At 39.2% G+C, this 144,179-nt stretch overlaps 2 protein-coding genes, 1 long non-coding RNA gene and 1 pseudogene across 4 annotated transcripts; 3 read left to right on the top strand and 1 right to left on the bottom strand.

Annotated features, from left to right (window-relative positions):
• The first annotated feature begins 28,636 nt into the window (after nucleotides 1–28,636).
• LOC113096010 (gastrula zinc finger protein XlCGF57.1-like) lies at nucleotides 28,637–81,310 on the top strand (annotated as a pseudogene).
• Nucleotides 57,849–60,083, bottom strand: LOC113096016 (zinc finger BED domain-containing protein 4-like). Its single transcript, XM_026261393.1, has 2 exons — nucleotides 59,384–60,083; nucleotides 57,849–59,191 (listed from the first exon to the last, which is right to left on the bottom strand). The coding sequence occupies exons 1-2, from the start codon at nucleotides 60,055–60,057 to the stop codon at nucleotides 58,663–58,665; spliced, it is 1,203 nt and encodes a 400-aa protein (XP_026117178.1). The 5' UTR covers nucleotides 60,058–60,083; the 3' UTR covers nucleotides 57,849–58,662.
• A 19,403-nt stretch (nucleotides 81,311–100,713) lies between the features above and the next one.
• LOC113096023 (uncharacterized) lies at nucleotides 100,714–103,244 on the top strand. Of its 2 annotated transcripts, none has more exons than XR_003288445.1 (3): nucleotides 100,714–101,357; nucleotides 102,781–102,901; nucleotides 103,022–103,038. It is a non-coding gene; the product is annotated as an uncharacterized LOC113096023 (long non-coding RNA). The 2 variants fall into 2 exon arrangements; XR_003288444.1 differs by having other exon boundaries at nucleotides 101,152–101,176; nucleotides 101,293–101,357; nucleotides 102,781–103,244.
• A 1,086-nt stretch (nucleotides 103,245–104,330) lies between these two features.
• LOC113096012 (zinc finger protein 501-like) lies at nucleotides 104,331–131,446 on the top strand. The gene is made up of 2 exons (XM_026261388.1): nucleotides 104,331–104,723; nucleotides 128,164–131,446. The coding sequence occupies exons 1-2, from the start codon at nucleotides 104,540–104,542 to the stop codon at nucleotides 129,456–129,458; spliced, it is 1,479 nt and encodes a 492-aa protein (XP_026117173.1). The 5' UTR covers nucleotides 104,331–104,539; the 3' UTR covers nucleotides 129,459–131,446.
• The last annotated feature ends 12,733 nt before the right edge of the window (nucleotides 131,447–144,179 follow it).

The following is a 144,179-nucleotide window of genomic DNA, read 5'->3' as shown; positions in this document are numbered from 1 at the left end:
TGTCCTTCTCCAGCACTGTGAAACAGTGAAAGACATTCATCTTCAACATCGAGATCATCAGCACACACACGAAGCAGCATAAGTCATCTGCCTGGTATGGAGTACAGGCAGGGAGAGAAACTGCGTCAGCTATGCATGCTGTTGTTGTTTGCAACATTGAGAAGCCGGCTGTGTCCACGGTGAGAAAATTGTGCTACCCAACAGCACTGTTGCCTACGCAAGACACAAGATGGGGAACTGAGCATGAGGAGACTGCAAGGAGTGCTTTTCAGGCCAAACACGCACCACACCACACTGACCTGAAAATTGAGCATCAACCCTGGGTTTCCAGAATTAGGTGCTTCACCCGATGGATTACTTCACTTTATCTGCTGTGGGAAAGGCTGCCTGGAAATAAAGTGTCCATCAGAGCACAAGAATACCACTGTCCAGGAGGCTTGTGATAGTGACAGGGACTTCTGTCTCCAACTTGTGGACAACACATTTCAACTTAAACGAGCCCACAGACACTACACACAGGTGCAGACACAGATCTTTGCGACTGAGTCCAAATATTGTGTCTTTGTAGTGAGGACACAGAAAGATCTCGTTGTTGTCCGAGTTGTGCCAGATGTCAAGTTCTGGGAGTCATGTCAGCAAAAGGCACAGGAATTTTCCCTGAAGGTTTCCCTCCATGAGCTCATTTGCCACCACTGCACACAAGATGCCTCCACAACAGAGCCCTCAAGAGTTATGGCTGTGAAATCTTGTAACACTTTAACAGTCCCACAAGTAAGAGGTTAAAAAATAGAGGCCCACAGAAAATAAAGAGAATATGTGGTGCATGTGCAAGGGCCTGAGGGACTGGATGACATGGTTGCACGGACAACAATAACTGTGCGACGGAGTGGTTCCACCTTTCTTGTGTTGGACTTGATGCAACCACTGCAGCAGGTGACTCCTGGTTTTGTGATGCATGTCTTTAGTCACAGCTGTCCAAAGACATATATTGTATGTTATATTTACATATATTATATATTGTATAGATACCTATTTATTTATAGAATGGAAAGAAATAAGAAATGTGTATTTTTTATTATTATTATTACCTAAGAAATTGCACTACCTCCATTTTTATTTTTTATTAGTTATTGTATTATTGTTTACTATATTTATAATTTGCAATGCATCCATTTTTGTGTCCATTGTAATTATTTCATAGATACCTATTTATTTATAGTAGTGAAAGACTTCATAAAAAAAGTGTATTTATTATTGTTATAAAAGAAATTGCACTATTTTCTATGTCCATTTTTTTTACCTTGAAGCATTCCAACTGCACTACACCGTTCTGTGTTCTCAGATTGCACTACTTGCAAATAAACACTGAAAAACATATGATTGTATGACACTTCTTGCTTTTGCACATCATACTGTTATTGCTTCTTGTTTATAAGACACATGCATTTAAGTGTTTATTGTGAATATTTTGAGTATGGATGCAACAGACAATTATGGCTGTATTTAATGCACATTTATTTCAGCACAACACTAGGGCTAATGTTTGTCAGAGCACAACATACAGACACAATCTTATCAAGGAATGTCATGTCTTCATCCTTGCATGGCAACAGCATGTGAATCGGTACTTTATCTGACAAAATAGTGTACTTGTTGCGGACTGTTCCAATCATCCTTTCCACATGAATTCGGAGGTAGGCAATATTTCTTGTGCTCTCCACATCTCTTGCATTAAGCTGAAACCATCCTTTTGTGAAAGCAGGAATCTCTACTTTGTCACACATAAGTCCCAGACTGTCTTGTATGTCAAAGCCACGATCAGACAACATCAAATCCGCAGGCAACAGTTTGTCCAGAATCCCACAGTTATCAGTTATGTGCTTATCGCTGACGTGGCCCCCCCATCCCTTTGAAATGAATGAAATTGAGCCCTGTGGTGTAATACCAATAAGGTACTTCATAGTTGTGTTGTGTTTGTAGTGGGAATATGACCGAGCTTGAGCTTTAAGATTTGATGGTCTCTGTATGAATATTTCGAAACAGTCCAGAATAACGGCCATAGTGTAGTACTTCACTTTGACATTGTCATTCTTCAGGAAATGTTCATCCATTTTTCTCTGGCCAAGCTCACATTTCAGGGCCCTGTTGTCTTCCAGCAAGCCGAAGATTTCATCGTGCCAACGCTGGCAGAAGACACATTCTGTCAGCAGTCTCTGGTCAGCTCCATCCTCTACTGGTGCTGGTGTCTCCACTGTGGATCAGATAAGGAATTGTTTTAGCTAAAAGTGCCACATGCAGCTGCAACAGCAACAAAAACAATATAAGGTCTTATTCTGTCCTGGCAGTTACGTCTCTGTATTCTTAGACAGATAGCGAACATCAACAATAAGACTCAGTAGGCTTGACTCCAGGTTGAGTGTTTTCTTTACTGAAATCTTGGTTGTTGTTTTTTTTTTTGTAAAACTGCAATACAGTATAAAATAAACACTGTTACAGTCAAATATGTGCTGCATCAACATAAATATAATAACCACAGCATATATTACAATATGATTCACTCAAAGAACATAAATAAATGGGCTAAATGAATGAATGGGCAAATTAATAATCATAAATGAGGCTTAACAGCCTGCTAAGACAGAATATATAGCCCAGCTAAATACATTCTAGCGGTTAGCATCACGATTTGCATTAACCCGATTTTCACTGAAAATAGATGCTTTTAAACAACAGTAGTAGAACGTCTACACGTTTTAACTTCTTAAACAACAGAGGGACCATACTCACTGATGGATCTATTCCAAGGATAGACAAATAATGCTAGTGATGGAGCATTCAGTCTGCTTGTACACCTGTTGACTGTTGACCGACACCTGTAAAAGAAAACTCAATTACGTCGTTGCACTGTGTGAGATGTTTTATTTGCGCACATATCTGAGGCGTGTACATAAAGGCAGGTGTCAGCAAGCCCACAACTCCCAAATTGGAACAGAAATTAACATTTTTTCTGTGAACATAAACAGCATATAACGGAAAGTCAAACATGCAGCAATTTAAAAATGGATTAATAATCTTTCTTTTTGCAATTATACTTTTTATTTGCTGGGATCATCCACATTTATGCTACATATCCTATCATCACAATGCACTGTCTAACAAACGGTCTGTGTAACTTTAATGACTAAATGAAAGTGAAAAGTGACGTGACATTCAGCCAAGTATGGTGACTCATACTCAGAATTCGTGCTCTGCATTTAACCCATCCAAAGTGCACACAAACAGAGCAGTGAACACACACACACACACACACTGTGAGCACACACCCGGAGCAGTGGGCAGCCATTTATGCTGCGGCGCCCGGGGAGCAGTTGGGGGTTTGATGCCTTGCTCAAAGGCACCTAAGTCGTGGTATTGAGGGTGGAGAGAGCACTGTACATGCACTCTCCCCAACTACAATTCCTGCCAGCCCGATACTCAAACTCACAACCCTTCGATTGCGAGTCCGACTCTCTAACCATTAGGCCACGACTTCCCCATAAAGGTAAATGTCTGTATGCCCCTGCGATCATATCTATTAATTCACTGCCCTCTTGAGAAAGGTGATTTCAATGTCTGTATTATAAAAATGTCTTGGTTGGAAATACTTAAATAAATAAGAGTTTTCCAGTGTTTATCCATCTGACGACTTCTGAATTTTGGAGAGTACAATGGCCAGATCAACAAATTACAATCCCCTTCCATTTTGTATTTATTCAGTACATCCCACCTGATCTTAATTGTTTTATCTACTATAAGATTTGATTCTATAGGTTGGTTAGATGTTTTCTCACCCAACCTTGTTTGTGGTTGGGATGTTCCGTAGTTAAAATCAATGTGTTTCCATTTGGAGTAATATTCTGATGAACACTAAATTAAATTTTAATCAGCTAAATTACATCTGTATGCTGATGAAACAGTTATTTATACCTCAGCATTTTCCTTAAATCAAGCAATGAAGCAGCTACAGAATGCATTTCAAGTACTGCAACTCATAACAACTAAAATTGGCATTAAATTTAAAAAAGACAAAATATATGATTGTTAGTCGAGGTTGCTTTAAATTAACTGATATAAAAATTACAACTACAAATGGTATACCATTAGAAAGAGTGAGTTCTTACAAATATGTAGGCATATGGCTAAATTAGGCTTCTATTGTTTTAAAATGTGTTTTCCTTATGAGCCTGTCACGCTGTCAGTCTCTGTTTTCCTGGGTGTTCCCTAGTGAGCTCACTTCTCCTTAGGCACTTCACCATAGGCACTTTAATTCCTCTAGTCTGGTTCTGTCTTCACAGTAATTGCACTCCAATTAGAATCGCACAGGTGATGACAATCCTCTGTCATTAGTCTCCCTATGTATAGCTGTCTTTCTCTGTCATTTGTATGGAGTCCTTACCCTATGTGTTGATATGTTCTCGTCTTCCGAGACATCCCCTTACCTTCTCGTTCCTCCGAGTTTCCCCGTTATATCCGGTTCCCTCTTTTGGTTTGTTTGTCTTTCAAGACTGTTTATTTTGTATTTCCCTTTTTGTTTAATAAATCATACTTTGCAATTGGATCCTACCCTTTCCTTGTGTTTTCCCTAAACCCAACCGTCACAGAAGGACTGCATCAAATTGGATCCAGCGGTATGTCTGCTGCCATGTTCTCCCCAGCCAGCAAGCGGGAGAAAGGTGGCTTCGAGGGCTCTCGCCTAGTGGTGTTCCGGGGAACCAGGGGAGGTCGCTCCGGAACAAACAGCCAGGAGGAGGTCCGGCAGCGATCTCCACTGTGGGCGCCCGTCGACCCGGGATTCGGTTGGGGGCTGCCAGTTCCCCAGTATGTCCCGAGAGGAGAGGGGAAACGCAGATCGGCCGAGCCAGCGCCGTGGAACCAGATGTTCGCCAGTCCTGTGCATCGGCACAAAATGGCCGCCAACCCAGCACCACAGCACAAGATGGCTGCCAACCCAGCGCTACAGTACAAGATGGCCGCCAGTCCAGCGCCACAGTACAAGATGGCCGCCAGTCCTGTGCTGCTGCACAAAATGGCCGCCCGTCCAGCGCCACAGTACAAGATGGCCGCCAGTCCAGCGCCACAGTACAAGATGGCCGCCAGTCCTGTGCTGCTGCAATTACTGTGAAGACAGAACCAGACTAGAGGAATTAAAGTGCCTAAGGAGAAGTGAGCTCACTAGGGAACACCCAGGAAAACAGAGACTGACAGCGTGACAGGCTCATAAGGAAAACACATTTTAAAACAATAGAAGCCTAATTTAGCCATATGCCTACATATTTGTAAGAACTCACTCTTTCTAATGGTATACCATTTGTAGTTGTAATTTTTATATCAGTTAATTTAAAGCAACCTCGACTAACAATCATATATTTTGTCTTTTTTAAATTTAATGCCAATTTTAGTTGTTATGAGTTGCAGTACTTGGAATGCATTCTGTAGTTGCTTCATTGCTTGATTTAAGGAAAATGCTGAGGTATAAATAACTGTTTCATCAGCATACAGATGTAATTTAGCTGATTAAAATTTAATTTAGTGTTCATCAGAATATTACTCCAAATGGAAATACATTGATTTTAACTACGGAACATCCCAACCACAAACAAGGTTGGGTGAGAAAACATCTAACCAACCTATAGAATCAAATCTTATAGTAGATAAAACAATTAAGATCAGGTGGGATGTACTGAATAAATACAAAATGGAAGGGGATTGTAATTTGTTGATCTGGCTATTGTACTCCCCAAAATTCAGAAGTCGTCAGTAGTACCTATAATATACGTTCTGTCATGATGATTTATGACTTTGACCTTTGACCTTTTGACAGGTTGAACTTCTGGTAACCTTATGATGGATGGGCGGGACAAATGAGTTCAAGGGTTAACCTATGACCATTCCCACGCATCGAATAAACCTGAATTTAATTGAATTGAATGTGGGTAGTCCAAGTCCTTATAGATATTGTTTCAGGTGCTTGCTCTGGGGGATCTTGAACAAGCCTTTGTGTATATTCCAGTGTGAGGAAAATGGTGGCATGGTCCGATTTACCGTAAGCCGGTAGTGAGCAAGCTTTGTAGGCATTCTTAAACTGAGTGTAGCAATGATCCAGTGTAACAGGTGTGGCGTGAGGGTCGGTGGAGACTGAAAATGTTACGTCACGGGGGAGCGACTTACAATAATAAATATAACCAGACTACGCCACGATGGTAATTTCACCCAAAGATTTTAATCAAACCACCTTTTAAAAGGGCAAACACAGGTTCGTATCACCAATTATATATGAGTCAGAGACAGAGGTAACAATATAAAAATAATCTTTTTATTGACAGTTAAAACCAATATTAAAATAGGCAATGGAGCATTTGGTTATTCAGCCCAATGGGCCACCAAGAGAAATTTAATACAACGGCAAAAGGCAAGGGGCTGGAGCTTACCACAGGACAGCGGCTGACCAGACCACACCACCTATAAGTGAATCACGGTGTGCACACACACACACACTTGAAGACGCACCACAACACACTGAGAAATCACTGCACACTGTGACGGGGGTGCCACCACCTAAAATAAGCTGGTCCTCTGCCCTGGTGCCCAGACCCTGCCAAGACAAAAATATTATATATATATATATATATATATATATATATATATATATATATATATATATATATATATCAAATGAACAGTTTCTCTAAAACTAGGTTAATTGAACAAAAAAAAAGAAAAAAAAAGAAATACTTTTGCAAATATAAAATCTGCAGCTGCCTCGCGGGGAGGTCACAGTAACAATATAAATGAATACAAAAGAAAATCAAAATTTAACAGATATCCAAATATATGGAATAAACACAGCCACTGGAGAAGAGCATGTGGCCAGAAAATAAATCACAATATAATCAAAAAAAGAAACAAAACAACAATATAAACCTACCACAGAAATAAACAAATAAATGGAAACAGAAACAAATTCAACAAGATATAAGAATATGAAGACAGAAAGGAAGTCACGCAATTAGGACTTTGTCGTAAAACAATTCAAATATCAAAAAGAATAGCAGATAATGCAACTGAGGCAGGTAGACAAAATCAATGAAAAACAACCAGAGCAACAATATTGAAAAAAAAAACAAGAAATCGAGAAAAAAGAAAAAGAATATTTGAAAACAAGAAAATAATATTAGAAACCCAAAGTATTATTTGGGAAAAAAAGAAAATAATAATAAAAAATAGTTTCTGGAAACAGGACAGCAATGCAGCTGTAAAAGGACACGAGTGCCTCGAATGAAAAGGAGTTACTGGCTTCCCCAAACCTATACACAAAAACGAGACTCTGTTAGATTGGTTCTCTCCCATTCCAATACAGGAACAGATTAAAAATACCTTACCAATCGTCAAGGAGATTTGAATAGCACACACGACAGGACTCTCACAACCAAGGCCAGGGTAGGAATTAACAAAATTACAGCGACTGCATTGGGTCTCACAGCTGAGAAAGGGAGCAAGTTATCGTTCTCAACTTTTCAGTTGCTATAAAATGTGCGTCATGAATAAATACACAAAGCATTCATCCTACCGTCGTTAAAGTCTACGCACGGCTTGTTTACATAGCCGCACGGCAGCAATCACTGAATCGAAACAGGCGCTCCAAACTAATTGCAACCTTGATATTTGCTAGCGCCAGGGAGTGACGGATGCAACAATTCAACAGGTAACGTATCCCAGGTAGCACATCATTTACCTTTTTATAGCCTGTGAGCACCCTCAATTGGCTAAACACGGCAGGTGACGTAACAACTGCCACACAGGCATAACTTGCCTGTGGTTGGCTTTGTTAAAGTCCCCAGCGATGATAACAGCAGCATAAGGATGTTTGTTGATGTTGCCGATGAGCGCATCGTGAAGCTCAGACAAAGCCAAACCGGTGTCTGCTTGTGGTGGGATTTAAACAGCAGTGATGATGATTGATGAAAACTACCAGGGCAGATAGGATGGGTGGCAAATAATGGCTAAATGTTCCAGATGAGGCGAGAAGGAGCGTGACAGAGTGGAGATATTCCTGGGGTCACACCATTTCTTGTTAATCATGAAACACTCCTCCACCTTTGGATTTAACAGCCTTGGCTGTCCTGTCCACCCTGAAAACAGAGAAGTTATCAGACGGCATTACAGCAGCTTCCGGGACAGAGGACGTGAGCCATGTTTCAGACAAACAAAGGATGTTACAGTACCTAATATCCCATTGAAAACTTATCCTGGCTCTAAGATCGTCCATCTTATTCTCCATAGATTGGACATTGGGCTGTGTGCTCTTTTCCTCGGTCTGTTGTGGATCCCAGCACGTTTCCCGCAGTGTTTCTTGATCCGACGCCTCGGGTGATTATTCAGGCGGCCATTGTTCATCTCGGCATTCCGAAACAGGTTAATGAAGCGGTGTCCAATGTCCAAAAGTGTTCCTTTGTCGTAAGTAAAAAAAGAGAAAGCAAAAGTAGGTAAAAAAGTAAATAAAAACACAATCATTGTTCTTGTTTAATTTATTTTTTAAACTCGTTAAAACTCGTTTTCGTTATTAGTTCCTGTTCACTTTTGGGGTCTAGAGCAATAATTTACTTACGGTATGAGTGGGTCATCTATCTGAAAATTGAGACAATAAATGTAAATAGTCTGGGTAACCCAATTAAGAGTAGGGTGATAACGATATAAATATGGCAGATATGAGATTGTTAAAGGGAGGATTGATAATACTGTTGTCATATTAGTCAATGTGTATGTCACTATGATCGAGTCTCGAGATCCAAGTGCGAGGGCAAAAAAATGTTTATTTGCATATATACAGTACAGACCAAAAATTTGGACACACCTCATTCAAAGTTTTCTTCATTTTCATGACTATGAAAATTGTAGATTCACACTGAAGGCATCAAAACTATGAATCAACACATGTGGAATTATATATGTAATTATATACATAACAAAAAAGTGTGAAACAACTGAAAATATGTCATATTCTTGGTTCTTCAAAGTAGCCACCTTTTGCTTTGATTACTGCTTTGCACACTCTTGTCATTCTCTTGATGAGCTTCAAGAGGTAGTCACCTGAAATGGTCTTCCAACAGTCTTGAAGGAGTTCCCCAAGAGATGGCTTAGCATTTGATGGCCCTTTTACCTTCTGTCTGCGGTCCAGCTCACCCCTAAACCATCTCAATTGGGTTCAGGTCCGGTGACTGTGGAGGCCAAGTCATCTGGCGCAGCACCCCATCACTCTCCTTCTTGGTCAAATAGCCCTTGATGCCTTCAGTGTGACTCTACAATTTTCATAGTCATGAAAATAAAGAAAACTCTTTGAATGAGAAGGTGTGTCCAAACTTTTGGTCTGTACTGTATATAGATCCTACCTGTCCAATCGCTGCTATTTTCAATATTCATGTTGCCCCTTGGTAATATAAGTAAATACAGGATTAGCTTCCACTGTTATGCACATTCTTATTCTTTAGCTTGGGTTAAACTAATTAATTTTACTTTGTTGGAACAGCCGCTATGCTAATAATGCTTCTATTTGTTTCTTTATTTTGCCACAGGATTTACGTCCCATGGTAACTGGGATTTACACAAGCTCCTGTCTGGATACAGAACTCCTGAGAAGAGATGATGCTGACCCCTCAGAGGACCTCAGATGATGGTAACCCTGAATCAACAAACAGAACTAACAAATATTGCTGCAAGTGTGATTGCATCTTATAATAATTACTGTTAATAGTGTTCATTGTCTGGTTGACTATGTTTTGTATAAATCTTTCAGAAAATTCCTATCATATGCACATAAACTGACAGTCACCACTATAGAGTTCCGGGGGATGACGTAGTTACGTGACAGGAAACCGTGCGCACCGCCATTTTGGCAGTACTCGGCAGATTGGCAGACAGTTGTGGTGAAGGCGGCTAAACATGGTCGATAACTGTTGTGCACCAGGTTGCACAAATAAACGTGGGAAAAAGAAAGGTACGTCGTTTTACCGCATTCCTAAAGATGCGGAGAGGCGAGCTAAGTGGATCAGCGCTATTAAAAGAGCCAGAAGCAAGCAAAAGAAGACTGAAAGATGGGACCCCCCCAGCCATTGGATTCCGCTTGTGCAGCGATCACTTCATATCAAGTAAGTTACCGAACATAAGTATCTTCATTATTTAATAGGCTATAATTGTGGTTTCTGATCAGTTTAATACTAGCTAACATTAGTTGAATAGCATGCAATTCGATGGGCTAACAATGTCATGAAAGCTAGCAAGTGCTAATGTAGTAAAGAAAACCCAGTTCGATACTGAAATGTTTCTACCGGTATTTATTTTGTAGGGAGAAAGAGTGATAATCCCTTGAGTCCGGACTTTGTTCCATCTATTTTCAATTACGTTGCATCTCCAGAGAAGAGGAAAAGAAAAATGAGACTGGAGGTTTTCAACAGACGACAGAAAGCAAAGCTACAGAAGATAGAGCAGACAAAGCTATCTGCGAAAGCCATCCCTCCCAGGTGAATATATCAAAGTTTCTTAACCTGTTCAACCCCACTTTCATGGACTTTAAAATTATAAACCAAAAAGTTTTCGTACAATTCATTGTAGGTTTAATAACACCTAATGAGCTAAAAACCATAACATCTGTGACTGGTTTGAAATCATCACACACCTCTACCGACTTGCATTTGGCAGCAACTGACTATGCATGTGATTGTCACAGTAATTGACAATATTTATCTGGTATGCAATCGATAATATATATTATGATGTAATTGTGCTATACAAATAAGATTTACTTACTAATGAAAGCTAGTGTATATACTGCAGAAAACAGAGAGTGATTGACAAAAAAAAAAGACAAACTGTCATCAGTTGTGTATACATATACTCTTAATCTTAATCTGTTTTCACCAGAGCATCAACCGATTATCCCCAAGACAGCAACAAGGATCCTCCTGCAGACCAAACTCCCACCACAGAGCCTTTGAAGGAATCTACCCATGAAGAACCTGGAAATGATGTCCAGCCTGTTCTCCATGAGGATGATCCAGCAACTCCACCATGCAGCAACGAAACCTGTGGTAAACACATCCAATCTCTTGAGCAAGAATGCCAAGCTCTGAGGACTGAAAATATGTTGTTGAAGTAAAAAGTGAATAGGACTACACTAAATGAAATGAGCTTGCATAACGATGATAAAAGGGTTAATACTCTCACTGGTTTATCAACATATTAAATTCTCATGACAATTTTTCATATTGTGGCTCCTTTTCTCAAACTTAAATCTTGTTTAACAAGTTTTCAGCTTTACATGTTAACTTTAATGAAGTTTAGAATGAACTTGTCCTTTGAATTTTGGGCTTTTTATTTTGACATTGACTCTTTAAACACTGTATTAGTGTGATGCATTGTAGACTGGTGCCAAGTCTAGTGTTGTGGCCTGACAGAGAAACCTTAAGAAAATCGCTTCCATATGCATTTTGAAACAGTAGCTGTGAAAAGACTGTTTGCATTATAGATTGTTTTGAAATATTTCTAGAGAAACCCAGTAGATTGCTAGCCAGTGCTCAGTGTTATTCCTCATACAAATCACACCACACAATGAAATATTTAATTGCAATTTGCCCTCAAGGTTCCATTTGTTTCATTTCCACTGGATGGGGAGGTCGCACAAGTGATAAGTTATTACATCACATTAACTTGATTGTACACCATCTGGAAATGACAATTTATACACAGGAGCTGTTACACACTGTATGCCCTATTTTACCCTAACTCTTCTATGCTCATGAATACCTGGTAGCCTCACTGGTGAAACTATGGGACTTTGGGTAGCATATTTGTCTTATCAGAAACACTGCAGGCTTTCTGATGTCTGACTTTGTGGCTGCTCTGAAGGTAGATCCTGTTACCCTACCACTCCTTTGCTCAAACCAGATTTTGGACTTGGACTGGGCTCGGGTCTCCTCCTCTACAATATCACTCTGAAAACATGATGATCCAAACTGTTACACATAACTTTTTAAGTTAGCACAGAATTTAAAATTAATTTGCTATGTTTTCAGATCAATATATTTGTTTCCTTGAAATTGTAATTAACATAAGTGCATAAAATCTGAATCATAAATCATTTTTTTCTGTATAAAATAATACTACCATTAAAAACACATTTGTTTTTCTCTTTTAATCGATGAAGAATGTGTAACTTAAAAATAAACAGATTAGTGCTCTGTTTTATTACAAGAAATGAAAACCAGTGCAATATGATGAATGTCCAAAAGAGGAGATAATATTTGCTTTTGAACAGTGTGTGTGTTAGTCTGTGGTTGGTTGACAGTGGTAACGGTTTGACAAAGGCACAGTGAGGTGTTTTACAAAAATATAAGTAGGCTAAACACTTTGCAGTTTGAATAATGTCCAGTATGAACAAAATCAAAGAGTATTTTTTTATGTTTCCACTCTTTGATCGTGCCCATGCCTCTCTCTGACACAAACACACACACATTCCAGCAATGATAGATACAAATTTTCTGTACCTGTTCTTTGGTCACAGGTATGTCTTCAAAAAGTGCTTCTGCTCGATCTTGTAACTCTGCCAGGTTGAGGTCCCTTAACTGCTTGTTATACAGGTTTGTGAGGGGTTCTGGTACATTCAGCATGACAGCCTTTGGCACATAGGATGCTGCATACTCTTTGACAACAGACAGGACTACTGGTTTGATGATCTGCTCCTCTTGTGTGCGGCATTGGGAGAGGTTGTTGTAGAGTTGGGCTTGCTCAGCAGCGGTCAGAGGTGGGAAAGCTGGGGAGGCAGAATGACCTTTCGAAGATTTTCCTTTTTTATATTGTTGAGTGTTGTTAAAAATTATGTCCTTGCCCTGCTGATACTCCACTTTCTTTAAAGAGTCCTCACTTGGGGTGGCCCACTTGCACTTCTTAGATGTTACAGCTATCTCTTCTTTTCTTCCATTGTTATGCTGCCATATGCTGAACAACACAGCTGACACATGGGAGCAGCTCTCACCAAGTCAGCTGTGCAATTGCAGTGAGCTCCCAAGACAACCCCATCATTCCTCACCACCATCCATGGCTTTAACTGAGGGTCATTAAGCCTTTGGGAATGATTAACCTATACATGAAATTAAAAATGTCAGCTAACTTGGTTGAGTACATTAAAGATACAAACTAACTACAGATAGACAGACGCACCGCGGTAGCTAGCCAAGCTAACAAACAAACAAACAATAAGCCATGCTAACGATACACTACTAACGTTACTTATTAAACTTGGACACTTACCCTTCCAGTGATGATGCAGCATTTTTTTGCTTGAAGATTCCACATCTGGATGTTCGTTACGAAACCAGAATGAGTCCATTTGTAACCCTCCAGGCTTTTGTATGCTTTTAGAGAGTCACCCGAGTAGGAAGATGGGAAGTTTATCAGGTAATTGTATATATCCGGATACTGCAAATCTGGGACATCTTCTTCAGCGGAGATACTTTTGAAAAGTACCCCGGGGGCATTGTATGGGTCGGTAATATTTAACCTATTTAATTTTTTTATATAAAGCTCAATGTCATTCGAATTAAAGTGAGATGAGTACTCCGATGGCTTGAAAGCTTCGGCACTGGCGCTGGCCATTTTACTGCCAAAATGGCGGCCCGAACACTGGTGGTCACGTGGGGTCCGGAGCTCTATATAAATAAACTTGAATTGAAAAGTTAAGTTACAACCAGAATTTCGGAAAATTTTTAAAATCACTATCCAATATTTTATAATAATAGAACATGGATAACAAATGAGAAATTTTAAAATTTTATGCACAAATTGAGCTCATTTCAAATGTGATGCCTGCTCAGGTCTAAAAATAGTTGGGATGGGGGCATGTTTACCATGGTGTAGCATCTCCTCTTCTCTTCAAAACAGTTGGAAGATGTCTGGGCATCGAGGTTATTAGTTTCTGGACTTTTTGTTGTTGGAATTTGGTCCCATCCTTGCCTGATATAGGTTTCCTGTTGCTGAAGAGTCCGTGGTTGTCTTTGAAATATTTTTTGTTTAATGATGCACCAAATGTTCTTTAAAGGTGAAATATCTGTACTGTAGGCAGGGCAATTCAGCACCCAGACTCCTCTACTACCAAGCCATGCTGTTGTAATAGCTGCAGTATGTGGTTTTGTATTGTCCTGCTGAAATAAACAAGGCCAGTCCGTGATATATATGTTGTCTGGAAAGGAGCAGATGTTGCTCTAAAACCTTTATATACCTTTCAGCATTCATAGTGCTTTCCAAAACATGCAAAGCTACCCATACCATATGCACCCCTAAACCATCAGAACTGAATGCTCATAACACGCTGGAAGGTCTCCCTCCTCTTTTCCCCGGAGAACACAGCGTCTGTGATTTCTGGCAAGAATGTCAAATTTGGACTCGTCTGACCATAGAACACTTTTCCACTTTGAAACAGTTTATTTTAATTGAGCCTTGGCCCACAGGACATGACTGCGCTTCTGGACCTTGTTCACATATGGCTTCCTTTTTGCCGGACAGAGCTTTAGTTAGCATCAGCAGATGGAATGGCGGATTGTGGTTACTGACATATGACAAACAAAGATCTTCAGCCTTGTCCCTTACGCACAGAGATTTCTCCAGTTTCTCTTAATCTTTTTATGATTTTGTGCACTGTAGATGATGCAATTTGCAAAGCCTTTTTGCAATTTTATGTTGATGAAAGTTTTTTTTGAAAGTCCACAATCACTTTTAATATTGAAAATTTCCTTTTGTGTGTTTTTTCCCCAAATCAGTGATATAATTTATGAACTTGGTAATGAAAGAGTTAAAATCTTGGATTTTTTTTTTAAACATTTGGTAGTTTTAATCAGGACTGAGGTTGATCAATAGATTTATGCAAAAAAAATTGGAAAAAAAAAATATTTATTTGATACATTTTTACAGCAGTTTAATTTAGTGGATGTTTTCATCCACGAACATCCCGAAAGGGTAGTGAATTTGCCCACAGTGTCTTGTTAAGTTTTTAAAAAATTTCAAGTTTTCCATAGGTGGTTAAATTAGTGCCTGATTATAAAGAAAAATATTTACTTTGTCATTCCTGGATAATGACATGTCATTCTGTGATAACAAAAAATCTAGCCAGGACATGTCACCCGTTATCCAGAATGACATAGGCATAAAAATCTAGTTTTTAAATAACATTAACATTATTTACATAATAGTATGTTTTTTGCTGTATTTTTGCTGTCATTCATTTTGATTTCATATGATTCACAATCAATTATCATTGAATTGAACTTTTGTACTCTTAATGGTCAAATCATAAATAATGTAATCATTTTTATTAATATATCCACATTTAGTAATACTTTATAATAACTACACGTAATGAATCATTAGTTAAGCATCATTTAACAGTTACTTCATTTATAAAGCATTACTAAACATTAATAAGAATTTTATAAATGCAGCTATAAATGCTTTATGGTTGATTTATAAGCCTATCTATAAGTATGAATTTAAAGTATGAAAATACAATTATTAAACACATTATAGATATGCTTTTAAATCAAGAATAAAGAATTTATAGCTGTATTTATAAACTGCTTATTAATGTCTATTAATGCTTTATAAATGATGAATTAACTGTTTACTAATGTTTAACTAATGATTAATAGCGTGCTGTTATTATAAAGTATTACCCATTTTAAAATTTTTGTATAGCTTCTGGTGTTTTAAGGTCAAGTCTGTTCTTCCAGATGCCTCTGTCTAATAAATAGAGGCAGAGACTGTTCAGAGCAAGGATTAACACAGATGCAGAAGCTAGGGCTGAGTATCTAGCAAAAAAGAGAGCAAGGTATTATGGTGATGATTCAGTGGAATAATAATGTGTCAGTAACAAGCAAACTTGAAATATTAATCGAAATTGATTCACACTCATGTGCAATAAGTTTTTTTAAAATAAGTTTTAGCTGTGTAATGTGTTATTACACATTATACACTCTACCCCTGGCCATTGTTTATGAAGCATTATAATTTTACAGATTTACTGTAATATTTTGAAAATATTATTGTAATGAAATTGGTGTGATTACAACCTGCATCTAATACTCATAATTATTATTATTATTGTGTGTAGCTACTACAAATCAAGCCCAGTTCCCAAAAAGCCTGTTGTACAGCAGATGACCCCTTCTGCTGCAAAGAAGAAAAGGGAGCAGTGGAGGGTAAACCAGAGGAATCGGAGGGGAAGATTAAAGCAGATCAATGAATTAATGAACGACACTCCAGTCTCAATGAATGAGTCTAATCTTGAAGAACCACAACCCAGATAGCCAGATGACCCTCAAGAGAATCTCCAGCCACTTGCTTTATCTGCCCCAGAAAGAAATGGCAACGTGCGAACAAAAAATGCAAGCAAAAATAAACTAAAGAATGAAATATTCAAACTTAAAAGGCAACTTGCTCTGTCAAACAAAAAAAATGAGAAACTAAGAAAACGTCTTCAAAGGGTTAACAAAACAAGAGTAGTGCACGTCAATGAGAAACGGAAGTCACAGGGAGCCAAGAAGTTTTCTGCAGTAAATAAGGCACAAGTTACTCACTTCCTGTGCAGGGATGAAAATAGTAGACTTCTCCCAGGAAAAAAAGACAGTGACAAAAAAAAAGAAAAAGTTCAAAGAAGAGTCCTACAAAAACCAATGAAAGAGTTAACATTTACAATACAAAAAAGGAACTCACACTGTCATACAGACAGTTTGTGCGCTTGCGTCCCTTCTACATAACGGAACCTAAAACAAGTGATCGCAACACATGCGCCTGTCTTGACCACAAAAAAGTTCAGATGCTTGTGGAGAAACTATTTCAAAGTGGAAAGGATTTCAGAGTTGTTGGCATCCATCGTGTGTGATCCTCTAAGAAAGGATTGTATGTATCGTGTCTGTGTTAAGTGATGTTACAAAGAAGTGGAAATAAGTCCTCAAGAACAGGACACCACCACCACATGGCTACAGTGGGAAAGGGTCAAGACCACCTGCGGTGAGAAGGAATTCACAAACTTGGTGAAAAAAAACAGAATGTGGAACGTGGCAGGACCTACAAAAAATACTGAATGAAAAACTTGATCTGCTTGCCAAACATCGCTACAACTGGATACACCAGGTTGAACAGTGCAGACAAGTGAAGGGAACCATCAGTGACACAGAGTAGTGGTCCACATGGATTTCTCTGAGAACTATGCTTGTAAGCTCTACACTGAGATTCAAGCTTTCCATTTTGGTGGAAGTCGTAAACAGGCCACAATTCAGTGTGGTGTGGTCTACACATCAGATGGGAGTCAATCATATGCCACTATTTCAGACAGCTTATGTCATGATGAAAGAGCTGCGTGGACACACATTGAGCCATTTTTAAAGAAGTTGAAGTAGCAGAAGCCCATTCTTACAAGCATCCATTTCATGAGTGACGGGTCTGTTACCCAGTGTAGAAATAAGCACTTTCTATCTCCTGACCACACTACCATTTATTTTGGGGTTCAAGGATGTGACCTGGAATTTCTCTGCGAAAGCCCATGGTAAGTGTGCACCAGATGGCGTGGGTGGCTCTGTAAAGCGCACGGCTGATCAGAGGGTGAAAATAAGAGCAGATATTCAGACACCAGAAGAGCTCTATGAAGCTTTACAGAATACAGCCTGTGCACTTTTGGTACTTTTGGGTGTCAGAAGAAGACACCTTAAAACATGATGAAGCTGTACCGAAGAAGCTGCCTGTTGTGAAGGGCACAATGAAAAATCACCAGATTGTGTCTCTTACCCCTGGACGGTTTAGGCACAGAGAGGTGTCCTGCTTCTGCAGCCGACAGAAGGGTATCTACTTTGACTGCTTCAGTCCCAATGAAGTGGACATGAATTGCATAGATGTGTGTGAATTACCCACCAATGCTCCAGCAACAACACCACATCTTACTATGACACAAGATATAGTTGGAAGGTTTGTGATTGTTAAATATGATGCCCAGCCATTTGTACACCAAGTCCTGATTGTGATGGGTGATGATGAACTTGAAGTGAGCTGCATGCGACAGACCATGGGCAGAAACGCCTTTGTTTGGCCAAACCCCCCCCCCCCAGATGTAATATTTTATTACATATCTGATATGCAAGCCATCCTTTCGGAGCCTGAGCCATTAACAAACCGCTCATCACAACTATGTATCCCAGCCTGTGAGAAATTCCAAAACCTGTGGTAGTCACATAGCCAAACTCATTGTGGGTGTACGGCTGCATGAGTCATTAGTTAACAGACGTTAAGATCAGTTAAGATCAGCCAGCTATACAGAATCTGAATTAAAATGTGTTTGATTTAAGCCTATTTCAAAATTTGTGTCATAAAATTATATTGCGCATACAGCTCAACTAACGCAATCGTTATAAAGGTGTTTAAACAATACACTTCCGCTTGCATGTATTTGACAATCGGAATATCAGATATTTAATTCCATAGCTAATACATTTGTCAATATGGGCCTAATCTAGGCTATCCAGGGTTGTTGTTTTTTTGACTTTGTGCAGCTCATTCACATGCGCGCTCTGGCGCAGATCCGCCTCTCGCGATGCTCAGCTGTGAACGATTTAAAAATGGGTGCGTTCGACTTGAAGCACAACCTCAGACGGTGGTATGATTTGCTCTTTTGTTATTCTGTTTTCTCTCAGTATCAAAAATACAACAAATGGAAGCGTTTATCTGTATTTCCGACTGATGAGAACTATATATACATTCATAAATCAGTCAATTTTGTATTTTATGATGAGATTTTATTCTAATGTGATCAGTGACTCAAGCACTGATGGACCAAAGAACACGTATTTCGACATTTGCAGTAAAAACGTGAAATATAAATTCTCCGAAAATGCATTTAATACCAATATATTTAAACGTCTGTTTATATAGCCTACTCCATTAATAAAGGAGTCCAGACATTGGAAAAATATCAGTCCACATGTGTTTTATATTTAATATGAGGGAAATAGACATGCATGCATGTGTGATACAAAAAATATTTAACTTTTAGGTAGCAAAATATTTTTTAGTAATTCTGTCAGTTACATTAATATTATTTCATTGTCTGCTATAAATTTGCTTCTTATTTATTAAAATACGAGCAATTGATAGATAAAAAATTAAGATAAAATGTATAAAAAACAAATATCTTTTAAAAAGAGTTTTCCATAAATAACTTCTGTATGACCTGGAATTAAAATTCGTAAAAAGTGTGTCTAATGTGACTGGCTTAACTGATTTGATTTCGGGTGCGGGTCGGGTGTCGGTTCTATTTTAAGCGGGTCGGGTCGGGTGCGGATTTTAATTAGTGCTGCTGTCAGAAAATGGGTCGGATGCGGTTTTAAGCACTGCGGGTACGGCTTTACAAAATTGGACCCATGCAGCTCTCTAATTAGGATCCATACAGAGATGAAGTTAAAAGCGACCAAACACAACCACGTTTTCCCTGATTAAAAACTGTTACACGAGTAGTTACACAACCAAGTATGGTGACAAAAAATAAAACATGGCGCTTCTCTAAGCGGGTAAAAAGGATAACTATAATGTATGGCAGAATAGCACTTGGGAGCATTGACTCGGCGCAATAATATCATCACTCCTAAAAGGATATTTCTGTGGATATTACTGCGCCGAGTCAAAGTGCTCTCAAGTCCAAATATAGTAGTAATGCATTTTCTGTAGTAATCAGTGAGACCTCAGATAAAGTAGTAATCTCATCATATGATACATTGTATGTTTAAATAAATAAAGCTTTTTTTGTTATTTTGTTTGTTCAACTTATAAGTAACTTATTTTATGGCTCATTTGAAAAAATAAAATAAACATTATTTTGTTTTTTCCATAGGAGCAACTTGTATAAGGTTGTCAGGGCACAGTGCTCTGCTGAAAATCTTGCCAAAAGACTTCTGAGACCTAGCCATCAGACTGCCGACATGAGGAGGGGGCTTGACATGGAACCTGCAGCAGTAGAGGAGTACTGCAGAGTAAGGGAGGTTAACCACTATCCCTGCGGCTTCCTTATCCACCCTGACGCACCCTGGATGGGGTCATCACCTGATGGCATTGTGTACGATCCAAAGGGGCAGACAGTGTTTGGCTTTGTTGAAATGCCCCAATGTTGCAAGATATGTTGACTGCCCATATATTAAGATCAGTGAGGGCACACACACATTAAGGAAATCTCATTCCTACTTTCAGCAAATCCAGGGCCAGATGTTGATTTCTGGTTTAGACTGATTTGACTTTGTTGTATACACATAGGAGGACATATTTATTCAGAGGATTCCCAGAGACAATGAAATCACCAAAACAATTAAAGTATTTTTTTTTATTATTATTATTATTGTTACCTCTTTGCTTCCCTAAATAATTAGATTCTGATTGCCTGTCACAGTTCTTTATAGAGCGCTGTTAATTTCTCTTTTCTCTATTTCTCTTACTGGCAGTAACTCTTATAAGTTCAATCCATTTCAAAATATTTGTACATATATATTTGATTCAAGTTTTTAAGTTTTTGTTTTATTCTTAACTGTTAAAATGTTTCTTGTTGTATTAATACTAATCTATTATTAAATTACATGTTAAAGTTTCTTCCGATTAATTTTATTTGATAATTGGTCACCTAAATTTTTTACTTTAATTTTATAACTGTTGTTTGTAAATTGGGAGCCCTAAATAAATCTTATTCAGTAAATAATTCACTGTGCATGAAAGTATTATTCTTTTATTACTGATGGCTTAAAAGCACTGGTGAGGTAAAGTACATATAACATGCAAATAATTCTTTATATAATAATTCAAATAGTTCTTTATTCCAAGAGTATGTGCAATGTACAGCAGTGCATACATAACTTTAATTATACAATTACATTTATACAAAGTAATTTACAAAGGTAGACTTTAAAAAAGTAGTTATACAAATGGTCATAGGTTATTTTTTTTTATTTTTTTTTATATATATACTGCTACTCTGGCTTCTTTGCCCAAGCCTTTACAAGAGGCCCCTTTTTCATAGTTCGTCAGAAGACATGCAACAGAATACAGCTGATTAATGTTGCCAAAAAGCCGAAGTGAAATCTCTGTGTCAAAGAACTTGTGTTCCTTAACACCCTGTATGAGGTGCTCAACATGCACCCTGAGGCGTGCAATTGCTTGGGTCTCCCTGACCTCACAGGCAGACATCTGGGATCTTCCAGAGAGAAATGCTGGCCTATAAATCTTGCAAGGTACAAGGTCATCAACAAGAAAACCTCGGTCGACCATGATGGCCATCCCAGGTCTCAAAAGAGAGAGAATTCCAGACTCTCGCTTTATCTGTTTGTCACTGATGGAAGCAGCGTACAGTTGAGAAATAAATGTGACCGCCCCATGAGGAGCCACTCCATGCAGCCATTTGAGAGTACAGTGGGACTTGTATGCTGAGAACATTTCACTTTGGAGAAGAGGTGATGAAGGGCACTGGCAACTTAGCTCTGTGCAGTCCAGGATGACTGTAGTGTCTGCATATTCCTTAAACTCAGCTGGCAGATGTGTCCTTATTTTCTCCTCTGGTATCCAGATCCTCACAGACCCTAGCACAGTGAACAGAAAGTTGCTCTGCGTTGTAATGATCCGACTGACTGTGGACTGGTGGACTCCATACCAGTCAGCAAGATCACACTGTTTTGAACCCAGTGCCAGGTAGATGAGAAACATGAACATCTCATCAATGGGCTGCAGGAAATGAGTCTGTTTAAAAGAAATACAATGTGCGTTATGTTTCTCTCAACCTCTATTAGCCCTGATCTTTGTTAAAGGGATAGTTCACTTCAAAATGAAAATCACATACTCAGTGAATTTTTTTCTTTCTTCAAAATATCTTCCTTTGTGTTCAGCAGAAGAAAGAAATTCATACAGGTTTGAAAAACTTGAGAGTGAGTATATGATGACAGAATTTTCATTTTGAAGTGGACTATCCCTTTAAGTTGTATTGTATGGTCCATGTAAATACCTACTTATTACAGTGGAACTTGGCTCTGTAAAAAGGTGCCTCTCTGTGCTTGTGTCACATTGACCATATATGGCAGTGATGGCTCTATTAAGGCCCATAATCTCATCAGCAGGTCATAGGATGCAAATCTAAATAAATACAATTCAGATATAAGCATTTAAATATTATATCAGTGTATACTTTGAAATTACAAGGAAGCATTTCAAATATACAACTCTGTTAGCCTTCCTCTCTCTCTCTCTCACACACACTATATCTGTTGTTGCAAAAGTACTACAAAAAAATCTGGTTATCTTACCTTTTGATAAAACGTATGCCCTTGTCTGAGGCAGTATAACCATGAATTCCAAAGCGCTGATTGAGAATCTCATCTCTGAGAAACATGTTGTCATCAAGGGCTAAATCAACAACTGCAGGATCTGAAGCTGATGCGTAGTCGTGGTCCATAGGGATATCAGCTTTCTCGCCTGCGTCGCCGTCATCCTCCGTTTGGCACTTAGAGGGTTAATATTTGGATGACCTTTAGCACAGTTTTTACAATTATCATCATTGCTTCTTTGAAAACCTCCCTGTCTGAAAATGCCTTCTTTTTCTTAATCAAGAAATGTGGAGGTCTAAATGAGGCTTATGTTGCTTTTTGGGAGTTTTTCACCGGTCTCATGAAAAAAAGTATATGTAACGTACGTCTCTAAAGTGGATTTACATAAACCGTACTAGGTAGGGTTGTGATGTTACTGATAGGTGTTTAATCTTTAAGGATTAAACTGTGGGACATTTCAGAGTTAAAAATATAAAAACTTAAATCAACACAAAATGTATTGGTTATACTTATTGAAATTAAGCATTTTAAATGCATTCATGTCCCCTCTGAGATATGTAAACTCTGTAAATACATGCTATTTCAAATGCAGATTCCAGAAATTTTTTCTTATGTTGGAATGAAAGATACTAAGTACCGGAAGAAGTGCTTCTTATTACCCAAAAATACAAAATGGAAGAAACTGTTAAACCTGAACACAATCTTGCTATTCAAGCTGTGTATGAACATCATATATATATATATATATATATATATATATATATATATATATATATATATACATATATATATATATATATATATATATATATATACAGTATTGTTCAAAATAATAGCAGTACAATGTGACTAACCAGAATAATCAAGGTTTTTCGTATATTTTTTTATTGCTACGTGGCAAACAAGTTACCAGTAGGTTCAGTAGATTCTCAGAAAACAAATGAGACCCAGCATTCATGATATGCACGCTCTTAAGGCTGTGCAATTGGGCAATTAGTTGAATTAGTTGAAAGGGATGTGTTCAAAAAAATAGCAGTGTGGCATTCAATCACTGAGGTCATCAATTTTGTGAAGAAACAGGTGTGAATCAGGTGGCCCCTATTTAAGGATGAAGCCAACACTTGTTGAACATGCATTTGAAAGCTGAGGAAAATGGGTCGTTCAAGACATTGTTCAGAAGAACAGCGTACTTTGATTAAAAAGTTGATTAGAGAGGGGAAAACCTATAAAGAGGTGCAAAAAATGATAGGCTGTTCAGCTAAAATGATCTCCAATGCCTTAAAATGGAGAGCAAAACCAGAGAGACGTGGAAGAAAACGGAAGACAACCATCAAAATGGATAGAAGAATAACCAGAATGGCAAAGGCTCAGCCAATGATCTCCTCCAGGATGATCAAAGACAGTCTGGAGTTACCTGTAAGTACTGTGACAGTTAGAAGACGTCTGTGTGAAGCTAATCTATTTTCAAGAATCCCCCGCAAAGTCCCTCTGTTAAAAAAAAGGCATGTGCAGAAGAGGTTACAATTTGCCAAAGAACACATCAACTGGCCTAAAGAGAAATGGAGGAACATTTTGTGGACTGATGAGAGTAAAATTGTTCTTTTTGGGTCCAAGGTCCACAGGCAGTTTGTGAGACGACCCCCAAACTCTGAATTCAAGCAACAGTACACAGTGAAGACAGTGAAGCATGGAGGTGCAAGCATCATGATATGGGCATGTTTCTCCTACTATGGTGTTGGGCCTATTTATCGCATACCAGGGATCATGGATCAGTTTGCATATGTTAAAATACTTGAAGAGGTCATGTTGCCCTATGCTGAAGAGGACATGCCCTTGAAATGGTTGTTTCAACAAGACAATGACCCAAAACACACTAGTAAACGGGCAAAGTATTGGTTCCAAACCAACAAAATTAATGTTATGGAGTGGCCAGCCCAATCTCCAGACCTTAATCCAATTGAGAACTTGTGGGGTGATATCAAAAATGCTGTTTCTGAAGCAAAACCAAGAAATGTGAATGAATTGTGGAATGTTGTTAAAGAATCATGGAGTGGAATAACAGCTGAGAGGTGCCACAAGTTGGTTGACTCCATGCCACACAGATGTCAAGCAGTTTTAAAAAACTGTGGTCATACAACTAAATATTAGTTTAGTGATTCACAGGATTGCTAAATCCCAGAAAAAAAAATGTTTGTACAAAATAGTTTTGAGTTTGTACAGTCAAAGGTAGACACTGCTATTTTTTTGAACACACCCCTTTCAACTAATTGCCCAATTGCACAGCCTTAAGAGCGTGCATATCATGAATGCTGGGTCTTGTTTGTTTTCTGAGAATCTACTGAACCTACTGGTAACTTGTTTGCCACGTAGCAATAAAAAATATACTAAAAACCTTGATTATTCTGGTTAGTCACATTGTACTGCTATTATTTTGAACAATACTGTATATATATATATATATATATATATATATATATATATATATATATATATATATATATATACATTTGCTTCTTCTACATTGTGCAGTAACTTGTACTTTTACCTTCAATACTTAAGTAAATTTAAGATAAAAACAAATACTTTTGTACTTCAGTACAATAAATATCACATACTTTAAGACTTTTACTCAAGTAATATAGTCTAAACAGTGGCTTCAACTTCTACCAAAGTCTACCTTACTCTGGTAAAATATTTGTACTTTTACTTGAGTATGACTTTCAGGTACTTTATACACCACTACATACAACACCTTTAACTGATGGTCATTGTTCATGCTAATCAGCAATTGGGTTAAGTGTGAAAGTGATGCCTGTAGGTGTGACCTTCCCTGATCTCTGTGATAATGAGTGTTATAGTTATGCTGATTGGATTACAGTTGGTGAACTAAATCTGCATACTTTATCTTCTAATGACAGCCTCCTGAAATCTGTATAAAACTACAGTGATGTAGTGCTTTAGTCAGTCTTGATGACTGCAGCGTCACACAGAACCATCTCAATCAAGAACCTGATGAAGATTCACTCCGTCTCCTGATCCTCAATCTTGAGTTTACTACAGACGTATTTGGATATTAAAGGTAAATATTTGTGTACTTTATTATACCATGTGAAGGATCTACTTCTACACTTTAAAAGTCTGCATATTGCGTCTTATTTAGAAACTGAATATTGTTCACTTCTAACAATGATAGATGTAACACCTGAGTATGCTGTCATATTTTTGCTGGTTGATCAAACTGAACATGTACAGCTTCAATCAGTGAACCATGTTTCTGGCTTATGAAAAAAAAGCTCATATAAAGATACGCATTTCTTAACTAAATACCACAAATGTTCCAGAATTAATAGTGAATTGATAGCACTTAACATTTGCTTATGTAAGATAGTAGATCTGTGTTATTGCTAACTTTAGGAATCTGATTCATTTAGGAATCACAGATCCACGTGACTTTTTTTAAAGATGCTGTTTTTTTTAAAGAAGAAAGTAAAGACACAAAGATTGAAGCATTCTTGGTCAAATGTGAAGATACTGAAGAACAAACCAAGATGAAGTTTATTAAAGAGGAGAGTAAAAACATAAAGATTGAAGAAACATTCAGAGTCAAACATGAAGATACTGAGGAACAAACAAAGATGGAGTTTATTAAAGAGGAGAGAAAAGACATAAAGATTGAAGAAACATTTAGAGTCAAACATGAAGATACTGAGACACGAACAGGTTGGTTTTCATTCTCAAAGGTTAACTCAACTGATCTTTATTAAAATGCATAACTCTACAGACTATAATATTTTTGAAGAATATCATATAAGTTTGAAATTATAAATGCTTTAATTTACATGAAGTGGGTCCACTGATCTGGACAGATATGTTGAGATCACATCAAGGTTTGCCTTGGACATTACTGTGCACAAAAGAACAGGGCAACCCCAGGTGGGGCCACAGTTTCATGCCATCTAAACACTTTATTTATAGCTTTAGGTAACCAACATATTCATAATTTCTTAATTCCTAAACAAGAGTTTTTTATGCTTGTAGGGAATGTGTTACAGATAATTAAACAATTGTGATTTTCTGAGCCAAAATTTATATCATTTTAATGTTAAGTAAATTGGACCCAGGATGATTCTAAAATAAATTCTACTGTTGTTGTATAAAGAAACGTTAATGTGCACCTGATTGCCAGATAAACCGCATGCTCTTTTTTTCATAGGTTTTTTATTTGATATTTCAGCTAACTTTGTACAATCAGTTTACCAACATTTAAAGTCTGCTGTGATCCACTCACATTATAACTGTTCCAAATTATTGTTACTGTACATAATGACTTCATCATAAGTTGGAAGATTGTGTGTAGGTGTATCTTTCAGCACAGCATTCGTCTTTCTGTCGTATGATTAATATAGTGTTAATTTTGTCAGCTATTTTTAATTTAGTCTTAGTCCTGTCAAATGCTTTATATATATATATTTCGTCTTACTGTAAAATGGTTAAAATGATGATGACAATGACTGATATCTGGCAACCGCAAATATGAATGCTCACATAATAGTCTTTTGCAGCACTCTGAAATGTTTTGGTTCCACCTTTTTCCACAATAATAAAAAGGTTTTAATAAAGTTTTTGTTATTTTAGCTACATTTAATCTAATATTTTTTCGTCGATGATATTGCATGTTAATTTAATCTCAGTTATCGTTTAATGACCTTATTATCGTCTCTTCATCTTCTCGCTTTCATCATGGGAAAAAAACATTGATGAACATTTTTGACATAGATTTCCTTAATGAAATTATCACTAATATACAGAGCTAATAATATCCATAGATAGGGCTGTGTAAAAAAAACAAAAACTAATTTGATTTTCATGCGCATCGCGTCAGTAAAAGGCGCTCCAGTGATTTATAGCACTTATGTCTCCGGCACATCTGTTCAGATCAGGGTTGCTAGGTTTTCACAACAAAACCTGACCAAACTAGCCCAATAGCATTTCAAGGGCATTCCCCGATTAAAATTTGCATTCAGAGGGATAAAATACACATATTTTGGTGGGGTTCAATTGGTAAAATTTGCATTTTAGGGGCTAAATTGCTTTCAAAATAGGCAATGAATTGCCGATTTTGTGTAGCTTTCCAGTGAACTACGGCTCTGTGTTGTAATTGTTGCTGATGTTTTTCATGTCCACGGGTTGAAGTGACCCCAATAACGTGATATTTAGCCCTTAAAATGCTAATTTTACCAAGTCAACCCAGCCAAACACCATGTATGTAATCCCCTGGAACGTAATTTTTATCAGGCAACCCCTTCAAAACGAGATTGGGCTAGTTTTGAGAAGCAATTGGGCAGGTTTTGTTTTGAAAACCTGGAACCCTGATCTGATGCACATGCTGGAGATTTACTACTAATCACAGGAGTGCCATAAAAATCACATTAGATTTTTTAGCACAGCTTTTTCCATAGATCACACTTTCTTTTTCTGTTTGCTGTTTTGTCAAACACAGTATTTCAAACTCATCATTACAACTTAATTCAATTCCTAAAGGGAACTTTTCTTTTAAATGTTTGACTGCCATTTTGAACTAAATGCGATAGGCAGTAGAGTTGTTGTAAATGTGGTGCTTTTCGTCTGGTGAGCGACTGCCTTACGTTTTTACTCTGTCCATGTATTAAATGTATGTTCTTAAAAGTGTGCGGTTTTCTAGCATATTTACTTAAAATTTGTGGGTAACTTCAATAGTATGAAACATTTCAGATTAATCCAAAATTACAAAAACATATACGTGAAGCTATAATTATACAATACACATTGCTCTTTTTTTCATCATCAATTTTAATAGAGAGTTTTTTTTTTCATCATCAATTTGAATATATGGGAGTTTTTTGAGATTACATTTAATACCTCCTTTAATAGTGTATAAGATATACATGTTGTTGGTTTTGGTGTTTGTTCTTTGTGCCATTAAAAATTTTGTTAATTTTGGATTTGTACTTTTTGCAATAGACCTGATGACACTGAAAGAGAAGAGTCAAGAATTCAGTAAAAAGGAAGATAATGTTCACCATGAGAAATATGGTTTAATGACTGGAGAAAAATCATTTAGCTGCTCACATACTGAAAAGAATTCACGAAAAAAAGCTCAAAAGACGGCAAACAGAAGTTACTTCCCATGCCAACAGTGTGGGAAAAGTTTCAACAAAAAGGGAAATTTTGAAGTCCACATGAGAGTTCACGCTGGAGAAATGCCTTACACCAACAAACTGTGTAGAAAGAGTTTCATTCGAAGAGCAAACTTTAAAAATCATGTGAGAGGTCACACTGAAGAGAAACCTTTTGTCTGCCAACAATGTGGAAAAAGATTTACTGAAATAGGGAACCTTAATCTTCACATGAAAATTCACACTGGAGAGAAGCCTTTCACCTGCCAACAATGTGGAAAGAGCTTTGTTCGAAAATATAATCTTAAAAACCACATCAGAGTTCACAGTGGAGAGAAGCCTTACACCTGCCAGCAGTGTGGAAAAAGTTTTACACAAACAACAACTTGATGGCCACATAAGAATTCATACCGGAGAGAAGCCTTTTACCTGCCAACAATGTGGAAGGAGATTTGCTCAAAAAGGAAACCTTAGAGACCACATGAGAATCCATACTGGAGAGAAACCTTACACCTGCCAGCAGTGTGGAAAAAGTTTCAGTAAAAGTGGAACCCTTCAGAGGCACATTAGAATTCACACTGGGGAGAAACCTTACACCTGCAAACAGTGTGGAAAGAGCTTCATTAGAAAATCAAACCATAAACACCACATGATAATTCATACTGGAGAGAAACCTTTTATCTGCCAACAATGTGGAAAGAGATTCGCTCGAAAAGGAAACCTTACAGACCACATGAGAATCCATACTGGAGAGAAACCTTTCACCTATCAGTGTGGAAAGAGATTCACTCAAAGAGGAAACTTTAGAAAACACATGAAGGTTCACACTGGAGAGAAGCAGTTTACATGTGATCAGAGTTTCGGATGTGAAGTAGCACCAGTGTGATTGCTCTTACTGGTAGCAATATCCTTGCCTGTGAAATCCTTTTTTTTTTTTTTTTGCAAAGCAATGATGACTGTTAATCATGGTTACAAAAATGCAAAATGACAGTTAAAGGCAGTTCATCACTGAATTCATAAGACATGAGACCACCGAGCCATAAACAAATCCACTGCTGTAAATCCCGGTTTAGTGAGGAAAGTAAGGGTCTACCGAACGATATATCTCATTGAGCATGTTCAGTCCAACAAAGCAATAATGTTGTAATATGGATCATAATTCCTTTGTTCAGGGACAGAATTGTTTGTGTGCGTTATGGAATAGCTCACATTCAGAAAACTGCATATTGATAGTAAAAAAACAGCATATGGTTTTGTAGCGTACAGTGTCACGACCAGATTGAGATGATCCACAAAAAAAAAGTGAAAGATAGGCATAAGATTGTTTATTTGAATTCTGGTGCTCTCTCCAGACACAGCTAATTGAGGTGGAACTCTTCGATCTGCTTTTTATTTCTTTCTTTTATTTTTTTTACATTTCAACATTTTTCATATACGTGTGAGTGTGTTTTATGTTGAATGTGGCTGTATCTGCATGATTACTATCTGTTTGAGTGCAAATCAGCTCGCTATTACTGTGTAATCACAACTACCAATGTGAACACCATCTATATTAATCGAGAGTGATTATTGACTTTATGGCACATTTATATGATTACCATCTCTATAACTGGCCATCAGCAATCTCAGAATGTACTGTAGTTGGCACACATTGTTAAGTATTTTTTATTTTTCTTATTTATTGTTTATTACTCAAATGATTCTTATTGTTTTTTTCTAGTACTCAAGTCTAAAAAAAAATAGGTTGCAGGAATCTAATTTTTCATGGTATCTTCTTCGGATTTGAAATGGAAACTCATGAGACGTGACTTTCAACTCATTACTTTTCTAGATTGTTCCAGGACTGATTTCATGATATTTTTATATCAAATAAAAAAATGTTCAATGCACTTCAGTGTCTATAACCTTTTTAATATTTTTAAGTAAAATATTAGAAAGTAAAGTCCAAAGGGCATTCTTTTGTAACACACCAAAATTATTTGTGTAACAAACATAAGGAACTGTTCCAATTTTAAATTAGGTAGGGCACTATCAATTGTGAGTCCCATAATGGGTGCCTAAAACAGCCTAAAAATCCTTTAACAGATTTGGATGTTAGAAGTGTATTAGTGTGTTATTTTTAAGCCAGGTTAATGTGATGGGTCTTTAATCTAAATGTAAACTGCAAGAATGTGTCTGCCTGCCGAACAATGTTAGGTAGTTTATTCCCGAGTTTAGACGCTAAATAGGAAAAGGATCTGGCACCCGCTGTTGATCTTGATATTCTAGGTATTATCAAATTGCCTGAGTTTTGAGATCGTAGCGGACATGAAGGATTATAATGTAATAGAAACTAATTCAAATACTGAGGTGCTAACCCATTCAGGACTTTATAAGTAATAAGCAATATTTTAAAATCTATACAATGTTTGATAGGGAGCCAGTGCAGTGTTGACAGGACCGGGCTAATATGGTCATACTTCCTGGTTCTAGTAAGAACTCTTGCTGCTGCATTTTGGACTAGCTGTAGTTTGTTTACTATGCGTGCAGAACAACCACCCAATAAAGCATTACAATAATCTAACCTTGAGGTCATAAATACATGGATTAACATTTCTGCATTGGACATTGAGAGAATAGTCTTAATTTAGATATATTTTGAGATGGAAAAATGCAGTTTTACAAATGCTAGAAACATGACTTTCTAAGGAAAGATTGCTATCAAATAGCACACTTAGGATGTATTGGCAATAGCAAGTCTGCTGCAGCAGTGTAGCAGATCTATTCCAAACACGTTAACATTGTCATGTACATTACCATGCCAATCACTCTAAAAGTTATCGTGACGTAATTACAATTAATCCAATTTATTAGAAATAATTTATCTCAGCTGCCAGTAGTAACACTAGCATAATTAATATAACCAACAACTAATCCATTCGTCCAGCAAACATTGAGTGTAATTTCATATAAACCCTATTAATTAAATTTTCATGGCCACAGCAAATAAATTTTTTACAGGACTACTGCATTAAAGCATGTAAAAATAAGGATTTGAGTGAGCCAATGAGGAAGGGTATCTTTGGAGGGAACTTTTATGACTCTTTGTCTTCAAGAATGTTATTTTGCATATGCAATTGGATTGATAAAAAGGGGGTGACTTATGGCCTAGTATGGTGACCCATAGTCGGAATTTGAGCTCTGCATTTAACCCATCTAAGGTCGTAGACGCACACACACACACACACACACACACACACAGACTCAGGTCTCAACTGCCCCCTATAAGTACAATTGACCCTTCGCAGGGAGACATTTCGTTGATGCCGATACAGGATGGCTGCCTCTGTGATGTGCTCTGCAGTTGTTTTTGTGTTTTTGTTAGTTTGTCCTGTCTTTAGTTATATTCCTGCAATCAGTTTCACCAGGTTAACGTGTTTGGAATAGATATGCTACACTGCTCACTTGACCTCACTGACTGAGTATTTTTGAAGCTGCTGCCACCGATCTGGATGAACTCACAGAGACCGTAACATCATATATCAGCTTCTGTGAGGATATATGCATTCCTACCAGGACTCAACTAATGACAAACCGTGGTTCACTGTAAAACTCAGCCAGCTCCGTCAGCCCAAAGAAGATGCTTACGTGAAGGGGGACAATGTCTTGAATAAACAGGCTAAATACACACTGGAAAAGGAGATCAAAATGGCAAAGAGGAATTATTCTGGGAAAAAAAGGACTCAGTTTACTTCGAACGACTCCGCATCAGTGTTGAAAAGTCTAAAGAAGATCACCAATTACAAGACACCACCCCCCAGCACTGTGGAGAATCAACGACTGGCAGACGATCTGAACGAGTGTTACTGCAGGTTTGAAAGAACACCCATCACCTGCCCTGAACGCCTCTCCACACAACCATTCACACCATTCAAAACTCCTGCAACCAGCCCTGTACACCTCTCCAAACAACCGTTCACAGCTAAAACAACTCCTGCAACCCATCCCGATCACCTCTCCAATCAAGCGCTCTCACCATTCACACCTCCTGCATCCCCCCTCTCCCCCACACCTGCAATTCAGATCAGCAAGGATTCGGTGCGCCAGGTCTTCCGGAAGCAGGAAAGGAAAAAAGCAACAGGCCCAGATTGTGTTACACCAGCCTGTCTGAAATCCTTTGCTGACCAGCTGGCCCCCATCTTCACACAGATCTTCAACAGATCGCTGAAGTCCCTTCATGCTTCAAACGCTCCTCCATCACCCCATTTCCTAAGAAAACCAAAATTACAGGACTAAATGACTACAGGCCTGTGGCTCTAACGTCTGTAGTCATGAAGTCATTTGAAAAACTGGTGCTGGCCCATCTGAACGACATCACTGAACCCTTGCTGGATCCTCTTCAGTTTGCCTACAGAGCAAACAGGTCTGTGGACGATGCAGTAAACATCGGACTGCATTATGTTTTGCAACACCTTGACAGACCGGGGACTTATGTGAGGATCCTGTTTGTGGACTTCAGCTCGGCCTTCAACACGATCATCCCAAACCTCCTCCTGCCCAAACTAAATCAGCTCTCCGTGTCCACCTCCATCTGTCAGTGGATCAACAGCATCCTGACAGACAGGCAGCAGCTAGTGAGGTCGGGAAAATACACATCCAGCACCTGTACAATCAGCACCGGAGCTCCCCAGGGCTGTGTTCTCTCCACACTGCTCTTCTCCCTCTACAACAACGATTGCACATCTAAGGACCCCTCTGTCAAGCTCCTGAAGTTTACAGACGACACCACACTCATCGGCCTCATTCAGGACGGTGACGAGTCTGCTTACAGACAGGAGGTTAAAGAGCTGGTGGTCTGGTGCACTCTCAACAACCTGGAGCTTAACACGCTCAAAACAGTGGAGATGATGGTGGACTTCAGGAGAAACCCCCCTGCACTCCCCCCACTCACCATCATGAACAGCACTGTGACTGCAGTGGAGTCATTCAGGTTCCTGGGCACCACTATCTCTCAGGACCTGAAGTGGGACATTCACATTGACTCCGTCGTGAAAAAGGCCCAGCAGAGGTTGTACTTCCTTCGCCAGCTGAGGAAGTTTAACCTGCCACAGGAGCTGCTGAAACGGTTCTACTCCACCATCATTGAATCCATCCTCTGCATTACAGTAACTATCTGGTTCAGCTCAGCTTCAAACCTCAGAAGACTACAGAGGGTAGTCCGGACTGCTGAGAGAATCATCGGTTCAACCCTCCCATCTATTCAAGAACCGTATTTATCCAAAGTGAGCAAAAGGGCTGTCAAAATCACTCTGGACCCCTCACACCCAGCACACTCTCTCTTTGAACTGTTGCCATCTGGTCGACGCTACAGAGCACTGAGCACTAGAACGACCAGACACAGGAACAGTTTCAGTTTCTTCCCTCAGGCAATCCATTTAATGAACAATTGATAAAAACTGTGGAACACACTACACTATTTATATTTATAAATACATACACTTATTTATCTAACACACATACTTAATGTACACTTAAATTTTTTGCACATAATATACCTGTACATAAATAATGCTCTTTGTAATATACCTGCCATACATTATCAATTTGTATATTTTCGTTCCTTATCTACCTATTTGTATTTTTAAATTTTTTTCATTCCATTTTGTGTTTTTTGTTCTGTCACTGTCATTATGTTGCAATGTGGAGCTTCAGTCACGAAAACAAATTCCTGGTATGTGTGAACATACCTGGCAATAAAGCTCTGAGCTGACAGTTGATCAGTCATAACATTGAATCCAGACAAGAGAGTAGATTAACATGGGTGGCTAAAACTTGACAAATGGTGTGTATTTATGTCTTTTTGTTGTTGAAATAAAATGCCTTATGATGTTTTTTTTTTGTGTTTATTTCATGCTTTAAATGAAAACATGTTTGGTTCATGTACCAGTTAAACTGAGGCATTAGTGACCTGTCACCACACATTAAAGAGCCACAAAGGGGTATTTGTTGTTTGAATTTCTTTAAAAAATAACAAAATGTGAAGGCTGAGACTTTGTTTCATACAAGAAGTAATCTGCTCTTTCCTCTCTGTCAGCACTCTGTCAGTAGCAGTTTCCACCCAGAGTTGGGAATTGAACCTATGTGCAAAATTTAAATATTGCACAAAACATTTGCGAACAAGCACTGTTTCCATCCAATGAGTCAAAGAGAATAAAATCGTCACTTACTGATAAACTGGCACAATAAGCACTAAGAAAATTGGAAAAAGCCACTGGATATAATCATTTTTATTCATATAATTATAATATCATCAAAAAGTTGACTTATTTCACTAATTCCATTCAAAAAGTGAAACTTGTATATTATATTCATTCATTATAAACAGACTGATATATTTCAAATGTTTATTTCTTTTAATTTTGATGATTATAATTGACAACTAAGGAAAATCCCAAATTCAGTATCTCAGAAAATTAAGGAAATTACTTAGGGTTTTTAGAAATCTTGGCCAACTGAAAAGTATGAACATGAAAAGTATGAGCATGTACAACACTCAAAACTTAGTTGGGGCTCTTTTTGCCTGAATTACTGCAGCAATGCGGCGTGGCATGGAGTCGATCAGTCTGTGGCACTGCTCAGGTGTTATGAGAGCCCAGGTTGATCTGATAGTGGCCTTCAGCTCTTCTGCATTCTTGGGACTGGCATATTGCATCTTCCTCTTCACAATATCCCATAGATTTTCTATGGGGTTAAGGTCAGGTGAGTTTGCTGGCCAATTAAACACAGGGATACAATGGTCCCTAAACCAGGTACTGGTAGCTTTGGCACTGTGTGCAGGTGCCAAGTCCTGTTGGAAAATGAAATCTGCATCTCCATGCTGGTCTGCAGCAGGAAGCATGTAGTGCTCTAAAACTTCCTGGTATATGTCTGTGTTGACCTTGGACCTTAGAAAACACAGTGCACCAACACTAGCAGATGACATGGCACCGCAAACCATCCTGTGCCTCTCCTCTCTTCCTTCTCTTCATCAGAGAACATAACTCTGGATCACTCAGCAGCAGTCCAGTCCTTTTTGAAGTTAGATGCTTTTGACGCTGTCTGTTGTTCAAGAGTGGCTTTACACAAGGAATGCGATAGCTGAAACCCATGTCTTTCATACATCTGTGCATAGTGATTCTTGAAGCATTGACTCCAGATGCAGTCCACTCTGCATTTTTATCGATTTTTATCATGATTATTTGTTATTTTGGTTTTACTATTTTACAAGTTGTCTGAGCATGACAGCCAAATGAATTTCCCTATTATAAAGACAAAGTCTTTCAAGGTAAAAAAAAGAAAAGAAAAAAAGAATGGCACATATTTAGGTCAAAGAGGGTGAAGACAAATATCTTTGTACTTATTTTTTAATAACAAAGATTAAAGAATGACAAATATACACATTACAACAACACATAATATACAAATAAAACAAACAGTGCTTTATTTTCCGGTACAGTAAGTGTATTTAACAGGAGCATTCAAATTGAATGAATAAATATTAAAATAAAACACCATATAAACTGATTCCTAAAGCAACTGTATTAAATTTCATCAGTCAAGAGCAGTGAATGATGTTTCTCTTTTTGTTGTTTTATTAATCTCAAATATTTCACCTAAAAATAAAACTTCTGTCAGCTGTCAATTCTTTCATAGTGTTTTGTTTTTATACCTCCATTTACCCATTAAAAAGTGGTTTTAAACCTGAATAAGTTTCTTTCTTCTTCTGAAAATAAATGCTATTTTGAGGAACGTGGAAAACCAAACAGTTGCTGGTCCACAGTAGCAGCATTTCCACTGTCGGGCCAGTGTGAGCCAGGGCTTAAAACGGGCCGGACGGGGCTAATAGCCTTGGGCCAGTAGCACCGAGGCCAGAATAGCGCAGCATTTCCACAGCAGACACCTGAGTCCAATTAACAGGAGTGCAATTATTGTGATGAAGGGACTAGGCTTTCTGGGAATTGTAGTGCCTGCGGTGAGGTGCCTATGGGGAAGTGAGCCCACTAGTGGAGACTCAGGGAAACAGAGACCAGACAGCATGACACAAATGACCTCTTGCTGCTTTTGTCCAGTGAAGTGCGGCACGGTACAGCTCTCGGTCATTGTTGCTAATCAGCATCTGGGTTAAGTGTGAAAGTGATGCCTGTAGGTGTGACCTTCCCTGATCTCTGTGATAATGAGTGATGGAATAAGAGTTGTTGAAAATCTGAGCTAAATCCTTTACCGGCTTACATCATTTGCATACTCTATCTTCTAATGACAGACTCCTGAACTCTGTATAAAACTACAGTGATGTAGTGCTTTAGTCAGTCTTGATGACTGCAGCGTCACACAGAACCATCTCAATCAAGAAACTGATGAAGATTCACTCCGTCTCCGTCTCCTGATCCTCAATCTTGAGTTATTTGGATATCGCAGGTATTTTGTCTCAAAACTATAACTTCACTAATATAATAAAATGTATTTGTAGTTTTTAATACCTAATGAAGGATATACTTTTACAGTTTGTGTTTTTAATAAACTTTTTAATTATATTTTTCTTAATCTTATATTTATAAACTGGACATCATAACAATGATGCCATAGTTTTGCTGGTTGATGAACGCAAACATGTACAACTTAAATCAGCGAACCATATTTCTTCTGAAAATATCACAAATGCATGGAGCACCTCTGGTCCCACTTTTTCACAAAACTATCTCATGGCCTCAAGATAACTAACTCGTGGCCTCAGTGAAGTGTCTGACACATGGACCCTTTGTTATTAAACTGGACCCTGTACTGTAGTGCAATGTAATACTTCACATTCTGTGCAATATTCTCTGTTTTAATATTCAGTGTAATATAGTTTGCTGCAGTTCTGCTTCTATTTATTTACTAGTACTGTTCATCACAATCAATTCAATTCTGTTAATACAGTAATGTAAATCTTGTAGGCTGCATATCCATATTCCTTTATAATTCTATATCTTATAAAGGCCACAAGGAACTGAAGATAAACTTTAAACAACGTAATTGAGGTCTAAGCAAGCTTTATTTTTTTCTCAAGATGTGTTCTACATTTTCACATTTCCCAAGTTCTTGTTTATATTATCTCTAAGGCAAAGTAGGAACTGATGTTAAGTTTAAATAACATAATTGGGCTAAAAGCACACTTTATTTTTAGTTTTTGTCATTTTTTTTTTCAAGATGTGTTTTACATGTTCACATTTCCAATGTTCCTGTTAATAAGAGGCACATAGTTTGAAAGGCCCTCTTTGTTATTTCAGTAAAAGGATTCTACCCCAATTTGTCATGTATGTTGATAAAAAATATATTTGTACACATATTATATACAAAGCTTTCCTTTTTTGTATGTCTTTCCCATTGCAATTTTGGAACATGTTGTTGTGGGACAATTAAACCATTCCCTTGTTAAAACAACTTATTTATCTTCACTACTGACTGGTAGAATACAAATCTCAAATGTTAACTCTTCAATAAACACATTTTTTTTGGTTATGTGGCTCTAACTCACTGTTAATTAGCTCCCTAAGTGTTATATGTACAAGTCCACTGCAGCAAACACATCAATTTTAAGGTTCAAATCATGCTCTGACATAAGATGAACGTGTTAAATATGTCTTCATCGCATTGAATGTCCTTTAAAACACAATCTTCTAAACAGACTTGAACCCTCTCTAGATCTAAATCTCATCAAGCTCTTCCTGTAAGGAAACGTATTGTGTCTAGCAGGAAAATCGCACAGAGCATGCATCATGGATCCAGGGTAATCAAATCACAGAAAATATGCAATGAATAGAATTTGTATAAATTAGACATTTTTGGTATGCATAATACAAATTATTAAATTATAAAATAAAAAAATACACCGAGTAGGCGCATTAATAAAAGAGGTGAACAGAGTTACTATTCCATGTTAGAATATAGGTGACATCTGGTGGACAGACAATGTTATTTTACTTTTGATCTGACCTATTTCAGTTTATAATAACTATAGTTAATTCTTCCCTTAAACACCAGGTTTATGCTACAGTTAAATCTAATAAAGTGTATTGAATATGATCAGGTTTTTGTTTGTTTGTCTGTGAGTGTGTGTTTTGAAGCCCTGTGTGGACAAAATCTCAAAGCCTTGCTCCATTCAGATTAAATAAAAAATTTTTTTCAGATAAACACTTGCTCTTTTGTCTTGTGTTAATCAGCTATATATTTTCAGTTCTCATATTCGAAGGAACAAAATGTGTAAATTATTGTTGGTTTAAACCATCTACACAGTATTCCTTTTTCAGTAAACATATTAAGAAAACTTTTGTAACTTTTAATGCCTAGACAAATAACTTTGAATACAGTATCCCAACATAAATTTAGACATTTATTAAGCCTGCTTAACTCCACATAAAATTGGCGACTACAGAGTCCTCTTAAAGACATTAATCAATCAAGGCAGCTGCGATAAATGAGATCTCACCTGGATTTTGCCAAGGAAACAGAACTGGATCAAGGATTTGTCCAAATGAGTGGCTGCGAAGTGCCCATCCTCTCTCAGTTTGTCAGAGAGGTTTATCCAAAATTGGACACATTCACTTCGCAGAGTGAGCCACTGTCTTTTGATGTGCTGGTTTTCAGAACTTTGACCAAAAGTTACATGGTCAATTTCTGGTTGAACCTCAGAAAGCCAAAAAATGTTGCATCTCAGCCAAATAGACATTTTCTGTTCCTAAATCTAGCCTTACTCTAGCTGGACACCCACAGCTTTAAATACTGAATCCATGAAGTATCCAGCTATAAGTCTTGGATCATCAAGTCAAGTCACCTTTATTTATATAGTGTTTTAAACAAAAAAGATTGCGTCAAAGCAACTGAACAACATTAATTAGGAAAAAAAATTTAAAATAATGTTAAAAAGCAGTTCATCGTTGAATTTGGTGATGTCATCATCTCAGTTCAGTTTAAATAATAGTATCTGTGCAATAATTTGCAAGTTGTTCTGAGGTTTTGGATATGCTAAGTAATTAGAGTTGTAGAGAAGTAGAGTTTACAGTTTAATTTAAAGTTTTAGCTATATGAAGTGTGACAAAACAAAATAATGATCTAAGATATCATCACTTGGCTGCATAATTTCAACACCATTAATATCGATTCCATGTGACAGTATTAAACAGTATGATTTCGACCATTAGTAGGTCCTGAGAAGTGTTGTCTAACCTCAATAGAATTCATAATGACTATAAATGCTGATCCAAATGCTTCATTTTCATTATCAACATGGATATTAAAATCACCAACAATTAAAACTTTATCTGCAGCCAGAACTAACTCGGATGTAAAATCAGCAAACTCTTTAATACAGTCTGTATGGTGCTCTGGTGGCCTGTATACAGTAGCCAGTACAAACATCAAATGGGATTTATCATTAACATTTGTTTCTCTGGAGCACCATTACTTCAAATGAGTTATACTTGAAGCCTGCCCTCTGAGAAATCCTGAAAACATTGTTATAAATTGAACCACGTGGCTCATGGGTAGATTCGTTTAAAATCAGGTTTTAGCCAGGTTTTTGTCAAACAGAGCACATCTAGATTAGGGACCTGATATTTAAAGGGGGGGTGAAATGCTATTTCATGCATACTGAGTTTTTTACACTGTTAAAGAGTTGGATTCCCATGCTAAACATGGACAAAGTTTAAAAAATTAAGTTATACGTTTGAAGGAGTATTTTTGTTCCAAAAAAACCTCTTCCGGTTTGTCACAAGTTTCGGAAAGTTTTTTTCGAGTATGGCTCTGTGTGACGTTAGATGGAGCGGAATTTCCTTATATGGGTCCTGACGCACTTCTGCCGGAAGAGCGCGCGCTCCCGTATAGCAGAGCACTGAGAGGCTGAGCACAGCCTGATCAGAGCGAGAGCGTCACTAAAAGTCACAAAAGAAGTGTGTTTTTGGTTGCCAGGGCAAGACAACCCTGCACAGATTACCAAAAGAGAAACAGCATTGAGGGACCAGTGGATGGAGTTTATTTTTACAGAGCATCAACGGAGTTGTGCAAGTGGTTTTGTTTGTTCCCTGCATTTCGGATTGCACATCGTTTATTTCTTAAGGATAATGCAGTCCCAACTAAAAAGGGTCACGATCGTGTGTTGGAACCACATGCGGTGAGTTAAACTGCTTCAAATATCTCTGTGTTGTTAACTTAGCTATCAGCGCGTAAGCACATCAAGTAAACAACATGCGATGTTGTCATCAAACTGCACTTTCCACATGTACAGCTTAAAAAAAAAAAAGACGACAGTGGAACTTAGTCATTTTCCAAAACCGCTAAGCAAATATATACAGTTTCAGTACATACCACATAGCATACCGCCTTTGCTGATGCTGCTCTTGTTAAATTTCAGCCTCTGGATCTGTGTCACATCCTCCACATGCTCTCAACTCAAAAGCCTACTGGCGCTCGTGATTCTTTAGCTCCGCCCACACGTCATGCCTCTAGGCGCTCGTGTTTTTCCGGGAAAAATCGGTACAGACTATCTTTCTCTTATAAATATAATAAAAATAAAGACTTTTTGGAGTTATGAAGGATGCAGTACTACTCTATAGGTACTCAAGATTAACAGGATATTGAGTGAAAACGAACATTTCACCCCCCCCCCTTTAATAAGCCAAGCTTTTATCATTTGTTCATCCGTATTGCATCTGTTTTTTATTTGTTGTACCTCAATTAAATTGATACTCTTAAATTGGTTTGGACGTTTTTTGTATTTTCTAGTTCGGGGAACAGACACAGTCTCTATAGTGTGTTATCTAGGTGAAGGAGTCTCTATGTGCTGTGAATTAACTGACTTCTGTGACTTGAGGTCGATTTAGCCAGTCTGTCTGCATCCTGACCTGGGCCCCAGTTAGTCAAGTACAAACTCTAAGACAATGTAACATATTTCTAGAGAGAAGAGCGGCACCAACCCAGGAGGGATGAATCTCTTTTCAACAGATCAAGTGAGCCCCAAAAGCTTGTCAAATTGTCTATGAAACTATGTTATTCTGCGGGCAGCACTTAGACATCCAGCCATTGAGTAATGACAATCTGCTATGCATCTCATCACCACAAGAAGCAGGGAGGGGACCAGAGCATAATAAAGTGTCTAACACCATGCTTGCAAGTTCACTCACCTCTTTAATGTTATTTTTATTGATCGATTTTTAAGTCGAAAATCATGCTCCTGGAAAATCCATCTATACATCCAGTTATTCTTATTCCAAATGGCTTCAGCTCGTCATAGCCATTTATGTGCCACACAAAAATTCCCTATCAGTTCATTTTTGGTGCATCCAGCTATATAACCATTGGACTTGACCAGAGGTTTGAAGTTGCTGTTCAATAAAAGCTGCAACTTCATCCACATCCATTTTGTTCTTTCTGCGCCAAAGCTGGTTCTTGTTTAAAATCCTTTTAAGATTGCTTTTGCTCAGAACTATTCCATGTTATTCCACCAATAAAATCAAGAATTTTGCCATTAGTAAAACCACATTTAAAATACTCCTTAATATGTTCACAATTCATCGGACCCTCAGTGTTGTATCTTGTTAGATCATGTGGCTGTAGGTCAGCAAGTCGTAATTTAGATTTTTAAAATCTGATAATTGAGTTTTTTTTTCATAATTTCAATTTTTTTAATCTCATAATTTATTTTTTTACAGTCAATTTCGATTTAACAAGTCAACATTTTAAATTTTTAAGTCATAATTCACTGCAATTTTCCGCCTAGTTGCCAGGGGGCAACCATGAGCAAGATTTCTGTACTTGGCAATCATTTTTGATGATACTCACCTGTGTAGGGTCCTATATAAGTTTGCCTTTAGCCAATGCTTTTGTTTCAGTCTTGAGCCTACCTACCTGTGTATCCAAATACATATTGTGAGTCTATTAAGCCATTGTGCTTGTTTTATTTTTCTCTTTTTTTGACATTTGGAAGCTTTGCTTCTGTATTTTGTTGGTACTTTGTTCCTTGTTTTGGGGATCTCTACAAGTAAAGCTACTTAGAGTTTATACCTCTTGTCTTCTTGTTTTTGTTATTTCTCTGCACTTGCATCTAAAAAAAAACCAACCTTGAGTTAGCTCACTAAGAACACCAGCTCTGTGTTTAGGAGATCAGGGTACTAACCCTGCCTAAACCAACTTTCAAGATTTTAATCTATAATCTCAGTTTCTGCTTCTGTATTATTACTGCATGACTGAACCAAAAGATGGACCCAGCAGAGTCAAGGCCCTTCATCAAATGTGGAGAGAATATTATCCAAGCTCACCCATCAAGTTTCTGCTATTCAACATCATGAACAGATACTCACAAAAATACTTGTGTTTGAACTCTATCTTTGCCCCAAAATCCTCTGGCTCAGGAGGTTCTTGAGTTACCCACACCACCCCCATCCTTCTTCAACCTCAACCCATTCCAGTGGTTCCTCTTCTTGAGCCCAGACTACCAGGGGCTGTCGAGGCTTTATCACACAATGCTCTCTAGCCTTCCAACTTCAACCCAGTTGTTTTCCTACAGAGGGCAATCGGGTGGCTTATACCATCACCTTTCTAACTGGAAGAGCTTTGGAATGGGCTACAGTGTTCTTGAAAAATCGTTCACCAGTCACTTCTGATTCTGAGCAATTCCTAGCAGAGATGAAGAGGGTCTTCCATCATCCAGGAGGAAGAATAGGAAATGACCAATGATTATTTCAACTTACTCGAGAATGCAGTGTAGCAGAAATGGCTATTGAGTTCCATACTCTTGCAGCGGAGAGTGGCTGGAATGAACAGGCTTTTCAAGCTGGATTTCATCAGGCTCTTGCAACAGAGCTATAAGATGAATTAGCTTTCTTATATCCTGCACATTTGATTCTCTCATTGATGTCGCCATCAATGATTGGACAACCAAATTAGAGATCGGAGGTTTGAGAAACAACCTCTTTCCACAGAGGAACCCATGCAGCTTGGGAAAAAATGCTTATCACATCTCAGAACGGGACAAATGTATGCGGGAGCGGCGATGTCTGTACTCTGGTGAACTGGGGCATTTTCAAACTCAATGCCTTGAATTTGGGAAAAGTGATTTCTCATCCAGAGAGAGGGGGGCTGAGACGAGAGAAATAACTGACCCCTTTTCTTCTGCTGGATTTTCGTCAGTGATTCATTTCTACTGGGCCAATGGTTGGCATAAAGGTTCTGTGTTTATTGACTCTGGCGCTGCTGGCAATTTCATGGACAATACTCTGACCAAGAGCTTGAGGATACCACTAATAACTCTCCAGGATAAGCTCACTATAACATCTTTAGACTATAGACCTCAGGGGTCCGGCCAGGTAATGCACTGTACCATTCCTATTTCAGTTGAAATGGACCCATTAAGAATCACTGTCTTTTCTCATTATAGACACTCCCGAGTTCCTGGTTATTCTTGGCTACCCTTTGCTTTTTTTTCACAATCCTCAAATTGACAGGCCAACTAGATGTTTCACCCGATGAAGATGTTAATGTCCAAGGGCCAGAATTCTTTCATCTCCGAAGTTATTTGGGGGGCCTAAACCACCCTGGGATCAGCATGAGTCAAATATGTCAAGAACTAGGGTACTAGCCATTCCACAAGTCAAACACCTCCTGCTCTGATTGTTTCTACTCCTGACCTATCCCCTTGATCCCACAAGTTGCTACAAGGAACTGGCCCTCCAAGAGGTAGACTCTTTTCGTTGTCATATTCAGAGATGTAAGCAATGGATTACTACATTTGTAAGGCACAGGAGAATGGATTTATTAGGCCTTCCACTTCACCAGCAGGGGCTGTTTTTTTTTTTGTGGGTAAGAAGGATGGAAGTCTTCGCCCATGCATTGATTATCGTGGCCTAAATAACATCAGGGTGAAGAATCGATATCCACTACCACTTATAGCTACAGCCTTTGGACTTCCCCAGGGCGCTACCATCTTCACTAATTTATACCTCTGGATTGCATATCACCTGGTGATAATTCGAGAGGGGGATGAATGGACTGCTTTAACCCTCTGGAGTCTAAGGGTATTTTTGGGGCCTGGAGAAGTTTAGTCATGCCCTGACATTTGTGCTTTTTTCAGTTTCTTATAAATACTTCTTATAAATACTTTGGGGATCGTGAATGACTTCCTGTTTGTTGTTGCCGTCTGTACTGCGTTTGAGCTCAGTCACTATATTCTCTTTATCGACTATTTTTAACTTAAAATCTATTTTATACACCATCATTTCCGTTTATATAACATGTGAATATATATACTCTATTGTATTCTACAACAAAAACAATTTGAGCGCCTCGCTATCACTAGTTTATTTTGATCTCCCGGGTCCGCTATTAGCTTATAGCCCATCATCTGACACGTCTTTGCTACGTTAGCCGAAGGTAAAGTGCACACTCATTGTTTCCCTGGTGCTCATGTTCTCGATGTTTCTATGCAGATACCCGCAATCCTGAAGGCCGAAGAGAGCCCCAGAGCAGTCGTGCTTCACGCCGGGGTTAACAACACCACGCTGCGGCAGACGGAGACGCTGAAGAGGGACTTCAGCAGCCTGATCGAGACTGTTTGCAGCACAATGCCTGTGGCGACGATCATCGTGTCAGGACCACTGCCCACGTATCTGCCCATCTTCACGAAAGGTTCAGTAGACTTTTTGCTTTAAATGAATGGTATTTGTCATGATGTAAAGAACAGAAACTGCTATTTGTTAATAACTGGAATCTTAACTAGGATTTACACAAGCTCCAGTCTGGATCCAGAACACCTGAGAAGGGATGATGCTGACCCTCAGAGGACCTCAGATGATGCTAACCCTGAATCAACAAACAGAACTAACAAATATTGCCACAAGTTTGACTGCATCACATAATAATTATTAATTAATAATATTAATGTTCATCGTCTGGCTGACCACGTCTTGTATTAATTTTTCTAAAAATCCTGTCAAACGTGCACAAACTGACAGTCACCACCATAAGCTACTACTAAATATTGTAGAAACATAATTTTCTGTAAAGTTGTTTTGTAACGATTTGTATTGTAAAAAGCACTATACAAATAAACTTGAATTGAATTGAAAATCTAAATGGCTAAAGTCTATGCTGCTGTGGTGGTGCGGTTAGCTGTATGATCGTCCACCTGAGGCGCTGCCGTGGTGGTGCTATTGAAGCTGTGTGATCGTTCACCTGAGGCACTGCCGTTGTGGTGCTATTGTAGCTGTATGATCATCTACCTGAGGCACTGCCGTTGTGGTGCTGTTGTAGCTGTACGATCATCCACCTGAGGCGCTGCTGGGGTTGGTGCTGTTGTAGCTGTATGATCGTCCACCTGAGGCGCTGCTGTGTTGGTGCTGTTGTTAACTGGACATACCGTCTTTCCAGGAAATCCTAAAAATTTTCAAGTTATTTCTTCTCCATTTGCACTCAAGACTACAAGTTTCTTTATTATGAGAGTCTTTTCATTTTGTCCTCACACACTAAACGTTCTAACTCTAGCTCTGGACATAGCTCACACCATCCATCTTCTGTTACACCGTCACTATCAATTGTATTCTGAATATTATCCAGTTCATCTGCCTCTATTTCAAACTTATTTCTATTTAAGTCAACAACTGACTCAACTGAGTGTGTAGATTCATAACTAAACACTGCATGACCATTCTTGTAAAATTACTCAATTGATAAAAAATTCTGAGGTTTCAGCTTGATATCTGAAATGTATATTTGATAAAATGATTCTGGATTAGTTTCTTCAAAAAAGCGTGCATAAACAACTGCTGGCTGTGTTCATGGTCTTTTGGTGATAAAACCACAACCATTATTTAATTTAAGATTGTTCCTTTTTACTTAAAACATGATATTCTGATGCAAATGCTGCCATACATCATGCGGCACACATCTCTGTTATGTAAATAAATACTATACTGTAAACTGCAATAAACACTTCCTAGGTTTTCTGTGCATCTTTTGCACCAATATTATCCTCTTTACATGCTTTCCTTTGTGCATTACCTAACAACAACCCCATCTCCCTTTCTGACTTGGACACATAAGAAATCATATAGACCACACAAGCATATGTATCAGCAACATACTAGGGGTGTCCCCGACTAAGGATTTTAATAGTTGAATCAGAATTTTCAAATCTTGCTGATTTGAGAGCTCTCACTCCCTCCGTTGAAACTGTGTGCACGGTATACTGTTCATGTCCAGAAAGGTAATACTCGAGAAAAGTCAATCTTTTGTTCATTATCTGGCTCAGGTCGGCCTACAGTAACACTGTAAAGCTGAATGTCTTTACAAATAAAAAAGGCGATCACGTTGGTTATTGCTTTGGAACGAGCAGAGGTGACAGCCAGCAGGGAGTGAAAAAAAGATGTAATGGTTTGCTCACCTGGCATCCTGCTAGTGGTACCACAGCTGCTAGTACTAGCAACAGCGGATTCCGAAGGGGAGGGAGTCTCTGCTGCACTCATATTGTGTCGGCGCTTCAAGTGTGTTGTCAAATTAGTCGTACTGCCTGTATACTTTATAGCGGCGCAACACATTTTACAAATTGGCTGGGTTTTGTCAAGATTTCCATCTCGCTTATAAAACCCAAAGTGTTTCCAAACACTCGATTTAAAATGACTTGGTGGAAGAAAGAGTTTTAGAAAAGAGGCTTATTTAAATCGATGCATCGCATTGTAAGCTTATGCTGATTCACCGATGCAAATCAGTGAATCTTACAATCCCTAATATCCACGACCAGAAAAAAAGAGTTCAATCTTTTGGCGGTTCTGATATATTCCAGGTTCTTGTGATCGATCCAGACAATAAAGGGTACCCCCGACCCCTCTAACTTATTCACTCTGTACACCTGTTGCATCCACTCACTCTGTACACCTGTGCACATAATCACGCACACAGCTGTTCCCTATTTGTTCACGAGTATATAGTTTCGTCTCACCCATCACTCTGCCTGGCTATATTGTAATGTCTATGTACCTGTGTTTCTCGTGCTCGTTTTCCTGTGATTCGTTTTGGTTTTGTTTTTGCCGTGTTGGCCTTTTAGTTCTCGTTTGTTCTTGTTAAAATAAAGTGTCTCTTCCCTGCACTTGGACCCAGATCTTGTTCTTTCCACGGCGCCGTCTCTACCGCGCTGTGACAGAATATAGCCAGCAAATATGGGTCCAGCAGGGAGATTCCTCGACATCTGCCAAGGAGAGCGAAGCATTGAGGATTATGCTTGGGAGTTCGTGGCGGCGGCTCGGCTGTCAGCGACAGAGAGGACCTGTATAATGGTTTTCTTCTGGGGAGGACTAGCCGAGCCCTTTAAGTCCCTTATGCCATTCTGGCACCCCGACGAGATGCTGGAGAATTACATCAACCTGGCTCTGCAGTTGAGCGGCTCAGCTGTTAGGGTGGAGTTAGCTGCAGAGCCAGCTCAAGGTTCTCCCAAGGCGACAGTCCAGGAGTCAGCAGAGGCCTCGTCGGCTGCACCCAGTGCCTCACACCTGTTCCTGGAGCGTCACGGGCTGATGCGCTGCATGCGGGATTCACAGTGGATGTCGGTGCGAGCAGCGTGGTCGGCTCGCAGGACTCACAAGGTGGTGGAGCCTGCTGATGTTCCCTCTGAGGCAGTGGGGCTGGCTCCTAGCCTTCACAAAGCCGCAGATTCCACTCAGGATTGCCCCAAGGCGGCAGTGTCCGCTCAGGATTGCCCTGAGGAGGCGGTGTCCACCCACGATGCCCCCGAGGCGTCGTCGTCCGCTCACGATGTCCCTGAGGCAGCAGCGTCCGCTCACGATGTCCCCGAGACAGCGGCGTCCACTCACGATGTCCCCGAGCCAGCGGCATCTGCTCAGGATTGCCCCGAGGAGGCGGTGTCTGCCCACGATGCCCCCGAGGCAGCGTCGTCCACTCACGATGTCCCCGAGGAAGTGGCGTCCACTCACGATGTCCCCGAGGCAGCGGCGTCCGCTCACGATTCCCACAAGGCGGTGGTGACTGCTCCGGACTCTCCAGAGTCAAGTCAGGTTCCTGTTGAACTCCCAGAGTCGAGTCAGGTTCCTGTTGAACTCCCAGAGTCGAGTCAGGTTCTTGGTGACCCCCTAGAGTCGAGTCAGGTCCCAGTGAACTCTCCAGAGTCGAGTCAGGTGCTCCTGGACCCTCCAGAGTCGAGTCAGGTGCTCGTGGACCCTCCAGAGTCGAGTCAGGTGCTCTGTTTCCTCCTATGGACCTGGCCCTCCTATCCCTTCCCCTGATCGTCTGCTGGTCCACCTCCCTCCTGGGTTTCTTGTCTGTGTATCTTGTCTCTGTTTCCCCATTCTACCTGGTCCTCTTGTCTCTGTTTTACCATTTTACCTGGTCGTCTGTCTCTGTTACCCCATTCTACCTGGTTCTCTTGTCTCTGTTTTACCATATTATCTGGCCCTCCATCCCTCCCCCTGATCCACCTCCTCCCTCCGTGATTTATTATTTTGGAGTGTCTGGAATCCACTCCTTAAGGGAGGGGTTCTGTCACAGTCTTCTGTCATTCTGTGAGCACATGGCTTGTGTTGTGTTATTTGGTGCCATGTGCTCTCTCCTTTCCTTTTCTGACCCCGCCCACCTTGTCACCTCATTACTGTTTAGTTGCTCCACCTGTGTTTCTCCTTGGCTCCCTGACTCATTACCTTATTCACTCTGTACACCTGTTGCATCCACTCACTCTGTACATCTGTGCACATAATCACTTACACAGCTGTTCCCTATTTGTTCACGAGTATATAGTTTCGTCTCACCCACCACTCTGCCTGGCTATATTGTAATGTATATGTACCTGTTGTAGCAGAAATGAGTCGAACAGACAAATTAAGGAGTCTATCAGAGCTGTGTGCATTGAAACATGAGCTGAATTCCTCAGGAAGTCATAATTCAGTTCTAGTGCCACAAGAACCAAGCAAGATAACCAACCAACCAACTTGTTCACACAACAGCTTTCAACATTAACACCAATAGAACAATTATTAACAATTTTAATTCGAAGAAGAGATTGTCAAATTTATTGTTCGTGATTGAAATGCAACGCTGGACATCACATGTAAACCCAGGAGATCAAGTTAAATACTTGCATTGACTTCCCCCACCCAGAAGAACCAGACTGAAATTCCTAAGGGGGAAGGGCTTTAAACCTTTGTCTTCACAGAAAAGTCCTTTGCCAGAGAATGGCAAAGAAACCCTTTTTATACATTATATATGGACCAGAATGAACTCAAAAAAGACTTATAAATGAATCATTCCATTGCTTAACTCCATATTCATTTATGTGTAACCCACACATTTGACTATCATGTATAAACACTTATTGTGTATGTCTTTTGATAACTATAGGATACATAGTCATGTCTAGTATTGAAATAATCTCATTTTCTTGCTTGATTTTGTCCTGACAATCATTTATTTGTAAAATATATCATAATCATGTTATAGGAATCATGTCCAAAATTAGATCCTGCGAGGCAAGAACCACATGCTTGGTAAGATAAACAAATGATTTATGATACCCACCCCAAGAACATATGTGATTGGTCAAGGCAACATTTGAGGGGTGGCCAACAAGAAAGTTTAAATGCTTTGGACACGATTAAATTTGGCTTTTAGTTCTAGTCTAGCTGCTGCTATTAGCCATGTCGGCTTTTAGTTCTAGCATTGCTTGTGTTATCAGTCATGCCTGCTTTTAGCTTTTAGCTTTGTTACCTAGCCTTAGCTTGTAGCATCTAGCCATGCGGTTAGTCATCATTGTTCTTTGAGCGCGGTTCCAGCGTGCCTGCCTGCTGCTACTATGCCACAATGAGAAGGAACACAACCTAGTCTCGTCAAACTTTATTTCTTTTCTTTTCCTTTTGAGAGTTTCGTGTTCTGAGTTAAGTTTTGTAACGTCGAGTCTCCGACGCCTGACCTCGGGTGCCCGTTCAACTTCGACCAGCGCACACGACTCAGCACTTTCAGCCAACGCCCAACAACCACGGGCTTCCCAAGACGTCACTTCAGCCAACTGAACTTCCAGCCAATCAGCGACACCGGGATACCCCTTTCAACTGGAGTCCCTTTCACCGCAAACGAAGGCAACGTATTCCCAGATATTTGTTGTGCTGGTGTATCTAATATAATTTTAACCCCATTGAGGAACTCAATGCGAGCGCTAATTACGTGATTGATGGTTGTTCATGTTTATGCAATTTAACGTATTGCTGTAAACTTGGAATTCCATATTTCCATTCTCTTAAACTCATCTTTCCCTAACTTTCGACCTTCCTGCAACTTGTGTGAATGTGTGAGTGTGTGCGTTTATGTGTTAGATTAGTTTATATGTCTTAGATTTATCTAATAAAGCCTTATTCATATTGAAAAGAGAAGTATCTTGTGTTTTGTGCTTACAAGTTAATGTCTTAAACTGCTGATCTTGTTACTGTGCTAATTGATAGTGTTTTCACTATAGTTTGGATATTAGTATCCAGCGCAGATTTGATGTTAAACGGCTCGTTCAGTGAATCGCAGTGATCAGCCGTGAAACAGTGATTCTGTTCCAATTCCCTTTAAAATCTTAAATGATTCCCTTTGAGCTAAATTGACCTGTTCCCGTTACACTGTGTTTCTCGTGCTCGTTTTGCTGTGATTCATTTTGGTTTTGTTTTTGCGGTGTTGGCCTTTTAGTTCTCGTTTGTTCTTGTTAAAATAAAGTGTCTCTTCCCTGCACTTGGACCCAGATCTTGTTCTTTCCTTGTTCAACTCTCTATTATCAATGTTGTAGTTATGTTCGGCAGGCGATAAACGACGGGACAAAAACGCACAGGGATGCATCTTGTCGTATGTAGGAGAACGCTGGGACAGCACTGCTCCTACCCCCACCTCTGATGCATCGACCTCCATCACAAACTGACATGATGGATCAGGGGCTATAAGGATAGGGGCTGAAATTAAATGGCCGTTCAGTTTGGCAAACACAGCCTCAGCTGTGTCTGACCACCTGAACGCTGTTCTGGGGGAGGTCAAGGCAGTCAGAGGTGTGGCTAGTTGGCTGAAGTTGCGAATAAAACACCGGTAGGAGTTGGCAAATCCCAGAAACCTCTGTAGGGCCTTAGGGGGAATCTGGGCTTGGCCACTCCACCACAGCCTTAAAGGCCATGTTGCAGGTTAACCACCACTTTCGATTAATGGGTACATACATCACTCAAGATATGTATATCATTTTTAAAATCCCACCCGTGAACTCATGTCTCATACTAGATCGATGTACCTCGAGTTCTGAGGTCACAGCAAGCAAAACAACGATGGATCTAGTTACAATTCCTTGTGCTCAGAAAGTTTGGCGTAACTTGCCTGGAACGGTACAAAGTTGTTAGTTGTTGCAAACGTAGTTGTGTGTGTGTCGCTGTGTTTGGCAGGTGCTTGTGTGGTATAACAGTCGGGGGAGAATTTTAATCTTATTGAATCAATCCTAGAATGTCCAAAAAAGAAAAAGTCCAAAAAAGGTATGGTATTCCATCTTTGTATATGCAATTTTATTGCTATATTCATAGGGCCATAATTAGCTTCAAACATTTAAGTCTTGGTGCAGTATCACCCCTAAATATCTGATACTGTCTGCCTCCCATTTCCATTTATAAATATATTTGATTTCTTCTGGTGGGACATAGTTCAGAGTTAATACCTGTTTTATTTACATTAATCTTGTACCCTGAAAAATAGAGTCATAGTCTAAGTATGAGTTTAATGATTTTAGGAACAACCTGTGTAGGGTAAAATATAGTCAATAGCAAATCATCAGCAAAAAGTGCCAATTTTCGCTCCCCTCCTACTGTTCTTACTCCAGTTAAAAGTGAAAGTGGCGTGTCATTCAGCCAAGTATGGTGACCCATACTCAGAATTCATGCTCTGCTTTTAACCCATCTGAAGTGCACACACACAGAGCAGTGAACACACACACACTGTGAACACACACCCGGAGCAGTGGCAAGATGCAGCACAGTCAGTATTGACACAGTCAATACTGTCGTCGACAGGTGCCAGGAGGCCCGTAAGCAGGCGGCGATGTTCCAGAGTTTCCTCCCTTGTCGCTCTTGTGGGTTATCTGGACGGGAGATACTCAACACCACTAGCAGGCTCCTCATACCGCGAGGCTCAAAAGCAGAGCGTCGCCACTCGGGGGCTCCTAGAATAAAATCTGATCTTCGTACAGCTATCGAAGCTAGGAAGTCCTCGACAAAGAGGTCCTGATGCCAGTATTCCAGTGACCTCGAGGGTAGCCCCTACGGGGTCAGAGCGGTATCCACCTCATTATACAGTGCCCGCCTCTCCCCGGTAACCTCTGGAGGCCGGTCTGCCAACCCTGCCAGTGTTTCAGGGCGCAGCGGTCTTTCTGCCCGTGAGCGTAGCGGAGCTGGGAAGCTCGCCTCCCCTTCGGGGGCCTCTTACAACAGAGATCAGTCTTGAGAGACTGATTCCCTTAGTACATTTTCGAGCAGCGTGGAAACTTCTGCCAAATGTATCTCAATGGGTCCTGCACACAGTAGAAAGAGGCTATGCTATTCAATTCGGCCGTCCACCGCCGAGATTCAATGGGGTTACACCGACAGTTGTCGGCCCCCAGCAGGCTCTGGTTATGGAACAAGAAGTGAATACCCTATTAAGGAAGCTAGCAATCGAGGTGATCCCTCATCTAGACAGGGAATCCGGGTTCTACAGCCGGTATTTCATAGTTCCAAAGAAGGATGGGGGGTTGCGTCCGATCTTAGACCTACGTCAGTTAAACCTCTCAGTTATGTCACTGAAGTTCAAAATGCTTACTGTCAAACAGGTTGTAGCTCAAATCAGATCCGAGGACTGGTTTGTCACGATAGATCTCAAAGATGCATACTTCCACGTATCCATCCTTCCACAACACAGGAAGTTCGCTTTCGGGGGCAAAGCTTATCAATATCGAGTACTTCCATTCGGCCTTGCACTCTCACCCCGCACGTTCACGAAATGTGTAGATGCGGCTCTGGTACCCCTCCGTATGCAAGGCATCCGCATTCTAAATTATATCGACAATTGGTTGATTCTAGCTCAATCAGAGCAGATGGCGGTTCGACATCGAGGTGTCGTTCTCGCCCATATGGGGGAGCTGGGTTTGAGACTGAATGCCAAGAAGAGTGTACTTTCTCCAGTTCAGAGAACCACCTATCTAGGCGTAGTATGGGATTCGACCACGATGCAGGCACGTATGTCTCCTGCTCGGATCGAGTCGATCCTCACATCAGTCAAGAGAGTCAGAGAAGGCCAGTCACTCACTGTGAAGCAGTTTCAGAGACTGTTAGGGCTCATGGCAGCTGCGTCCAACGTGATACCTTTTGGTCTCCTGCACATGAGGCCCCTTCAGTGGTGGCTCACAGCGGCAACACAGCGGTAGTCTCTTATATCAATCACCAGGGGGGCCTGCGTTCACGCCCTTTGTACAAGCTGGTGTACCAGACCCTCCTGTGGTCCCAGGGCAAACTCCTCTCGCTAAGAGCAGTGTATATTCCTGGGCGATTGAATGTGGGAGCAGACGTGCTGTCGAGACAGGGGCCGAGGCCCGGGGAATTGATTCTTCATCCCGAGGTGGTAAAGCAGATATGGCAAATATTTGGCAAAGCTCAGGTGGACCTCTTCGCGACTCGAGAGACATCGCAATGTCCCCTCTGGTTCTCTCTAGTTAACCCAGCTCCACTCGGACTAGATGCCATGGCACCGACTTGGCCGAGGCTTCGTCTGTATGCTTTCCCCCCATCGCTTTGCTCCCGGGAGTTCTGGCGAGTGTTGTTAGTAGCCCCATTCTGGCCGGGCCGAGTATGGTTCGCAGATCTGATTTCTCTCCTCGACGGCTCTCCATGGCAGATTCCGATCAGGACAGATCTACTCTCTCAGGCGCAGGGCAAAATAATTCACCCTCGCCCAAAGTTGTGGAAGCTGTGGGTGTGGCCCCTGTTAGCAGCTGGTCTCTCAACCGAGGTTGTTGAGACCCTACTCCAATCCAGAGCTCCCTCCACGAGGAAAATGTATGCCCTGAAGTGGAAACTCTTCACTTCATGGTGCAGAGATCGCCACCTTGACCCTGTTAACTGCCCAGTTGGTACAGTTCTGGAGTTTTTACAAGCTAGGCTCTCTGCGGGGTTAACCCACTCCACCTTAAAGGTGTACGTGGCGGCCATAGCTGCTTACCACGTCCCTTTCAGTGATCAGTCACTGGTTAGACACCCCCTAGTTACACGTTTCCTCCGAGGTGCACTGTGGCTGAGACCTCCAGTACAGTCCCGTATTCCCCCATGGGATTTGGTTGTGGTGTTAGAGTCTCTCTGCAAAGCTCCATTCGACCCAATTCAAGAAATCTCAGACAGACAACTGACACTTAAGACTGCCCTATTACTGGCTATTACCTCTCTAAAGAGAGTTGGAGATCTTCAGGCCCTCTCGGTGGCCCCTAACTATCTAGACTTTGCCCCTGGTATGGCCAAAGCATTTCTATACCCTCGAGCGGGTTACATTCCTAAAGTTCCCTCTGTCACACCACAACCTGTCGTACTGCAGGCCTTCTGTCCTCCTCCCTTTTGGGAGCCAGACCAGGTGAAGCTAAATTGTATGTGTCCAGTGCGAGCATTGGATGCATACATCCACAGAGCTGCCCTGTGGAGAAAGTCTGACCAATTGCTTGTATGCTACGGTCCTCCTAAAAAGGGTTCTCCTGCCTCTAAGCAGACCCTTAGTCGTTGGATAGTCGAGGCTATCAACGTCTCCTATGAGTCCTCTGGTCTTCCCCTTCCTTTGGGAGCCAAGGCTCACTCTACGCAGAGTATGGCTGCCTCTAAGGCCTTTCTAGCAGGTGTGTCCCTCTTGGACATCTGCAACGCTGCGGGGTGGTCCACGCCCTCTACATTCGCCAGATTTTACAATCTCGATATGCGAGCCGCTCCTGGCTCTTCTGTCCTCTCGTCCTAAGCTGTGCTCTTCGGATACACACTAGGCAGGGGCTTGGTAGTCTGGCAGCGTTGGCACATCGTTCCCCAAAAGCGCTCGACGCAGCTCGAGTTCCCGAAGAGGAACGTCCCTAGGTTACGTATGTAACCCTAGTTCCTCGAGGGAACGAGACGCTGCGTCGCCGAGCCATACTCCCGGCACCCCTGCCTGCGCTTGCTTCCCTACTCAAAGCTGAAGCCAGCTGCGTGGCACGTGCCTTTATAGCTTCCTGGTCGCTACGTCACCCCGTCTGTGACGTCACGCTCTTCCATTGAACTGATTGCAAATGATATTCAGAGTTGTTCTTGCCAAAGGCGTTCCCCAAAAAGTGCTCGACGCAGCGTCTCGTTCCCTCGAGGAACTAGGGTTACATACGCAACCTAGGGACGTTTTTTCTCTATGTCCATGGTGTTCAAATCATCTATTTATTTTTTTAGTTTTATCATATCCAATTTAATATTACCATTATGAGACCTAGATTGTTGGTGCTGCATATATAACAACTTATCCTCTAAATGCCAGAGTTTTTGCTGATCTACTTTTTTCATATAAGAGGAATCAATTTTTAAGGATCAACAAAAAAGGTAAACCTCAATTTCCTGAAGGTGTAGATGTGGTCCTCTTAAAGGCTCTGAGTTTTTCTTTGTAACCGGGGTCCCGCCTCTTGTTCGCTGCGCTGCTCCCTGCTCCTCTGCCAACTCTGCTCTAGGTCCGCTGTTTCATTTGCTCCAACATTGTTTCTGACGATCCGATGACCTTCTGGACCTTCATAACCTCTTCTGGACATATCAGCAGTAGCTTCCACCACTGAGTCGTAAATCTTAGTTTCTTCAGATGGCGTTCAAACCAGAAGTCCTAAGTGAATTGTTGATCACATAATACCAAAAACATTACAAACATATATTAACACCCCAAAACAAACATTGACTTTGCCCAAACTTAACAGGTGCAGTGTGTAAATTTAAAAGTGAAAGTGAAGTGACATTCAGCCAAGTATGGTGACCCATACTCAGAATTTGTGCTCTGCATTTAACCCATCCGAAATGCACACACACAGAGCAGTGAACACACACACACTGTGAGCACACACCCGGAGCAGTGGGCAGCCATTTATGCTGCGGCGCCCGGGGAGCAGTTGGGGGTTCGATGCCTTGCTCAAGTGCACCTAAGTATTGAAGGTGGAGAGAGAACTACCCCCACCCACAATTCCGTCCGGCCCGAGACTAGAACTCACAACCCTTCAATTGGGAGTCCAACCCTCTAACCATTAGGCCACGACTTCCCCGTAACACAGTGTATATAAAAGAAATTGCTCATTCTAAGGTATTAAAAACATAACAGTTCACTATGTAACGTCTTTATGTACCATTTACAAACTTAAACATGCAATTTCTGGTCTGCCCAAAGTTTATGTGTTTTATATGGGTCCCTGCCTGAACTTTAGGCCAATATTTTTTTATATTCTTAGCGCCACCTGCTGGCAACAGGAAATTACTTCTTTTACACTAACTTAAACATGCAATGTCTGATCTGCCTGAAACTCTGCATGTTTGGTAAGAGTTCTGGCCTGAAGACATTTACATGCCGATATTCAGTTATAATTATAGCGCCACCTGTGATTTTGGCTATGTTTGTATTTAAAATAGAGTTAGAAGTGACAGAATATCTATTTAACTGAAAGCGCTGCTTGTCTCGCCTCTCGACGAACAGATCAGATGCAGAGAGGTGTGTGTGTGCTGACAAAGCAAGATTGTGCACTCGTGCGGCAGTACCAATGAATCACAGAGACTCGTTAACTAGTCGCTTAAAAAACAAATGGTTAAATCTAGCGACAAAGTCACTAAGTTGGCAACACTCTTGACAAACCTACTTTTACATCTTACATTAATCTATGCTATAAAATGTCATTAGATTCTGTATGAACTTGTGCTTTTATGATTACAGGGGCTGTGAGAAAAAGTCAACACCGATACTTGTTACTTATTTCAAAGTTTCTGTCTCACTCTTGTCCTAAGGTTATCATAGTTAGCTGGATTCGGTCCATATCCAGACCAGATGGTGAACCTGCACCCCGAAACGACCACAACACAGCCCTGAATGTCAGTGAATACCATGACAAGTAAACATCATGACTGGACAGGAATAATACTGATTTCATTGTATTGCATAATGACAAAACTTGAACTGAATGGAGTCAGATTATGCAATCAGTTTTCTCCAGAGCTTCTTTATTGCCAAATAGAGATGTTCCGATACCATTTTTTCCCTCCCGATAACGATTCCGATACTCGTGCTTTGGGTATCGACCGATACCGAGTACCGATACCAGTGTGTTAAAAAAAAAGGAAAAGATCATACTATGCCTGCATAACTGTGATATTATCATTGTGGTAAGGTCTGGCTCAGGTTAAACCCTTTGTAAAACATGAATGAATAGAGGAAATGCAAGCCATTTATTTTTAAATAGAACAGTATAACAGTAGTGCAACAGCAACTTAAATAAATATAGGAATAATTATTTTTTTTTAATTAAACTGCAGCCACAATATTGTAAAATAAAGGCATTTAAATGTTTAAATAGAACAGTATAAAACAGTATTGCAACAACAACTTAACTAAATAAATATAGGAATAATTATTTTTTTTAAATAAAGTGCAGCCACAATATTGTAAAATAAAAAAGGCATTTAAATAGAACAGTATAAAACAGTAGTCCAACAGCAACTTAACTAAATAAATATAGGATTTTTTTTTTTTTAATAAAGTGCAGCCACAATATTGTAAAATAAAAAAGGCATTTAAATAGAACAGTATAAAACAGTAGTCCAACAGCAACTTCAATGATTCCTTTAAAAAAAAAAACTTAAAGTGCAGCCATTATGTTATAAAAAGGCATTCAAATCTTCAAATAGTGCAGTATTTAACAATAGTGCAACACCAACCTATAAAGTAAACATAAACAAAAATACAAATCAAAAGAGTAGCAGCTACATATTAAACAAAAAATACTTTACACCAAGTAGGCTACACATTGCAGTAGCATTTAAGCAATTTAGTATTGCTCATAATTTCAAGAGCAAAGGCAGATTCTTCTTCAAGAAGATGAGCATTTCTGCCCTCTCTCCTCCTAGCCTGTTCCTTCTTGCATCAATAATGTTGGATGCTACACTGAACAGTCTCTCACTGTCAACACTGGTACAAGGAGCACAGAGAAACTTTGCAGCAGTGGCAGCCAGGGTGGGAAAACGAATTTGGTTGACTCCCCAGTACTGGAATGGGCTGTCTGAGCGTGGGACCGTTTGCTCTGTCAAATATGTCTGTATTTGATTTTGAACTTGTGTGCTAGTGCTACTTGCCCCACGTTCCTCATCATGCTCCTGCAGGATTTCCTCAAACAGGCCTTTCAAGCTGCTCTTTCTGCTGCTGCTGCTGTCTGGCTGTGCTTCCAGACGTGGGGCTTTATGGGGGTTTTCTGGCACTGTCTCTGCTCCCTCAGGTGTGGTCCTGCTCAGTAACGCTGCCTCCATCTTCTCCACCTCTTGGGTCAGAGCATCCTTGGCATTCTTGTTGCTGTCTGCTCCTGTGAAGTATCTAAAAACAATGAAAAATAATAAATAAATGTCTTAATGTGTAAAATAAACATATAAACAACCTCTATAGTAGCTTTTAGTGGTAACATATTAATGCAACAGTAATCAATAATAATGCAATATCTAGTTATCCAAAACACCATTTCAAAATTTTGTTTATAATATAGACATTTAATAAACATATTAGACATACCTGTCTTTGAATCGTGGGTCTAAAAGAGTGGCAACTGCATACAAGGGCTCATTCTCGATGGTCTTGAATCTTTTCTGGACAGCCTCAAGAAGGGTTGTTTTCATGGTTTTTATACCCGTGTCCCCCTCGTTCTCCCGAGCAAGCAGGCGTTTCAGCACTGTGACTGAGGGAATGACTTCAGCTGCAGAAGAGGTGGAGGAGCTAATCTGTCTGATCAGTTCTTCAAATGGTGCCAGAACAATGATGATTTTCTCCAGTAAAGCCCACTGGTAAGATGTAAGGGTCACTGGCAGGTCGTGGTCAGCTCCATATGCTGAAATTGACCGCTTCTGCTCCAGTAAACTTTCGACCATATAGTAGGTACTGTTCCATCGTGTTGCTACGTCTTGGTGCAGACGTTTGGTGGGCATTTGGAGATCTTTTTGAATTTCCTCCAGGCGTGTAGTAGCCAGTGGCGAGTGTTTGAAATGACCGACTATCTTCCTACCATTCGCCAGTGCATCACTCACACTTCTCTGTGACAGTAGTCCTTCATGCACCACCAGCTGGAGAGTGTGGGCGAAGCATCCCAAACTTGCTACATCCATCTCGTCCATGGCTTTCTTCATGTTGCTAGCGTTGTCGCGCAAAACAACATGAACGTTGGACTTGGGGATTTTCCATTTTACTAGCATCTCCTCAATTGCTTCGGCAATTGATGTGCCAGTATTTGACCCTCGGAACTCGTTCGCGTGCAGCACCGCACTTCGAGGGGTAAATGTTGACTCTCTGTCCACCCAGTGTGACGTTAAACTTAGCAAAGACATGGGGCACACGTCGGAGCTCCAAATGTCCGTGGTAAAGCTGATTGCATGCACGTCTTTCAGCATACACAAAATGTGTTCCCTAACTGTCTCGTATAATTTGGGTAGCGCAGTTTCAGAGATATATTTACGACCTGGCAAACAGTACCTTGGCTCCAAATGCTCCATTAAGCGGCGAAATCCAACATTTTCGACGACAGACAGGGGTTGGTCATCCAGGACAATAAACTCCACAATTTTGTCGGTTATCTTTGTTGCTTTTTGGCTGTCTTTGGTGAATTTATCTCGTCGCTGGAAGGCAGTTTCCAGAGTTTGCTGCTGCAGTTCGTCCTTTTTTTTACCCTTAGCTTTGGTGAATTCGTCATGCTCTTTAGTGTGACGTGTCTTCAAATGTTTGATTAAGTTGCTGGTGTTGAAATTTGCAACATTCGTGCCACCCCTCGAAATTCCTTCTTTGCATATGTTGCATTTCGCCGTCTTACTGGTGGGAAAATCCACTGTAAAGTACTGCCAAACTGCCGACATGATGCGTTAACGTTAGCTCTATGGTTAGCTCCTTTTAAGGGAGGAGTCAGGTGGTCAGTTCTTCTTCGCCCCTCGAAAACAACAGTAGCTGCCGATGGCAACACAGCGCAACTGTTTTAAGAGCGGCGAAGAAAAACTGTAAGCTAACGGAGCTAATCAGTAAATAGATTCCTATTTCTAATAAATTATATGGTATCGGATCGGTGCCTGGACTCCAGTACTCGCGGATTCCGATGCCAGCATATTCGGCAGTATCGGAGGCATTTCCGATACTGGTATCGGAATCGGAACAACTCTATTGCCAAATCGACTTTGTTTCCTAATGTATTCATTTTTCAGCATTTTCACTGACATTGAATTTTATTAAATTAACATCAAGCTGACATAAAGTGAATAATGAAACTTGTGTGCTATAAAATTCCTTATAGCTGAATTCATTTACCAAGTTACTGAAATGAACCGTCTTTCTAGAGGTAAAGTTTTTCATTAAATAAAACAATGTTTTTGTACAATTTGTGGTTGCATGTAATTACCTACTTTTTATAGAGTGTTTCATTGTTATTGATCAAGGAAAGTTAAGATTTTGTTAAACTTAGAAAATTTTGAATGATTTTATGGTTTATTATTAAATGACATATGGAATATTTAATCTTTTATAGAGCAATCTAGTCTACATAATGTTTGTCAGCTCTATTTTGGGTATTTCCATAGCTAGTTTTGGCCAGAGTACCCATTTTTAATTTGGTATAGACCAGGGTTCTTCAAATCTTACCTCTGGACCAGTTTGGATCCATAATCCTTATCTGTTCCAGATCCGTTGTGCTGTGCAAGTGGACTCTCAGATGAACCCATTCTGGAGCTTGTGGAATCATTTTGCTATCTACACTTTTCAGTTTGGGGTTTTTGCAAATACACCCCAACCTAAATTTAACAAAATTCAACAGGAAACTGTTAAGCAATTTAATCTATGTAAAGGCTAGAAATAGCAAGTTAGCTTTAAAAGCTTAAGATCCAGTGTTGCCCAGTTATTTTCAGGGGACATTGCTAAAGGCAGATCGATTTGTTGCTAAAAGACGTTGTGATGTCATTGTGTGGAGACATCATTACATAACCATGACACAAAACAGCATTTTATGTAGAATACACAACAAGATTACTAAAATCTTATTATTTCTCAAATGTTATTTGTTCATAAAAATATTATAAACAAAAATATTTGAATTAGTAAATCTCTGGAGATGGACTTGTAGCCTTGAGATAGTTTGTGTTTTTCTATCTTTTCTCTCAAATCCACAGACAACTCTTCACACTTCTTTCTTTTCTCCATGCTCAGTGTGACACAACACAAAGCTTCAGTCACCAATCATTTTGTCCAGTCCATTTTTGTGTCCTGTATGAAATTTTATCAAGGGTGACTTTTCTTCTCTGTTTGTTTTTTGTTGCAGTGCAAAAAAAAAAAAAAACAATAAGCTAATAAGTTAATACAAGAGCATTTGCAATTCAAATAATTTTCTAAGAGAAGTGTTGCATTTTCTGACAGAATTGCAAGGGGGCTGATATTTTTGGCCATGACTGGTATTTGAAAAAAAAAAACCTTAGGGATCAGATTCCATATAGATGAGGGCTTATTGATATATATATTTTTGTATTATTTATATTGCATTTGGATTGTTCTTCTAGAGGTTTTTGACTATACATCCATGCACAATCACAGCAAGCTAAAGTTTGGGATTATCTGTTTTATACAGTATGTTTCCAAATGAAAACTGCTGTTTTACAATTTTGAGCATGTGGTAGTTTATTGAAGTTGATTGTAAAGCCATTGCTGCCAATCATTTGATTTTTAATCTTTAGAATGTACAGTGTTTATCTAAATGCAATCAGCCTCAGCGGTCGATCACCGGTGAATCAATGTTGAAATGCCGGCTGGGTAAGATCTTTCTTAGGTTTAGGAATTAAATTACCTTGCGGCAATGTAGGAGGTAAAGCCTCTCTTTCAATACTTTTAGTTAAAAAGGGAGTAAGTTCATCAGTAAATAATTTGTGCCGCTCAGCTGTAAATCCATCACACCCTGGGGATTTATTGTTTTTCAAACCCTTAATTCCTCTTTGTTCCTCAGGAGTAACAATGCTTTCACAAAAAAGATCTATCACTTTCAGATAATTAACTGGGTCTAGAGATGAGGACTCTGTCTGCTCTAAATACCACAAATTATAAAGATTGCATGTCCTGATATTGCTGAGTTAGATGTGTTCCTATGTCAACATATTTTGTTGACCCTGGAACAACATTTTACTCAAAAAATGTAGTCTTGACCATATCCCTACACCTAAACCTAACCTTAACCATGAGTGATCCTTAAAATCAGAGGAAATGATAGATGAATTACACTGCTGTACAAGCATCTAACAGTGATTGTAAGTGTAAACTTCAAAAAATCTATAAACTTGTTCTTCAAATCTGATTGGTTAATCACAATGTTGTTCCAGTGTCAACAAAGATGTTGTCCCAGGAACATGTCTCACTTGGTCAAATCAAGTTCTGCATAAGATTCATATCAAATTTGCACTGTGGTTTGCTATTCCCTTTGGATATTTAACAATTTTGCCATCAACACTAGTTGTTCAGTTGTTTAGAGGGTAAACTTACACTTTTCAAGATTAAGAAAATATGTGACACACTTTTTATTTTACACATGACAATGATAAGATTTGTTTCATTTAAAAAATCCCAGATCTGCAAACAATAAATGAAAATGAATTAAAATGATAGACTTGTTTGATCTAGAGGAGAAAAACGAATTAGTCAAATATAAATGAATAGGCTATCACACAACATTGCAGCATGTTAATATTTACTAAGATCTATGGAAACACGTGACAATAATATGTAGTCAAAAAAATCGTCTCACCAAGTAATTTTCCCTGTATTTCCCTCCTCTCGCCGCTTCTCTCTCTCCAGTCCAGCGTGTGGCGCTAAAACACACGTGTGTTTCTCAAACACCATCAAGCCTCAGAGGAAGAAGATTCGTTTCACCGCGCTCTCTGTTGTTTTAATGTGGCGCTGGTTTACAAACTGTTAGAAATATAATTTCTGTAAACAGAAAAATACAGTTTTTGAATCAGGTCAGTAAATACATGTTATATTCACATCATCATAATCGTGTCTAAGTGTTGAAGCAAAGAGAAATATATCGGGAAGAATATCAGCTGAAGATGGTGTTTGTTAAAGAGGAGACTGAGGAGAACACGAGTGAAATAAAAGAAGAGGAACCAGAAACCTGGAAAATAAAACAAGAGGAACTGGAAACCTTGATAATTAAAGAAGAGGAACCAGAAACCTGGAAAATAAAACAAGAGGAACTGGAAACCTTGATAATTAAAGAAGAGGAACCAGAAACTTGGAAAATAAAAGAAGAGGAAAGAGAAACCTGGAGAATAAAACACGAGGAACTAAGAGGTAACGTTAGGTCTTTATTCATATTTAATGACTGTTTGTGGTACATTAGTCTTATTAAGCATTAATCCTCTGGGTCTGAGGGGGTTTGGGGACCTGGAGAACTTTTTACATGCCCTGGACATTTGTGCTCTTTCTGTATCTTAAAATCATATTAATGATTGAAGTTGCAGAAACTGTGATACAATAATATGTGAGTAGCATGAATGTAGCCTTCATCAGTTTTTGAGAAAATAACATGGTTCGTGATAAACTAAAACTTTTAAGTCATTAAATAAGAACATAAAACACACTTTTGTTCACAAGACGTTTGAGAGCTGGATGTCGTAGACTAGAGTTTTTGCTAGGGCTGCTCGATCATGGCCATATGTCCAAAAATGTATACAAGTGATTTACTTGAAGATAGAGGTGTGTGTGTATTGTTGGTATAATTTGAAGATTGAATGTGAAATTACTCCAATATAAAAGTAAGTAAACATACCTATTAAGCTCACCAAAATCTAGATTAAGACATTTTCAGAGCACAAGATATTAGTTTTAGTAGAAAAATTTTAAAGGTCCCGTTCTTCGTGATCCCATGTTTTAAACTTTAGTTAGTGTGTAATGTTGTTGTTAGAGTATAAATAATATCTGTAAAATTCTAAAGCTCAAAGTTCAATGCCAAGCGAGATATTTTATTTAACAGAATTCACCTACAACGAACGATCACTTTGGACTACATCCCTCTAGTTCCTGCAATAATGACATCACTAGAACCGTTTTTTGACTAACCTCCGCCCACATGAATTCACAAAAAAGAGGGCGTGGTCTTGTTGCACTCCGACGGAGAAGAGGAAGCGTTTCTGTTTGTCATCATGTCGTCAAACGCTGTTATTTTCATCTCTGAGTCCAATCACCTTTGTTTGGGCTTCCCAGGGATGCTGTGCTTGGAGATTAATGGTTACAATTTATGTTTAACTCGGTTCCGAAAAATTATAATCCACATGTAGAACTATGTGCAGCACATTTTGCTGAAGACAGCTTCTTCAATCTCAATCAGTTTAATGCCGGATTCGCACAAAGATTATTCTTGAAAGATGGAGCAGTTCCCTCTTTGTCTGAAGAAGGCGTTGTTTATCGACTACAACTGGTAAGTGTATTTTGCTATTTAAGTTGGTGCGTTTAACAGTTTCTGTATTACACAAAGGGAACGTTGTTTAGCTTTGTTAACTAGATGTTGTGCAAAAAAATTGTAATGTTATGTGATTTTCATGCGCATCTCGTCAGTAAAAACGCTCCTGTGATTATAAGTACATCTCCAGCACATGCTCCTGTCCACTTGCTTCTCAAAACTAGTCTGTAACGATATTAAAACTTCCTAATCATTGGGAAAAAGGAGGCGGGAACCGGTGCACAATCAATACATAATTTTAATATTCAAAATAAACACGAAACAGCGCACCAGCCCCTCGCGGACGACTGGTGCGCACAAATAAAAAGCAAAAACATAAAACAATGTCCCAGGCCTGGTCCTCTCTCGTCTTTCACGGTCGTCGCTCCAGTTTTATATCCTTCCATCTCCTACGTGGGACTCGATACTGGCGGTGGGGCGCAGGTGCAGCTCATCTTCAATCACTACACCTGGCCTCACTCCTCGTTCCCACGCCTCTTGGCCCCGCCCCACTCGCCACATACCCCCATCGCCCCTCGCAGGCCGGGGGGGTACTCCCGAGACTGCGCTCTACTCCCCCCCCTCCCCCCCACAGGGACCTGCGGGAACCTGGGGGTAGGACAGACGAGGCGAGAGAAAAGGAGATGGAAGGAGGAGCGACAAGGACGAGAGAGGGGAGAGAGAAAAAAAAAAAATTCTGGTTCCCAGACGCACTGCTGCTCGGCCCTCCACCGGCTGGGTGATCTCCTCCGCGGTGCCTGGCGGTGGCACTGGACGGCCCTCAGCGGACGGCACGACACTCCTCCACCGCCCGATGGACGGCGACGGCTCCTCCGATTTTGGGCAGCGGCAGGAGTTCCCCGTTCCCTGTTGGTCACATTCACCCATTCACACACTCATTCATACACCGACTGAGGTGTCAGCCATTCAAGGCGCCACCCAGCTCGTCGGGAGCAGTGGTGGAAGTCTCCGCGTTCAGCGCAAATCCCGCCCTGCAGATGGCAGATTATAGATTAATTTTTTAAATTTAGATTAATCTCACTATGATCTTGAAATTAATCTAGATTAATCTAGATTAAAATGGCTCATTCGAATTCTGCCGATGGCATTCAGAATATGTGTGTTACCCAAATAAAATTGACAAATAGTAAGTCTTTGAGAAGGGGTTTATCAAGCTAGGTTGTGCATTAGAAAAGGGGCTCATCTCCTGTTTCCAAAATGCATCACAAAGTGCTTGAAAAAGCTTTAAACTAATTCCACATTGCACAAGGTGCAAACAACCTTAGCTGGGGTCAGCGGGGCCCCGGTAAAGGTTGTACCAGTGGGCCCTGTTAGAAATTGTTTAATTTGTATATTTGTTTTTTTTTATTTATTTGTGCTATTTAGACAATGTTTACGTTTTTTTCAAGTTTGTAGGTGTCAAGATACAGAAACCAAATAATTAAATGTAAAAAGCACTGGATAGTCTTCAATGTAAAAATGAAATATACAATCAAACCTACATCTATTCAGACACCTTCAACATTTCTCACATTATTACGGTTTTGCTATTTATATAAAAAATTATATCTGATGTCTGAATAATTTTTGGTTTGACTGTTAAAACTACAAAGTAATTCAGTCAAGAGCAGTGAGTGATTTTCATTTTCTTGGATTAACATTACAGCAGCTAGATCTCTAAATTAGGCGCGGTCACTTTAAGAGACGATGAACGCATCCAATATAATACACATCCCATTTTTTTTCCTCAACTGTTTACTTTCACTTAAGAAATAACTGACAGTTTTTTCGAGCGTAATTTCCAAGGTGGATATTTTGACATATTTTGTATGTACAGTAGGATGACAAGCTAAATGGGCTTTACCGTTTAATTAAGAACAACTTGAGGGAAAATGACTAGTCTTGAGGGAAATATAGGTTTTATTATTTTTGTAAATCACAGATCTCACAGACGGACGTCTTAATCTGATCGCACATTAGAAATGTTTGGTGAGATAAAATGTGTACGATAACATTTAGCAAATCTCCTCGCCATCATCACTCTTTATTATTAAGCAGGTGTTTACGTTAATGCATGTGCGTGCCCCGGGCTCGTTGTGGTGTGTGACTGACAGACAGCCTCCGCAGCGTGCATGAGAGATCTCGCAGATCTCACAGACAAACGTCTTAATATAATTGCACATTAGAGATGTTAGGTGAAATAAGATGTGGACGATAACATTATTAAGCAAAAATACATAGTACATTATTTTTTTCCCTTTGAATACCTGACTTATATTTTTTCCTCTTACAAACTCTGCGTGTTTAAAAAAAAACCCAACAACAACAAAAAAACATGCAGCAAACAGTAGGGCTGTAGTCAACCAAAGAAATGCTTAGTCGACCAAAGTACCGTCCTGTGCAACGATTAGTCAACTAAAAAAAATTTGCATTTTGATTGAACATTCATTAAACAATTATCATAGAGCATTTACACAACTATTCAAACAACAACGCAACACCAGCAATTAAAACAACAACGAAAAACATCAATAATACTTAAAACTATAATAATACTATTATTTGAAAATGTAGTTATTTTTTTTAACTGCAAAGTGAGTAGTTCTGTCCTAGGTCTACAGTGACCGTCACAATCGTGCACCTGACCACACCACAACGCTACAAAAAATATAACTGCTAAAACTGCCAAATAATGAAAAATCCTAACAAAAGCTCTTGATTATACAGGCTGTATATTCATCTTTACTTTCAAAGCTATGGGTTAACTTTTGTCCAACCGATCTAGGCGTTTTAAAACAAACACAAAAAAACCCAAAATAGCCTTAAAAAAACACTAATAATAATAGGCTGTATAGTAGGAAGGCCTATATATTTATTTTCGTTTCGTTACATTATATAGGCTATTTTCAAACGTGTCAAGTGTACAAATAAATTGAGTCAAAATCTATTGAGTCAGCATAATAAAGCCGTTAAGGCTACTTACAGATCTGCAAGCCTAGTCCACCTTTTTTATGTTGTGGGCCAAAAACACTAACATGTCCACATTCTTGGGTAAAAGACAGCTCCTCGACTTGTTAACAATAAATCCCGCTTTGGAAAATATGCGCTCTGCAGGAGCGGAGGTTGCAGGGATGCAGAGCAGGCGTTTGGCTGCCCGAGCAAGTCGTGGATATCTCTCCTCATTATTTTTCCACCACGCAAGTGGCCCAGCAGTGTCCACTTTACTTCTGTCCTGAAGATAATCTTTCATTTCGTCGCAAGAGGATCTTTGTGCGCTTGGCTCATCAGGATCATCCTCTGCACCATGTCCACAAAAAAGCATCGCTATCTCCTTCTCTTTTGCCGTTATCTGTTTTTTTGCCAATGGGTCCTCATCATCCCCTCTCTGCTCTGCGCTGTCTCCCGGGAGGCTTAGCCTTTGTGCTAGTTTTACGACTTCAGAATAGGCCTCATCCCGTTTCTCATCATTAAGAAAAGGTAGCTGTTTGAAGCGCGGGTCCAGTACTGCAGTTAAAATGTACAGGCTGCTTGTCATCACAACTCAGTCTTTGAGTTTCCATCGACTATCTATTTCCTGCACAAGCTTAAGTTTCAACTTTTTCCTTGTTGGACTATCGTTATCTGTGATGGCAAGATTAAATTTTTTTAGATTCTCAAGCATTGGGAAGGCTGCTGACAGGTATGTGTTAGCCTCCTCCGACAACAGCTCGGTCAGTGTAATAAAGGGCTTAAGAACGTCTGTGATGTCTTCAGCCATATTCCACTGCTCTGTTGTCATGTCCAAAGTGCTGCTGTCACTCCTCTTAGTGTAATTAGGGTCCGATAAAATGGCAGTGATGGGCCAGTGTTGCTCCAACAGTCGCTCCAACATAAAGCAGGTGGAGTTCCACCGGGTGGTCACATCCTGGATGAGTTCGTGCTCAGGAGCTTTTTGCTGCATCTGTTACTCTTTGAGACCCGTTTTTGCTTTGTGTCCCTTTTTGAAGTGCCCAACAAGACGTTGCGCCACAGCCACCGTGCGTGACACCGGGTCTTCTTTTAAGGCAGCATTTACGCACAGCTGCAGGGTGTGGCCTGCACACCTAACCAACTCCAAGTCTGGCCACTGACCGGATCCCTTCAGTAATTCCACCGAGAGGACCATGTTGGCAGCGTTGTCCATTACCACTGACACCCGCTTCTCTGGTGGAATGTAGTAAGTTTCCGCGACTTGAGTGAGTCGCGCAGCCACATTTTCTCCCGTGTGCGCTTCATCCATTTGCTTTGTTTCTAAAACAACGCTATTCATTTTCCAGTCCGCATCAATTAAATGGGCCGTAACTGTCATGTATGCCTCCATTCTTAGTGAAGACCACAAATCAGTTGTGAAGCCTACAGCCTCGGAGGATTGGAGTAACTGGTTTACATTTATTTTAAGTCCATCAAACCGCGAACTTAGCGCACGCATGACAGTCTCCCGTGCTGGCACAGTATATCTTGGCTCAACAATTTTAAACATGTTCTTAAAGCCCTCTCCTTCCACTGTATTGACTGGCCTCATATCTTGGGCGATGTAATGCACAATCCCCTTAGTGATGTCCTCCTTTCTCTTCGCTGACAGAGGATGGACCAACTCCAGTTGCGTCTGGGTGCTTCCTGACGCCTGTGGCATGGCCTGTGGATGCGCCTAGTACATAACCAGTAAAATATATAAACTTTTCGACATTAGACATAGCAAAGCTGTCTGACAAATTTATATCTCGCTTACCGCTTTTAGGTGATAGGTCATATTGGTCGTTGAGCTATGGTAAGCTTGCTTTAGACCGCATAGCTTGCACTCCACAGTCTTGTCGTCTTTTTTTGTAAAATGCAGCCAAACAATTGATTTAGATTTCTTGGACATTTTTTCTACTAAAGCCCAAAACGAGTAGCATTCTAACTAAATGAATACTTTTCCTTACTGAACGCGAAGCAGCAGTGCAGCCAACGGTGCGGTTAAAATAGCCTAAATTTAAGCATTTAAAGTTTGGTATAAAACATAGGCTTATTATATTTAGAAAACAGTAATATATAACTGCTAATAAAGGAATAAATATCAAGGAGTAAATCAATTAAAATTTCTTTATTGGTAAAAAAAAAAAATTGCCGACCAATGAGAATGTCAGTCGACCAAAACGACATCGACCGATTAGTCGACTAAACAACTAAAGTTGATAGCCCTAGCAAACAGAGAATAGGTGATGAATCCATTAAAATGCAACTATAGACGACTTATATATTTTTCCACTGACAAATGTAATTAATTTTTTAGCATGTTTAAAAAATTAAAAATAAAGAAGACATGCAGCAAATGAAAATAGGCAATTAATCCGTTAAAATTCTATACTTCAGAGCAGAGCCTGGGCCTAATATAGGCTATCCAGGTTATTTTTTTTTTGTTAGTTTAAGTTTAATAGTATTTAAACTCAAGTTTAAAAATATGTTTTAACTGCTAAATAAAACAACCATACTGCATGTGAATAAATAAAATGCATCAATACTTCAATATAATGAGCTCTAAGTTTAATAGCCCTAGACTGGTTCTCTCTCTCTCTCTCTCTCTCTCTCTCTTTCTATTTAACAGCATTAGCTCAATAAAATACATCTTCCTTTAGGTAGAATGAATGTTTTCCTGCTTGCTAAATGTTGGGCTCATGATCAAGAAGTTGTATTCGCCTCAATCTGATTCAGTAAAGTCAAACCGCAGACAGTGAAGCCTTGGAGACCCGCGCGCTGTGAGGCGGAAACAGAGGACTCCGCTTGGTCTTAAAGCATTCCGCAAACTTCCATGATCACAAATAACAATGATTTTCATAAAATAATGATTCATTATTAATTGATGATTTGTTATTATCATTATGGTCTTGTGAAAATAATAATATGGGCTGTGAGAATAAAGTGAATACAAAGAGTAGTGCTGCTGAGTCCAGGCATGTTTCAGCCCAGTAACACACCGTTCCTCAGAGCAAAAACACAGACCGAATTCTGTTCAGCTGGAGGGGGTTGGGTTGGGTTTTTGGGATTAGTTATCTGTGGCTTGTGGGGGTCGAGATAAAGGTGTGAATTGCTCTTTCATATGGACAGTGTCTTATGAGGCTTTCAAAGTTGCTGAACCGGTTTATATAGGAATGTTGTTTTGGTTAAGACAAAAAAATGGTATGTCCCCACATAAGATTTGTCTAGTTCTAGTCGTTCATTTGTTATATTCAACTAATCAGAGTTTTATATTAAATTTACATAATCAAATCTTAATATATTCCACGCTCAAGCACATGCATTAAGTTTGCCACAAAGTAGCCTGCATGCAGAAGTAGCCTAATAACTGTAAAAAATGAGACATTTTAATTATTTATTAATAAACAAATGTTTTCTTGTCTGCTGCAAGATGAAATTCACAGTGCTGGCTCTCTGCGCCAGAGAAATGCAACATTCACAGATTGTTGAATGTTGAATATTAATGTGCCCTGTCATTAATGCTAATTAATAATTTTTGCACAAATACTTGCATATGAATATTAATTCACATTTTGCATTACAACGAAAATTATTTTTTTACATGCAATTTTCCAAAATGAAACCAAAAAAGATTTGTAATGAAGATAAAATAAATAAGAATAAAAGCTTCACATCTACCAACACACGTGCAGTGCAAATCTTGCACATATTGCATTTAAATGAAGCTGCATTTTTTTTTCCATTAAATAATATGAAAGCAAGTATGGGCTTAGTGATAAATTGATTTTATCAATTAACTCGAATTTGTAATTTACATCGGTTTGTTTCAATGAAAATCGGTTTTCTTTTTAACATCCACCGACGCACCACTGAGGCTCCCGTAGTATAATCCTCCCCCGCGAGTCTAACAGAGACACACTGCCGAGCAAAGGATGAGCTGAATCTGACTGGAGCCTCCATCACGAGTACAATTCATGCCAACAGCCCGAAATATAACTGCATATTCAGCAAGAATTCATGTTAAACATATTTAGCTATATGGCTTGATCAGGTTATAATGACTGCAATAGTAGAGCGGGATGTTAAAGGCTATGTGAGTTTGACTGTTTCTTTTACTGATTATTTTCGGGTTAAAGCATTTAAATGATTGATTTAAACAGATAAAGCACATTCACATGCAATCGCTTTAGCAATAATGCCGCGTTTCCAACTAAATTACCCGAGACATTTGTACCAGGAACTTTTTTTCCCAGGAACTTTTTCCCCCCAGACCTGTTGCTTTCTGTGTTTCCACCGCAGTGTAAAGTACCGGGAAGATTAGGCAAATAGACTGGTGACGTAGGTCTGCGCGCAATACAAAGTACGCTGATTTAGGACTTGCATCCTCGGTAGTTCGGACTTTGTGCATTCGACTCAGGAGTGTGATGTCCGCGACGACGCAAATCCGGTAATTCTGCAAACAGCAGCGTACTTGATAACTTCAGTCAGCTCACTTTGGCTCCTGCAATTTTCCTCTCAGTATATATACAATAAAACGAAATAGGATATCAAATACCACTGCCTCCTTTTGTTTTCACTGAAACATAATAACAGCTGCAGAAATGTACTTAGTTCAGGGATATGTGTATATATACAGCCATTACAATGAAACGAAATATATAGATTTGCCTTTTTTATTTTCATTTTAACACATAGATAAATTGAATACAGACCAAGATAACCTGTTAGATTTACCCAAAACTAATTATATTTTATGTTTAACCACTAAAGATACATCAGAGCCAGCGGCACACATTAGAAGGTCTAGCCGAGGTGAGGCTGCTCTTGGCGGATAGATGATCATTGAGCTCCCGCTGATCGAGTGGAGCTCACAGTCTCCGAGATCGGCGAAACACATTTTTAAATAGGCTCTGTCTTCATAAATAAACCACAGACTTGAGTTTTAAACAACTACATTCTCACCTGAAATACTTTTACAATTAAATTTCATGACACAATAAATGTTGATCCGAATAAATGGTGGTTGAACTCAACCAATGCTGCGTGAACTCAACCAATCAGCATGTTTAGCGCCCAAGTCTCGCTCCCCAAAAGTTACGGAACTTTGAAAAAGTACTACTTTCTGAGGGGCGTTTTTTTTACCCGGAACTTTATTTATTTCCTGGTTCCTGCAGTGGAAACACACAGAGTACCAGGCCAAAGTCCCTAGTTCCTGGGTAAAGTTCCTGCGGTGGAAACGCGGCATTAGGTGACCCCCTCAGTTCATCCTCAGGCATTGTTCCCCCACTATGTGGCCCAATGACCCTCTCAGGTCATTCTCAGACATCTGTTTCCCCCCAGGTGTAGCCCTTCTGAACCCACACAGCAGTTCTAAGAAAACACATGCATATATATATAAGCATACAGAAGCAGTGTTTAATGAATTTTTTCCACCACAATACATTAATCTGGTATCTGAAATCTGATCTTATGGCTGTTTGTGAGGAAAAAAATGTTACTTATAATTACTACTTATAAATGGTCTTTGACTGCTTTAAGCAAAGTAGCATCAGAAAAATGGCAAGATATGGGACTTATTAGTGTTGGCCGATTTTTCAAATCGTCATATCGTCAGCCGATGATACACGATATTATCGTGCATGGGTGGAGCAAGAGAGAGACTCTATGTTCTTGTCATAGCATAACTATTTGGTGTTTAAAACCACGCAGGTGCGCGAGAGAGAGCCTATGCAATCACAAATAATTAAAAAAACATATACTTTCAAGCAAACTAATAAACTAACGTTAAATATAAAAACACTGTTTAAAACAGCTAGTTCATATATAGTTGGACGCAACTGTCATATCACTCGTCCTGTGACAAATCTGCCGCATCTGCACACAGAAGTTGTGTGTGTTTGTGTGTGTGAAATGCGGTGCTGAAGTGAAATAGCTGGGCAGTTTGATATACAAATTATAGTAGGCCGCCTAATAAAAATAAAAATAATAATAGTTATTATTATTATTTAATACATTAATAGGAGAATGAGCCTAATACCCAGATAGCAAATGACATGTGGCCCAGTTCTGGCCCACATCTCCCATATTCTTCTGGCCCACATACCGCGCGGAATGACGGCGATGACTCAACCTGAGTCTGGCTGACATATGTCAGCCACAACTGAACCAGATCTGGGCCACATCTCAGAAATGGTGTGGGTGACATCTGGGCCAGATCTGGCCCAGTTTTGTCTGACAGAAGTCAGCCACAACTGTACCAGATCCATGCCGCATCTCACAAATGGCATGGGCGACACCTGGCCCAGATGTCAACCATGCCATTTCTGAGATGTGGCCCAGATCAGTTGTGGCTGACTTCTGGGTTAGATATGGCCCATATTAACCCTTTCTAGACACAAAAGAATATGTAATTCATCCAGAATAAAGAAAACACTCATGTAGTCTAAACTGCTTTATTAAAATATAAAAATTTGACAAATAAATATACATACATGAATACAACTGCATGTATAGATATAAAACAAATACATTTACATTATTACAAAATAAAAAATACAGATAAACATTTATAAATATAGTTAAATACACATTAACATTACATTTACATTTAGCAGACATTTTTATCCAAAGCAACTTACAAATGAGGACAATGGAAGCAATCAAAATCAACAAAAGAGCAATGATATACAGGTGCTGGTCATATAATTAGAATATCATCAAAAAGTTGATTTATTTCTCTTAATTCCATTAAAAAAGTTAAACTTGTATATTATATTTATTCATTACACACAGACTGATATATTTCAGTTTATTTCTTTTAATTTTGACGTTTATAACTGACAGCTAAGGAAAATCCCAAATTCAGACGCGGCAGAGAGGAGTGAGTATGAGAAACATTCAGATACACAGGCTGATTCAGTCTTCTGAATTGGGAGTAGCGAACATGCATTATAAACTTCTTTCAAATTAGAATCTGTTGGGGAGATAAAATGTGCAAGATAACGTATATGTACTAATAAAAACATCAAACAAAAAACATCAAAAAAAAAAAAAATGTATCTTTTACTCTCCAGTACTGAAAGCAGAACTGATAAGGGAGCCCTTGATACTGTGACACAGCTCTTTCAAATTAACATTAACTTTAACTTAAAATTAACTTTATTGCAGTGGCGGTAGTTTGTATGTCCATCTATAGTTGCCATCATCTAAGGTCTTTTGAGTACTGGTATCATCTGAAGTCCTCACAAGTCCTGCAAGTCCTGTGCTGTGCAGTTTCTAATAACCCTGGGATGGACATTTGCAGAAACAGGAAGGCAAAGGGAGAAAGATTAGCATAGCTGCTGTTCATATCATTTCAGGCAATGTGCACTTTTTACTATTTCATCAATGGAGTACATTGAGTACTATTTTTATTCTAGTAGGTTTAAACTGAAATAATTTTTCTAGATCCCTTAACAAACATATTATTTGTTGTCTGTTTTTGGGGAACAGACACAGTGTCTATAGAATGGACTGCATATGCCTGAGTAACATTTAATACATTTTAATCAAATTTAACTGGGAGGAACATCATAACTGTAATTTACACAATAATTCAAGAGTTTGGGGTCTGTAAGATATTTAATGCCTTTATAAAAAACCTCTTATGCTCACCACGGCTCCATTTATTGAATCAAATTACAGTAAAATAGTAACACTGTGACTATTACAATTCAAAACAACTCTTTTATGTTATGTTAAATTATGTTATGCTATTATGTTAAAATGTCATTTATTCCTTTGATCAAGGCTGAATTTTCACCATCATTACTCCAGTCTTCAGTGACACATCTTCAGAAATCATTCTAATATGATGATTTACTGCTCAAGAAAAACATTTCTGATTATGATCAATGTTAAAATACAGATGTGCTGAATTTTATAAATAAATAAAATAACAGATTCATTGCGATATATGTTGTGAAAAAAATGCATATTAGGTTACTTAACCTTTTCAGCGCTTCCTACATCTCTGTCAGCAGCTCCCTTCAGAAATATTGAAATCTTGAAAACTCCCTTCTGTTGCAGAAGGTTTATTGTGTCACTCTTGAGATCGCAGAACAGTTTTGTTTACCATAAAAGATCAAAACAACTTTAGTTTTCTGCCAATTTTCACACTCCTTGATAACGTGACGTCATCGATAAACCGTAAAGTGTAAATCTTAAGGTTAAATAAATTAAGCAATTTCCAATCGTCCATTGAAAGATTACCAACAAAACAGTCAAAAGCTATTCTCTACAGATGAAGATTTGATTAAAAGCCCAAACTTTCAGAAATAAGAGCACAAAAGAGTTATCATACCTGACGATACGTCGTCTGAAAAGGTAGAAACGCTAACGGACTTTTTCGAAGACATTAAACCATTCCTGTAAACTAAATAAACAACAGAAGCGAGTCAAATACAAGTAAGAGAAGTGTCAACAACAGTTATAAGTAGTATTTGTGTGATTTTATGGACTTAACTCACCTGAAAACAGTGAAATCAGCGAGAAACGGGGTGTTTCCTCGTGACATTTGCAGTGTTGTGCTCCGTTTCCATGGCAACTTCATCCGGTCCGCGCGCACGCCCATGAAAGCACGTCACGAATTAAAAGTCACACGCTTACGTTACGTTTATATTATATATATTATATTACGTTTATATTACGTGTCCTGAAATATTTTGGGTGTCCAGTACTCAAAATAGTTTTAGAACTACTGACTGGTAAAGCAAGGTGATCTGCCAGGACGTGTCTTCAGAAAATGGCACATCTGGTCACCTGGTATAGGCCATATCTGGCCCATATACAACAAGCCAGAACTCAACCTAAAACCGGTTTGTCACACATGGGCCAAATCTGGCCCACACACAGCAAGCCACGACTCAAATTAAAGCCGGTTTGTTATACACGGGCCAGATCTGGCCCATAAACAGCATGCCGCAACTCAAACTAAAACCGGCTTGATGTGTGTGGGCCAGAGATGGTCCAGATGAGGCCCGAATATGTATGCTATCTGGGTATCGTCTTGACTATCGACAGAGAAATCTGCTAACGTATATCTCTGATTATCGTTGATACACGATACTATCTATCGGCACAACCCTAGGACTAGTACATTATAACTATGAGAAATACAGGAAATACAGCTGGTCATATAATTAGAATATCATCAGAAAGTTGATTTCAATAATTCTATTCAAAAAGTGAAACTTGTATATTATATTAATTCCTTACACACAGACTGATATATTTCAAATGTTTATTTCTTTTAATTTTGATTATTATAACTGACAACTAAGGAAAATCCAAAAATTCAGTATCTCAGAAAATTAGAATATTGTGAAAAGGTTCAATATTGAAGACACCTGGAGCCACACTCTAATCAGCTAATTAACTCATAACACGAGTGGTCCAAAGTTATGTTCTCTGATGAAAGTAAATTTTGCATTTCCTTTGGAAATCAGGGTCCCAGAGTCTGGAGGAAGAGAGGAGAGGCATACAATCCACGTTGCTTGAGGTCCAGTGTGCAGTTTCTACAATCAGTGATGGTTTGGGGTGCCATGTTATGTGCTGGTGTTGGTCCACTGTGTTTTCTGAGCTCCAAAGTCAACGCAGCCATATACCAGGAAATTTTAGAGCACTTCATGCTTCTTTCTGCTGACCAACTTTATGGAGATGCAGATTTCATTTTCCAGCAGGACTTGCCACTATCAGAGCAACTTGGGCTCTCATAACACCTGAGCAGTGGCACAGACTGATCGACTCCATGCTACGCCGCATTATGATTATGGGTATGATTAGGAAGCCATGATGGTCAGAGGCCAATGGGGAAATTGGGGTAGAATATTAATTCTACTGACAGTTATACAGTTTCAAGTAGTTTTATATCGTTTATTGTAATAGAAACAATCTTTAGAATAAAAATGGAGCAGCAAATGGGGGCAATTTTTTTCAACAAAGTTAATGTTGTAGTTGATGAAACATATTGAATAGTTCTCCTTGTAGAAACATTGCGGTTTGTGTATGTTATGTTTTAAAAATGATATTTTTACATTTGCAGGAAGTTTTATTTCATAAAATTGTATCAGAAAGAACCAACTTTTTTGAAATAACTGACAAATGAACTGTTTTTGCTTTTATTTTAGAGTTTATTGAAGAAAGAGAGGAGGACAAAATATGGAGTGAGGTTGAGGAGAAAAATCATGTCAAAACTGGAGAAAAAACTTTGAGAGCTAAGAAAACTTTCACATGCACTCAGTGTGGAAAGAGTTTCACATACAAATGTCATCTTGATTTTCACATGAGATTTCACACTGGAGAGAAACTGTTCACTTGTAAACAATGTGGGGACAGTTTTACACAAAAAAGAAGCCTTATGGCACATATGAGCATTCATACTGGAGAAAAACCTTACAAGTGTTCACACTGTGACAAGAGATTCAGTGATTCAGGAGACCTGAAAAAACATGAGAGGATCCACACTGGACCAAAACCTTATGAGTGTTCACACTGTGACAAGACATTCAATAGGATAACAAAACTGAAAACACATGAGAGGATCCACACTGGAGAGAAACCGTACACATGCAATCAATGTAATAAAACATTTTTGAGGGCTTCAGACCTGAAGAAACACCTGACAGTTCATACAAATGAGAAGCCATATACATGTTATTTGGGTGCAAAGAGTTTTTCTAATTTTTCAGTTTTGAAAATACATCAGAAAACACATACTGGTGTAAAAAAGTACAAGTGCTCAGAGTGTGAAATCACTTTTACTTCAGTGGGCAGTTTAAAACAGCATGAGATGATCCACACTGGAGAAAAACCTTATAAGTGTTTACACTGTGACAAGAGATTCATTCAGTCAGGATACCTGAAAATACATGAGATGATCCACACTGGAGAAAAACCTTTTGAGTGTTCACACTGTGACAAGAGATTCACTCAGTCAGGATACCTGAAAAAGCATGAGATGATCCACACTGGAGAGAAACCTTTTGAGTGTTCACACTGTGACAAGAGATTCAATAGGTCAGCAGACCTGAAAAAGCATGAGAGGATCCACACTGGAGAGAAACCTTTTGAGTGTTCACACTGTGTGAAGAGATTCAATAGTTCATCAAGTCTGAAAAGACATGAGAGGATCCACACTGGAGAGAAACCTTATCACTGCACTGAATGTGGGAAGCGCTTCAGTCATTCATCTGCTCTACACATACATACAAAAAACTATCACAGTAAGGCCCCGTACAAACAGAGATGCCTTTAGCTGTATATGTACAAATTTTGTATCCTTTTGGTGTGTCCTCTAGACGGATCCGGTGTTTTGGCAGCATGAAACTGCGAAATTTTCTTCACTGGTCCCAGAGTGGATCGATCTGATGTGTTCACAATGTGTTTACAATCTGCTTTTGAAGAAATATTGTAGTATCATGCTACAGTGTACATTCTGTCAGCTGCAGTTATGGAGACTCTGATGTGAATGCATATGATGTTCAGTTCAGACAGTGTTAACTCGGCTTTAGAGTTACTCTCAGGGGTCACTGCACTTATTCGCAGACACAAAAGTACAATATTTGCATGTGCTTTAAAGCCTTGCTGGTTAAAAGTTTCATTCATGCGCTGGTCTGATGTATGCCTTTTCTGAGCGTCACATACACCCGGAAGCATGCGCACCAAAAAGCCTGTCAAACAGCGCCTGATCTCTGAACTAAGTTATCTTTTGTGATTATACTGTCAAAACACACAAGGTTAATAAAATCTATTCAAAATAGGGATGTCCAACTGTTTTGTATAATACAGAATTGTCCCGTATTTAAACCATCAGAGAAGCGTTCTGTATGAAAGCTATACAAAACACAGTTTGTCCTGTATTCGCAGGTAAACGTTGTATGGCCATCTTAACCATAAAAATAACCAATTAATCATTGTTTGCACAAATCATTGTTTGAATTGTGACTGTAGCCTCTCAAGAAAGGCTTTAAGACCTTGCAGAAATACTCTGCCGCCTGAACGCTCCCACTTCACTTGTGCTAACGGCAGTCCATGCAATAAAAAAAAAAAAAAAAAACTTCTTGTCGAATGTCGAACAAAATATTGAGAATAAATTTGTTAAATTACAAGAAAAAAGTTGCTACATTTTGGCAAAAAATAAAATCGAACAAAACTATTTTTTAAGGGTAATAAAATTAATTGCAAAGAGAAAAATCACTCTCTATTCTTGACTTAAAAACAGTTGTATTACAGTTGCTTTAGGTATCAGTTTATATAGTGTTTTATTTTTAGATTTGTTCATTGCATTTCTTGAATGTTCCTGCTAAGTAAACCTTTTGTATCTGAAAATAAGCCATTGTTTGTTTTATTAGTTGTTGCAATGTATTGCTATAATTAAATTTACTTTGTTTATTGGTTGATGTTTGATTTAGTAATTTATTTTTAAATCCCCTTATTTCTGATTAAAAAAAAAAAAAACACACACACACACACACAAAGTAAAGATTATTTAACAGTTTATTGAACATAGAAGGATGCACACTTCTTATGTTTCTTTGTTTGTACCTCACCTGAGTCCTAGAGTCTCTGAACATGGAGTGAACGGTCACATTCCTTGTGTCACCAACATTTAAGTAAATGTTAAAATGCACATTTTGTTGTGAATCTTTTTGTTATTTAGGATTTTTGTTAAAGTGTTATCTGATTGTTTACTTTTTCATTTTGTTTGGTAGATACTACATGGGTATATTTAGAGGTTGTTGGTACTTACCCAGTCAGTCGGTTTATCATCTGAGCTGATTTCAATTCTTACATTGTATTGTTACCCTGCTAGCAGGGCAGATTTATTCTTTTTGTAGGCCTGTTTTAGTTCATTTATTTTTCCTTTGTTTTAGTTGAGGTTGCAGGAATTATGTTGAACTGGACTTTTGATATATCTGCTTTTGTGGATTTGATTAACATTTTTGTTATCGTTTTTGTGGAAGAATAAATCAACAATTTTTCCCCACAATTGTCCTGCTTGTCCTTGGCTACCACCACAGTATCTTTGTTCTTAATTATTAAGTATTTTTTAAATAAACATACATGGATACAGGTTCTAGAAATTTTCTGGGAAAAAAAATCTATATTCCCTCTGGTCCGCTATTGTTTTATTTCACCAACACTTCGTGGCCTATGCCTTGATTTATGTTATTTTATGTGCATTTCGTAAGATACTTTGTGTTGTACATTGCCATGACATTCAAATGCACACAAAAATACTACGATGGTACCTCAACGTTTCACAGACACACAGTGAAATTAATGTTAAATTTATTTGCTTGTTAAGATAATGTAAACTCATGAGGCAAGAAAACTTAAAAGCATACTCTTATATCTTAAATCTTCTGGTTACATTAGCCTTAGCTCTTTTCAATAAAATCTATGCAAAATAAGGTTGCCAACCATTCTTTATAATATAGAATTTCCCATATTTAAGCCATGAGAGAATCGTTCTGTAGGAAAGCTATACAAAACACAGTTTGTCCTGTATTCGCAGGAATATGGCGTATGGCCATCTACACCGTACAAATAACAAATTACTAATTCTTTTTGCACAAATCATTGTTTGAATTGCGAATGTATCCTCCTAAAGTAAGGCTTTAAGACCTTGCAGAATACTCTGCCACCTGAACGCTCCCACTTCACTCATGCTAATGGCAATCCACGGAAGAGGATTAGGGCCATGCAATAAAAAATAAAAAAAATCTTGAGAAAAAGTTATTACATTTTGACAAAAATAAAATTAAATAAAATGTTGCGAATAATTAAATTGAGGAAAAACTTGAGAATAACATTCATTTTATGTTTATTTAATCTAATTGGACAGCATTATTCAGTGGTGAAAGTTAGAATAATGCACGGGGGAGTATTGTATTTTACGATCGAACCGTTCTTTTGCCAAACTCACTTTTCTTCCTTTTTTCATCTAATATCACATCTGAAAAGTGTAAGTCAATTGCTTAACAAGTGTTTAATAGTAATGTATTAATAAGGGGTGGGCTGGTAATGGAGTAACGAGACAGAAGTGTTTGGTGACAGCTCTCTAAGATTGATGGAAAATACCCACCAAAACTCAACGATATAAAATAGGCAAGGCAAGTTTATTTATATAGCACATTTCGTACACGATGGTAATTCAAAGTGCTTTACATAAAAGAAAGTAAAATAGTCATGAAGAAAAATAACAAAAATAAAACAAGTAATTTTAAAACTTTTAAAATGATTAAAACATTTAAAAACAGAAAATTATTTTACATAAAAATAATAATAATAAAACATAAAACAGTGAAAATATAGTGCAATCAGTTCGGACATTGCACAGTGCTCATTCAACAAATGCACAGCTAAAAAGATGTGTTTTGAGTCTAGATTTAAATGTGACTAGTGTTTTAGCACATCTGATCTTTTCTGGAAGCTGATTCCAACTGCGGGCAGCATAGTAATTAAAGGCAGACTCCCCTTGTTTTGTGTGAACCCTTGGTATTTCTAACTGACTTGATCCTAGTGATCTGAGTGCTCTGTTAGGTTTATATTCAGTGAACATATCTGCAATATATTTTGGTTCTAGGTCATTTAGTGACTTATATACACGAGTGTAAAAGTACTTTAAAATCAATCCTAAATGTAACTGGAAGCCAGTGTAAGGACCTGAGGACTGGTGTGATATGCTCGGATTTTCTGGTTCTAGTCAGAATCCTGGCAGCAGCGTTCTGGATGAGCTGCAGCTGTCTAATGGTCTTTTTGGGAAGGCCGGTGAGGAGCCCATTACAATAGTCCACCCTGCTGGTGAATGAACAAGTTTTTCCAAGTCTCGACTGGAAACAAAACATCTAATTCTTGCAATGTTTTTTAAATGATAGTATGCTGATTTAGTTACTGCTTTGACATGACTACTGAAACTAAGGTCTGTCTCCAGAATCACACCAAGATTCCTGACTTGATTTTTAGTTGTTTGCAGAGATGTATAAAGTACTAGAGACCCAGACTTGAGTAAAAGTACAAGTGCTCTATCAAAAAAGTGACTTGAGTAGAAGTAGAAGTGCTCTTTAAGCACCACACTTAAGTAGAAGTACTAAAGTATTCAAATTTTTTTGTACTTAAGTATTGCAAGTAGTCTATTTTAAAATTTACTACTCAAGTACTGAAAGTAAAAGTAGAAGTATTGTGTTATGTAGCTATTAAAGAAAGTAGTCAAAAGTTTGAACATATTGTTTTTACTATTTCAAATGATTAACCTAAAGGACAATCACAATTCCTTTGACTGTAACTTGTAAACAAAAAAATGGTTACTAGGGTTAGTTAGCCCAATTTGCCAAATGATGTCATTAATAACTCACCCTCATGTTGTTTCAAACCCGTAAGACATCAGAGGATCATTTAGAATTTTTTGAAGCATCGAAAATACATTTTGGTCCAAAAATAGCAAAAACTAGACTTTATTCAGCATTGTCTTCTCTTCCGTGTCTGTTGTAAGACAGTTAAAAACAAAGCAGTTTGTGATATCCGGTTCACGAACGAATCGTTCGATGGAACCGGATCTTTTTTAAACAGTCCACCAAATCGAACTGAATCGTTTTAAACAGTTCGCGTCTCTAATACGCATTAATCCACAGATGAATTAAGCTGTTAACTTGTTTAATGTGTCTGACACTCCCTCTGAGTTAAAACAAACCAATATCCCGGAGTAATTCATTGACTCAAACAGTACACTGACTGAACTGATGTGAAGAGAGAACTGAAGATGAACACCGAGCCGAGCCAGATAATGACTCGTTCACGAGTCAAGAACCGTTTCTGTCCGATTCGTGAACCGAGGAGCTGATGATACTGCACATGTGTGATTTAGCGTGAAGCAAACCGACACACAGAGCATCTGGAACCGAACTGATTCTTTTGGTGATTGATTCTGAACTGATTCTGTGTTAATGTTATGAGCCCATGTGCAGTCAACGCCAATGACGCCATTGCATCGAGCGCAAAAGGATCGGTGAACTGTTTTCTTCAACTGGTTTATTGAATCGAACTGTCAGAAAGAACTAACGTTACTGGTCATCCGAAAACCGATGCAACCTGTTCTTGACTCGTGAACGAGTCATTATCTGGCTCGGCTCGGTGTTCATCTCTCTCTTCACAGCAGTTCAGTCAGCACACGCAGTCTCGCTTGATTCGCTCAATGATGTGCCAGCTTCATCAAACCTGCCATCTACAGTTCTGGCAGTGGTTTGTAATGGAATGATTCGTATCATTATTATAATTGTAACGAGTAACGATGCAGCACATAAAAAAAAAATATCGGAGTAAAAGTATTAAACTCAGCGAAAATATGTACCGAAGTAAAAGTGGAAGTAGGAGAAAAAAAATAATACTCTAGTAAAGTACAGATACCGCCTTTTAGTACAGTAGTGAAGTAGTTCTACTTCGTTACTATACATCTCTGGTTGTTTGACCCCTAGAGTCAAGGTATGCATTCACCTTGAACACTTCATCTTTGTTTCCAAATGCAATGACTTCAGTTTTGTGACGGTTGGGTTATAGTAAAAACACAAGGAGAGGGTAGGATCCAATTGCAGGTATGGTTTATTGCACAAACAGATTAAATACAAAATAAAACTGTCGAGACAAACCAAACAAAAAGGGAACCGGATACGGATAAGAACGCGGAGGAACAAGAAGGTAATGAGAAAACTAACGAGACAAGCACAACTCATACATAGGGTAAGGACTCCATAAAGACGACAGAGAAAGACAGCTCTATATAGGGAGACTAATAACTAAGGATAGTCAACACCTGTGCGATTTAATTGGAGTGTCTCGGGCACCGCATCGGGAACGGTTTCGGGCCCCGCCTCGGTCTCCGTAACAACATCGGACACTGCCTCGGCCACCGCCTCGGTCTCTGGAACCGCATCGGGCACCGTCCCGGCCTCGAGCACTGCCTCGGCCTCTGGAACAGCATCGGGCACTGCCTCGGCATCGGCCGCTGGAACAGCATCGGGCACCGCCTCGGCCTCGAGCACCGCCTCGGCATCGGCCTCTGGAACAGCATCAGGCACCACCTCGGCATCGGCCTCTGGAACAGCATCAGGCACCGCCTCGGCAGCGGCCTCTGGAACAGCATCAGGCACCGCCTCGGCATCGGGCACCACCTCGGGCACCGCCTCGGCCTCCAGAACAGCATCGGGCACCGTCCTTGGCATCGAGCACCGCCTCGGCAACAGCATCGGGCCACCGCCTCGGTCTCTGGAACAGCATCGGGGACCGCCTCGGCATCGGGCACCGCCTCGGGCTCCGCATCGGGCACCGCCTCGGGAACAGCATCGGGCACCGCATCGGGCACCGCATCGGGCACCGCCTCGGGCACCGCCGCGGCCTCGGGAACTGCATCGGGCACCGCCTCGGCCTCGGGCACCACATCAGGCACCGCCTCCACATCGGGCACCGCCTCGGGAACAGCATCGGGCACCACATCAGGCACCGCCTCCACATCGGGCACCGCCTCGGGAACAGCATCGGGCTCCGCCTCGGGAACAGCCTCGGGCACCGCATCGGGCTCCGCCTCGGGCATTGCCTCGGCCTCTCGAACAGCATCGAGCACCTCCTCGGGAACAGCCTCGGCCTTGGGGACTTTCTCCAGGCCTTGAGGGATGGTCGACGCCTGTCTCCTTCTCCTCCGTCCTCCACGATGGCGAGTCAGCAGCACCTTGTCTGGAGACTCAGGCGTTGAGTCGTCCATCTTGAGCTGTGGCTCTGGGCTGGCGACCATCCTGTGCTGTGGCTCTAAGCTGGTGGCCATCGTGTGCTGTGGTGCTAGGCTGGTGGCCATCTTGTGCTGTGGCGCTGGGTTGGCGGCCATCTTGTGCTGTGGCGCTGGGCTGGCGGCCTTCTTGTGCTGAGGTGCTAGACTGGCGGCCTGCTCGGGAACGTCCTCCTGGATGGCAGTGTCCTGCTAGGGAATGTCCTCCGGGACGACAGCGGGCTGCTCGGGACCGTCCTCCGGGCTTTGAGGAACGGTAGATGCCGGTCTCCTCCTCCTCCGCCCTCTATGATGGCGAGTCGGTGGCACCTTGACGGAAGACTCAGGCGTTGAGTCAGCCATCTTGTTTAGTGACACAGGTGTAGATTCGGCCATCTTGTGCTGTGGCGCGGAGCAGGTGGCAGTCTTGTCTGGAAACTCTGGTGTGGTTGTTGCATTCCACGGAGCACGATGGTGCAGGTAATTGGTAAAGCCCCAAAAGTCCAGGATCTCCAACCCCTTCATCTCCCATTGAGGTAAAGGATCATCCAGGCAATTATTAAACAAATCTTTTAGTGCTGCATCATTGTAACCTAACCCGACTGCCAAAGTCCAAAACAATTGCGCCAGGCCACCCACCTCACTTCCCTTTTGATGAAGGGTGGTTAAGTTCCGGAATCTCCCCCTCCGTTCCTCCATGGTGGCTGGGGAACAGATTCGAAATCCCACACCGCTGGATCTAGGCATGTTGGAGTCCTTCTGTGACGGTTGGGTTATGGGAAAAACACAAGGAGAGGGTAGGATCCAATTGCAGGTATGGTTTATTGCACAAACAGATTAAATACAAAATAAAACTGTCTTGAGAGACAAACCAAACAAAAAGGGAACCGGATGATACGGATAAGAACGCGGAGGAACAAGAAGGTAATGAGAAGACTAACGAGACAAGCACAACTCACACATAGGGTAAGGACTCCATAAAGACGACAGAGAAAGACAGCTCTATATAGGGAGACTAATGACTAAGGATAGTCAACACCTGTGCGATTTAATTGGAGTGCAATTACTGTGACGACATGACCAGACTAGCGGAATTAAAGTGCCTATGGTGAAGTGCCTAAGGAGAAGTGAGCTCACTAGGGGACACCCAGGAAACAGAGACTGACAGCGTGACAAGTTTTTTCCTTGTTTAACTGAAGAAAGTTCTGGCACATCCAATTATTAATTTCATCAATGCATTGGCAGAGGGAGTCAATGGGGCTGTAGTCATTTGGAGATAAGGCAAGGTAAATCTGGGTATCATCAGCATAGCTGTGATAGGCAATTTGGTTCTTTCTCATTATTTGACTTAGTGGAAGCATATACAGGCTAAACAAGAGCGGTTCAAGAATTAACCCTTGTGGGACTCCGCATGTCATGGACGTCCACTTAGACTTATTCTCTCCTAGACTCACATAATAGCCTCTCCCTTCTAAGTATGATCTGAACCATTTGAGTACCATCCCAGAAACCAGACCCAGTTTTCCAGTCTCTCTAGTAGTATGTTATGATCGACAGTGTCAAACGCAGCACTGAGATCTAGCAATACCAGCAACGATATTTTGCCAGAGTCACAATTTAAGCGAATATCATTTATTATCTTAATGAGTGCTGTCTCTGTGCTGTGATGTGGTCAGAAACCAGATTGAAAATTGTCCAGGTATCCATTTGAGTTTAAGTATTTGTTCAGCTGATTAAAAACTACCTTTTCTATAATTTTGTCTATAAAAGGAAGATTAGATATTGGTCTAAAATTGCTCAAAATTGTGTTATCAAGATTGGTCTTTTTCAGGAGGGGCTTTACAACTGAAGTTTTTAGGGAGTTTGGAAATGTCCCAGAAAGAAGTGAGGCATTCACCACTTCTAAGAGATCTGCTTTTAAGCAGTCAAGCACACTTTTGAAAAAAGATGTGGGAAGTGTGTCAAGACAACAGGTTGATGATTTTAGTTGATGCACTATGTCTTCCAGAATTTACTATCAATTTTTTCAAAAATAGACATAGTATCTTTTTGATATTTTGGCCGAATCTGTCTGACCTCTGCATTACTTGAGGATGTGCTAATCGCCTTCCTGATAATTATGATCTTCTCAGAAAAGAAAGAAGCAAACTCATTGCATTTGCTGTCTGATAGCATATCAGTGGGAATCTGACTTGGGTGGTTTGTCAGTCTCTCAACAGTGGCAAAAAGAGTAAGAGTGTTATTTAAGTTACTATTTATAAGGTTTGAGAAGAAGTTCTGTCTAGCTGTGTCTAGTTTCACATTAAAAGCATGAAGGATGTCTTTATAGATGCTATAGTGAATTTCAAGTTTTGTCTTCCGCCACATCCGCTCTGCTTTTCTGCATTGTCTTTTCTTAGTCTGAACTGCTGTTGATCTTCTCCAAACTGATTTCTGTCTGTTTGTTTTCTTACTGACTATTATTGGTGCAATATCATCAATAACATTCTTAACTTTTGAGTTGAAGGAATCAAGAAGAATATCAACAGAGTCTGCAGAAATGCTTGGTGTTAAAGATATAGCCTCCATAAATAGCACACTTGTGTTCTCATTTATGCATCTCCTTCTGACAGAGACAGATCTAGATTCAGTGGTAGCAGAGATCAATATATCAAAGAAAATCAAGAATTGATCAGATAGTGCTACGTCCTTAATAACAATGGATGAAATGTTTAGACCCCTACTGATGATTAGATCCAGAGTGTGTCCACCTTTGTGTGTGGGTCCATGCACATGCTGAATCAGGTCAAAGGTGTTTAGAACCGTTATCATTTCTTTTGTAGTTTTGTTTTCTGCATTATCTATGTGAATATTAAAACCCCCTACAATTGCAAAACAGTCAAACTCTGAGGAAATTATTGATAACATTTCTGTGACCTCTTCAACAAAGGCTGGAGAGTATTTTGGAGGCCTGTAAATAATAATAAACAGAATGCGTGGAGCACCTTGAAGTTAGGAGGGGCTGCTTCATTTAGGATTGTTGCACTGCACCTGTCTTCTAGCCATGTTTCATTTAGAAACATAAAATCCAGATTGTTTGTGGTTATAAAGTCATTGATTAGAAATGATTTATTTTTAGTGAGCAAATGTTTAAAAGTGCTAGCTTGATGGCAGTGCTTTGTGTCTTTACATCAATCTTAGTTTGATGCATAATAGGCCGCAGATTAGATGAGTTTGCCCTTCGGCTTGAGAAGGCCTTAGACTTTCTATCACGTGATAAAACTGAAATAGAGACAGCTACAGGCTCACTGGGTTCCCGCTTGTTCAGTAGGCATTTGTCAATGTTGCTGCTATTATAGCGGGGACCCGACACATATCACTGAGAGCTGCTATCAGTTGTTCTTGGTTCACCTTCAGCAGATAGAGGGTTTGTGCCCTGGCATTGTGGCAGCGGTCGGAGAGCTCTCATAGGAACAGGGCTCACAGGCTTTGGTGGTTGGGGGGCCCGCCGTTTTTTAGTTGATATCTGCGGGCGCGGACCCGGTGTGTGTGTGCTGAATGGATTGACACACTCTGCTGAAGGATGACGAAGGGAGAAGAAGATATTGTCCTTAAACACTCTTGCACCAAGTTTGTTTGGGTGGAGGCCATCCGGTTTAAACAATTGTCTATGGCCCCAGAAAAGATTGAAGTTGGCGATGAAATTTACTCCTTTTATATTACAAGATCTTTGTAGCCATGTGTTCAGCCCAAGCAACCGTGAAAACATATTTGTTCCCCTTGCTGGGAGTGGTCCACTGATGAACGACTGAACTTTGAGTCTTTGAAATGTTTCAAAGAGTTCAATGAAGTCCTTCTTACGGAGTTCTGACTGCTCTTTCCGAATATCATTCTTTCCCACATGGATGATGATTTGATTTGCAGTCTTGTGCTTCATCAGAATGTTCTGAAGTTCCTTGTTCACTCAGAGACCGTTGCTTGAGGAAGGCAGCATGTTGTTGTAGTCCTGCTATGGATGTTTCTGATAACAGAGTCACCCACTATCAGAGTCCTGGGCTCGGCTGCGCTCTGAGCTGAGTGCCGCTGTCTGCTCGTCCTTGAGCGCCTGTTAGTAGCGGTGTTTGCTGCTGGCTGATCAGATCCATGTTTAAATACATTTGGGGATTCCTCACCCACATTTATTAATTCTTGAAATCTCTTCTCCAGATGTATAGGGGATGGTAGAATACCAGTATTTACAAGCCTTGTCATAGTCGAATCTGGGGTAGAGGAAGCTATGCCAGCAATACGAGAAACCCAGTTCCTTTGGGTCTTGCTCCCTATTTGTGCCAACGATTAGTGTGGTGATCAGATACGGCTTGTTCCTCTACACTTGGTATAAACTGTTGAGATTCAGAAGATTCATGGGACTCACCGGCTGTTTGCTGAGGGGGTCCATGACGACGGTCTGCTAAGTGTTCCGTCTGTTTTGGAAGTCCAGAAAGTAACTTTGTTTCAAGAATCACAATCCTTTGTAGAAGTTTACAGCAGTTCATGCAACAAGTAGATCCAACAGGAGGCATTTTCTCTCTCTTCTGTTTGGTAGGCAGTTGTTTCCCCGTCTCCGGAATGTAAGCTGTTCGCAGTGGGAGACAAAGTCTTCTTTTTGTAGTATTATTCCAGTCCCAGTGTTTCTAGTTTTAGCGTTTGTGGCCAAAAAAATTTTTTTGAGCACTGTGCTAATCTGCTGAAGTAAAAATCTTAGAAAAATCTGAGAAAAGTACAGGAATAAGAAGGAAAGCGCAGAGCAGTAAGCTAGAACGTCCGAACGGTAGCAAAGCCGGAAGCAATACTCAAATGAGCAATACTCAACCCCACTCAAATGCTTACCTTCCTTTATTATAATACAATAATAAAGGAAGGTAAGCATTTGAGTGGGGTTCAAAACATTAAAGCCAAAACGACACAAAATACCCAAAGGAGACAAATCAATAACCGCGACAAAAGCTAGCAACACAGCCGAGCAAGCAAGCACAAGCCCAGGTGGAACTAACAAAACCTTGAGCGCTATATTGGAAGCAATAGAAACACTTAAATTCAAACTGTAGGAGGACAATAACAAACTAAGGAAGTAAATTAATACCCTGTACTAGGAGATGGGTAATAAACTTTACAATCTGACGTAGGAAGTAAGAGACCTGACTGAAAGAATGGAAGAAGTGGAGAATCGCGTGGGACGTGTTGAGGACATGACACTGGATTTGACTGAAGTGCTGACTGAAAGCATTAAGCGACAGAGGAGTAACCAAAACAAACTGACTCATCTCGAAATCCAGATCATGAAAGAACAACATTCGCTTTTTCGGAATGTCCTCAAGCGTGAATTACATTTTCCAGTGGACTTGGATCTTAAAATTCAGCGAGCCCACAGTCTCTTCGCAGCCAAGCACCAAACCTAGGCTAATTTTGAGTTTAGGAGCCTGATGGCCTGGGAGAAGAAACTCCTCCTGATTCTCTCGGTTTTAGCCATCAGGCTACAGAAGCGCTTATCAGATGGCAGCAAAGTGAAAAGATGGTTATTGGGGTGAATGGAGTCCTTGATGATTTTAACAGCTCTGCTTTTGCAGAGTTTGAGGTAGATGTCCTGCAGAGAGGGAAGAGCAGACCCTGAGATGCGCTCAGCTAAGCGCACAACTCTCTGCAGGGCTTTGCAGTCTTGACTGGAGCTGTTCCCAGAGCACACTGAGATACACTGAGTCAATACACTTTCTATGGCCCCTGAATAGAACATTTTAAGAATTGCTGGTGAGACCCTGAATTTCCTCAGCTGTCTCAGATAGTAGTCTTTGCCTGGCTTTATTAACCTGTGTTTGAATGTGGGTAGTCCAAGTTAGGTCCTCAGAGATGTTTACACCAAGGTACTTGAAGCTCCTCACCCTCTTCACAGGGGTCCCGCTGATTCAATTCAATTCAAGTTTATTTGTATAGCGCTTTTTACAATACAAATCGTTACAAAGCAACTTTACAGAAAATTATGTTTCTACAATATTTAGTAATAGCTTATAAGTGGTAACTGTCAGTTTGTGCACGTATGACAGGATTTGTAGAAAAAATAATATAAGACGTAGTCAGCCAGATGATGAAAATGATTAATATTATTAATAATTAATAATGATTATATGATGTAGTCACACTTGTAGCAATATTCGTTAGTTCTGTTTGTTGATTCAGGGTTAGCATCATCTGAGGTCCTCTGAGGGGTCAGCATCATCTCTTCTCAGGTATTCTGGATCCTGACTGGAGCTTGTGTAAATCCTAACATAGAAACAAATAGAGACATCATTAGCATAGCTGCTGATCCAACAAAGTAAAATTAATTAGTTTAACCCAAGCTAAAGAATAAAAATGCGCATTTGATCAGATGCAACTATACTCACAATTTAAGATACATTATTTGAATGCTTGGTGAAAGAGATGTGTTTGTAATCTAGATTTAAACAGAGAGAGTGTGTCTGAACCCCGAACATTATCAGGAAGGCTATTCCAGAGTTTGGGAGCCAAATGTGAAAAAGCTCTACCTCCTTTAGTGGACTTTGCTATCCTAGGAACTACCAAAAGTCCAGCGTTTTGTGACCTTAGGGAGCGTGATGGATTGTAATGTGGGAGAAGGCTAGTTAGGTACGCAGGAGCTAAACCATTTAGGGCCTTATAGGTAAGTAATGATCATTTGTAACTGATACAGAACTTAATAGGTAGCCAGTGCAGAGACTGTAAAATTGGGGTAATATGATCATATTTTCTTGACCTGGTAAGGACTCTAGCTGCTGCATTTTGGACTACCTGTAGTTTGTTTATTGAAGAAGCAGGACAAACACCTAGAAGTGCATTACAATAGTCCAGTCTAGAGGTCATGAATGCATGAACTAGCTTTTCTGCATCAGAATCAGACAACATGTTTCGTAGCTTGGCAATGTTTCTAAGATGGAAGAATGGAGTTTTTGTAACATGGGAAATATGATTTTCAATAGACAAGTTGCTGTCTAATATTACACCCAGATTTTTGACTGTAGAGGAAGTAACAGTACATCCGTCTAGTTGCAGATTGTTATCCTGCAGATTGTAATTCTGTGTAGTGTTTTTTGTTTTAATAATTAATATCTCTGTCTTATCTGAATTTAATTGGAGAAAATTATTGGTCATCCCATCTTTTACATTCTTAACACACTCTTTTAGCTTAGACAATTTAGAAGTTTCATCTGGTCTCGTTGAGATATATAACTGAGTATCATCAGCATAACAGTGGAAGCTAATTCCGTATTTTCTAATAATATTACCAAGGGCAACATGTATATTGAAATTAGAAGGGGACCTAGGACAGATCCTTGTGGCACTCCATAGTTTACTAATGATAAATGAGATGACTTCCCATTTAAGTAAACAAAATGGTAGTGATTGGACAGGTAGGATCTAAACCATCTTAGAGCCTGCCCCTGAATACCTGTATAGTTTTGTAATCGATCTATGAGTAAGTCATGATCTATGGTGTCGAACGCCTAGAAAGGCTAGAAATAAGATGCAGCCTTGATCTGATGCAATAAGCAGGGGCCTCATTTATAAAACTTTGCGTAGATTTCATCCTTAAAGTGTGTGTACGCACATAAAGCAGAATTTGCGTACGCACAAAAGATTTCAGATTTATAAAACCGTACGTACGCCAGAACCTGCGCAAGGTTCACTTTATAAATCAAAATTATCTGAATATTGTGCGCCGGTGCACGTGCTTATAGCTTACCCCAATCTCCTCCCGAAATAACCATATTTGGAGGTTAAGACCGCCTATTTTGAATATGCATTATCTCCCTGCATATTAAAATGACCGATAATTGTCATTTATCTATTTGGCTTAAAATGGAAGAACAGAAACGAAAACAAAAAAAAGAAACTTCACCGACTGCAAGATGGAGGTACTGCTGTCTGAGGTGGAGGGCCGAAAAAAGTTTTATTTGGTGGGCTCTCTGCGGGCATTTCAAATAATAGAAAGACATTAGAATGGGAGCAAGTAACAGAAGCAGTCAATGCTGTTACCTCGGTGCCTCGCACAGTCCAAGTGACAAAAAAAAATGGTCTGACTTAAAAGTAGTCGTAAAAAAAAGAATATGTGCACACAGGCGCAGTGTCGTAACAACTGATGGTGGTCAAGGAATCACTGGCCTCTCAGCCTTTGATGCAAGGGTGGGTGCGATTATAAGGGAAACAGGATTAAGTAGAGTTCTGCCAGAATTCCAAGGTGATACGGATGTGATTTGCGGTGACGATGGTAATTGATTTATCTACACATTATGTACGCTTTTGTCTGTTTAAAATTCTGCTTTTTTGTTGTGGATAATTTAAATCAACCAATTCAAATTCTGTGGAAGTGGAAAGTCCTAAAATATCCAAGTGACAAATCTAGCAATAGATGCAGCTGCCCTAAAGATATACGTTTATTAAAATAGTCAATTTTCCTGTTTATTCATATGCTAAAAATTTTACTTAAAAAGTCAAAAGCAAGTCATCAAGTGCACATTTTATTTCACATATTTACAGATATGCAATACAACCTTTATTTAATTAAACGTTTTTTAAAGGGTGGGGGGGGGGTGAAATGATCGTTTTCACTCAATATCCTGTTAATCTTGAGTACCTATAGAGTAGTGCTGCATCCTTCAAAAATCCAAAAATTATTTAATTTTATTATATTCATAAGAGAAAGATAGTCTGTACCGATTTTTCCCGGAAAAACACGAGCGCCTGGAGGTGTGACGTGTGGGCGGAGCTAAAGAATAACGCCAGTAGGATTTTGCGTTGAGAGCGTTTGGAAGCTGTGACAGTTGTGAAGGCTGAAACTGAACGAGAGCAGCAGCAGCAGCAACGACTCGCTCCGAGTGGGGCTTGAACCCGGGTCTTCGATGGGAGGCGAGTGCACTTACAAGGAGGCAGAGATATTTTAAGCAGTTTTACTCACCGCCTGTGGTTCCAACACACAATCGTGACCCTTTTTCGTTGGGATTGCATCATCCTTAAGAAATAAACGATACACAAATCCGTTGTCAAACTGGGCTTTGTTTGTAAAACAAGCATTTTAGAAATGAAGGGAACAAACACAAACATTTGCACAACTCCGTTGATGCTCTGTAAAAATAAACTCCATCCACTGGTCCCTTGATGCTGTTTTTTCTTTGGTAATCTGTGCAGAGTTGTCTTGCCCTGGCAACCAAAAACACACTCCTTTTGTGACATTTCGCGACGCTCTCGCTCTGATCAGTGATTGTCTGTGCTCAGCCTCTCAGTGCTCTGCCATACGGGAGCACACGCTCTTCCGGCAAACGTGCCCTCAGGACCCATTTAAGGAAATTCCGCTCCATCTAACGTCACACAGAGCCATACTCGAAAAAAACTTTCCGAAACTTGTGACAAACCGGAAGGAGTATTTTTGGAACAGACATACTCCTTCAAACGTACAACTTAATTTTTTAAACTTTGTCCATGTTTAGCGTGGGAATCCAACTCTTTAACAGTGTAAAAAACTGAGTATGCATGAAATAGCATTTCACCCACCCTTTAATGATTAAAGGAACAGTTAATCCTGGAATGCCTTCAAGCCCGGTGAGTGGTCCAAGTGGGGTAGACAAGGGATGTAGGCTTAGATACTACGTGTCATCGCCGCCGCCATCCTGTGTGCCTCCAATGTCCAGTGTGCCGCCATCATCAAATGCCCAAGCAACCCCATCCTGTGGGCAATCCAGGGCATCATCATCATCCTTTGTGCCACCACCGAGCGCTGGTAACTCAAGGCGTGTACTGATGGAAGAAGTAATGCAGACCCAACGTCACATGGTTCATGCTGTTAATGCGGTGTGTTCTGAACTGAAAGAAATATAACAATTTTATACAATTATAGCAGTTTTCGCACTGTTCCATGCGATATAATTAATTCTAGTGTATGATTAAAACGATGAGTGGGCTCGGTGACATTTTGCTTGACTCCAAAAGAGTTTATTAGGTCAGTAAACACAAGTCCTAATGCATCATTTGTATCATCAACGTGAAAGCGTGGTCCCGCTGATCATAACAGTATAGGGCTGCTGCTGTCTCTTCCTGAAGTCCACAATCAACTCTTTAGTTTTGCTCATAATCAGAAAGAAACCGTTGTCCTGGCACCATGATGTTAGTTTCTCTACATCCTCCAAGTATGCGGTCTTATTATTGTTGTGAATGAGGCCAAGAACCACAGTACCATCACCAAATTTGATTATAGATGTGGAGCTGTGCTAAGACACGCAGTCATGTGTGTAGAGAGAGTAGAGCAGGGGACTCAGGACACAGCCCTGTGGGGCTCCTACGTTCAGGTTGATGGAGATGGAGGTGTACTGGCCTACTTTCACCACTTTAAGTCTGCCGGTGTGGAACTCAGGAATCCATTTGCAGAGAGGGAAGAGTGCAGGATGTGAGATCTGTTGGGGCGATCTGAAGAGGGTCCAAAGCATCCAAAATGGAGGAGCAAATGTAGTTTTTAACCAGTCCCTCAAATTCATTCTTGACTATTGATATGAGGGCAACTGGACGGTAGTCATTCAGACAAGAGAGTTTATTGTTCTTAGGCACAGGGATGTTTCACAGGGATTTTTGAAGGAGGTTGGAACCACTGAGGTAGCAAGGGACTCATTAAAAATAGATGTAAACAAACCAGCGAGCTGATCAGCGCAGGACCTCAGAACACAACCAGAAATCCTATCAGGTCCGGCTGCTTTCCTGATGTTCTCTTGCTTTAGAACCCTCCGAACCTCGTCCTGCGACACGGTGATCATATGATCATTACTGCTTTGACTGCTGCTTCCTGACGTTCTGATCGGCAGACTCACGCTTCTTAGATTGCTTTCAAATTGGTCATAGAAAGTGTTTAGCTCTGCTCTCACCTCTAAAGGATTTATCTACAAAGGCACAGATGGTCCTTAGTCCTTGCCACATGCGTCTGGAGTCATTTAGCTGGAAATGTCAAGTCACCTTTATGTATATAGCGCTTTAAACAAAATACATTGCGTCAAAGCAACTTAACAACATTCATTAGGAAAACAGTGTGTCAATCATGCAAAATGACAGTTGAAGGCAGTTCATCATTGAATTCAGGGATGTCATCTCTGTTCAGTTTAAATTGTGTCTGTGCATTCATTTGCAATCAAGTCAACAATATCGTTGAAGATTAAGTGACCCCAACTAAGCAAGCCCTCTGGTGACTCTATTCGTTCCCTGTATCTGTGTTTTGCGGCTCTTACTGCGCGTCTGAGAGCATAGCTCAATGCTTTGTACTCGCTCATGATTCCCGACAGAAGACCGGCATTGTGAGCAGCAGTGCATTTGTTTACTGCAGCACTGATTGTTCTGTCCACCCACGGTTTCTGATTTGAGAAGGTCCTTATAGATATTGTTTCAGTTGCTTTCTCTGCTAGCGTGTTAACAAAGCTTAATGCTACCTCATATTTTCAAACTCGCTGACATCAGATGAACTTGCCCGAAACATGTCCCAGTCTACGTCATCAATAGCTGCCTGTAGCATGGCTTCAGAGTAAGTGGACCATCGTGTCCCCACCCTCTGCACCAGGGGATCTTGAACAAGCCTTTGTTTATATTCCGGTGTGAGGAAAATGGCGGCATGGTCCGATTTACCGAAAGCCAGTAGTGACCGAGCTTTGTAGGCATTCTTAAACTGAGTGTAGCAATGATCCAGTGTGTTCAGTCCTCTGGTAGGACAGGATACTTGTTGGTTAAAATATCAGACATGGCAAATGAGGAGACAGAAAAGAAACAAAACAAATCTTTTATGAATCAGGGGCCTGTACCATGAAGCTGGATTAGGTGGCTAATTTTTTTTTTCCTCTTTGTTTTCTCGTAAACGACTTAATTTTCTCGTTATGACTTATTTTTCTCGTTATCTCGACATAACAAAGTTAGTTTTCTCGTTATAATGACTTATTTTTCTCGTTATCTCGACATAACGAAGTTCGTTTTCTCGTTATAACGACTTATTTTTCTCGTTATCTCGACATAACAAAAGTTTGTTTTCTCGTTATAACGACATGACAGTTTTACTGTTGCTATAGTAACGAACTCAACTTTGACAGGCATCTGATGGACAACCATGCAGGCGCTCTTACTGTAGCCTATATTTCAGCAAATTTAGCTTCGCCTAGGTAATAACGTCTACAATACTGTATATAAACAAAGGCTGATCAATCACTGTTGATTTTTTCAGAGACAGTACAACCAACGTTTTGTTTTTGTAATTAACATGTTTAAATGGCAACATCGCGAAATTAGAGCTGCTTGGATTAAACTCACTTTTCATTTTCCCTTTGAAATAAAATTATATATAATTTGTAATTTGTAGTAGTCATTATATGATGTAACAGATATCATGTGTGTTACAAGCTTCTGTTTGAAAAGAGCGTCCATGTTTACATGTAGTGTGTGTGTGTGTGTGTAGAAAAAACTATTACAACATTATAGAACAAAATTGAATTAAATTAGCCTATTAATTTTAAATATACATCACATTTCTCATCAATGTGGTTAAAAATAAAGATTAGTAATAAGGAAAAGAAGCACATCAGCCTACATCGTTAAATCCCGTCCTACTGTAGATAAACAGAATACAAGTGATGTCAACCTTGGTTTTGATAAGCAGTTATTTTATGACACAGAATGCGTTGGTGAAACTCATGCATCTAGCAGGAACTTAATACACAAAATATTCATATTGATTCAAGCATTTAACATTTATGAATTAATTAAATGTCAGTAATGAAGACTGCACAAATTACAGCGATCACGAGGAAGGTCCGTGTACAGTAAAGTGGATAGTGTACAACACCTCATCAGTTATATTCAGGTCTATAGTGGCACCTGCTGGCGCAGTTTTGTAACTTCTTAGAGAAAATTAAGTCGTTATAACGAGAAAACGAACTTAGTTTTGTCGAAAACGAGAAAATGAAGTTGTTATAACGATAAAACGAACTTCGTTATGTCGAGAAAACGAACTTCGTTATGTCGAGATAACGAGAAAATTAAGTCGTTATAACGAGAAAACAAGAAGAAAAAATATTATAATGCATGGCCGCTTAGAACTTGATATTTCATTTATATTTTGTGTAAATTCATGTTTAAATGTAAAATTGTGACTCAAAGCACACTTAGTAATTAACCTCTGCTGCATTTTGAATCAAAAATCACATTTAAAAACAATTAGAGCTTAGAGCTTGGGAAACTACGACACTGCGCATTGCATTCTGGGTAGTCGCGACCATGTTTTGGAACACGCTCATCAGTAAAAGTGAAAGTGACATGACATACAGATCAATTGTAAGATTACATATAAAGAAAAACTCAACAAGGAAGCAAAGATGCGGTATTTAGAAAAAAATAAAGACAATCAACGAACTCAATCTGCACGAACACAAAGAGTGGTCGGATGATCTTAAAGAGCTGCCGCTCGTAACCTTCCCCATTGTGTTTTCTTACCTTGTTTGTAGTGTCAGAGCGTACACCTCTGATCAGTTTAAAAATGATAAATCTCTCGAGTCTCACCTGCAATTTACAAATGGATGGGTGCAGAACCTTCAAATTTTCCGCGTCAACAAGCGGAAGACTGTTGTCTCCTCAAAGGTCTTGAATTAATAAATTTTAACAATTGTCTTTGTATGTATCTTTTTCGCTTATTACATTATCTATTTTCTTGATACTTGAAGGTTACTGTACGATACTTGAAGGATACTTGAAGTGCACACCAAAAAAAAGTTGTTTATATAACGTACATTTCTGTATATTTATATATATATATATATATATATATATATATATATATATATATATATATATATATATATATATATATAAATGCACAGACATACATGTGTATATATCAGACCAAAGGGACAATCCTTCTTTTCCTTCTTACTGCTGCTAACCAAGCTATTTGACGATGCTTTGTTAACTCGGAGACCTGAGATCAAGGTGCGGTTTTCCAGCGGGAAAGCTGAAAAATCTCACTCCATTCAAATTATTTTTCCATGCCGGTCATGAGTACGAGTATGGCAGTTAATTACACAACAAGCTTTTACCATTGTAACTTATTTTTTATCTGTAGAGAGCAAACAAAACAGTATATTATCAATCCAATCCAATACATACAGTAGTGTCCGTGTCCCAAAGTCCCAGAATGCATTGTGTTGCTGACGTCATGTTCCCAGACTCTATACTACTGAGATTCATTTATTGATGCTATATACAAAGTAACGTGACTGCAAACTAAACCAACAGGGTACTATAACAGCTATCCTGAAACTGCAGCCATCGCTTTATCGTCCAGTACGGTATGGTGGCGCTGTCACGAAAAACAAGGGTCCTAGAACTCCGGTCCTTTTTTTTTTTTTTTTTAGTTTCTTTCACTTTCGAAACTGGCTTGTTTTTTATGCTTTATTAATTCAATGCCACAAGAACATGAGGTATTACATATTCACATAATCAAATTAACATTAGCTGCCAGAGAAAAGAGAGCGAGAGAGAAGAAGAGTTACATACATTTCAAGAACTGCGGTCCTGAATCTGCAGCCGCCTCTCGTGAGTAGGGGGAGGCTGCAGACCTGGAGCCGGTAGTTTTCAAGCAGTTTTTATGCCCCAAGCAGTTTTACGCCCCTGTTGTTCTTCATGCGTCCAGTAGGGGGAGGCTGTATATTAGTATATGAGCCTAGTCATCAAAACAGCAGACCATATCTGTATGATGGCAGCAGACATTTTTTGAAGCAATACGAATTGAGGTATGTAAATAAGTTATTGTTGTTGATTGTATTGTAATGATGCAACATTTATTATTTATAAACGATTGATGCGATATCAATTCAAAAGATGGGTCAGTAATTTATTTCGAGAGGCAAAAGTACTTGATTGAGTCAGTCTGTCTGACTCAAACTTAGCTAACCACGTGTAGGTTAAGCTGCCCCTAGTCTTCTCTTTACCCGCTCTGTCTCACTCACTTTTAAAATTAATTACATTTTTATTTTTATCTTGTTGTCTGTCTTTAGCTTGCGTTACATGGCTTCTTCTGGTAAGTGAGCTTTTCTATTTTCTTCCTTAGAAGGTTGCTATAAAGTTTATTGCTGGTCATTAAATTCTAACAATACAACTTAAATACTAATCCTGTAACATTACAATTTCTGTTAGCTTGACATGCTTGCAATCAGGGAGTGGTGGTGTCTACGTCTAATTGAGCGGTTTGAGACAGAGGGGTATGTGTATTAGTTTCTTTACATCTCAGTTTGGTGTTTCATTCTTTGTTCCTTTCTTGTCAGTAGAAATAATTGACCAAACTGAGGCATTACAGGTCACTAAATTATTTATACATTATACATTGGTTATATGTAATTATTAATTATACATTAAATTATTAATGCAGCCTGGTTATTGTCCACAACAAGAGGCGTCCTATTGGGGGCCAACAATGTAGATTTTTTTTATTTTTGAAACAGTCCCTCCAGAAAAACGCGATTATGCGATCGCGTGATTTAATGCATAATCAGCCAATCAATGTGGAGGTCGCATTTTTTTTAAATATGCCGCATAAAATCCCGATTTCAGGAAGCAAAATATGCGGAGGTCGCATGATTTCATAATCATAATAATTTTCGTTGCAAAAAAGTCACATATATCTTAGCAGAAAGTTGAAAAATGTTGCGTTTACTTCACACAAGTAAATCGCCATTATTTCCCAATGGGAACCTTATGAAGTGACGTAATTGCGCGACGTGAACATCATCTGTGAAGCCCGCGGTGAAACCAGGGTGAAGGACGCAAATCATTCTCATCTGCCAACAAAAATAAGCGCAAAAGACCGCGCGAAGCAGTTACCCGGTGTGTTACATGACAGTGGTGGCAAATTATTTTGAAAGAGGGATGAGGATGAGGATGGCGAATGATAGGCCAGTGTTAAAGGCTACGCAGTTAGTTTTCATTTTCACAGTGGACTGTTGTAGTTTCATTCAGAAGTTGATGCACCTCTACAGTTGTAAGATTGTACTTTTTTGTTACAGAATAGTACCAAAACCTTACAGTTGTAAGTATATTAGTAGTATGTAAAATAATTTACGTTGCAATAAGAGATGGCACTTTGCAATTCCTGTTAAACAGCATTTGTATATTTGTGTGTATATTTTATTTGTATTCATTTTTACAGAAGTAGTTGAATATTCCTTTTGTAAAGCTAGAGAACTTGTTTGACTCAATGTTTTGTAAGTTTGAGCCATGTGTTAATTAAGGTCTGAAATAAAACAGAATGAGAACTTAAATATTCTGTGATTTAGTATGGTTGCTTATCATTGGAAGTCATAAGAGATGACTCTTTACAGTAAGGTAGTAGCCTAGTGATAACAGGGTGTTGGGGGGGGGGGGTCACCTTTTTTTTCTCTTTTTTATCAAACCGCAGTTTTTGCAAGTTCCCGCAATCTCATCGCATAAGATTGCAAAAATATCCCGCATATTCCATCGCATTTTTTAAGAAAACCTGCCGCATAATCAAGGATTTTTGCCCGCAACAATCACAAAAAAAATCCGCGTTTTTCTGGAGGGACTGTTTAAAAGGCATGGGAAAAGGTTCGCCCACTGGACAGAGGAGGCAAGATGCCTGACTGAAGGGACATTATGACCACTTTACAGGAGTTTTCCAGGACTAACACATGACTTGCCACAACATGTTGTTGCCAGGAGGAACCGAAAGTTATCCAACCAGGCTCTGGTGGACTTCATTGTGGCAAGAGGAACCGATAACCACATTCAGGTACATGCATCAAGAATGCATTTCTTAACTGCATTCTAAACCAATAGCTTGTCTAGTAAATAAACAACTTACACATACATGGAAATGTTTTTAATGTCATTTTCAATTTTCTCTGCACAGTCCATCATCAATGGACAAAAAAAAATCACAGTGGCTTGACACTTTTTCCAAGTGTTCCATAAAGAAAGTGCCTGTGCCATTGTTCATTGAAGATCAGGAACAAATTGATATTATCTACACTCACCTGACTTCAATTCTGAACAGTACACCCACACACACCCACAGTGACCAGATCAGATTTATTATGGATGTCCTTTTTGCAGAGGTAGGACTAATGTGTTAGTTGTGCTCTGCATGGTGTCATATTCACATTTTTTTAATGTCAAATAGTTTATCCATAATGTTAGACCATTGCGCTAAAAATAATAGTTTTGTGCTTAATATAGAAAAGGCACTTTTGATTTTGTTTTAAAAAAAAAACAACAACAACAACAACAACAACAAAACAAAAAACTAAACATGCAAAATGATGCTTGGCTTATTTGGGCAGTGATAAATCTCAGTTCTTTCTCTGGTAGTCCATCATCTGTGCTCTTGCTGTTGTGGAACATGTGTCCATCTTGGAGGCTGAGGAGAAATTCCTGCGAGGACCTGCCATTGCTGCAAGGTACTGTAAGAATCCTATAAAGGAAATATTTATAATTAACCATTGTTTCTACCACTATGCAACTTTTGCTTTATTTATTTTTATCAGTGAGCGGGAGCACTTTGACAGCAGGATAAAAAAACAATTAAAGAAGAGTGGCAAGCCATAGGAGAGTCTACAGGAGTCATGCAGAATCTACAGGAGTCATGCTGTTAAGAAATAAAAGTCATGGTGTTAATAAATATTTTTGTGAACAACAATATTGTCTCTTTCTTTTAAATGACCCTTGGAGTTTTAGAAAAGGGTTAAATTGTGTTTGTCTTCATAAAATACTATGTAGGACATGTTTTGTAGCTGTATGACGACCAATTGTGAATTGTACAGCAGATATTTCATTTAGGATGCAAATGATTAAACAGTAGGCTACTGTATGTCTAATGGCATAAATATGGTTAATATCTAAATATAGCTTAATATAAATTCACAACATCATATATCAGTCAGTCTCCTGTATATAAAAACAGTTTATAAATAAATATAAATAATACATTTTACAGTAGGTCATAGGTCTGCTCTGCAGCCTCCCCATATAGTGTTATTCGCCGTATTTCCTTCTCCCCCTACTGGACGCATGAGGAACAACAGGGGCGTAAAACAGCTTGGGGCCTATATCTACCGGCTCCAGGTCTACAGCCTCCCCATTATAGCCTCTCGTCGCTTCTCTCTCTCCAGTCCAGCGTGTGGCGCTAAAACACATTCGTGTGTTTCTCCAACACCATCAAGCCTCAGAGGAAGAAGATTCACTTCACCGCGCTCTCTGTTGTTTTAATATGGTGCTGGTTTAATACAAACTGTTAGAAATATAATTTCTGTAAACAGGAAAATACAGTTTTTGAATCAGGTCAGTGAATACATGTTATATTCACTCCATCATTAGTCGTGTCTAAGTGTTGAAGCAAAGAGAAATATATCGGGAAGAATATCAGCTAAAGATGGTGTTTATAAAAGAGGAGACTGAGGAGAACACGAGTGAAATAAAAGAAGAGGAACCAGAAACCTGGAAAATAAAAGAAGAGGAAGCAGAAACCTGGAAAATAAAAGAAGAGGAACCAGAAACCTGGAAAATAAAAGAAGAAGAACCAGAAACCTGGAAAATAAAACACGAGGAAGGAGGAGGTAACGTTAGGTCTTTATTCATATTTAATGACTGTTTGTGGTACATAAGTCTTAAGAAGCATTAATCCTCTGGGCCTGAGGGGGTTTGGGGACCTGTATGGGATTATTTTCCAGCCAAATGTATTGCAGTCACAGATCGAAAAATAATGCGCATAAATAAAATATTTAAAAACACGTGTAAAATAATAATGCACAAAACCAAAAAAAAAATTTCAATTTTTTAAAATAACAAACAGCGCAGTCATGGATTACACAAATCTGAAACATGAATTCAACATTTTAGTTTCAGTAGAATATTAGTTTATATTAATATTAATATTAGTTTCAGTAGAAAAAGTTTAAAGGTCCCGTTCTTCGTGATCCCATGTTTCAAACTTTAGTTAGTTTGTAATGTTGTTGTTGTTAGAGTATAAATAATATCTGTAAAATTCTAAAGCTCAAAGTTCAATGCCAAGCGAGATATTTTATTTAACAGCATTCACCTACAACGAGCGACCCATTTGGACTACATCCCTCACGTTCCTGTAGTAATGACGTCACTAGAACCGTTTTTTGACTAACCTCCGCCCACATGAATGCACAAAAAAGGGGGCGTGGTCTTGTTGCGCTCCAACGGAGAAGAGGAAGCGTTTGTGTTTGTCGCCATGTCGTCCAATCACCTTTGTTTGGGCTTCCCAGGGACGCTGTGCTTGGAGATCAATGGTACAATTTATGTTTAACTCGGTTCCCCGAAAATTATAATCCACATGTAAAATGTGCAGCACATTTTGCTGAAGACAGCTTCCTCAATCTCAATCAGTTTAATGCCAGATTCGCACAAAGATTATTCTTAAAAGATGGAGCAGTTCCCTCTTAGTCTGGAGAAGGCGTTGTTTATGGACCACAGTCGGTAAGTGTATTTTATTTAGTTTCTGTAACTTATTACACAAAGGGCAACGCTGTTTAGCTTTGTTAACTAGATGTTAGGGCTGTGCAAAAAAATCTAATGCGATTTTCATGCGCATCTCGTCAGTAAAAACGCTCCTGTGACTATTAATACATCTCCAGCACATGCTCCTCCCCACTAACGCATTTTAGTACAATGCAAATACATTTAAAGAGCTAGAGATATGATGACCAGTTGCCAGTAAGTATTGTTATGGTGCAAAAGGTCAAACTTCAGAGGCATGTCATCAATAACCTTTGATGGAATGTAAATGTGGGTCAGTGACGTTTTAGAATTTCAAAACCGTTAAAAAATAAAAATGAAATGACAAATTAAATCTAGCATTTTTTTGTGTAAATCTATGTGTATATTTTTTGTTTTTATAAATGCCCTTTATAAAAAATAACAATATATGACATTTTAATGTGTTTCTTTGTATACAGTCCTTGAAAATGTCATACGGTTAAACAAAGTGATTTTTTTTTTAATAAATTAATATTGATATTCATGACACGGTTAAATACAACCAAGAATGATATATATATATATATATAATCATACTAGCTCTCCTCCATTATTTTCATTAACCATGTAAACAAAGTATTTATTTTTATTTCTTTTAAAATTCAATGTTTTACCATATGACATATTTTGTTTTACTGTATGACATAGTACAATTTCAATGTTTCGTTGCATTTTTAATGTAATAAATTGATGTTGGCCAATTCAGAATGATTTCAAAGAAACACAAGGCATCTCAAGTGAACATTTTATTAACAGTAGAATATATATTCCCAACACTTGGAAAATTTCTTTTCTCAACTCTCTTTCAGTACAAGGAACACATAGGACGTGCTACAGGTCCTTCTCAAAAAAACTTGCATATTGTGATAAAAGTTCAGTATTTTCCATAATGTAATGATAAAAATTAAACTTTCATATATTTTAGATTCATTGTACACCAACTGAAATATTTCAGGTCTACTGAATACTGATGATTTTGGCATACAGCTCATGAAAACCCCAAATTCCTATCTCAAAACATTAGCATATTTCATCTGACCAATAAAAGAAAAGTGTTTTTAATACAAAAAAAGTCAACTTTCAAATAATTATGTTCAGTTATGCACTCAATACTTGGTCGGGAATCCTTTTGCAGAAATGACTACTTCAATGCGGCGTGGCATGGATGCAATCAGCCTGTGGCACTGCTGAGGTGTTATGGAGGCCCAGGATGCTTCGATAGCGGCCTTAAGCTCATCCAGAGTGTTGGGTCTTGCGTCTCTCAACTTTCTCTTCACAATATCCCACAGATTCTCTATGGGGTTCAGGTCAGGAGAGTTGGTAGGCCAATTGAGCACAGTAATATCATGGTCAGTAAACCATTTACCAGTGGTTTTGGCACTGTGAGCAGGTGCCAGGTCATGCTAAGAAACAAAATCTTCATCTCCATAAAGCTTTTCAGCAGATGGAAGCATGAAGTGCTCCAAAATTTCCTGATAGCTAGCTGCATTGACCCTGCCCTTGATAAAACACAGTGGACCAACACCAGCAGCTGACATGGCACCCCAGACCATCAATGATTGTGGGTACTTGACACTGGACTTCAGGTATTTTGGCATTTCCTTCTCCCCAGTCTTCCTCCAGACTCTGGCACCTTGATTTCCGAATGACATGCAAAATTTGCTTTCATCCGAAAAAAGTACTTTGGACCACTGAGCAACAGTCCAGTGCTGCTTCTCTGTAGCCCATTTCCTGCACACGCCTGCGCACGGTGGCTCTGGATGTTTCTACTCCAGACTCAGTCCACTGCTTCCGCAGGTCCCCCAAGGTCTGGAATCGGTCCTTCTCCACAATCTTCCTCAGGGTCCGGTCACCTCTTCTCGTTGTGCAGCGTTTTTTGCCACACCTTTTCCTTCCAACAGATTTCCCACTGAGGTGCCTTGATACAGCACTCTGGGAACAGCCTATTCGTTCAGAAATTTCTTTCTGTGTCTTACCCTCTCACTTGAGGGTGTCAATGATGGCCTTCTGGACAGCAGTCAGGTCAGCAGTCTTACCCATGATTGCGGTTTAGAGTAATGAACCAGGCTGGGAGTTTTTAAAAGCCTCAGGAATCTTTTGCAGGTGTTTAGAGTTAATTAGTTGATTCAGATAATTAGGTTAATAGCTCGTTTAGAGAACCTTTTCCTGAAATGCTAATTTTTTGAGATAGGAATTTTGGGTTTTCATGAGCTGTATGCCAAAATCATCAGTATTAAAACAATAAAAGACCTGAAATATTTCAGTTGGTGTGCAATGAATCTAAAATATATGAAAGTTTAATTTTTATCATTAGATCATGGAAAATAATGAACTTTCATCACAATATGCTAATTTTTTAAGAAGGACCTGTAAATGACAATATCAGTCAGATTTAAAACAGTGAGATAACTTGTGAAAAATTCAGTTTTTAACATTCAGTTAAAAAAGAACAGTAACATTCATGTCTGCTATCAAAAGGTTATGAACAACCTAATCTCATATAATTTACAGTAATAGCTCATATCAAAAGATTAATCACTTTTTCATGAAAAACGTATAACAGTAACATTGTGAAGACAAACAGTAACAGTAACATCTTGAGGTGAGAAGTGTTGAGATGGCCCAGGATGGTCATGGTGTTTGTCCGCAAAAGAGTCCTCCGACACTGACTACGTTTACATGCAGCCAATAACCCGTTCAAAACCGGGATATTAGCAATAACCCGGTCGCGCACGGCCATGTAAACACCGGCAAAAACCCGGATTTGCTCATATCCCGGTTTTTAAAAACCGGGATATTAAACCTGGGGTACCCCTTTTCTAACCCGAATATTTGGTCTTGTAAACGCGTTTCGGCATATCCCCATCAAAATGTGTGTTCTGCGCATGTTCTATTCGCAAGGAATCTTGGTCCTTTGAGTCTTTGGATACAGGAAGAAGAATCAGAAATGACGCATATTGCGTATTACGTCCAGACGCTAAACGTGCGTCGCCGTTTACATCGGGATATTGGCGACTGATTACACATTCCATGTATACAGGAGTAACTCTCTCTGCTCACGCATGTAAACGGGTTATGCCGAATGTTTCAGAAACCCAAATAGTGACCTTAACCTGACCATAACCCTAATTTTAACAGCATGTAAACGTAGTCACTGGTGTCAGATTCATCAGTGCCTCCACCTGCCTCTTTTTCTCTCTGCATCGTCTCTGGTTGAGCCTCCACTGTTCCGTCCTCTTTGAATCTTGCATTTTGCAGCTACTGTCAACTCTTTGACAGCACGATAATAATCACCGTGTCCAGCTTGCTTCCTCTGCCGTTGCCTGCGTGTACACGTACATTTATTGATATTTATTCATAAATGTACATACAAATAATATATATATATATATATATATATATATATATATATATATATATATATATATATATATATGAAGCCACTTTCCAGAAACATGGTGATGCTGACTTCAACTCAGTTCTATAGATAAGATACTGCCTATACTGACAAAACTGGCACATCCTGACATTACTGACATCGTATACTCTCACAGTTATACCTTTCCCTCCTCTTAGCTAGGTTCTCCTCTCTAGCTGCAGGATCTGCCCTTTGCTTTGCACGGAAACGTGCACCCCTCTCCTTACTAGAAAGAGGCATCTGTAATAATGTGAAAAAATGCTTGAAATAGGCAGAAATATATTATATATGTTAATATTAATTCATAGTAGTTGTACAAACTATATATGTGATAAAACAATTAAGAAATAACGAAATAATTCAGTTAAATGCTCTGTGTCATATGGTATAACAACATGTCATACGGTAAAATCGTTTGTCCGTATGGCATTTTTTGTTTGCCCTTATGACAGTTTCATGCTTTGTCATTTATAACAGGCAGTTGCTTGGCCACCTCCTTCCACCATTGCACTTTACCTTGACTTTTAAACTTTATATTTCACCTGTAAATCAATATTTTTAAAAATTTTAAATGTATTAAACCCTTTTTTGACGTTTGACCCTATGACACCCAAATCTGTGACACATGGTAACGCACTTGGAAAAGGTGAAATTACCTGAAATTTGGGAGCAAAACCTTAAACTTGCCTTCAGCTTGGCTGGTCTTCAGGAGTCCTCTGAGTGATGTCATCACGTCACATGACTTAAGTCATTAATATTCAGTTCCAAAACTTCCAAAGTTTGTTTTACCGTATGAGATAGGGAAAATGTGTCTTTGTGGAACAATTTGTTTTAGATACTAATAACATTTCTTAAAGGTCTATCTTACTTGTACTTTAATATGCTTATCTTAAGACTTGAAAAAAATATGCCAAATGAAAAATGTTATCATTTTTAAATATTTTTAATCATTTTAAATGCAATTGTCTTAAATAACTTTAAGTGAATTCCGTTTGACCGTATGACATTTGACCACATTAATAGTCTAAAACAGTGGTTCCCAACCTTTTTCAACTCGCGGCCCACACAACCAAACACATATGTTTGCGCGGCCCACTTCAAAAAAATTAACTGACCCCGCTTTTGTTGGGTTAATAACTTAGTACTCAGAAGCTAGATTTTAAACTATATTTATTGAATAAACTAGGGCTGTGCGATATGGACGAAAAAAAAAAAAAAACTATCGCGATTTTTTTGATCAATTTTGCAATTGTGCTTTTACAGTCATAAATGCATTCAGGATTAATTTGAAACATATTTTCAAAAGAAAACCAATCAGAGCTTTATCAAAAAGTTGTAACATCTCTAGAACAGACATAAGTCAAAATTATCACTATAGTGAAGATGTAAAAAAAATGTATAGACTTGTGGCAAAAAAAATAAAATAAAAAAAAATCCTGTATACAGGGACTTTTTTTTTCTTTTTTGTCATGCATTGTTCATAGAGCTCATTAATTGTAGCGGTGCCTCAGGTGTTTGCAGTGTGTATACAGTATGTGTATGCGCTCAGCAGTGAGAGCGCATAAATATAACGCGAAAGCACATTAAAATAATGCACGAGTGCGAATCTCTCTGTTCGCAGCAGATTTCCTTTGCTCTGTCACAAAACCGGTCGTGCTTGCTCAGATACACGCTGCTTTGCGAGGAGAGAGTGTGCACACTTAAAACGTGTCTCCTCTCACTTAAACTGCATCCTGTTCACTAACAAATTCACTCTATGCTCATGTGTTAGACATGAATTATTTGAACCGCAGTGAGAACGCTCTGATCCGTCAACATTGGCTCAGAAAAAAGGCGCATCACAGACAGTGTGTGAACCTGGAGTTAGGCATATGCGCACGCTCAAATCGTGATTTTAGGACGTTTTCTTTAATCGCACAGCCCTAGAATGGACTGGAAATGAACAGAAAATAATTGGCGGCCCACCTGCAATACCAGGTTGAAAACCACTGGTCTAAAAGTTACCTATTTTTTAATTTTTCACACAATTATGAACAATGAGGAGGACAAATGATGTGAGATTAAAGCACATATATAATTTTAAACCTATTTTATATAAAAATATAATATTTATTGCTCCTGGAAGTCCAAATCAGTGCGGCACGTCACTGACCCATGTACATCCAAGTTTAGCTGCAGGAATCTGTGAGGACAATGGACAAGAACATTAGTGCAGGCTTAGTAACAATTACACTTTTACATGGTTACATGGTTGTCTATATACAATAAAAATTATAGTGCTGTCAAAATTAATGATTAATCCAAGTGATTAATCATAAACTAAAAATGAAAAATAACTCATCCTGATACCTTTTTGATTGATAGCTTCCTGTATTCCCTACATATGTCTGCTAGTGCTATGTCCAGTGTTTGGGGGGTAATGAGTTACAAAGTTGGTAAAGCCTAGTAATCACAATATTGTCAATCAATCGCAAACAATAATTTATTCAAATGTCTCTCTACCGAACTACCTACAGTAGCTTACTTTGTGGAGGAGGAAGCACTTGGAGGAAGCATTTGGTAAATGAGCCAGTGAGAAATAATAACTTTTAAGTAGTGTCCAGTGCCTTTTCGATACTTTTAAAACCCTACCGGTGCCTGAACCGATACCTTAAAAAAAGAAAGAACCTAAAAAAAAAAAACTATGGATAACTTTAAAGAACATTACAAATATTTAAAATAAATCCATAGCTTTCACCTTGGATGCTCTCATTTCCCAAGTTGTGCTTCCCTTAATCTAAGGCTAATAAATGTATTTCACAATCTGGGTCATTATTTAATACAAAACCACACATAATGTTTCTACTGTAAATCTCTGTCAATCTCTCTGATATTTAGTTAAGATGAGTGCTGTCTGTCACTGTCTTTAATCAGTTCTGTGAATTACTGTATGCTCATTCTTTATAAAGTACAACAATGTCGTTTTTAAAATACAGTACTGTGCAAAAGTCTTAAGGAAAAGAAAAAATAGTATTTTCACCCCAAAAAATGGTTTTAAGCCAGTTATTTATATCTTTTGCTGTAGTGTGTCTGTAGGAAATATTAGTTTGCCATTAATTTGAATAATAATCTAGTGCGATTTTGAATGCACAAGCAGTTTGACAACGGCAAAATGAATGTTTGGAAATGTAAACTGATATTTTCTACTGACACACTACAGCAAAATGAACACCATTCTTTTAATTGAAAATAACGTGCCTAAACTTTTGCACAGTAGCTAGTGTATGTATAAAGTATGTATGATTAAATTACGTATATTCAAATAAGCGTAATTAAAGTACATGTTCGTTTATATGTGTTAAGGGCTAGATTTTCGCTGGAGGAAACGGCTGTGGTGTGATGAGCAGTGACAAGCGAAAACTTTACAGTAGATGAGAAACCGACTGCTTCTTCGTGACCTTTTGTAAACTGTATTTATGTCAAAGAACTGCACAGATATGGATATTCTAACACTCTATCGATAAACACATACCCTGTGTCCTCTGTCTCTGTTTGAGCTCACGCTGCTCCGCCGCGGTCTGGGGTATGAAGAGCGCGCTGAAAGACGGGAGGAGACCGGTCTGACGCCGGTTTCATATGAAATTTAAGGTGACTGACTCTGAGGCGATCGGATACCGGTTCCATACCCAACACTACTTTTAAGAAATATATTTTATGATAAACTAACCCAAAACTGGCTATGTCCTTGCTGGAGTGTGATGTGTGTAATGTGCAGGTGCGATGGATCGCGTACAAACCAATAGGGTGTCGGAATGGTTTATGTTTATACTTCTCATCCAACCACAATCAAATTCACTCCATCCGGATGGCGCGATTTATCTGGATTTTTTCCTTTTTTTTTGCATGATGACAAGCGGGAATGAAAACAAGCCCAAATTAAATAGTAACAAAGCTATTTTTAAAATGTAAGGAGTAGAAAGTACAGATACTTGTGTGAAAATGTAAGAAGTAGAAGTAAAAAGTCGGCTGAAAAATAATTACTCCAGTAAATAGATACCCCAAATTTATATTTAAGTACAGTTAGACACCTCTGGTCGTCTGAGACAAGGTCTTTACAGGGGCCTGGGGTATCTGGGGCTCTAGTTGTCCTGGTCTCTGCTGTCTTTCAGGGATGTAGAGGTCCTTTCTAGGTGCCAATTCACCATCTGGACTGGATACGTACTGGATCCAGCTGACTGCAGTGACCCTCTGATCTGAAAACAGACTGGATCTGGTGGCTACAGTGACCTCGGAATCTTTGTGAAAGTGAAGTGACATTCAGCCAAGTATGGTGACCCATACTCAGAATTTGTGCTCTGCATTTAACCCATCCGAAATGCACACACACAGAGCAGTGAACACACACACACACAGCCATTGGGCAGTGGGCAGCCATTTATGCTGCGGCGCCCGGGGAGCAGTTTGGGGTTCAATGCCTTGCTCAAGGGCACCTAAGTCGTGGTATTGAAGGTGCACTCCCCCCACCCACAATTCCGTCAGGCCCGAGACTAGAACCCACAACCCTTCGATTGGGAGTCCAACCCTCTAACCATTAGGCCACGTCTTCCCCCTTCTTCTAATGATGTATCAAGTACATCGGGTGTTATGGGAAGTGTTCCCGGTTCCGGTTTACCTAACTAATGCAGCCTAAAAATCCTTTAACGGATTTGGATATTAGAAGCACATTAGTGAGTTATGTGTAAGCCAGATTAAAGAGATCGGTATTTAATCTAAATTTAAACTGCAAGAGTGTGTCTGCCTCCCGAACAATGTTAGGTTATTCCAGAGTTTAGGTGCCAAATAAGAAAAGGATCTGCCGCTTGCAGTTGATTTTTATATTCTATTATAATTTAACGAGCTCATTCAACTGAAGTGTTAAACCATTCAGTGCTTTATAAGTAATAAGCAATATTTTAAATAGGGCGGCACGATTAATCACATGCGATTGTCATGCGTGTCTCATTGGTAAAGCCGGTTCTGTGATTAGCGATAAATGTCCATCATCTGCTTTCAAATGGAGCGGCACTTAATAGACATAGCCGTAGTTCACTGACAAGCTACGCAATATCGCGTTCGTAATCGTATGCGAATCATCTGCGATTATGAACGTGATATTGCATAGCTTGTCAGCAAACTACGACTCTCTAGTTTTGTTTTCCTCCAGCAGCGCTCCATTTTCCGGGCTGCTCTCTTTAGCGTGCGAGTATGCTCATTATACCATGGTGTCAGACTTAGGGATGCAAATGATTAATCAATTATCGGTTAATTGTCGATAAGAGATTGAACGATTAGGGCTCGTGCGCAGAACACGTGCGAGCGGCTGTGAGTGACGGTGACGATATATAACAAGAACAAATTAATAAATAGAACAAATTCTTAATTTCATGAAATCTTTCATTTCCCTTCCCATGTGTACCACACACAGTAAGATATGCGATTTAAAAGTGAAAGTTAATAAAAATAAATCTCCCAACTTAGAAGATTTAAGAAAAAAACCAGAACAAAGCCACATTAATGAAGGCTATCTTGAACAGCATCTAGAGACATTTTCCTAACCCTGCGATTAGTTTTTTTTTTGTTGTTGTTGTTTTCTGTCTCAGCTGTTCTATCACCCTCGAGCCTTGCACGCACATATATTCTAGCAATTCAAACTTACATTGCAGTCTGTTCATTATCAAAACAAAATAGTCAACTAAATGTCAGTTTAAATAGACTGTAGTATACCGGTTCACTCTGCTGGTTCAAGGACATTTTTGCTCATATGAAGAGGATCATCTTTTCTATGTGCGAAAGTGTTAGTAGTTTACATTATAAATAATAGTTTAACATTCAAATATATTGCAAATAAGGAAACATCAGGATTTGTGCCGAATGAGACATGAGCAGTAATCTCCAAATAAATCTAGTCAAACCCGCGCTCGCTCGTCGTCTGCATGCACACACAATCACGATTTAATTCACTGTATGTCTGTTTTTTAAAAACAAACAGGCTAGCCGTACTGGAACGCAAAAATTCTAAAAATACTGTAATAATAGTCATAATGTTTTAATGCCATAATGTCAGTTGAAAACATTGCAATTGTGTTTTAAAATACAACAACGAGCATCACAAAACCAATTAAAGAGGCGTATTCAGCGGTCTCCGTGCTGGATAGAAAATAGTCAACCAAGTAAAATGATCTCAAACGTATGGCGCGCTCTCTTCATTTTATGAAATGATCATAATCACATCTATTCATTTTATAATCCTGCTACTAGCATTTTATTCAGACTAAAACCCCATTAATTCAAGTGAGAAAGCGTTTTGTGTGTGCGTGTGTGGCTTTTGCGTCATGGCAGCTGCCTGCAATAGATGCATTTTGCAGCATTATGGTTAATGATTAATCGATTAATTGATCGTTAATTTAAACGACAATCGATTATGGAATTAATCAATATTTTACATCCCTAGTCAGACTGTTTTTCTTAACCTTCCTTAATCGTAAAGGATCAAATGTATTTAAAATGCTGGAAAAGATAGAGTCCATAATTTTTTTTATTGCGTCATCAAGTTGTTTTGAGGTTTTGAATATGATAAGGATACATTCAGATACATCAAGAAGATTACTTACAAAGCAGTCTTTTGTGGTAGAAGTGATGGTTCTACCATACTTGTAACAAGAAGTTGAATTTACAATTTTGGCTATATGAAGTTTGCACAAAACTAAATAATGATCTGAGATATCATCACTTGGCTGCATAATTTCAACACTATCAACGTCAATTCCATGTGACAGTATTAAATCTAGACAGTGGTGGTAAGTAACGAAGTAAAAATACTTTGCTACATTACTTAAGTATTTTTTTCGGGGATCTGTACTTTACTTGAGTATGTTTTATTTGCATCTACTTTCACTTTTACTCCACTACTTTATTAAAGACAAAGTTTACTTTTTACTCCAATACATTTCCCCATGCCCGCTTCAAGAATTTATTACACTGATTTTACAAACCTATGAAAAATTTGGTTTTCTTTTGAAAAAAAGAATGCGCGACATCGCAAGTTCTTTGCCAACATACGCTCACGCAGCAGTTAGTTTGAGGTGGAAGATGATCGCTAAAACAGGTGATAGTGCAGCTCTTGCTGCCCGCAATGATCCCGAGATTCCCGACAGGGATCACACATGGTCATATCTCAAGGATATGTTTGGATTCATTGAAGTCAAGGCAGATTCTTATCGGCTGAGATGTCTTCTTTGCCTGCCACGGGTGAATGGAATTTCAGTAGGGCTGTGTCGAATGCGATTTTCATGCTCATCTCATCAGTAACGCTCCTGTAATTAGTAGTAGATATTTCCAGCATGTGTATTCAAATCAGGGTTGCCAGGTTTTCACAACAAATCCTGACCAGTTGCTTCTCAAAACTAGTCCCAAACTAGCCAAAAACGCGTTTCCAAAAATTGCTTCCCAGGGATAAAATATACATTTATTGGAAGGGTTGCCTTGGTAAAAGTCACATTTTAGGCACTAAATATCAAGTTATTGGGATGGGGTTTCTTCGACCGGCGAACAACCACGGATGTGGCAACACTGGTTCAGGTGGAGCGGCAGTTACTACACAGAGCCATAGTCGACCGACAACTAACACAAAATCGCTTTCAAAATCGAGAAAAAAAATCGATTTTGTGTAGATTGTCAGTGAATTACGGCTCTGTGTAGTATATGCCAACCAGTGTTGCCAAGTATGTGGTTGTTTTTCATGTCCGCAGGTCGAAGCAACAATACCAATAACGTGATATTTATTGAATTTTCATTTTTGGGAGAACTAACTCTTTAAAGAGGTGGTTCTTCCTCATTGATATTCTGAAACGGTCTTACCTTGTATCTTGCACATCTTCTGTTTGATGCAGCTATGATTTTATGGAACATGTCTATTTGAGAGTTCATCCCCTATACTGCGAAAAGGTTATTCATTGTCTCTTTTGATTGTAAATCTAACAAATTCTAAAGTATCTAATCTCATCATTTGTTCAATTAAAACAATTCATATCACTCCCAAAACAACTGATCTGCTTAATTATTGATATTTACAGTTAATTTGAATATTTACTTTTTACTTCCAGTACTTAAGTATGTTTTAAATCGGTTACTTTTGTACTTTCACTCAAGTGATGTTTAAATGGAGGACTTTCTACTTTTACTGGAGTCATTTTTTATTTAGATACATCTACTTTTACTTGAGTATAACTTTTGAGTATTTTTACCACCCCTGAATCTAGAGTATGATTTGGACAATGAGTAGGTCCTGAAACGTGTTGTCTAACCCCAACAGAGTACAGAATGTCTATAAATGCTGATCCCAATGCATCTTTTTATATTATCAACATGGATATTAAAATCACCAACTATTTAAACTTTATCTGCAGCCAGAACTAACTCGGATGTAAAATCAGCAAACTCTTTAATAAAGTCTGTATGTTTCCTTGGTGGCCTGTATACAGTAGCCAGATTTATCATTAACATTATTACAAGTTATACTTGAAGCCTGCCCTCTGAGAAATCCTGAAAACATTATAAATTGAAGCAACACCTCCCTCTTTGCATTTTGGACGTGGCTCATGATTATAGCAGTAATCTTGGGGGGTGGACTCATTTAAAATAATGTAATCATTATATCATACCATTATACTATTGTATATATATTATAACATTGACTTCTGAACACAATGCAAGATATTTTGTTTTCTTTTGTATTCTTTCCGTACAAAAAGGTATACTCGTAGCTTCATAATATTACAGTTGAACCACTGATGGCAGGTAAACTATATTGAAAATGTCTTTCAAACTTTTCTGGACCTTGATAGTGAAAATTGTATAACAGTCAAAGGGACAGTCAATGGTTTTCATCCAAAATATCTTAAAATGTGTTCCGAAGCCGAACAAAGCTTTTGTGGTAAAGTAACCCTTTAAGATGCATGCCTAAATCGTCAAATACATGCAAAAATGTCAAAATGGTGTTTATGTACACCTTCATCAGATATGTTTTAAATAAAAGTAAACAGTTAAGAATAAAAATGTTAACAGTAATTTTAAAGGAAGTAATAAGTAATATTATTTTTACTGTTTCTGTGCTTAATATTAATCAAACAGTAGACAGACAAAATCACTCACTTTTCTTGACTGAAAAAACAAAGCATGTTTAATTCCACCCCCCCCCCCCCCCCCAACTGTGATTATGACTTTTGCTATAATCAAGCAGCCCTAAAAAAACATGGGCTCATTCTCTGGACACACTTCTGGAACACTAAAACAGTGGGCTCCCCAGTAACGGCTGTAGGCAAAGCACACTACTTTATGAGATAAAGTGAAAATGACATCAAACCTTTTCTGAAAACATTTCCCTTCAAAGATACTTTCATATAAATCACCCACACCATGTTGAGATTTTAAAACATGTTGTGCTCAGGCTTATTGTCAAAAGCCTTTAGTGGTAAATCAGTGTATAAGAAACACTGATAATGTATATCGTAATATCGTAAAAACAGATTTCTGTTAATCTGGTTTAAAGGTCCATTTAGTCCAGTACTAGGCTTGATTTCTGATTGGGAAACCCCCTCTGTCTCATTCCTCTCAGCACGCCTTCTTCCAAAAACTAACTGTATCTGAGATTAACCTTTTTTTGAGGTGATGTGGGCTTTTACATAATAATAATAATTTGAATAATCATGTCAGTTATAATGTCATAATACTTACATATTTGTGGTTATACATTTAAGTATGATTATTTATAACACTCAATGAACACCATAATATATCTACTTCATTTATAGTATCATATCTGTATCATATCTTGACATTAAGGTCGGTACAGTATGTTACTAAAGCTTGTTAGTGGTTAGATGTTGAGTGTTTCTGTGGAGCTAATGTTAGTTGAAGTGAGCTTAATACCCCAACTGAAAAAAGCAATGTTTTATATAGAGATATTCCGATACTCTTTTTCTCTTCCCGATACCGATTCCGATACCTGGGCTCAGGGTATCGGCCGATACCGAGTACTGATCCAATACCTGGGTGTGTATCTGTAAGTACAGCTGTATATACTACTAGCCCTGTGTAAATTGCTAGAATTATTTTATGGTGTGCTTCAGACTGATCCCTTAATAAAACATGAGTAAATACATGGTGAACTACTGTATTTATTACAGTATTTTTATTATCTGACATGAATTTGGCAGTAATATTATTTATTTTCTTAAGCGAAAAAGAACTTCAAATACAGCCAAAAATCTGACACCGCAAACTAAAAAAGGTATTTTAGTTTTACAATATAACTGTATTAAAAACTGCAACAAATAAGTCTAGGAATATAAAAATGATATATTAATCAGACAATCTCTTTTCAACAAAACAAGTTAAAAAAAAAGAACAGTCTAGGCATAATTATTATTAATAGAGACGTATTATTATTACTACATAGAGACATAGCTAAATCTACTGTAGGCTACAACAGTAGCTTAATATATTGTCAATTTACTCATGTTAAACCAAACATTTATTTTAATGGGCTGCCATGAAGATCTTTGAGTGTCTGTGTTTATGATATGACAGTTTTCTCAAATGAAACGGTAAATTCTCACAAAGTGACGGTTTATGCGTTCGTGTCCTCATATAGTGACACACGACAGAGACTACAAAACAGCGAGCTCCCGTGCATCTGAGCCCGTCACCCACGGAGATGCAGAATTTGCAGGAGTAATATTTAAATAGTATTTTGCAGTTTAATATTCACAGACACTAGTATATATTCGACTACTGTCAGGAGCCCTATGTTGGACTAACACGGAAGTGACTGAACGCAGCTGCGGGTACCGAATATACTCGGGAGTCGGTAACTACCAGTACTACAGAGACATACTGCTAACCACTGATCTATAATATAGAAGCGGCTTCACTGTCTGTTGGCAGTTTAGAACGCGATGAGCGATCCAGTCATATATAGATCAATGCTGCTAAGTGCTGTCTTCATTTCTTCTACGCTGCTCTAAACGGGTTGCTTGTGGCAACACAACACAACTTCCTGTGTTTGCAATGCATTCTGAGCAGCGAAGAAAAACCGTGCAGCGGTTAGGCAAAGCTAGCGGTCATAACTAGGTCTTGTTTAAGAAAATGGTATTGGATCGGTATATGGGTTCATGTACTTGCCGATGCCAGAATTTGTTGTGGTATCGGAGATATTTCCGATACTAGTATTGGAATCGGAACAACTCTAGTTTTATATGGTTACATTTTATTTTAATGGTCCCCTTAATGTTAACTATAAGCAATTTTGCAACTACATGCCAACTAACTCTATCATTAGAGTATCGGTGTCCTCAAGAATGGTTGAATCAAGTATTATAGAATAAGCTAACATACTTGCAAAGACACTTATAGTCAGTTTATCTGTTGGTTGACCATCAAAAAAAGGGTTAGCATATATTTAGCAGACATACTAATACTTGACTGAACGCTAGTTGATATGTAATTGCAGAGTTGTCCACAGCTGTCTAAAGGGTACCATCAAAATAGTCAAACTGATATTACAATAAAAATAACAAATGTGTCATATCACACTGTTGTGGCAAAATTAAGGCCCAGTCCCAATTCTACCCCTTAGCCCTTCCCCTTTCCCCTACCCCTTTGTTTCGCGCGTTCACGTGAAGGGGTAGGGGTGTCTCGATTCTCTTTTGGTTGGAGGGGAAGGGGTAAGGGGAAGGGCCAGATAGCCCTTCAAACGAAGATATTTCGGGACCACACTTCAAACGAAGGGGTATGAATTATCTCTGCAACATGGCTGCTACGGCAAACAAAAAGACACATAAATGTAAGCTTTATGGCATAAAGATTTTAAGGAAAAGTAGTCATTGGTTTTATGTTACATTCAATTGAGAGTTCATATTAACGGTTTATGTTACTCAAAGAAATGTTTGCAAAAAATCGCTAATATTTGCTAACGTCATATCATTACAGACTGCACGATAGTGCCACAGCATATGTCTGATCAGGGCGATAACTGCCGTAGACTAATCCCCCCAGTAATTAGAAATTAATAATTTTTTAAATATTACCTATTCGAGAGAGAGAGAGAGAGAGATGAAAGTTGGGTGTATTCGCGTCTGTGCGTTTATCTTTTTAGAGTGAGTTTTCTTAAAAACAGCGATTGTATCCTCTCGTCCCTAGAAAATATAATGTAGCGATTCAATATTTAAACTGTTTTAAAAAAAGTCTTGGGGGAGCATTGACAAGTTTATTTTCTCCTGGATGTGTGAGCTGCGCGATTTCCGATACGTGTGTCAGTAAGCAGCTCATTAATACAGACCGATAATTAAAGGCTCTAATGCACACCAGTATATGTGTGTATTGTAAGAGCTAGACGACGAATGATGGCATGTGATGTCATGCTAGTGGTGTCCTAATCCTTAGGGGGGAATATTTTCTCCCCTACCCCTTGACACTCTGTTTCAAGGGACAAGGGGAAGGGGAAGGGTAAGGGGTATAAAATGGAATTGGGATTGGGCCTAAATCAACACTCATCAGCATAAGAGACAGACTCACTCTCGGGTATAATTAAAAATAAAGCTTTTATTCTTTGCCAAGAAGGTCAGACAGTCATACAGCAACGCTGAGTTTCCTGCAGAGTGAAACCTACCCAGGAAGAGGGCAGTCCTCTACCTTATATCCCTTTGCTGCTTCAAAGTCTTAACAGCTGTAAATTTCCATGGATAACATAAAACACACTCTCTGTGGTTTGTTTCTCACAGATTTAGGACTTATGCCGCGTTTCCAACGAAATTACCCGGAACATTTTTACCAGGAACTTTTTTTCCCAAGAACTTTTTCCCCATCAGACCTGTTGCTTTCTGTGTTTCCACCGCAGTGTAAAGTACCGGGAAGATTAGGTAAATAGACTGGTGTCGTAGGTCTGAGCGCAATACAAAGTACGCTGATTTAGGACTTGCATCCTTGGTAGTTCGGACTTTGTGCATTCGACTCGGGAGTATGATGTCCAGAGGTGGGTAGTAACGAGTTACATTTACTTCGTTACATTTACTTGAGTAATTTTTTGGGGTAACTAATACTTTTCGGAGTATATTTAAAGATGGGTACTTTATACTCTTACTTGAGTAAATTTTTTGGGAAAAATCTGTACTTTTACTTCGTTACTGTGGGCGACGCTCCTCTCGTTACTTTATCTTAATGCAATAAATGTTATAAATGCTTCAGTTTATACCAAACGCGCCGTCTACTTTTCTCTGAGCAATGAGCGATGCCCATTCGTGAATGATTCATTCTTTTCAGTCAATTCTGTTCAAAGGCTTGATCAAACCAGTTGGCAAACAAGTGAATTGGTTCATGAATCAGTTTGAATGAGTCGTTCAGTTCCCTGCCGCACGCGCTGAAGCGGTTCACTCAGAGTTACGTTTAACATCAGCAGCTTTGAAAACGTGGCTATGGAACTGCACTGAATTGAAAGCAAATCTACAAAGGCTATTATTTGCTTGCGATGGAGATCCTTATTAGATGAACGCGTGTGCTGTCTACTGTTTAACAGGTAATAATTTGGGCTACATTCGATTACAGTACACCATACCACTGACATTAGTTTGTTGTATGTCTGTGGCTTATAACAGAGGGGAGTCAAGTTGAATGCAGCTTCCAAAAGACAAAAAAGACGATTAAGATTAGATAAGATTATTAATTTTAATGCAATCACACCAGTGCGAGTACGTTCAGCAAGTCATATCATCAGCTGCTAAATTCAGATCTGTGGTCGCTTGCTGGCGCTGAGCCAGAGACAGACGCGTTTTTACAGCGCTGCACATTAACCAATCACAGGCGGTTCTGTTAAGCCCCTTTCACACTGCACGTCGGACCCGCAATATTCCCGTAACATTGCCTGGTCGCCTTCTGTGTGAAAGCAACCACGTCCCGGAATTGATTACCGAATCGAACCCGGGTCGGGGACATAGTAACATTGCGGTAATCGATCCGGAACGAGCGCTGTGTGAACAAAAGCCAGATCTAATTCGGTATCGAAGTGATGACGCGCGTTATCGCGCGACTTTTTTACCGGCTGTTTTGAAGGAAGATCAACATACGCGACGAAAACATATGTGCAAACTGTAATGAAGCAGAGATCAGTTAGTTCCTCACTTTCCGCGCTGACGCAGAGATCGTTTGCTTGCTTCAGTTAAAGTATAACGTGCCAAGCTTTGTCGACTCTTACGTTACACGTCACGCGCTGATGTCACGTGTCGTTACGGGATCTTCAAGGGTTGTGTGTGAAAGCACGTACATATACCGGGTCATCACTGGCAGTGTGAAAGTGCCAAATCTAGCGACCAGGGAACAATTACAGGAACACTTTACCCCTGTATTTGCCGGAATGGCAGTGTGAAAGGGGCTTTAAGCTTTTGAATGCAATGGCCAATCAGAGGTGTTCCGATGAGTCATCGCTAAAATGCCGGCGCTTCCTTCACTCGCTCACTGACTGAATACCTCTTTCTGGCGAATTCTCTCGTCAGAAACAACAAAGTGCAGATGTGTGTACAAATCTATTATTAAGATAATGATTTTGCAGTGATAACAGTTTCAGTGATTTTAATGGGAGTTTCTGAGAGTGATTGAAATCTAGACTGTCAGTGAAAATGATCTTTAATAATGTAAATGTTATTTTCTCTCTTTCTGAACAATGACAGATTAGTAGCAATATTTATATCACATTAACTTTTTATGTTAAATTCACATTTAATATAAAGTCAGCCGTATTAAAAATATGTTATGGCATGACACCTATATCTGTTACTTAAGTAAACAGACAGGGTTTTATAATAAATTACATACATTGGAGTAAAGGCTGATGAAATATATACATTTATACACAGACACATACATTTTATCTATATATCTAAATAAAAATAGGCTCAATATATATGACCCAAAGTAACTAGTAACTAACTACTTGAGTAGATTTTTTATCCGGTACTCTTTTACTCTTACTCAAGTAACTGTTCAAGACTAGTATTTTTACTTTTACTTGAGTAAATATTTCTAGAAGTACTTTTACTTTGACTTGAGTACAGTTTTTGGGTACTCTACCCACCTCTGATGATGTCTGCGACGACGCAAATCCGGTAATTCTGCAAACCGCAGCGTACTTGATAACTTCAGTCAGCTCGCTTTGACTACTGCAATTTTCCTCTCTGTATACTTACAATAAAATGAAAAAGGATATCAAATACCACTGCCTCCTTTTGTTTTCATTTAAACATAATAACAGCTGCAGAAATGTACTTAGTTCAGGGATATGTGTATATATACAGCCATTACAATGAAACAAAATATCATAAATTTGCCTTTTTTATTTTCATTTTAACATATAGATAAATTGAATTCAGACCAAAGATAACCTGTTAGATTTACCCAAAATGAATTATATTTTATGTTTAACCACTAAAGAGACATCAGAGCCAGCGGTACACATCAGCAGGTCTAGCCGAGGTGAGGCTGCTCTCGGCGGATACATGAGGACTGAGCTCCAGCTGATCGCGTGGAGCTGACCGTCTCCGAGATCGGTGAAACACATTTTTAAATAGGCGCTGTCTTTATAAATAAAGCACAGATTTGAGTTTTAATCAACTACTTTCTCACCTGAAATACTTTTAAAATTACACTTCATGACACAATAACAGTAATATTTTGAAAATGTTGATCCGAATAAATGGTGGTTGAACTCAACCAATGCTGCGTGAACTCAACCAATCAGGATGTTTAGCGCCCAAGTCCCGCCCCCGAAAGTTACGGAACTTTGAAAAAGTACCACCTCGCCAGCAGGGACTTTCTGAGGGGCGTTTTTTTAAAATCTGATCTTATGGCTGTTTGAGAGGAAAAAAATGTAATTACGACTTATAAATGGTCTTTGACTGCTTTAAGTAAAGTAGCATCAGAAAAATGGCAAGATATGGGACTTATTAGTATTGGGCGATATGGTCATTTGTCAAATCGTCATATCGTCAGCCAAAGATACACGATATTATTGTGCTTGTGTGGAGCAAGAGAGAGACTCTATGTTCTTGTCATAGCATAACTATTTGGTGTTTAAAACCACACAGGTGCGCGAGAGAGAGCCTATGTAATCACATAATTAAAAAAATATATACTTTCAAGCAAACTAATAAACTAACGTTAAATATAAAAATACTGTTTAAAACAGCTAGTTCATATATAGTTGGACGCAACTGTCATATCACGTGTCCTGTGACAAATCTGCCGCATCTGCACACGGACGTTATCAGTCTAAATGTTCTGCAAAATCAGACAACGGTGAAAAACAATAGTAGATTTCATCAGGTCCAACAGTTTAACACTAATATTGGACATAAACGAACACGTTATAAATTATTTGAAACCGGTAAGTTGATATATTTGGAATAAAGTTGAACTGAACTGCATCAGTCATACAGCGCTCCGGACTGCTCCCCTCATGACGTGTCCGACGCACCGCCACAGAAACAAGAATGAGATGCATTCTAACATAACTGTGGTATTAAACTAAGTTAGTTAGGGCTCGTTTAAAATATTGCACACATACAGGTCATTCAGATTACTTGTTAAAGTGCAATGAAATACCTTCTATCTGCAGATGATGTACATCTGTTTGAGGATGGAGACTTTGTAATGGCCAAAACCCTGAGTTTTGTGCATGAAAATAATAACCAGGTGGCAGAGCGCAAACTTATTCATAGTTGTTCTCACATAGTCCTTCTCCGTCATCACCACATAGTGTGCGTTATAAGTTAAGTGATCAGTCTCGGTGTACACGCGTGCTGTGTGTGTTTGTGTGTGTGAAATGCGGTGCTGAAGTGAAATAGCTTTTAGTGAAATTTATAATAGGCCGCCAAATAAAAATAACAATAGTTATTATTATTATAATTTAATACATTAATAGGAGAATGAGCCTAATATCATCTTGACTTTCGACAGAGAAATCTGCTTACGTCTATCTCTGACTATCGTCGATACACGATACTATCTATCGGCACAACCCTAGGACTTATACATTATAACTATGAGAAATACAGGAAATACAGCTGGTCATATAATTAGAATATAATCAGAAAGTTGATTTCAATAATTCTTTTCAAAAAGTGAAACTTGTATATTATATCAATTCATTACACACAGACTGATATATTTCAAATGTTTATTTCTTTTATTTTTGATTATTATAACTGACAACTGACAACAAAGGAAAATCCCAAATTCAGTATCTCAGAAAATTTGAATATTGTGAAAAGGTTCAATATTGAAGATGGTGCCACACTCTAATCAGCTAATTAACTCATAACATGTGCAAAGTCTTTTAAATGGTCTCTCAGTCTAGTTCTTTATGCTACACAATCATGGGAAAGACTGCTGACTTGACAGTTGTCCAAAAGACAACCATTGACACCTTTTCTGATGAAAGTAAATTTTGCATTTCCTTTGGAAATCAGGGTCCCATAGTCTGGAGGAAGAGAGGAGAGGCACACAATCCAGGTTGCTTGAGGTCCAGTGTAGAGTTTCCACAGTCAGTCATGGTTTGGGGTGCCATGTCATCTGCTGGTGTTTGTCCACTGTGTTTTCTGAGATCCAAGGTCAACACAGCCATATACCAGGAAAATTAAGAGCACTTCATGCTTCCTTCTGCTTACCAACTGTATGGAGATTTCATTTTCCAACAGGACTTGCCACCTGCACACAGTGCCAAAGCTACCAGTACCTGGTTTAAGGACCATGGTATCCCTGTTCTTAATTGACCAGCAAACTCGCCTGACCTTAACCCCATAGAACCCCATATTGTATCTATGGGATATTGTGAAGAGGAAGATGCAATATGCCAGACCCAAGAATGCAGAAGAGCTGAAGGCCACTATCAGAGCAACCTGGGCTCTCATAACACCTGAGCAGTGCCACAGACTGATCGACTCCATGCCACGCTGCATTGCTGCAGTAATTCAGGCAAAAGGAGCCCCAACTAAGTATTGAGTGCTGTACATGCTCATACTTTTCATTTTCATACTTTTCAGATTTCTAAAAATCCTTTTTTTGTATTGTTTTTCAGTAATATTCAAATTTTCTGAGATAAATAAGGATTTTCCTTAGTTGTCAGTTTCACTTTTTGAATGGAATTAGTGAAATAAATCAGCTTTTTGATGATATTCTAATTATGACCAGTACCCTTTATAATCCATTGTAAAAGTGGATGCAATGTGTTCATTGTGTTATAAATCTTCATAATCTTAAAAGCTATAGCGACAAATAAGTAAATATTATAATATGTTGTATCATCTCATGAAAATTCCATGTTTTTTTTTTTAATAATGCTATATGCATTTATTATAATGGCTTAAGAAACTCTTATAATGGATTATAAATACGGGCTTCATAGAAAGTGTTACCGTTACATTCATATAGTGCTTTTCTCGGTACTCAAAGCACTTTACATGAAAGGGGGAATCTCCTCGTCCACCACCAGTGTTCAGCGTCCACCTGGATGATGTGACGGCAGCCATATTGCGGTAAAACGCCCAAATACACACCAACTTATCGGTGGAGAGGAGAAAGAGTGTAGCCAATCAATGTATGGGGATGATTAGGAGGCCATGATGGTCAGAGGCCAATGGGGAAATTTGGGATTTTTAAAAATAACAGAGTCAGGACTTTGGTTTAATGTCTCATCTGACCCCAGAAGATTAATTCTATTGACAGTTATAAAGTTTCAAGTAATTTAAGATCGTTTGTTGTAATAGAAACAATCTTTAGAATAAAAGCAAATGGGGGACAACTTTTTTTTCAACAAAGTGTATGTAAGATAATGTTGTAGTTGATGAAATGTATTGAATAGTTCTCCTTGTAGAAACATGTGGTTTGTGTATGTAATGTTTTAAAACTTATATTTTTACATTTGCAGGAAGGTTTAGTTCATAAAATTGTATCAGAAAGAACCAACTTTTTTCAAGTTACTGACAAGTGAACTGTTTTTGCTTTTATTTCAGAGTTTATTGAAGAAAGTGAGGAGAACAAAAAATGGAATGAAATTGAGGAGAAAAATCATGTCAAAACTGGAGAAAAACCTTTGAGAGCTAAGAAAACTTTCACATGCACTCAGTGTGGAAAGAGTTTCACATACAAATGTCATCTTGATTTTCACATGAGAATCCACACTGGAGAGAAACTGTTCACTTGTAAACAATGTGGGAAGAGTTTTACACAAAAAAGAAGCCTTATGGCACATATGAGGATCCACACTGGAGAAAAACCTTACAAGTGTTCACACTGTGACAAGAGATTCAGTGATTCAGGAGACCTGAAAAAACATGAGAGGATCCACACTGGACCAAAACCTTATGAGTGTTCACATTGTGACAAGAGATTCAGACACCCATCGTTTCTGAAAACACATGAGAAGATCCACACTGGAGAGAAACCTTATAAGTGTTCACATTGTGACAAGAGATTCAAACAGTCATCACATCTAAAAACACATGAGAGGATCCACACTGGAGAGAAACCTATTAAGTGTTCACATTGTGACAAGAGATTCAGTAGGTCAGCAAACCTAAAAACACATGAGAGGATCCATACTGGAGAGAAACCTTACAAGTGTTCACATTGTGACAAGAGATTTAATCAATCAACACATCTAAAAAGACACGAGTGGATCCACACTGGAGAGAAACCTTACACATGTAATCAGTGTGAGAAGTGTTTCACACGCTCATCACAACTTAAGGATCACATGAACATCCACGCTAGAGAGAAACTGAGCTCATGTGATCAATGTAATAAAACATTTTTGAGCGCTTCAGACCTGAAGAAACACCTGACAGTTCATACAAAGGAGAAGCCATATTCATGTTATTTGGGTGGAAAGAGTTTTTCTAATTTTTCAGTTTTGAAAATACATCAGAAAACACATACTGGTGTAAAAAAGCACAAGTGCTCAGAGTGTGAAATCACTTTTACTTCAGCGGGTGGTTTAAAACAGCATGAGAGGATCCACACTGGAGAAAAACCTTATGAGTGTTCACACTGTGACAAGAGATTCACTCAGTTGTCAAACCTGAAAACACATGAGAGGATCCACACTGGAGAAAAACCTTATGTGTGTTCACATTGTGACAATAGTTTCAGTCAGTCGTCAAACCTGAAAACACATGAGAGGATCCACACTGGAGAGAAACCGTATCACTGCACTGAATGTGGGAAGCGCTTCAGTCATTCATCTGCTCTACACATACATACAAAAAACTATCACAGTAAGGCCCCGTACAAACAAAGATGCCTTTAGCTGTATATGTACAAATTTTGTATCCTATTGGTGTGTCCTCTAGACGGATCCAGTGTTTTGGCAGCATGAAACTACAAATTTTTTCTTAACGGGTCCCAGAGTGGATCGATCTGATGTGTTTACAATGTGTTTACAATCTGCTTTTAAAGAAATATTGTAGTATCATGCTACAGTGTACATTTTGTCAGCTGCAGTTCTGGAGTCTCAGTCTGAACTGTACAACATCACATGCATTCACATCAGTGTTACATCGGCTTTAGAGTTACTCTCACGGGTCACTGCACTTATTCACAGACACAAAAGTACATTATTTGCATGTGCTTTAAAGCCTTGCTGGTTAAATGTTTCATTCATGCGCTGGTCTGATGTATGCCTTTTCTGAGCGTCACATACACCCGAAGCGTGCGCACCAAAAAGCCTGTCAAACAGCGCCTGATCTCTGAACTAAGTTATCTTTTGTGCTTATACTGTCAAAACACAGAAGGTTCACAAGTAGACTAATAATAAAATGAAAGTAAGCAGTGGAGATGGAACTTTTTTTTGTGCAAGAAGTTTTCTGGGGAAAAAAAACCATATTCCTTCTGGTTCGCTAATGTGTTATTTCACCAACAATTCGTGGCCTATGCCTTGATGGAATGGTATGGTAGTTTGTGCATTTCCATGTTATGTTTTGTTACTTGTAAGATACTTTGTGTTGTACGTTGCCATGACATTCAAATGCACACAAAACTTCTATGATGGTACCTCAACCTTTCACAGACACACAGTGAAATTAATGTTGAATTGATTTGCTTGTTAAGGTATTGTAAACTCATGAGGTAAGAAAAACTTAAAAGCATACTCATATATCTTAAATCTTATGGTTACATTATCCTAAGTATTTAAACCATCAGAGAAGCGTTCTGTATGAAAGCTATACAAAACACAGTTTGTCATTGAAATCAAATCATTGTTTGAATTGTGAATGTAGCCTCTCAAGAAAAGCTTTAAGACCTTGCAGAAATACTCTGCCGCCTGAACGCTCCCACTTCACTTGTTCTAACGGCAATCCACGGAAGAGAATTTGGTCCTTGCAATAAAAAAATTAAAAAAACCTCTTGAGATTAAAGTCATTACATTTTGAGAGAAATGTCGAAACTAAATATTGAGAATAAACTTGTTAAATTACAAGACAAAAGTGAAATAAAATAAAATGAAATAAAACTATTTTTTAAGGGTAATAAAATGAAGTGCAAAGAGAAAAATCACTCTCTATTCTTGACTTAAAAAGAATTACAGTTTTAAATATTACAGTTGCTTTAGGAATCAGTCTATATAGTGTTTTATTTTTAGATTTGTTCATAGCAGGAACATTCAAGAAATGCAAAGTAAACCTTTTGTACCTGAAAATAAGCCATTGTTTGTTTTATTCGTTGTTGTAATGTATTGCTATATTTAAATTTACTTTGTTCATCTTATTTCTGATTTAAAAAAACACACACACAAAGTAAAGATTAACAGTTTATTGAACAGAAGGGTGCACACTTATGTTTCTTTGTTTGTACCTCATCTGAGTCCTAGAGTCTCTGGCCATGGAGTGAACGGTCACATTCCTTGTGTCACCAACATTTAAGTAAATGTTAAAATGCACATTTTGTTGTGAATCTTTTTGTTATTTGGGATTTCTGTTAAAGTGTTATCTGATTGTTTTCTTTTTCATTTTGTTTGGTAGAAGCTACATGGGTATATTTAGAGGTTGTTGGTACTACCCAGTCAGTCGGTTTATCATCTGAGCTGATTTCAGTTCTTACATTGTATTGTTACTCTGCTAGCAGGGCAGATTTATTCTTTTTGTAGGCCTGTTTTAGTTCAGTTATTTTTCCTTTGTTTTAGTTGAGTTTGCAGGAATTATGTTGAACTGGACTTTTGATATATCTGCTTTTGTGGATTTAATTAACATTTTTGTTATTGTTTTGGTGGAAGAATAAATCAACAATTTTTTCCCACAACTGTCCTGCTTGTCCTTGGCTACCACCACAGTATCTTTGTTCTTAATTATTAACACACTATCCCCACGGGTCCTTGAAGGTTTGTGAATCTGAATTTCTTTAAAAAAAATCATACATGGATATAGGTTCTTGAAATTTTCTGGAAAAAAATCTATATTCCCTCTGGTCTGCTATAGGCGGTTCCATATTTACATCTGACACTAACCCTCGCGAGATCGTTGGGTATGGCGCAAAACTTAAAAGCGACAAACATTTCTGGTTGTAAGTAAATATAGTTTTTGGCATCTTAAACATGGGGAAAAGGTTTTCCGATACCAAAAGCTAATGCGACCTAGATAGGAACAATGTTGTGTGCCGTTTTGCGTTGTGTCGGCAAGATGCAACTCGACTGTGAGTTTCCATTCATTTCCAGTGGAGGAGGATCTCAGAAAAAACTGGCACGTTCAGATCAGGACAGATGACTTCCAAGTCAACAAAAACACAAAGGGGTGTAGCGTTCATTTCAGACCTGATGACTTTATGGAAGGGGCTCGTCTGAAAAAAAGGTGTTTTCCCTACACTGTTTGAGTGGAACCACTACCACGAGTTGCCGCCGAGGTTGAGTGTTTGGGAACATCGAGAGAGACCGCTGACCCCTAATCCTGACTCGGACGCAGAACAGGAAGATACTGTAGGGGTGGGCGTTATGGAAAAAATCTCATACCACAGTTTCTTTCAGAAATATCACAATTCACGATTTTTATCACGATTCTTTGTTATGTTGGTTTTACTATTTTGCAAGTTGTCTGAACATTACAGCCAAATTAATTTCACTTCAATCAGGACCACTTCCGTCAAGTATATTTATGACAATTATAATTGCATACAGTTAAAGGGTTAGTTCGCCCAAAAATGAAAATTATGTCATTAATAACTCACCCTTATGCTGTTCCAAACATGTAAGACCTCCTTTTATCTTCGGAACAGAGTTTAAGATATTTTAGATTTAGTCCGAGAGCTCTCAGTGCCTCCATTGAAGCTGTGTGTACGGTACACTGTCCATGTCCAGAAAGGTAAGAAAAACATCATCAAAGTAGTCCATGTGACATCAGAGGGTCCGTTGGAATTTTTTGAAGTATCGAAAATACATTTTGGTCCAAAAATAGCAAAAACGACGACTTTATTCAGCATTGTCTTCTCTACCGTGTCTGTGCGAGAGAGAGTTCAAATCAAAGCAGTCTGGATCTGGTTCACAAACGAATCATTCAGTTCACCAAATCGAAATGAATCGTTTTAAACGGTTCGCATCTCCAAAAAGTGACAAAAAGTGAGCGACTGCTTCCAATGAAGAGACTGTAAAGAAAAAACAAAGTTAGATCGGATTACTGGTTCAGTCGGTGGAGTTGGGGTTGAAGGAGGGAGTTAATTGCAAGCAGCAATGCGATGGAAGAGACCCTAAAGAATGGGAATTTAAATAGACCGTAGTTGATAGGTGTCAAGACTGGTTTTGTGCACGTTAGCTGATGCAAGCATGACTAACGTGTCCTGACTGAACTAACGCGATGCTCGATTATTATAAAGACAAAGTCTTTCAAGGTTAAAAAAAAGAAAAAAAGCTAATATTTAAGTCACAGAGGATAAAGATAAATATCTTTGTTATTATTTATTTATTTAACAAAGATTAAAGAATGACAAAGATAAACATTACAACTACACATAATATGCAAATAAAACAAACAGTGCTTTATTTCAGGTACAGTAGGTGTATTTAGCAGGAGCATTCATCAAATTGAATGAACAAATATAAAAATAAAACGCCATATAAACTGATTCCTAAAGCAACTGTATTAAATTTATTCAGTCAAGAGCAGTGAATGATTTTTCTCTTTTTGTTGTTTTATTAATGTCAAACAGTTCACCCCAAAATAAAAATTCTGTCACCTGTCAATTCTGTCACAGTGTTTTGTTTTTATACCAACATTTACCTATAAAAAGTAGTTTTAAACCTGAATAAGTTTCTTTCTTCTGAACATAAATGCTATTTGGGGGTACATGGAAAACCAAACAGTTGCTGGTCCACAGTGACTTCCATATTATTTTTTTCTACTATCAAATTAAATGTGGACCAGCAACTGTTGGGTTACCCATATTTTGTGTTCAGTACAAGAAAGAAATTAATACAGGTTTGGGACAACGTCACAGTGAGTAAATAATGACAAATTAAATTTTGGGGTGATCTATCCCTTTAATGACAGTCGCATGTTTATTAAGTCTACTGTCCCTTTAAGACCTGCACGCATCTAATATACAGGCACGTATTTGTTTTTCTCTCAACTGATTACTTTAAGTTTAGACATAACCAACTGAGTATACATGTAAAACTTTGTGTGTTTTAGTAGTAGTAGTAGTAGTAGCCCTTTATTGTCACTAGTCACAAGTACCAGCGAAATTAGCCATCAACCTGTCCATACATACATACATACATACAATATGACAGTGGGGTAGACAGGACAGGAAGACAGGGTATTTGAGGAAGAAATAAGTACAGCATAACATTAGGTAAGTGAGGAGAAAAAAACCCAACACCCAGACTATGCTCCTTATGGGAGCACAGTATGAGAACAGGAAAAACACCTCAGCACAAAAAAGCACATAATCAATACACCATAGACACACGACTTTGCAACTGGGTATGGAACTTGGGGTGGTTGAGGTAATCCAGCGCAGGCAAACAGCCATCCGGTCCAGCGCTAGTCACAGACCCGCCTGCCAGACTGGCGGAACAAAGCGGCGAAGGCGGGGGATGGGGGTTGGGAGGGTGAATGCATATCTGTATATGTGTAAGAGTTTGTGTATTTGTAGGCCTGGAGAGTTGAGACTCTCTCTAGATGCCTCAGTCAGCAGATTTTACAGCGTCACAGCAAGTTGCCATGGAGACGTCCTTGGTCAGGTCCTAGACAGAGTCAACAATCAGCAGGTGTCTGTGGGAAAGGGTGGAGGAATGCAAGAGAAGTCAAGCTGCCCTGCTCGCCTGGGAGATTTTTGTCATCCAGCCAAGGCTGGTAAAGAAAGCCAAAAGAAGATAAGATACCATTTGTTTGGTCTAGTAGCCGCATTTCTTTTCACGGTCACTATGATTTTTCATTGTCCATTGGTCTCCAAATTCTCCAATTTCTTTTCCAAATCCATGAGCTTCTTCATGATGTTATCCATATTGCGGTTAATAGTCTCAGTCTCAATGCTGACCGCTTTGCCCACTACTTCAATCATGACGGGCAGCCTTGTGAGGCTTTGGACGGCTGTTCCCGTCTTCTTAATTTTCCGATAACCCAGGGCAAAGCCTAATCCAATCAGCAGAAGACCTTATCATGGTTCCGAATAGGTAGATGTCTTCAATGTCCTCCACGGAAAGAGTCGCCAGACACACGACCCGCCAATTCGCCCACGCGTCCATCATGTAGCCAGCTGCAAACGTTCCGGCAGGGCAGTCAGGTTCCCCCGAACCCAGGCTTCTCGTCGAGAAGATGGTGTCAATTGCATTGAGAGACCAGTTTATCAGATCCATATTCCAGTTTAGGAGAGCAGTGCAGAGAGAGTCTCTCAAGTAGACAAGACGAGAAAAACAAGCGAAGCAAGGAAAGGCAGGGAGGGAGAGGAAAGAAATGTGACCGCCTCCGTTGAGAGCAAGAGAGAAGAGTTTTGACAGTAGTAGCGCAAAAGATAGCTTAGTTCAATAATCAGGGGCTGTTTGAAAGGCTTTAGCATGCACCTTTCGGGTGTATGCGGTGCTCAGAAAAAGCACAGGTCAGAACAGCTCACAAATTAACACATTTTCAATTAGGCGGACACATGCTCTTTTTGTGATTAACTTGTGGTATGTTGACATTTCTATCCACCCCGCTACATGATAGGTCTGTGTGGCATCAGACAAATAAGAGAGGCACCAATTGGTCATATGGAGATAGACATGCTATTCGGCATGCTCTAACTGAAAAAATCTGAATTCCCAATCTGACTGACGCATCACAGGGGATTAGAAAACATGATCATGTATGCCGTGTTCGTATGACCTACATACAAGAGCCCCAAACTGAACAAGCCCAGGTGGAAGGTCCCAAAGCTGTCACTCGCGAGCCCAGTATGCACAGTATAACACTATTCTCTGACCTTATCTCACTAGATCCCAATGGCATTATGATGGTGGATATTGGAGATTAATTTCCATGGGGAATGAGGTCTTCCATCCACAGTTTAGGGGCTTTAATGGCACTGCTGGCCCCTTCCAAGCAAGGTGTAAACATGGGGCCTGTCCAAATGCCTCAGCGGAAGGGAAGGGTCCTGCAGTACTCCAGAGACCAGCTGCAGGAACTGCAGGCTCAGTTTGATGCACTAGAGTCACTTGGTGTTTGTCATAAGCTTGAGGACATTGATGTCAATGTGGAATATGTCAACCCATCGTTTCTTGTCAAATAGGCTAACGGGGGGTTTCGTCTTGTTTCAGCATTTGCTGATGTGAGCTGTTATAGCAAACCCCAACCATCACTGATGCTGAATGTAGATGCCACACTGCATCTGATAGCTCAGAGAAGATATATCGTTGCGACAGACATCACCTAGGCATTCTGCCATATTCCACTTTCCAAATATTCTATGAAGTACTGCGGAGTAGCCACGTCATTTAATGGAGTCTATGTATGTGCCATGGGCATGCATGACTTGGAAACCAGATTACAGTTAACCTGTTGCGTGCTCGGCGACCTCCTTTAGCAGGGAAAGATGGCCAAGGTCGCTGATGACCTGTACTGTGGTGCCAATACCCCTGAGAATCTTCTTTCAGTGTGGAAAAAGGTCTTAGTGGCCCTCCTGCCATCCAGTCTGTGCTTATCTCCCAGTAAGATGATCGTTGCCCCAGTCCAGACCAATATTTTGGGGTGGGTCAGGAATCAGGGTTCTATTTGTGCATTTCAACATTGGCATCGTGCCCCCCCTTCTGCGACTGTTATTGGCCTATAGTCCTTTATTGGTGCGTATTATTGGCCCTAGCTATAGCCGCTGCCCTGAAGCACTTTGGTCCATATACAGGTGCATCTAAGTAAATTAGAATGTGGTGGAAAAGGTCATCTATTTCAGTAATTCAACTCAAATTGCTAAACTTGTATATTAAATAAATTCAGGGCACACAGACTGAAGTTTAAATCTTTGGTTCTTTTAATTGTGATGATTTTGGCTCACATTTAATGAAAACCCACCAAACTCCACAAATTAGAATACTTCATAAGACCAATAAAAAACATTCTCTATGGGGTTCAGGTCAGTTTGCTGGCCAGTCAAGCACACCAACACCATGGTCATTTAACCAACTTTTGGTGCTTTTGGCAGTTTGGGCAGGTGCCAAATCCTGCTGGAAAATTAAATCTGCATCTTCTAAAAGCTGGTCAGCAGTAGGCTTGCTGCGATAGATGGTGTTGACGGTGTTACCGGTTTTAAGCCGCAACACTGGTTACATGATTTTCCACAGTGACACCGTCCCCACCGTCGTTTAGTTTTTTTTTTAAGTATTCATTTTTTCTTAAATATTTATTTGAATTAATTAAAAATAATAGTTATAAATAATTTAATTTTAAAGAGAGCATATACTATAATTAAAAACTGAATGCAGCCATAATGCTGTGTGCCAAGAGACAGCCACATCACAGATCAGCATAACTGCGTCATCTCTTCTCCCTGTGCTTCATGTCATTAAAGACAACACATTTGCCCCATTGGATGAGGATGATCAACTGACAGCCAACCTGAAAGCCTGAATCATATCTATTTTAGATGAGAAATATGAAGCTCTGCCAGAAGCAAGCCAGCAGTTTATGCGCTAGATAATATTCCTGGACCCGTGACTATGACACTACGACTACGACATGAATATTGAAGAGCCCAAGAAGATGACAGAGGAAGAAACGATCATCCTTGGTCGGAAAGCGCAGTCAACGCACACCGTGAGAGAAGGAGAACAAAATGAAGAGGAAGCCAAAGTTGAGTCGCAGACCCCCCCCCCCCCCCATAAAAACTATGCAAGCACTATTAATAAATGGCAATTTATAGTGTTTTTTATTTTTATGTTTTTAGAGTGCCGATTTGTCATTATGTAGGCTATGTTTTATATTTGTTTATTATTCATGTGGTTTTATCTTATTTAAACTTTGTGTAATTTATTTAGGCATATTTTATTTTCTTATTAGTTTTAAAAACTTTCTAATATTGGCTAGGTAATAAAAGTTCTATGGTTATTAGTTTAAGTCCACAGTTTGCCGATTTGCCGTGATGCCGATTTTATTTAGACTATGCATAGTGGTATTTTTATTTTTTTTAAACATGCATCTTTATCAGAGTTTTATAATAACAACAAAATAAAATTATTTAAAAAATATACATATATAACGTATACAATGGTAGAATTTTAGGACATGTCCAAAAGATGTGTGCTGGTTTGCGTCCCTACTACGACAGACCCTCCAACAGTCTTTAAGTATCCTAAGTTGTTTACTCTTCAAAAAGGAGTGATGAAAAGCCTTATAAAACACATCCAATTAAATCCTCTCCACTGTTTGGAGTTGGTGGAGGTCTGGAGTAGACAGCATGTTTGGTACCATTCCTCCTCTAAGAGGACAATCTTAAATTCAGACTCCCATTTTGCTTTTACATAGAATGTAGTGTTTTTCAAGTTCTCCATCAGACTCCGATAGAGTTTAGACACAATCTTATTAGTCTTTTGTTGATAAGGGCCACACATTATTTCAATAAGAGTGTTTACCACGTCAGAAGAAATCCCCTTAATTTCTTTGCAGTTGTAATCTCTCAATTGTAAGAATCTGAATAGGTCCTGGTTATTTAGATCAAAACTATCCTTTAGCTCCTGAAAACTCTTAATCTTGTTATTTTTAACAGCTATGCAGAAAGCTGTCAAGTCCTGTCATAAATACCCGGCTTGAATCTATTGCGATCCATCTTAGTATATTTTTAATCATTTTTAAGTTTCTATTCCTTAATCAAAGAGAACCATATCTCAAGAGAAAATGTAACTATAGGACTCAGACCCTTTCTTAGAGTGTCATCTAGGCCTTCCTCCCCCAACAGGGTTTGAACATTATAATCTGGAACAAAAGTCTCAATATCTTTCCTTCGTGCAATAAGAGTTATCACACCAAAGGCACAAAGGTCGTAGTTGTGCAGCTTGAAAGTACAGTTTTAAGTTTTGCAAAGCCATTCCACCTTTCTCTTTTGGCAGATGCAAAGTAGAGAGACGTATTCTGGGGCTTGATGTATCTTGCCTTCTTCTCTACTATTTGATTAAGTAATTCTTCTATTTGTATTTGTACTTCCGTTATCTGTTTTTGTGTATTTAATTATCTTTTATGCTTAAATTTATTTTCTTACTCTTTCAAAGTATTCATAAATTTTTCATACTTCTCTTTTATAACTCTCGAGTTGTGCAGTTATAGCTATTAGTTTTCCCCGCAGCACAACCTTAAATGCATCCCAGAGAATTAAAGAGTCAACTTCCCCATTATCATTTTCTCTAAGAAATGTATCAATTTCTTGCTAAATATCGTTCACAATTTTCTCATTGTTAAGAAAACCCACATTGAGCTGCCACACAGAGTTTTTGGGTATGAAGTCTATTTGGATAGTTAAGAAAATTGTATTATGATCAGAAATATCAGCGACTCCAATCTTACAGTCCAATACTCTGTAACATGTTTCCTTTTGCATTAGAGTAATGAGTATAGTCTCTTTGTATGGGTTGTAATAGCCTCCATACATCTACAAGTCCAATTTCTTTAAGTGTAGTGTTTACAAATTCTCCAATTGCTTTTTTATTTCTGATTTGACTAGTTGTGTCCAGATTATAATTCAGTATTACATTTAAGATCCCCACCACAAATACAAATTCCCTCAGATTCTAGAGATAACATCGAATAAGTCTTTTAAAAAAAGTGTCTGTCGTTATTTGGAGGTGCATATATATATAAACTAAAATCAATTTGCTGTTTTCAGCTTTGCCCTTCACTATAACATAACGCCTTTGTTTTTTATATGTCAAATTTCAACGACTTCGAGATGAAGATGACTACAGCTCTTTTGTGACTATAAGAACTGTGGCATATTTTCTCATATCCAAATTTGTTACATTTCTCGTGCTATTGTGGTGACAAATGGGTTTCCTGTAGAAAGATAACGTGCTTATTTTCTTTCTTTTTTTTGTCATTACCCTTGCTCTTTTGATTGCATTCCCAAGACCGTTTACATTCAGTGACATTATTTCAAGTTTTTGTATCATCAGATAATAATAAAATAAAATGTATCTCTTCCTCCTCCCAAAGCCTCCAAAACGAAAAGCAACAAAAAAAGAACTAAAGAACACACGGAAGTATACTTAAAATGAACACAATGACTTCCAAAATGAGGTACTAGAAGTACACTCTGGGTTGTAATCCCAACATTAAGTGAAGGGGAAAAGCCTCGCACGAAGCGAGGGCCCCCTCCCAGAACTAGTTATAACACAAAAAAATGTTTCACTCATTCCAGCTCAAACTTGTCATCCTCAAAGTAGGGTAAATATATTCCTAACGCCTAGAATATCATCAACTTTTTAAAGTACAACCGTAGATCTAATCAGCACGTTTATGTGTGGGTTAATGGTCCCAAAATACACAAATGAAAAGCACCTGTAGGACATGCCAAAATTTTGTTAGGGCGGGGAACGTTGAAACTCCTGTAGTCGATCGCGTACGCATTTGATAGTTCCCTTGTCTCTGTGGCGAGGGGCAGGTTGCCATGGTGATGCGTTCTCCAGCTGATCCAGCAGGACAGCTGTGTCGAGACCTCCGCGATCCTGGGTTTCTTCCACCTCGATTTCCTGATTTCTCATTTACTTTTCACTTCGGAGTAGGTTTTCAACGAGGGTCGTTGCGGAGTTGCCCTCTTCTCCTTCACGGACCCCGTAAATTTTCAGATTATTCCTTCTCCCCCTTGATTCCAGGTCGTTAATCTTGTCCAAGATCTTCTTTTGCTCCTTTAGTGATTGTTTGAGCGTGTCTTGCTAAAGAGTGCCTTGAAAAAGGCATTTAGTAGATGGGCAACAAGATCTGGTTTAGGCTCCGGCATGAGCGGCTTGGAAATTCACAACTAAACGTGTTGCCATGGACATGGACATGGATGAGCTCTGGTAGCTCAGCAGAGACGTGTAGAGACTCTGGTAGATCCGTGGGGTTTTGACTGGATTCAGGAAGATCAACGGTGACTTGACTCTGCTAATGAAGATCAACGGTGACTTGACTTTGCTCATGAAGATCATTGGTGAGTTGACTTTGCTCATGATGATCAATGGTGACTTGACTTTGCTCATTAATATCAATGGTGACTTGACTTTCCTCATGAAGATCAATGGTGACTTGCCCTTGCTCATGAAGAACACTGGTGACTTGACTTTGCCCATGAAGATCAACAATGACTTGACTTGACTCCCGAGGTCTAACTGTGGTAATGCTTAGCTCATGAGTGTTAATGGTGACTCGACCTGACTCTGGGGTGTTAACAAGAACCTGACTCGACTCTGGAGGGTCAACGGGAACATGACTCGGCTCTGGAGGGTCAACGGGAACCTGACTCGGCTCTGGAGGGTCAACGGGAACCTGACTCGGATCTTGCGCCGTGGCGCTGGGCTGGCGACCACCTTGTGCTGTGGCACTGGGGTGGCGGCCAAATTGTGCAGTGGTGCTGGGCTGGCGGTCTTCCTGTCTGTAGACCCCGGTCTAGAGTCGGCCATCCCACTGGGAGAGACAGGTGTGACTGGGGTGTCCCACTGAGACTGATGTTGTATGTACAGAATGCACCCCCAAAAATCAAAGGCCTCCAGCTCATCCAATTACCTATGCGTCACAGGGTTGTCTAAACAGATGTTAAAAAAGTCTTTCATGGCCGTATCCCAACCCCACCTCCAAGGTCCAGAACTCTTTTGCCAGACCACCCACCTCATTCCCCCTTTGACGGAGGGTGGTTCATTTGATGAATCTTGCCCTCCACTTCTCCATACTGGCTGGGGAACAGATATGAAGTCCCACACCGCTGGATCTAGACATGATTGAGTCCTTCTGTAACGACTGGGAAACGGGAGACGAGAGATCCAAGAGCAGTGTGAGTTATTGGGTAATCCAAAATCAGAATCAAACAAGCAGGGGGTCATAACCAAAATCAGTCCAAAAAACAAACAAACAAACAAACAAACAAACAAACAAACAAACAGGAACTTCGAAATACTAGGAACGCGAGGAAACCAGGAGACGGAAAGTAAGGACTCCATAACACAAACAGAAACAGACCAGTATAAATAGGCAGGATAATGACTATGAAAGTGAAGACACCTGAGTGCAATTTACAAGTGTGCAATTACCGTAATGAAGGGACAAGGCTTTGTGGGAAATGTAGTGCCTGCGGTGAGGTGCCTATGGGGAAGTAAGACCAATAATGGACACCCAGGGAAACACAGACCAGACACCGTAACACCCAATTCCAAAAAAGTTGGGACACTGTACAAATTGTGAGTAAAAAAGGAATGAAATAATTGACAATTCTCATAAACTTATATTTTAAATACAAAAGAATATAGATAATATATCAAATGTTGAAAGTGAGACATTTTGAAATGTCATGCCAAATATTGGCTCATTTTGGATTTTATGAGTGCAACACATTCCAAAAAAGTTGGGACAGGTAGCAATAAGAGGCCAGAAAAGTTAAATGTACATGTAAGGAACAGCTGGAGGACCAATTTGCAACTTATTAGGTCAATTGGCAACATGATTGGGTATAAAAAGAGCCTCTCAGAGTGGCAGTGTCTCCCATAAGTCAAGATGGGCAGAAGATCACCAATTCCCCCAATGCTGTGGTGAAAAATAGTGGACCAATATCAGAAAAGAGTTTCTCAAAAAAAAAAATTGCAAATAGTTTAAAGTTTTAATCATCTACAGTGCATAATATCATCCAAAGATTCAGAGAATCTGGAACAATCTCTGTGTAAGGGTCAAGGCCCTGACTATAAGTCACACTTTTTTTCATAGTTTGGCTGGTCCTGCGACTTATATATATATATAAACTTTATTACAGGCTCTAGATCCAACAACAAGACAAACAACATAACAGAAGGAATAGATACATAAACACATAAAAAACATACTTTGATTCATGAGAGTCTTAACAGGCACCCATGCCAATGTTTCCACAAATATGATTTATATCTAACTGAGCTGCACCTAGGGCTTGTGAGCATAATTATAATATATTTACATTTACATTACATTTATTCATTTAGCAGACGCTTTTATCCAAAGCGACTTACAGATGAAGACAGTGGAAGCAATCAAAAACAACAAAAAGAGCAATGATATATAAGTGCTATAACAGGTCTCAGGTAGGTTAACACAGTACACGTAGCATGGGATTTTAAATAATATAATAAATAAAAAGAAAACAGATAGAATAAAAAATAAAAGAATAGAGCAAGCTAGTTAGAGGTCTTTACACATACACACACATACATAAACAATTGCATAATAAATGAAAAGAAAATAGAATACAAAAAGATTAGAAAGGTTGTCAGATTTTTAAAGAATAGAATTAGAATAGTGAGTGTTAAAGTTAGAGGGTCAAATAAAGATGGAAAAGATGGGTTTTTAAGCCGATTCTTGAAGATGGCTAAGGACTCAGCTGCTCGGATTGAGTTGGGGAGTTCATTCCACCTGAAGGGAACATTTAATTTAAAAGTCCATAAAAGTGACTTTGTGCTTCTTTGGGATGGCACAATCAAGCGACGTTCACTTGCAGAACGCAAGCTTCTAGAGGGCACATAAGTCTGAAGTAACAAATTTAGGTAAATGGGTGCAGAGCCAGTGGTAGTTTTGTAGGAAAACATCAATGCCTTTAATTTTATGCGAGCAGCTATTGGAAGCCAGTGCAAATTGATAAACAGAGGTGTCACGGAACAAGAGCTTGAACAAGGAGTTGTGCAGCCTGTTCTGAAAGAAAGGGCTTGATCTTCTATGTTGAATAAAGCAAATCTGCAGGATCAGACAGTTTTAGCAATGTGGTCTGAGAAAGTCAGCTGATCATCAATCATAACTCCAAGGCTTCTAGCTGTTTTTGAAGGAGTTATGATTGAAGTGCCTAACTTGATGGTGAAATTGTGATGGAATGATGGATTTGCTGGAATCACAAGCAGTTCTGTCTTGGCAAGGTTGAGTTGAAGGTGATGGTCCATCATCCAGGAAGAAATGTCTGTTAGACAAGCTGAGATGCGAATAGCTACCGTCGGATCATCAGGATGGAATGAGAGGTATAGTTGAATGTCATCAGCATAGCAGTGGTATGACAAGCCATGTGGTCCAAGAACTGAGCCCTGAGGCACCCCAGTAGTTAGATGTTGAGACTTGGACACCAAGATACTTTGAAGGACATATCTGATAGGTAAGACTCAAACCATTGAAATGTGGTTCCTGAGATGCCATTTGCCAGTAGGGTTGGTAGGATGATCTGATGATTAACCGTGTCAAAAGCAGCGGACAGATCAAGCAGGATAAGTACTGAAGATTTGGATTCTGCTCTTGCCAGTCTTAGAGCTTCAACAACTGAGAGCAAGGCCATCTCAGTTGAATGTCCACTTCTGAAGCCAGATTGGTTGCTGTCAAGGAGACTGTTGTGTGTGAGA

The sequence above is a fragment of the Carassius auratus genome, unplaced genomic scaffold (assembly GCF_003368295.1).
Source record: "Carassius auratus strain Wakin unplaced genomic scaffold, ASM336829v1 scaf_tig00215844, whole genome shotgun sequence".
In the NCBI taxonomy this organism is placed as follows: domain Eukaryota; kingdom Metazoa; phylum Chordata; class Actinopteri; order Cypriniformes; family Cyprinidae; genus Carassius; species Carassius auratus.
The sequence above is the reverse complement of the archived record's forward strand: the minus strand, read 5'-3'. Positions and strand labels throughout refer to the sequence as shown.

What these genes read in the sequence shown, in the direction of transcription:
- LOC113096012 (XM_026261388.1), top strand. Translation starts at nt 104,540, where the DNA reads ATGGTGTTTATAAAAGAGGAGACTGAGGAGAACACGAGTGAAATAAAA. An exon ending in AAAACACGAGGAAGGAGGAG is followed by an intron (nt 104,724 to 128,163) that starts GTAACGTTAGGT and finishes CTTTTATTTCAG; the next exon opens with AGTTTATTGAAGAAAGTGAG.
- LOC113096016 (XM_026261393.1), bottom strand. Translation starts at nt 60,057, where the DNA reads ATGCTAGTAAAATGGAAAATCCCCAAGTCCAACGTTCATGTTGTTTTG. An exon ending in GACCCACGATTCAAAGACAG is followed by an intron (nt 59,192 to 59,383) that starts GTATGTCTAATA and finishes CATTGTTTTTAG; the next exon opens with ATACTTCACAGGAGCAGACA.